The sequence below is a fragment of the Magnolia sinica genome, chromosome 3 (genome assembly GCF_029962835.1).
Source record: "Magnolia sinica isolate HGM2019 chromosome 3, MsV1, whole genome shotgun sequence".
In the NCBI taxonomy this organism is placed as follows: domain Eukaryota; kingdom Viridiplantae; phylum Streptophyta; class Magnoliopsida; order Magnoliales; family Magnoliaceae; genus Magnolia; species Magnolia sinica.
The window spans coordinates 27,908,857-28,053,035 of record NC_080575.1 but is presented as its reverse complement, the minus strand read 5'-3'; the positions used below and the strand labels follow the sequence as shown (position 1 = coordinate 28,053,035).

The window sequence follows — 144,179 nt, the reverse complement described above, 5'->3', positions numbered from 1 at the left end:
GGTGACCGTCGATATAAAATCAAAAACTAGAAAAAGAAGGAAAATAGGGATATGTTCGGAATCAATACTTGAATTCTTAAACTATTCTTGATATGATGAACATGGCTAATATTATGAAACGATAGTGGGTTCGTGGGAAGTAAGTTAATATTCACTAAGCACATTGGAAAAACTCGATATATGAATATATGATTTTAAAACTGATAAATAACCTATTTGATTGCTTGCCTATGTGATTCGGATTTAGGTTTTCAAAATTTCACTTTCTTGTCATAACTCTACTCATTTATACTTGATTGCACAAAAGATTATCTTTTAAAAAAAGTTTTGAACTTTAAAGACGAAAGATTATTTTACGCATTTTTTTGCTCGGGACTAGCAAAATGCTAGTTGGGGAGTGTGTTGAGTGTCAAATATTGCATATTTTTCCCCATTTATATCTTGGTTTTATGAACATGATAATGCTTAATGGTATATTTTATACATGTTTGTGTTGCAAGGTGATTTTAAGAGCTTGGATTGAAAAGAATGCTAAAAGCATGGTTTTAAGGCTCAAGAATTGTCAAAGTAAAGAGCGGATCTTTGAAGACCAAGATTGAAGATTTCGAAACCTCAAGATCTAAGAAAACTAAGTACAAAAGGAAAGAAGTTGGAAAAATAAAGTGCTAAAATTCACTTTAAAATCCGTGTCATCGACCACCTGTTAATGACATCAAAGCCACAGTTCGATGACATCGACCACAGCTCGATGGCATTGAATTTTCACAAGAAAATCAAGTCAGTTGCTGGACATATTGGATGCAATTCTCGATGAATCGTAGACATGTTCGATGACTTAAAGAAGATGCTCGATGACATCGAAGTCTATTTGATGACATAAAATTTATTGAAGAAATTGAAGCAATTGCTGGACTGTTTTGGACACTTTATCGATGGATCGAGGACTTGTTCGATGACTCGAAGCTTCGCTCGATGACATCGTAGGGAAGTTCGATGACACAGAAACTTACGCAGTATGAAAGGAGAAAAGATGTGACTTCCGGATTCAAACTCCTTCGATGACATCGAAGGAGGCTCGATGACATTGAAGCGTTACGCAGAGCTTATGCGGACTACATAAATTGTTGCGATTTTGCGAACTTGCAGAACTTGGGCTATAAATATGGGTTTCCTAGACACTTTTTAGGATATCTAGGGTTTGGAGGAGCAGATCCAAGAGTTTCTTCTTCCATTCTTCTTAGTTTTTAATGCTTTCTTTTAGGATTTTCAATCCAATCATGTCTATGGTTGGTTAAATCCCTTAGCTAGGGCTAAGGGGTGAAACTTGTACGGTGATTGAGATATTTTTCTTATTTGGTTCTTGTTCTTGTTGAACTTCTTTGATTCTAATTTGATATTTAAGGAATACTTTTAGTTTTTAATGGTTTGTTGTGACTCAAATTACAATAGATCTATAATAACTTTGGGTATCTTCTTATTCTGATTTGAGATTGTGAATTTAGTAAATCATGTTGTTCACCATCGTCTCTTGGACATGGTTGGGTGATAGAATCTCTTTTAACCTTCACGATTCTCTCTGTTTGGTTATGGGATTAGTATATCCTGTTGTTTGCCATCGTCTCTAGGGCATGGCTAGATGATGGAATCACTTCCAATCCTCACAACTCTCATTCGTTGAGAATTAAGTCAATGAAAGTTCAGATCTGAGTTTATTAATATATCTTCCAATTGGATAGAATAAGACTCCAATTCCAATTGTGTTCCTTGAATCAAATAAGGAAAATCCTAATAGCTGCAAGTGGATCCCTAGAAACCCTAGGTCTAACTTTTGAATTCTTAAGTTTCTAATTAAATACCTCACAATTACTTCCTTTGTTTCCTAATTTAGATTTAGATTTTCTTCTAGTTTTGATTCTAGTTACTTTCAGACTATACACGAGATTAGTCCATGTGGATTCGACCTCGGTCTTACCGAGATTATTACTACATCGTGACCCTACACTTGGGGTTGTGAACACTCACCTATCTTATTTTGTTGAGTTAGCCTATTGATGCTATTATCCTTTATTAGGTTAGACTTGTGCTACATCCCTTATTTTATAACTTGGGCTCGTGTCTTCGGATTCCAAAACTTTCATGGTTCGACTTATTTTCCTATTGATGTAAGTGATGTGTTGAATGTCTCACAACTAGTGACTTGTACGTATTTATTATGGATGTAATGCACTCTGCGTAGTGACTATCTTGGTTGATGTGTAAATCCATGGATCTGGGTAATGGTACACAAATCGATATAAGTAATCCACATGCATATTACATCACCTTTTAGGATTAGATGTCGCAACATGAACAAATCGTGTTACGTAATTCATCTAATCCATGTGTTGTACCATCTCGATGTGTTCACGTAAATCCACAGTAGTGTCAGACACATCAACGAATCTTCATAGTTATAGGATGCAGAGCAAGGTGAATTTCTATGAATTATATTCCACAATGTATTGATTACTATGTATGATGAGCCACACATACTATGTTAGGCATGCATTCATGTAGATTGATTGTGCATATTGATACCATTTGTAGTAATGGAGTACGAGATGTGTCGGAACCCTTACATTGTTATTTTGAGAAATTAATTGAATTGTATTAATCTTGAAGGATAACTATCACTATGAGTATGGCATTGACTATCTCCAACCATATAGATGATACAAGTGATGCACATGTTAAAGATATAAGTGATGAATGATCTCCCTATGAACGACTACGAGTGACGTGCAATTATGTTATCGATGTTTTTATTTTAATTTAGCTTTATTTATGTTTCATGCTGTAAATTTGAATATTTGTAATAAGTTCCCACTTGAGTGAGCATTAAATGATTAGTTAAACTTTTATATTTAAAATAGAATAAGATTTATAATATGGTTGACTTTATTCTTATGATTAGGTACCTTCGTGAATGTAAATGGATATGATCTAAAAAAACAAGTTACAAATTTAAAGTATTCAATTATTACATTATTAACACTCAAAATTCTTGGGCACGAGTATAAACTTAAGCTGTGAAAATTCGAGATGTTACAAACCTAATTTGATTACCTTCGTTTCCACTTGCCATCTAGCCTTTAATCCATCTTCTTTTTCTCATGCCTCTAAGGATGACAAGTGGGTGACTGTTATGAATGACCAATATAATACTTGCCAAGAAAACTTAGTCTCTTATTTCTTATCAACCGTATGAGAATGTTGTTGGGTGTATCGCATTAAATAACGTACCGACGGATCACTCGAGTGATACAAAGCCTAACTTGTTGCAAAGAGTTTTCATAAAATAATTGAAATTAACTTCTCAGAAACTTTGAGTCTTGTTCAGTTGTCGTCTTTCATAATTGTTATGTTTACAACTTGATGTTAAAAATGCTTCTTACATGACTTTTTACTCAAAAAAGTTTATATGCAAAAACCACTTGAATTTATAGACAAACATAACTCTACACATGTTTGTCGTTTGCATAAGGTATTTATGGCCTCTGACAAGCACCTCAGGCTTGGTTTGACTAGTTCAGTGGTTTTTTCTATGGATCATAAAGAACAAATGGGTCGTAAAGAACAAATCTAACTACCGTAATATACACCGCTCTTAAAGCTGGTAATAATGCAAAATGGTACTTAGACAGCGGGTGCTCAAGACATATGATCGGTGATAGGACCTATTTTTGTAATTATGCCGATCTTGACGGTGGGTCGGTCACCTTTAGGGATGGTAGCACCGTTAAATCATTGGGTGGGGGACAATTAAAAGCCAAGCATGCCTAAGACTGAAAATGTTATCTGCGTAGAGGGTTTGAAACACAACCTCTTGAGTATATCATAGATTTGTAACAAAAAACATTTCGTGAAATTCTCCAAAGAGGTGTGTGAGATCTCAGATCCAATAGGAAAATTGATTATGAGAGGTCTTCGCACCAGTAATAACTGCTATGTGATTGAAAGCAGTTGAGAAATTGTCTTGCCCACTAGATGCCACATGGCCAAGGATAACGAGTTTGAACTTTAACACTAAAGACTCGACCATGTTCATTACCAAAATTTGTCTCACCTAAGCTCAAAAAATATGGTGAAAGGACTTTCTAATATTAGAAAAAAGGCTAGAATTGTATGTGGTGATTGCCAGATAGGTAAACAAATTAAGGTCGCCCATAAAAAGACAACCACCCTGGCCACCTCAAAACCTTTTGAACTTTCACATATGGACCTAGTTGGTCCCACCAAAGTTCAGAACCAAGGTGGAAAGAGACATTTTTTAGTAGTAGTGGATGATTACTACAGGTTCACTCAGGTCGCTTTTCTGAGGGAAAAATTAGATACATTTGAAGAGTTTAAAAAACTTGTAAAGTGACTCCAAAAAGAAAAAAGGGTATGTGATAGATCGAATCAGGAGTGATCATGGTGGCAAATTCGAGAATGATCAATTCTAGAATTTTTGTGATGAATCTAGAATTATACATGAATTATCGACAGCCAAAACTCCACAACAAAATGGAGTAGCTGAAAGAAAAAAATCAAGCGCTTCAAGAAATGACCTCAGTTATGCTAAACAACAAAGAACTAGCTAAAACATTCTGGGATAAAGCTCTAAATACAACCTGCTACATTATTATCCGAGTTTACCTCAGAGCAAGCTTAAACAAAACAGCGTATGAGTTGTGGCATGCGAAGCCACCGAGTGTTAAGTATTTTCAAGTGTTCGATAGTAAATGTTACATACTTAGAGACCAAAAAAACTTAAGAAAATTTGACCCAAAAAGCGACAGAGGAATCTTCTTAGGATACTCTCTAAACAATCATGCTTATAGGGTTTATAATCTTAAGACCCTTGCAATCCAAGAATCTGTCAATGTGGCTGTTGATTAGCAATCGCATGATAAAAATGGTCCCGAAGTAGATATGGATGAAGATTTGGGTTCGAACATAATACGTAAATCTGATTATGGGCTTACTTCTCCAAGAGCGTCTCGACCTTTGTGTAACATTCCAGTTATCAAGGATCATCCTCTCAATCAAATGATTGAAGATTCGGGTATCGGGGTGAAAATCTGATGGAAACTTGAGACTCTAAACAATCATATTTGCTTCACCTTCAAAATAGAACAAAAAAATATTGTAAAAGCCATTTAAGATGAATATTAGATTGCTACTATGCAAGAAGAGCTATAAGAAATTGAACGAAATGAAGTGTGGCAACTTGTCCCAAGACCACAAAACACCAACATCATTGGAACTAAATGGATATACAAAAACAAGTCTGATGAATTTGGGAATGTTGTGAGGAACAAGGCTAGACTAGTCATGCAAGGATACTCATTGATAGATGGCATTGATTTTGATGAAACATTTGCTCTGGTTGCGTGACTAGAGTCTATAAGAATTCTTATGTCCATTGCATGTACCCTGAAATTTCAAATATTCCAAATGGACGTAAAGAGTGCATTTCTGAATGACGTACTTGAGGAAGAAGTGTATGTTGAACAACCAAAAGGATTGGTTGATCCCAAACATCCTCGCCAAGTATACGGGTTGAGGAAAACACTTTATGATCTCAAACAAGCTCCCCGTGTGTGGTATGAGTGTTTAACGCAATTCTTTATAGACCACAATATTTTTAGGGGGAGTGTTGATAAAACTCTTTTTGTTCTAAAGATTGGAAATGCCTTGCTTATTGCCTAGATTTATGTGGATGATATTGCATTTGGTTGCACATGAGGACATGGCTCATGAGTTCACTCACTTAATGTAATATGAATTTGAGATGAGCATATCAGGGGTACTCAACTTTTTTCTTGGATTACAAGTAAAACAACTCCAAAATGGAATTTTCATATGCCATGCCAAGTATGTGAAGGAATTAGTAAAATGATTTGGTCTTGAGTCTGGCCGCACACATCACAAACCCATGAGCACCACACTAAAATTATCTAAAGACATAACCATAAAAAGTGTGGATTAACACTTGTAACGCAGTATGATCGGGAGCCTATTCTATCTCATAGTGAGTCGATTAGATATATCATTTAGCATAGGTGCTTACGATAGGTTCCAGGCCGATCTAAAGGAATCACATATAACCGATGTGAAGAGAATAATCAGGTATGTGGCTGGGACCACAAATTTTGGCCTTTAGTACCCGTTTGACACTTTAACTACTATTGTCGAGTATTCAGATGCTGACTAGGCTGAAAATATGAAGGATCGAAAATCGACCAGCAGCGAAAGTTTTTATATCGGGAACTGCTTGGTGTCTTGGCATAGTAAAAAGTAAAATTCCATCTCTTTATCAACCATCAAGGCCGAATATATAGCATTATGTAGCTGTTGTGCCCAGCTTCTGTGGATGAAGTAAATGTTGATAAATTACGGAATTGAGCAAAATACAATGACACTGTTTTGTCACAATATCAGTGCCATAAATATTTCCAAGAATCCGGTTCAACATTCAAGAACTAAGCACATAAACATCATACATCACTTTATACAAGAACTTGTTGAAGAACATGTTATATCGTTGGATTATGTGCCTATGAAAAGACAACTTGCCGATATATTAACAAAACCCCTGGACGCAAATAGATTTGGAGATCTTCAAAAGTCCCGTCGGTTATACGTGATATAGGTAACCATCGGCTTATAAGAAAATAATATCATATTCGAGGAATTATAGCCTCATTAAACATTCTTTTATGGATAAATTATTTTATTTTATTTTTGGTATATATATATATATTTATTTTTATATCCTTAATTGAGTGTATAAATGTTAGTATTAAAGATCTATATTTTTGTACATCTCAGAGTTAGAATCGAAGCATGCAAAAACATAAACATTTAGTTGTCTGTCTAAGCATTGATGGGACCCTCGATGCCATCGAAGTAGTGCCTTCCATGACATCGAAAAAAGTTTAATGACATCGAATTTCGAACTTCAATGCCATCGAAGGAGGTTCGATGTCATCGAACAGTTGATGACATCAATATAAACAAGTGCGCACAGAAGCACATTTCATTTCATTTTTCGATTTCCTTTACTCTCGCGTTGCCCCTTTCCCTCCTAAGAATCTCTTTATCCTCCAAATCACTGATTGAGTGAAGAAATCCCTTCTTGGCATCCTAGATCGTGTTTATCTATTGCAATAAGACAGATCATTGATTTGTTTTCGTCATTTTTTTCATATTCTGTCAAATCCATCTGTTCTAGCTTATTTCCATCTAGAGTGTTGTTTTTCCTTGGTTCTTCACTGATCCAACATGCCCAAAGACAAATGGAAAGCTCCGATCGAGCGAGAGTCTTCTAGATATCGAAGGGTTAAGAAATTCTCCCCACGGCGGGTGGACAAGGCAAGGTGGCAAACCCCGTCACCTTTGCCATCCCGAACACAATCAACTCAGCAACCACAACCTACTCCACCGTGCCCTGGCAATAAAATGCTTAAGAAATATAAAGGGCGCAAGGTGCATGATTCAAGAATGACATGTGGACCTCGCTTTTGTTCAACCCTACGACATTGATTCAATGTTCGCTGTCGTGGGGTGGGAGAACATCTTAAAATTCAGAGGAATGACCCGAGGCAACCAAGTTTATGAATTCTTGTCTCATTGTAGAAACCCTCAAATAGATCCCCCGTCTTTTGAAGTTGAATCCCTGGAGGCATTGTAAATCTTCTTAGAGTCTCCCTGTTTTGAGTTGGACTGCCAAGCCATGATTTGGCCTCTCCCATCGTTAGTTCCATGGTGACTAAATTTTTATGTAATGGGAGAGATGAACCCTGGGTTCAAGGCAATGCACTTCGATCTTCACTCATGACTAGTGAATACAGAGTCCTTCACTTTTTTTTTTTCGACCAACGTCTAGCCACGAGGAATAAATAGGGTAGTCTCACACCCTTCATGATAGACGTCATATATAGGGTAGCTTTCGGCATTCGCCTGTATCTTTCATCGCTTATTGTGTATTAGTTTGCTCTACTGATTCGTAGTACTCGTGCGACGTATCTTTCATTCGGGCATCTCATCTGCCTACTTGCCCATGACTATGGCTTTCTACTTACCGTTGATGCACCTACTCTAACGTTGCGGTTTACCCAGGAAAACATTAAAAAGACGCAGCTGCCGATGATGACTACAACTCCTTCAGCGATGGATGCTCTGGACGTAGCTGCTATTGAGGTGGGGCAGACGAGTGAGGTGGGGACTCAGCAGGCCTAGCCTTCGATGCAGCCCACACTTGACTCTGTTGCTACATGACAATACATGCATCGGGAGGATCGTCTTGAGCACGTCATTATGGAGTAGTCGCGATAGGGGGAGTAACTAACTTGGATGAAGCAGATGATGGAGTCACTACAACGTACCACTCAGGAGTTAGTTGCACTTTTCACGTGCCGACGCAACAATGTGGTTCCATCGGAGCCCAGACCGAACAGCTAGAGATTAGTTTAGGGCATGCTTGGAGTCGTCTGACAATCTTGGGCATGAATATCTTTTCGGATGCCCCGATGTGGGAGTACGTGTAGTGGACATATATAGTTGTACTTCTGTTTACATGTATGGATCTATTACTTTTTGTTGACAATAGCCTCGTGGATATTTTGGATATTGTGGTTAGTGCTTTATTGGTATATTTTGGATATTATGTATTAGCCATCCTTGGCTATTTCTGTTTGTGAATGATGGTATATTGTCTTGCTTTTGGATGTATTGTCATGCTTGCTCCATATGTGATGGTTGTGATTATCATTTCTTCGCTCTAAATGCATTATTATGATAATATTTATCAACTTTTAGTTCATTTCAATGAGAATTGATGTTAGAGTTAAAAGTTATACTCTAAAAACAGTCATGTTCGATGGCATTGAACTGCATTAGATGACATCAAAGGCAACTTGATGGGATCGAGTATATAGGTCCATCTGTCCAGCAAGAAATCATGAATTAAATGGATTTTTTCGATGGCATCGAATCCTGTTCGATGAAATCGAAGACCTCTTTGATCGTAACAAACACAACCTCGATGTCATAAAAAATAAGCACAAACTGTCCAACAAGCAAATCAGAAAAATCTGAATTTTTCCTATGGCATCGAAAGCTTGTTTTATGGCATTAAATTTAAGCTTCGATGACATCGAAAAAGTGTTCACATTGTCCAGTAAGAAAATCACATAAGTCTTGATTTTTCCAATAGCATCGAAGGACCACTTTGATGAAATCGAAGGTCACTTGATGACATCGAAAATGGACCCAAAATTGTCTAACAACCTTAAATCATAAATTCAGATTTTTCTAATGGCATTGAGCCATCCTTCGATGACATCGAAAGTTCCGATACATTGACATAAACTGTCCAACAACTATTTGGATACTTATTGCTATGGATTGACGGAATTGAAAACCATTCGATGACATCGGACTTGATAGCTTTCTGCCCATTTTTTTACTGTTAGAAATTTATTCTATACATCTATGGGGTTTGTTTCTTGGCAATTTGGTGATTTATTGAGAGAGCTTTAAGAGAGTTAATACCCATATTTTCAATCCCTCTTTCCTCATGAAATTCATCATTCAATCCTCGTCTTAAAGGCAATCATTGGCATATTTAAAGTTTGGATTGAACAATAAACTCTAGCATTCATTGATGCTCTACCAACCTCCTTTATTGGCAAATCCGTATGCTAATAAGCATTGAATACTTAACAATAAGGATAATTATTAGTTTTTAAAGACCCATCAATACCTAGTTAGGATTCACCCAAACCCTTAACCTATCAACCTCGGCATCGACAGTGGAGCATCACCACTTGTTTACAGTACAAGGGAGTTGAAGATCCTTCATCACCCAAGAAGATCTTCATCAAGTGCTTAATGTGTGTCGCTCACTTCTAGGTAAGTACAAGAGTCTATTTGTGTTTGAAAACCTTTCCTTGTGTAGGATTGGGTTTTAGAGTTTGTATTTTCAAACTCGACAAGTTCTTGCGTAGGCCTCTGATGGGAGAGTATGTGTTGTTGTCCTTGTATAGGACTTCTCAAGTTCTTACGTAGGACTTGATAGGACATTGTGTAGGCTATCAACGAATGAAAAACGATAACCTTGTGTTGGTTGTTAATATTTATGGTGAACCTTATTTAAAACCATTTGAATAGTAAAATTTGACACACTCTAGGAGAGAGTAGGTCAGCCGGGAGTGGAGTTAGTACGTAGCTGAACCACTATACATTGTTTGCATTATGGTGAATGTTTTAATTCCTTATTTGTGTTGTTTGATTAAACTCAATATATTATCTATTTTCTGCACCAAACATGTTTGTCAAAATGCATGAATGGCGTATTTCGCTGATTAGAAATTTTTATGCACTTCTTCTCATTTAGAATTTCTTTCTTGCTTAGTTAGAAGTAAGTGCATGCAAGTAGTTTAAATAAAATTTAAAAAGTCCTATTCACCCCTTCTTTAGGATAATTACACATATCTTCAAGCTTTGCTTGTAGTGGTAAAACTGCAATTTCATAATATTTTTAGGGAGAAGTCATTAATATGGTTTATTACTTGGTAAATCGTTTTCCTACAACTGCACTAGATTACAAGATCCCTGAACATGTATGGTCTGAAAAACCTGTTAATTATTCGTTCATTCGTAATTTTGATTGTAAAGCTTATACATGGATTCCTAAAGGGCACAAGATTAAGCTGGATGTGAGGTCCAAAAAGTGTGTTTTCTTAGCTATGCAGATGGAACGAAGGGGTACAAATTATTGGATCGTACTACCCATAAGTTAATAATTTTTCGAGATATGGTTTTTAATGAAGATTCGTTGCAAAAAATATATAGAATTGCCGAGCTCAGAGTCATGAAAGATAATTGAATTAGAATCTTTAAATGATGTTTCAATTCAGCCTACTAATTCTGATGATCAACAAGTTAATGATATCATTAAAGATAAAGCTAATGAAGAACATGCAAACGAGATACTTGGTGCTGAAACTCAAAGTGATCAAAATCGATCAAAGAAAGATACAAAACCTTCTATTTAGTTTAAAAATTATGTTACGTCTTATGTTTGCATGACATAAGAGCGCAAGTCTTATTCATACTAACAGATATGTAAATTTGTGGATGCTAGCTAACGAAGAGTATGCATAGATAAGGAGATGAAAGCTCTACATAAGAAAAAGACTTGATAATTGGTTAAATTACCCTAAGGTCGGAAGACTGTTCATTACAGATGAGTTTACAAGCTGGAAAAAGATACTAGCGAGAATATTGAAGGAAATAAAGTCTGATTAGTGGTAAAATGGTATGCTAAAAAATCATGTATTGTAGCACCCCGAACTTTTCAATACTCGAGTATTGAAAGTTCTCGAGCGTTACCTGAAATTTTACTTATACGTGCATCTGTACGATACCAATCCGACAATCTTAGCCTTACATTCTCGCCCTGATACAAACCTAAACGTTAGGAATAACCCTCATTCATAAATCAAGCCATCTGACCGTTGATTTCCAGGCAGGACCATCCATCACATGATTTGACGTAAGTACCTTCCCACGAAGGGCATGACGAATAACTCCATATCCGTAGTGATTTAGATATACATTCCTTTATAAGAATTTCTTAGAAACATGCCTATAACCATGTGGAGCCATTGGATTCCTCAAAACTCATAGATCAGCGATAATTATAAAAATGCCATTGACTTAGACCCCTAAATTATAGATCACATGGTTCCCACGATCCGTTTTATGTGAAATTTTATATCAGGCCTAATTATCATAAATTAACCATATACATCAAATTTCAGCCCTTAGATCATAGTAAATTAACTACTTGACCTTTACATCCGTTCGTACACTTATTAGATCAAGATTCTGACTTGTTCATCTTGTTCACACTATATGAATATGCTTAACCCACCATTAGAATTACAATATGAGGAACTTAGACATGTGAAAAAATCACTCAAATCTAACAATATACATGTTCTACCCCTAATCACTCCAGAAAACCACTTTGTTCGTCAATTTACAAAACTGACAATATAATCACCTACATATATGGTCAGAATGTTAACTATCAAGTTTTCTTATTTTTAGCAAATCATCTGACCGTCCGTCATGTTTGGATCCACCAAATGGGTCACGCGAGCAACATGGTAAACCAATGATCATGAAGATCTTAGGGTCTAGGTCCAAACCACCCGGTAACTTATCACTCATAGGTGTACAAATATTTTTTTAGAATTTTGAAGTATATTAGCCATTAAAGGAGCATCTTTGTCATCCTTGAGAGGTCCAGGCTCAAATTTAACTAGTTGAGAGATCTCGAGAAATAACGATCGATGGTGAAATTTCGCCTCTATTTGACGGTGCAGTTAGGAGTTACATGCAATAGAAGTTACAACAATGGAAAAGGATAAAATTGTAAATTACAAAACAAAATCCATGTATACACAGCAGCAAATCACATAAGTTTCACGAGTGAGTGAAACTTACACGTTCTTACAAGGTATGACCCACCTAAAGCTCACATCGCCTTCAAATTTGGTCTCGTGCATCAATACAACCCAACTCAACTAATGAATGGGATGGATTTTCATAATAATATCGGGGTAGGACCCACCTGATTTTGTCAGCCATTCATGAAAGTCAAGAATTTACACGAGATCAATACACGTAAATGACTTCCCTGGTTCAACGTGAATACAGTCCCATGTCAATTAAAGTGTGGCCCACCTAGGACTTGAATGTGTTCCATATTTTGACCCCTGGCCAAACATCACCTTACAAAACTGATGGAAGGAATGGATTTTATGGAAACCATAATAGCGGGCCCCACCAAATCACAAAAATCAGCCTATAAACGGAAGTCAGCCGCTGTAACAGCAACCGATGAAACCGGGATTTCCTTACTAAGAAACTCCATACATTTGAGGAGATCTGAACCGTTCAATCCCCACTTAGGAGAGAACCAACTTTAACTCGAAACAACGGGAGTGCGAAAGAATCCCGATGATGTTGAGAATTCAAAAGAGAACTGCGAAACTAACAAGGTTCATGTACAAGAAAAACAGAGGCCGATCACGTTTCCGCTGGACCCACTGATCAGAGAAATAAAATAAGGAATTTGTGGGTCCCATAAGCTCTCTAGGGACCATCCGAACCTTTTCATGGAGACAGAAGAGATTGAAAGTGGGACCGTGAGCTTTGACACCACTCCGGTCCTCGCTGTGCAAGAAAATAGGGCCGTTTAAAATCGGACAGATTCCGTCCAGCGTGGCGAAACTCCCTGCGTAAAGTTACGCAAGATCTCGAGAGAAGTCTAGAAGCCTCTCTCCGAGACTATAAATTTACAACTGTTCGCTCCATAAGGGAGAAAATCAGGAAGAGAAAGAGAGATCGAGAGAGTGATGTCAACTCTCCGCTAGATGTGGGAAGAACGGGAGAAGAAAGAAAGAAGCAGAGAAAGAAGAAGGACAAGAAAGTGGAGAAGAAGAGGCACCTCTATTTCGTCAGCAAAGGATAAATTCGACTGGGAATTGCTGATCCACATCTTGGTAAGGTTAACTTTCTAGATCTTTTTCCACAGTTAGACGTGGGACAACTCATCGAGTCAAACCAAGTTGACTCAGCAAGATGACTAAGTAAAGCCAAAATTCGATGAGTCTGAGGGTAATTATGGAACAAAAGGTATTTACACTAAATTTGATTAATTAGGAAGATCAATTCATTACTAGTCCTAAATCTTAGCCTAAGATTGATCCTAATCATATAACTCGTATAAGAAGATAGCCTAACTTGAAGAGTCATGCTAATCATGTTAGGATTGAGGCCCAACGACATAGAGAAGAAATCAAGTTTCGAAGGTGAGGGTTTTATCCTTTAAGCTTATACTAATTTAAGTTATTATATTTATCCTGCTTTTTCATGCTTTTAAAGATGCGAATTATCCTACATTTTCTTACTTTAATGATGTGAATTATCTTGTCTTTCTATACCTTTAATGATGTGAATCATCCTGCCACTCATGTTTATATTTTTCTGAAAATTATCATATCAATTGATTCAGTTATTATCATTATAATTATTGGCCCTGTGGGGATTATGACATCATACAAGTGATTTCTTTGAATTTATGTGAGGCCATGGATACAAGCCTTGCCCCTGCCTCGTCTCTTTATTTGAGTTGGCCCTGCCACTCATCTCTATATTGAGTTGGCCATTGCCACTCTCCTTATTATTGAGTTGACCATTGTCGCTCTTATCTTATTATGTTGGCCATTGCCACTTTTGTTGAGTTGACCATTGTCACTCTTCTCTTTATTATGTTGGCCTTGTGCCATCTATCTTTAAGGTCTGGGCATGTGTCTTGCTATTTCAGAACCTCTATAATTTAGTTGGTATTCTTTATGATTCAGATTCAGCTATATTTGTATATTCTTCATAATTCAAATTCAGTTATGTTCCTTATGATTCAATTTATCTCTATAAGTGCAAGTGATGTGTAAGATCACAACTAGTGATTCAAGTATTCTATTATGGACGTAATGTGCTCTGGGCAGAGACCCTCTTGGGGCACGTAAGTCCTTGAGCCTTCGGGTAGTGGTGCATAAATCGATGTATGTAATTCACAAATGCAGTGTCACATCACTCCGGGATTGGATGTCGTAAATAGTCGCTTCATGAACAAATCATGTCACGTAATTCACCCAGCTCATGTGTTGTGCGCTCTGAGGAGTTCTCGTAAATCCACGGTAGCGTCAGCCATGCCGGTGAATATCCGTATAATGAGAGTGCTGGTCGAGCCGGTTATCTATAAATCGTATTTCACATTGTGATGAGCACTACGTATGATGAGCCCCACATACTTTGTTAGGCATGCATCTCATGTAGGTTGTTTGTGCATGCTGATACCCTCGTGTTAGTGGAGCACGAGACATATTAGACCCTTACGTTACTTTTATGAGTACTCTTGAATTATTGTTAATCTTAAAGGCTAACCTTCACTATGAGTAGGGCATTGACCCTCTCCCAACTGTACAGATTATGCTGGTGACGTACAGATTGAAGACTTAGAGAACTACTTCCATATAGAAGATTATCTTGAAAGACTAAGAATGCAGTTTTACTATTTAGTTTTATACTTCCGCTGTGAACTCTGATGTTGTAATAAACCTCCCATTGTGATGCCATTTGATTATTCTTTTTACTTTGATGATATATAATCAATACAGTTGATTTTTTATTCTTATGAGTGTTATCTTAAAAAATGTATCTGGATGTAAACCAAATGAAAAAAATAGAGTACGATTTCAGAGCATCCAGTTTATACATTATTAACACCCGGTTTTCTCGGGCATGAGTATAAACTCTGGCCGTGAAATTTCGGGCTGTTACATGTATTGACTTTAATGAAATTTTCTTTTTAGCTATCCATTTAAGTACTATTCATATTATTCAGTGGTGCTTGACTTGGAGCTGGAGTAGTTGGATGTAAAAACTATTTTTCTATATGAGAATCTTGATGAAGAAATTTATATGACTGAACCCAAATATTTTATTGACGAAAACAATAAGAATCTAGTTTGTCAGTTGAGGAGATCGCTTTATGGTTTAAAGTAGGTGCCAAGGTATTGGTATAAACAGTTTGATTCTTTCATTGTGAGCTTGGAATTTCAAAGATGTGAAGCAGACCATTGTTCTTACGTTCATAGATATGTTAATGGTGGTTTTATTATCTTATTCTTATATGTGGATGACATGTTGTTTGCACGTACTAGTAGAGATACATTGCAACATTAAAAACCTATTTGCCAAGGGAATTTGATATGAAGTATTTTTGTATCGTTAATAAGATTCTTGGGATGACTATATTTAGAGACATGAATAACAAGAAAGTATGGATAACTCAAGAGGGTTATGTTGAAAAAGTTTTGTGTCGCTTTAACATGCAAAATTCTAACTCAATCAGTACTCCATTCCCTATTAGTTATAAACTGTCTTCATATTAGTGTCCTAGTACATAAGCGAAAAAGGTAGATATGTCTCAACTACCATATTTATTGCCGGTATGGAACCTTATGTTTATCATGGCTTGCACCAGACCAGACATTATGTAAGTAAAAGGAGTAGTTAGTAAATACATTGCGAACTTAAGTAGAGATTATTATACTGTTATGAAGTGGATCCTTTATTACTTGAAGGGTATTCTGAGGTGACTATTTATTAAGTAGCTACAATTTAGAGTTGAATGAATTTGTGAATATAGATTATGTAGGAGATCATGATAAAAAAAGATATAATACATGTTATATTTTCTCTTTGGTAAGTGGTGTAGTTAGTTGGATGTCAAGACTGCAGTTAGTAGTGGCCCTATTTATTTTAGTGAAAGAGTACATGTCAGCTACACAAGTATGTAAGGAAGATTTTTGGTTGAAGATGTTGTTATAAGAATTGAAATTCAAGCAGAAAGTGGTGGTGATTCATTGTGACAATTACAACTTGCTACATTTGGTTAAAAATTCGGTATTCCATGCTTGGACTAAGCACATCGATGTTTAATATCATTTTGTTCGTGACATGGTGGAAGAAGATTGGATCTCATTGCAAAAGATTCACACCGATGACAACGTAGCTGATATGCTGATGAAGCCTATTGCAAGGGAGAAGTTTATTTGGTGCAAGACTTATCTTAGGTTTATTGTTACTTAGCGACTAGTTACGTTTGAGCAATTGTATTTTGGAGCGTTTTTCACATTATTAGAAAAACTAGTCTTCAAGTAGGAGAATATTGTGGCGGTAGAGATGTGAGGAGTCTCCAAGTGAAAGATAAACTCTCTCTCTCTCTCTCTCTCTCTCTCTCTCTTCATATATATATATATTATTCTCTCTCTACCTCTTGCACGTGTGTATGGTGGGTGAAGGCTTAGTTTCTCTAGGTTTTGTTACTGATTATCTCTTGTGGTGGTCTATATAAAGTGAGGGCCACAGTTAGATAGTTCTATTCCATTAATTCATCTTTTAGAGTATTCCTTGGTATGAAATTTCTTGTATAGGTGGGAGAGAGGTATGCTTTGTATTTTTGTTTTTCTTATTTATAGTGAAGAAAAAAGCTCTATCGTCGCATCATGAAGTAGGCATATTATTGAAATATGTAAATTCATGTGCCTCTTATATCTTATTTTAATTTGATTCTTTTTAAAAAAAATATATATATATTTTTTGTAGTTTGGCCTCACTTATATTCACCGGATGTGAGCTTTTTCCACAATAATTTTAACGCGGCTGTTGCTTGCTGGATGCTTCAAAGCTGTTGCGTGCTAGCTTACATTGGCTTCCAAATAACTAAGATAAAACGCGCTACCAAGCCTGAAATGATAGTTATTTTTCAGCTGTATTATTTCTTTTATAAACCCAATCATCTATAATTATGAAATAAATCGTAACTCTATTAAATTGCCTTTTAAAAATAAAAGTACGATTGTTATGTGCTTTATCAAAATTAAAAGGGCCAGTTCATCTTTGCTTCTAGCAAATGTAAAATGTGATTCCTATTACACAATTATTTAAATTGCTTATGCAAGATCAAACATGTTTTGTAAAAGTATGTTTCGAAGACTCAGATCCTGAATCAGTTCATCATCAGCTTCATGGAATAGTATCTATTAGCACAAAAAATCAGACTCAGTGAAAACTAAAATGAGCCACACCATATGAAAAATGTGAGGATGAGATGAAAACTAAAATGAGCCACACCATATGAAAAATGTGAGGATAAGATGACCACTTGACACGTTCTTAGTAGTGATGAATGTTAGGATATAGCTGGTTTTTGGTTTTACCTTGGTCGGATTAGACGTCATATAAAACATAAAGGTGGGTCCCATAAATGCTTTAATGGCTGGTGTCCCAAATTCTACTATCCCTGTGATGGGTCCACTCGAACTTTAGATCTGCCTTTTCTTTCAGGGACAGATTAGGTACTACCCCTTCTGTCCGGACCTGGGGCTCTGAACGGCATATTGCAATTTACGGATCAATCAACACCGTCCATACATTTTTCCATATTAGGTTAGGATTGAAGCCAAAAAAAAAAAGGCGGATGCAAAGCTGAAGATGGCTTCAATGGTACGGAAGTCATCATCATACTAATTTCTTTAGGTTGGTTCACTTTAGCCTAAGGATCTGCCTCATTTTATGGCTTATATTCTACTATGATATGAAAATATACGTGGACAATGTTGATAAATTCATAAATCACAATGGACCCCTAAGAGCCATAGCTTGTTCCGAGCGCTCCAAACAGGCATAGGTAGTACCTAAAATGGATGGGGATGCGAGCTACCCCAAGACCGAGCTAGAAATGAACGGTGGTCCTGTGAGGGCTGTGTAGAGCTGGCTATGATATATAACACACGCATCATGGTGGGCTCCACGAAGCTCCTGACAGGACCGGCCGTCTCGGTTAGGTCGTGGTGGAGATGGTACCCAAGCATCACCACCAGGTTCTTGGCTCAAGAGGGATCTGGATTGGCTACTGATCCTGCCCGTAGCTAAAAGCTTGTAGCCCGCCATGATATATGCATTTCATCCACACCGTTCATTCATTTTTTCAGGTTATTTTATGGTATATGCCTAAAAATAAGGTAAATTTAAATCTTAAATGGACAATATTATAAGAAATAGTATTGATTGGATGCACACCATTAAAAACTTCGTGGGCCACAAAAGTTTTCGATCAAGTTGAAATTTGTGTTTTTACCATGATCCTGGTCCATATGACCCAATCAACAGGTTGGACCTCCAAAAAACAAAAACGTTACAGTGGGCAAGACTGGTTTTTAACAGTGGACATTCAATCACTACTGTTTTCCTGTGGGTGTGGTACTGAGATTTACATCTGCCTCATTTTTTATATCAACCCCTGAATTTATCTGGAAAAATGGATGGACAGCATGAATAAAACAGTGCGTCATGGTGGGGCGCACAGAGCAGCGACCACTAGCGTGATGTAATTGTTTTATCTACGCCTTTCTCAGGTCATTTTAAAGTTTCATCATAAAAATGAGGCAAGTACAAGGCTTAAGTGGACCTAGGGGTGCACACGGTTCGGATCCGGTTTCAAAATGGATGAGAACTAAAGGTGGCCCTCTTTACATGAATGGTCCATATCAACAGCTGGTAGTGACCAATTCATCTATCTCCTTAACTATTTGGTTCCAGTTTCGAAACCAGAACCGAACCGTGTGCACCCTTAAGTGGACCATAAGGTGGAGATTGAACATCTACCATTAAAAACTTCTTGGGAGCTGGAAAAGTTTTGGATCAAATTTATATTTGTTTTTTCAATTCTCCTACGTCCACATGACCCTATGAATAGGTTGGATGGTATAAAAAAAACATCATGGTGGCCCTTAAAAAGGTTTAAACAGTGAGTGTCATCATCACTACAGCTTCCTTTGGTGTGGTCCACTGGAGCTGTGTACCTGCTTTACTTTTATGATTGTACCTTTAAAATGATTTGAAAAAAGCTATGAACGGCATGAATAAAACAATTACATCATGGTGGGCCTCACAAGCCCTGCCCGTACGGTAGATTACCGTACGGGCAGGGTAGGACGCAATCCGCGTCCGTGCGGCAGGTCACTAGTCAAACCGCGTCCGTTCAAGTGTCATCATGTGTTGCCGCAAAGGGCGGAATGGATGTTACACCCAGATGATCCAGATCGCTGCAAGGCCCATAGACCGGACACGGATTCGGTAGTGATCCCTCCAGTACGATATAAAAAGACAAAAGGAGATAAAAGGCATTCATCCTGGTGGGCCAGCAAAGCTTTTACAGCAGTAACAGCACCGACATAGTACTGTAGGAGAGCGGATTGCATGTGCTGTGTGGGGGCCCACATATATGTCTGTGAAAAATCCACTCTGTCCATCTGTTTTTAAAGACCACGATAGGATGGTAATCTAAAAATCAGGCATATCCAAAACTAATGTGGGACATCTCACATGAAACATCGGTGATTAAATGCTTGTGGATGACAGAAGTTCTTTATCAGGATGATATTTGTTCCTACAGTTTATCTGAGTGGTAATAACCATATGAACGGTTTGGATGGGATATAACCATCATGGTCAGGTTCGGGAATGTTTCAATGGTGGACGTTCCTGTTCCTATATTTTTGTGTGTGGTGGCCCACCTGAGTTTTGGATCTATCTGATTATTACATTTTTACACTATTGTAGTCTTTAAAAACAGATGAACCGAGTGGATTTGTGACAAACATCACTGTGGGCCCACGCAGCACATGTAATCCGCCCTCCTCCAGTACCATGTCGGTTCTGTAAAAGTTTGGTGTGCTCAGCATGATGTATGTCTTTTATCCATGCCGTCCACCTATTTTTCCAGCTCAATTTAGGTTTAGATAGTGAGCCCAGAAATAAGGAAGATATAAATCTCAGGTGGACCACACTACAGTAAGCAGGGGTGATTGAACAAAGACCGTTAAAAACTTCCTATGGATCACTGTAGTGTTTATTTGCCATCCAACCTGTTGATTAGGTCACATAGGCCTGGATGAAGCGAAAACACGATTATCAGCTCGGATCACAAACCCTTTTGACCCACAAAAAAGATTTTAACTGTAGGAAGCCAATGACCACTGTTTCCTTTGGTGTAGTCCATCTAGGATTTGGATCCGCCTTAATTTAAGGCTTATGCCCTAAAATGAGATGGAAAATAAATGAACGGCGTTGATAGAAGACACACATCATTGTATGGTTCACAGGGAAACGGATTGGCTACTCCCCCTGACACCAGCCCCGGAGCTGGTGGTCGGTGCTCTGTGGGCCCCACCATGATGTATGTGTTTCATCCATTCCGTTCATCCATTTTAAAATATCATTTTATGTCTTTATCCCAAAAATGATAGGGATATTAATCTCAAATGGATCACACCACAGGAAAAAAATAGTGATTGGATATCTATCATTTAAATCCTCCTAAGGCCTAATGTACTGTTTATTTGAAATCCAATCCGTTTATTAGGTCATAAAGACCCAGATGAAAAAGATCAACTTGATCCAATACTTTTATGGCCCCCAAAAATTTTTTAACGGTCGAAGTTCATTCAACATTGTTTCCTGTAATGTGGTCCACTTGAGATTTGGATATATCTCATTTTTTGTGTATTACCATAAATTGATCTAGAAAAATAGATAGACGGAATGGATGAAACACATACATCATGATGGGCCCACAGAGCACCGACCACCAGCTCCAGGGCTGGTGTCAGGGGGAGTAGCCAATCCGTTTCCGGTTCACAGAGCTTTTACTAACCCAAGCGGTGTTGGAGGGATCAGCACCGAATCCAAGGCCTGACAGTCGTTATAAAGGGGCTCCCTACCGTGGACGCGGATTGCGTCCTACCCCCGACCGGACGGTAATCCGTCCGGGCAGGGCTCCGTGGGGCCCACCTGATGTAAGTGAAGCAGGTCCACATATCCAGTGGATCACATTAAAGGAAGCTGCAATGGTAATGACAACCACCGTTGAAATCTTTCTAAGGGCCACGAGTGATGTATTTTTTACCATACAACCGATTCATACGTTCATGTAGACGTTGATGAAGTGAAAACACAAATATCAGCTTGATCCTAAACTTCTTTAGCTCCCAAGAAGTTTTGGATTAAGCTTATATTTGTGTTTTCAGTTCATCCATATCTCTATGGTCTCATGAATATGTTGGATGACAAATAAACATCACTTTGAGGCCTAGCAACGTTTCAATGGTAGAAATCATTAACCTCACTCCACTTGATCTTTGGATATGCTTTAATTTTGAGCTCAACCCCTTAAATTAGATGAAAAAAGGGATGGACGGAGTGGATAGACCATATACATTCAAGGTGGGCCCAACTCAGTTTACTCAGTATGATAAGAGTGTGCTCAGTGACTCGGTATGCAATCCGATCTCTGCGAGCATAACCTCTAGAAATGCGTGTCAAATCTAATCTGTCCATCAAGTGTGCCGGCAGGGTTTAACCATAGATTCTAAAAAGCAGTCCAATCCAAGACTCATGTGGGCCATACTATAGAGAAGAGTGTCAAATCATATTTATTAAAAATTCTTAAATTCACATCATGTGGCCCACTTGCTTCTTGGAATTAACTCATTTTCGGTTTATTCATCCTGGTATGGTCTGTCAGATGAGTGGATGGGATGGGATGGCATATGCACATGATATTGGGACCCACACACAATCTGAACGATTTTAATGGTGGGACTTCTCATCTCAACTGTTACCTGTGGTGTAGGCCACCTAAGTTTTGAATGGGCCACGTTTTGGATGCGGATCAGGTGGTTTTGTGTTGGGTGCTTTGCGCCACATTGATGTACGTGTTTTATTTTCATGCCTTCTATTCAATTTTCCAGCTCATTTCAGGGCATGAACCTATGCCGGACAAACTGCATGGAAAGCAGTTGTGATTAAACGTCCACCGTTAAAAACTTCCTGGGGCCACAAAAGTTTTAAATCAAGATGATATTTGTGTTTTCCCTTCATCCGTACCGTCAGACCTTATCTATAGGTTGTCAAATAAAAATTGTAGTGGGCCTGGGAAGGTTTCAATGGTAGGTGTTATTATTTCCATTGTTTCGTGTGGCGTGATCCACTTGAGCTGGATATGCTTATTTTTGGATTCGTGCCCTAAAATAAGCTAGTAAAACGGAATATAGAACACACAAATCATGGTTGGCCCCACAGCACTCAACACAACAAAGACCACCTAATTTCCGATCCTTCAGTTTTTGGCCAGGGCCAATGAGAGGTGCATCTCATCCACGCGGACTCCTCCATCAACGTCAGCCAATTACTCATAGGATGCGAGTTTCCTTGAGACTTGTTACATAGAATCCCTTTGGACCAAAGCTACGTTGGATGCTTTGTCCATCAATTTCATCAGCTCATATTAAGATGTGACTCAAGAATAAAGTAAATCCAAAACTCAAGTAAGCCACACCACACTAAATGGTGAAGATTGAACACCCACCATTTAAACCTTCTCAAGGCCAAAAGTATGGAAAGTGCATATGCTCTGTAGCATTTAGTTCTATCTCACATTGTGTGGGAAGAGAAAAAGTTCATTGTTATTTTATAACTAAATTACAACGCTATAACCACGAGTCAAGGTTGGCTATTGTGCCGTTTGTTAGGTTGTTACAATAATGATTTGGCTTAAAAGAAGATTACATGATATTACAATAATTGTGAAGATAAATTACTACTTGCGTGGAGACAATCTAAAAGATTTATTCGGTTTTGTATTATGGCTATTTTGGAAGCCTTTACGAGGATATCAGAACTCCCCCTCATGGACGCTGGATCCCCATGGAAGAATCACGTTCAAATGGGCGTTCGTATGGTGGTAGTGATGAAAGAGGATATGATACATATGATATATTTAGTTGGAGTCGTCACTAGCCAATTACTTCGATTCCATAGTTGGCTTGACCATGTAGAAATGTTTAGGAAAGAGAACCCAAAAGCTCTCGATCCTAACAATGATTCATTGGTCTATGGTAAAGAATTACAGGTAAGTGACTCTGGTTATAGAAAGGTAACGTGTTAGGCACCCCATTTGCCGTACATATGTATAGTCTCTACTTCACAATATTTCTCAAAATGTTGAAGATTAGTTCTTGCATATTATGTATGCAATATGTGTAGAATATCGTGTGTAATGCACCATCGTTGGTGTCGCGGACTGAATAAATATGTCCTAACTTATATACTTATCGAGTAGAATAGCCAGTTGACTCAAGTTTTTGATGGGCAAGATTTGAGGAACTCGACAAGCGACAGAGCATACACTCGAGTTGACTAAATGAAAAATGTTATGTATGAAATGTTATGCTAGTAATAGGAGTAGGGGGGGTTAAGAGAGGAATATATATTGCACAATGCTTATGCTCAATTAGATGAAACTGATCTTGGATCGTATGGCAAGGTGGATGGTTTTGTTGCAAGGTTTGGATTGAGAGGCTTGGATTGAAGCTTTTATTGATCAGGTGGCTAAGGTTTTAAGCTAAACCTGCTTGACCTGGGTTGAACTCTCTCCTGCTCCTCTTTCCTCTCCTTTGTGGAGGAATAGAATGGCTTGGTTTTCCTCTGGTGGATCGGTTTCTTGGATGGTGAGGGATTCCTCAGATTCTTCTGGATTAGAAGATGTCTTGGTGTTTGTAGGATTGATCTCTTGGAAAATGAGAATGTGTGTTTAAATGAGAAGGGAAGGGGGCTATTTATAGCCTCCCAGCCGGTTTTTGTTTTTATAATTCCTAGCAAGTTCAGGGTTAGAAAAGGTTTGGATTTGAGATTGGTATATGACAAGATCTCATGGGTTGATTTGAGTGGCATACATTGTAATTTCAGCTAAATGAGAGGGGCATCGACATCGTTTCAATTTTGCACATGGTCGAGGGTCACAAAGGGGAAAAAGAACACGTGTCACGCGATGGAGAGTGCCATGTGAAAGGCAACACAATGGGTGTCGCCTAAGCCACTTGGGACTTCTTTGGCAGGTGAGCTCCCTCAAATGTATGGAGGTTTTGCTTCCTTGGTGTTGCATTGTTGCATCTTCGAGATTTCGAATGGGCTCTTGGTTATATGGGCTTGGTTTTTGGATTGGTTTTGGATTTTGATTTAACTAGGTGGGTTGATTGGGTAGACTGTGTCATGGTCAAACTCAAGAACCAGACTCACTAAATTCCCAACTGCCGAATTTGGTGCCGACAGCCTCCATGATACCCTATTTTAAGCTCTCAGCTCCCATACGCCAGGTTCCGATCTTGGGATTCTATAACAAGGATTTTCATGGTAATTTTTTTTTGTTTTGTTTTGTAAAGGAGCATAACCATAAGTGTACTTGAGTCACAAAATACTTGATCGAACCCAAGGGTTCACAACCCCAAGTGTAGGGCTGCGATGCGGTAATAACTCGGTGAGACTAAGGTCGATCCACTGAGACTTTGGTGAGAATACATTTAGAACTAATCATGTTGTCTGGGTTTTTAATTAAACGAAGTAAAAAGGGTTTTTTAATCAATTAATTAAAACGACTAAGGATCCAATAATCCCCAATCAATAGAGTTTGAACTTAATTCATCTTCTCGAGTTGATAACTCAACTAGAATTGGATTCCAATCCATTATAATGGAAAAATAATGCAGTAATATCAAACATAAACATCCAACATGTATTAGAATCACTATAGGCTTGATATCTGATGAAGATCTAGGTAATCACATCACGGGGAATTAAAAACATCAAATGTATATGGAGGCGACAATAGATCAATCAATTTTAGAGATCGATTCCTTCTTCGATTCTTTCTCCAATTTAAGAATTCAATCACATCCAATCACAATTAAATATAAATATCTAAAGTTTCCTTAAAAATGAATTAAATATCAAATATCCATCAACTGATTCATCCTTTAGCCTTAGTTAAGAGATGAACCAAGCATGACTAACATCTTAAACAAAAATTAAAAAAAGTATAAAAAAACAAACTAGAACCGAAGGATTGAGGAGGAATGGCGATTCCGTAGAAGCTTCGCCACTCCTTGGTCTCTCTCTCAAGCCATAATTCATATCCAGAAGAACTTAAAATACCTCTTTAAATAGAGAAAATTCACACCGACTTTGAACCAACTTCAAAATTCCGCACTTTGTTACGCTCTGGTTGCACCAACTATAGCTGTCGGTTGCACCGAACATCACTTCGGTTGCACCAAATTGTCTCTTGGTTGCAGCCAAATTCCTGCAAATATTCATTTGAAGTCTTTGTCTTTCTCAGGTCGAACCGAACCCTCCTTCGGTGGGGCCGAACCTAACCTCGACTGCACCTAAGTATCAAGTTGAATTAACTCTAAAAATTGTTATTTCTTGCTAGATTATTTTGTACACTTTCGTTGAACCGAATCAACCTTAGGTGGGACAGAACAGTCTGCTATTTATGTTATCGGGCTATGTAGTTTTCTAGACTTTTTCTCAGCCTTAGTGTTTGATTCATTGGACCTTTGGCACTTGAATTCCTCAGTACTACCCTCCAAACTTCCTATTCTTCACTTGATTAATCTTTGAGATTTAATCCTTCATTTTAAATACGATTCATCTTTGTCTTCCAAATTACCTTGTATATACAAAACATATGTTAGTATGTTAATTTAACACTTGAATGCATGAAAATTAATGCAATTTAGAGAATAAATATGCAATATTTAGGCTTCATCAGACACCAAGTTAACTTCCGATGATAGAGATTGTCCTTCTTGACCCAGGTTAATCCCCTTATATATATAAGATTACCGTACATTTCATGAATTGACATCCACATGTGTCTCACGTACCTATGACAATCATGCTCTAATAGGGTACTGAGATTTATGGACCATGACTCTCTCAAGTCAATGACTGTCATGTCCAATCTCAAGCTCCCAATGACTACTAGATGAATCACTCATCAATAAACCCAATAAACATGAGATGAATTGCAATGGAGAAAAATTGTACTAAGAACATGACATTAACCATATCAGACCACTGACTATTTTACTTTTAACCATCAATTCAACATTCATTAATTGGATTGTTAGGAGTACTTAATCAGTTTGATTTTAGATACATGCTCCATCCCCAATGTGACATATAAGGTACAATTTAGATGGCCTATATAGTTGTACATAACTGCCACACATGGCGATCCATCTCAAATGGCGGAAAACTAACATAGGATTCTACCTCTTGCCAAATACATACAATTTTATAAATTTCATTTCATTGGTTGTATAACCGCCCACACGATCTAACCAATTGAAACGGTTAGAAAAAAAAGTGGTATTTTTATTGGGAAATGAGGTTTAATTGATAAGAGAATAATGTGTATCAAAATTCTAACTAAATGTCATTATTCAAACGTGAATGTAATCTCTTATTTGATTTTGATTGTTTTTGTTTCGAAAGAAAGCATGAGATTCTTTATTACTTAATTGTTATAATGCGGGGGCATTTTCACACTGGGCTCAAGTAAGGTGGCCTGTGGGATGTAGGGGTACACTCGAGGTGGGTGGCTCGTGGAACCCATGAATTTGTGGCCCACGAGGAGGGTTCGGCCGAGGACCTGACCCATGGATTTGGGACTTAGGCTATGAGATAAATAGATTAATTCGCCATGCTCTATCAGTTCTGTAACATCCTGTATTTTCACTGTTTTGGATTTCCAAAATTCCTTTAATTTTTTTAAAAAATTTAATTAACTTATAATATTAATTATTAACCATTAGCACTCAATATTAGTGTATGCAGGGGTGGTACCAGTAAAGAACCACACCAGTTCGATTAATCAGCCGTAGGAAGCCAATGAATCCGCCCGATCACTTGAACATCAGGTGTAGTGTAACGTCTCGCCCAACCAGAACAGTGTCCTGAGGCGTCCACATAGGATTTTCCACATGACTGTTCGTTTAAGCTACTTGTAGTGAGGTATCACAAATAAATTAGACCAAGATTTGCCCAATTGATTAGGCCAGACGGGTCCTGATAAAACCTGGTGTGGGCCTCGAAGCCAGATGGCTGTTTACACCTAGTGACAGCCCGTGCGGGCTGTACCGCGACGCGGGAAGGTCAGAAAATTATAAAAATTTAGGAGAGTATAGATCTCACTGGGCTTGGGGACCATCGCGGACCACGGACCCAGTGGACACCCAGAAGTGAGATCTGGCACTGACTAAATGCACCCCACTTATGCTAGGACCGGAATCTGGCGGTCGCAAATGAAGCTGAGATACAAGGTTATCCAGCCGTCAGATCTCTTTTACATTTTCAGGGGAGGTCTAATGAATTTTCCTACACCCGTCCACAAACTTTGGGACCCGATCATGGAACGGCGACCGTTGATTGCAAATCGGGCCCGTGCGACCAAACTCCAGATCTGATCGTCCCCAAATTTTGCGTGGCCCTTCATCGGGCCATGGAGTAACTATCCTATTTATTTCATAACCAGAGGGCCACCAAAATCACTCCAATCACCAAAATGGACCCCACAGGGCCATTTAAAGATCGGAACCGTTTACTCAAACTTCATAACTGTTCATCTGTTTGTTTCTAAATTTTATATTGGCCCCTCATTGAGCCATAAGGCACCTACACACCAAATTTGGTGGCAAAGGGGGTCTTGAATCCCCCCAAAGCTAATGAGGAATCCTAGAGGGCCATTGTGGGAATTCATTGAAACGTAAGGCCAGAGGGCCCAAATCTAACCGACCTTTCGCTAGCTAATCAAGGCAAGCATGAATAAATTAAAGATCTAACCGGGGCAGAGTCAGACAAGGCCCGGATCTTGAATAATAGACCAAATCAACCCCATTACTCTTTTAGTCTAAAGCCGACGGTTTAGAGTGATCATGACCAAATATCCACTTTCACTAGTTATAAATAGGCCACCCTATAAATATAGTTAATCCAAACCCTGATCATTGCCCACGAGAAATCTCAATACCTAATTCATTCCAAAAATGCCCCGATTTTTCGAACAAGCTCTAGACCGCTCGTTGGTGGGCCATTAGTTCCAAAATTATAGAGTAATGTTCGTCTTACTGGGCTCGACATCCATCGCGGGAGTCAGACCTGGGTAGTGTCCAGAACCGCTCAACTTGAACCGAAGGACGAGTGCATGAGAAGCACAAATACCCTAAAGAAAGGAACTGGAACTTAAGTGAATTGAGTCATCCACTCTTATGCAAAGTTGAGGATTTCGGACCGCCGGTTTATGACCAAACTTCACACGTGGAGTAAGGATATTTTCCTGCTCATATCCGTATAGTCGTGGCCCCGATCGACCATCAGTGACCGTTGAAAAGACTTCTAATCGTATCTGTCGATCGGCGCATCCAAATGGCGGGCCGATCATGTTCATACGTAGATCATCATTAGGGCTAACTATCCTACGGTGTATATCAATATCTATACCTCTTAGTGGGCCTTAGAGCTTAGAAAGATCCTCCCATAGGTCTAGTATAGTAAAATTCCAATACTTGGGGCCATTTCCACCAAATCTGGCATTATAAAAGAGCCTCATTTGGGCACCCCCTCTCCCCATACGATTTTGCCCTAGAAGAGAGAGAAGAGAGAAAAAGGAGAAGAGAAAGAGGAGAAAGGAGGAGAAAGAGAGAGGAAGAAGAGAGTGAAGGAGGGTGTTGTTGATGGTGGGGCCCAAGGAAGCTCAACCTTGCAACTCTCTACCCCTTCTCTAAGGAAATCCCTACACTACAACCACAAGAATCGTCCGTTGGTCATCTAGGTAAAACCCCTCACCCCTTTTTTCTTGAAATCCATGTATTGAGAAGAGATTGACATGGATTCTAACATACAAATGCTTGCTTTAGGGATTCCGGCCGTTCAACCCTAAAAATCCATCTTCCTAGGTCGTTTTTCAAGCCTTCAACAATCCGGAGGTGCGGACTATTGTTCTTAGGTGGCCTAGCACCAATTTTAATACGAGATTAATGATTTTGGTTGCTTGGATGTCATATTTGGAGAATCTAGAGAAACCCTAGGAATTGTATGTTTGCTGGAATAATACGGAATTATTGGTTTGACTCTTATGATGATTGTTCTTGCCTCTCACATGATTTGGTGTATGGATGATTACATGTTCATGCCTTGTGTGATTTTTTCATGTGTTGTTGCCTCATAGGATGTATGATTTATTGCTCTTGTACATATGATTTCTCAACATGGAGGAAGTGTTAACTTCCTCACCAACCCACACCACACACATACACTTATTTCATGATGTTAATAGTTAACTTGTTAGAGAAATTTGAATTTTATATTGAGCAACATGAGAACATGGTGTTGAATATGCTTGATGTTACATTGGTAGTTGGCATGCTATGAGCTCGAATTCCTACCCTTGGGTTGGTCAGGAACTTGAGGAGAGACGGTAGTCCAATCGGTAGAACTACGCTATGGTTGGACTTGTGAGTTTGAGCGGGTGTGTTCGGGTGGCTATAGTTCAACTACATGGGACCCTCGTGCCCAATGTCACACGCCTCACGCTCGCCTGACTCGTGTGGTCTAGCCTACTGTCTGATTGTTAACCCTGTTTGCTCACACTTGTATGGAACCTGGGACACCTTACGACCATTGTAGCTCATCAATAACCCACTTGAAATTGATCCACAGCCTCGTGAGTCGGGCATGGTGGAATGGGACACCGGATCCGAGCTGTCAGCCTATGCTGGGGTACCGCGCCTCCCCGTAGTGACCACGAGCGATCCCTTTCTCACGGCACTCCTCATGTGCTTGAAATCGGGGATGAGGAACCCGACGGAATCACGGACCACGGGGTCTCGGCCTCACGCATTGGGGGGGTCTTGGCCTCGCAACCCCTTTAGGGCATTGATACGTGGGGTGTACCAGATTCCCAAATCCGCTGGATGAATGGACCTAACTAACAACTCGGCTAACACGTTGCATTGCATCGTACTAGTTAGGGTGGCGACTCGGCAGTCGAGGTCGCACTGAGGGAGTGTTGTCATTTGTCGTTAGATGGTGTTGCTCGAGGGAGTGTTGTGGTGAGGGCATGTATCATATCATCCCGCATGCATGCGCATTAATAAGATTAGTTTGACGTTTATGCTTAATTGCTTTTCATTGATGTCATATTATAATTGATGCCTTTGATAACTTAAGACTAATAGCACCCACTGAGTTGATCACTCACTCCCACTTTGGGCCGGTGTTTTAAAACACCAACCAGACCCGTTCATAGATGCAGGTGACTCAAGGCTTGAGGAGCCTGGTGAGGCGAGCTTCGAGGAGGAGGACGAACTGTCCTACTTCTAGTTGATGGACGGTTCTTTGCCAGCTTGAGAGGCGGGATTGGATCGCTGAGCAGGGGCTCAGTTTTATTCCTTTTTGGAGTTACTATTTTTTTGCGATTTTGTTGGGTAGCATCTTATGCGACCCATGTATTCTTTTGGACATGTATATATATATATATATTTGTATTCAGTCTCTTTCATTTCAGTGGACTTGTGTGGATGTACTTCATGTACCAGGAGATTCCAGGCTGCGCATTTAGATTGGATGCATTTTAATGAAAATTGGCTATAAGTGACCTCGGGAACTCGGGAGTCGAGTATATGCACAACCCCCGATTTTCAGGGCGTTACAAGTTCAAACTTTTAGAGCAAGTGATTAATTATCCTGCATCAGATTGGTATCAAAGCGGGAGGTCTTGTGTTCAAGACTTCTCATTGGGGGTGATTAATACAGAGACATTTTCACATCGGGCTCGTGTAGGGTTCGACCAGCTTTTAGAGCAAGTGGTCAATTGTTCTACATTACGTCATCTCTCCATTTATGAATCATCACATGTACGTGGCATTTCGACATTTCGCGCATACTTCTAGAACACTTAGGTTAACCTTGATAGACTTTGGCAGATTTTCGTGGACTTCAATTGGCTTTAATGGAATTCCATAAAGTTTAGCTGACTTTTATAGCCTTTGAGGAGCTTTTAAACCATACTTATATGTACTTTGGCAGACTTCAGTAGACTTCGGCAAACTTGGGCAGACTTTACTGGACTTTGGCCAATTTTTAAAGAGTACTTAGATGTATGTTAAACTTTGACAAACATTAGTTTGCTAAAGTTTACTAAAGTTCAGTGACCTTTGTTAAAGTCTGCCAATGTACGTTGAAGTTTATCGAAGTTTGTTGAAAATTGCCGAAGTCCAAAGTCCTCAAAAGTTTGCCATGGATGTTCTTTGAAGTGCACCAAAGTTTGCTGAAGTCTATTTAAATGCTATTTAAGTGCACCTGATGATGGGGTTTTCCTCCTCAGGTCAGAGGAGATGAGGTGCAGTTCGGATGCCACAAACAGTGCTCGACCAGTCCCGGGTCTCTCGACTCAAAGTCCAGCGAGTTCTGTGAACAGTGCTCGACCAGTCCTTCAGCATGTGCGACCAGTCCTGGTTACGCAAATTTGAGTCGGATTTTGTGTGGGATTTGGAATTTTAACGCGACTTTCGCAAGGATGTGAAAACGAGTTTCCTAAACTATAAATAGGAGTCCCTAGGGTTTTCTAGGGCATTCAAGAGGTAATATGAGAGGGTTTTCTAAAGCTTTACAAGGGTTTGCTAAAGGGTTTAGGGCTATTAAAGGTGTGAGAGAGAGAGAAAGAGAGAGAGGAAGCTTGTGGAAGGGAGGTTCTACTCATAGAGGTGATCTATTATGCACTTAATATCTCAGTGCTTCTACGTCTTCGTAATCGGTTAGATCTCTCCGTTTTTCTTTTATTCTCTTATTGTTTATCCGCTCCTACGTGAGTGAAGAAGGTTGTAACATTCTACTTCATAGTGGATTGTTGATCTGGACGAGGTCCCATGGTTTTTACCTCTTTGAGGGTTTTCCACGTAAAAATTTCTTGTGTTGTGTGGTTTATGCTTTGATTTATTTCATTGCGTTATTATTCCATAATTTTGGTTTGTTTCGGGAGGCTAGATCCTAAGGTTTTGTGCAAGGCCCCCAACAAAGTGGTATCAAAGCTAAGTTCATTGAACGGGTAGGATCAGTTTTAAATTATGGAAGGTGGCTCATCAAGGATGATTAGCCTTATTGGTTCTAACTGGACCCTATGGAAGGCTAAGATGGAGGACATGTTTTATTGCAAGGACCTATATTCTTCAATTTTAGGCATATCAGTAAAAACAAAGGATATATCTGATGATCGTTGGAAGAAGATGGATCGAAAGGTGGTGGGGTTTATTAGACAATGGTTGGACGATTCCGTATTTCACCATGTGTCTACGGAGACCTCAGCCACTAGCCTATAGCTGAAATTGGAAGGGCTGTATGAGAGGAAGACAGCCGGTAATGAGATTTTTCTGATAAGGCGATTTGTGAATCTCAAGTTCAAAGATGGTGGGTATGTGGCTGAGCATATGGATGAGGTCAGCAATATAGTGAACCGGCTCTCCGATATGAAGATGGTCTTGGATAATGAATTGCAGGCTTTGCTATTGCTTAGTTCGTTGCCTGACAGTTGGGAGACATTGGTGGTGTCTCTAAGTAACTCCGCACTAGACGAAAAGATATCCATGGAATAGGTAACTAGCTGTCTCTTCAATGAGGAGACAAGGAGGAAGTCTCAGGGGTCTACTCAGCAAGAGGCCCTTGTGACACAGGAACGAGGGAGATGAAAGAACAGGAAGGGCGGGAAGGCCCGAGATAAATCAAGAGGCAAGTCGAGTACCAGGAAGGATGTTGAATGCTGGAATTATGGCAAGAAGGGCCACTACAAGCATGAATGTCGTGGTAAGAAGAATGATAAGAAAGGAAAAGGAAAGGAAAATGAAGATGAATCAGATTCCACTGCGGTTGCTTCAGATGGCGATGTTGTTGTTATTCTTTCAGCAGATCATGATGTTTGTCTCACGGCTACGAGTCAGGACACCGATTGAGTGATTGACTCAAGAGCTTCTTTTTATGCGACTCCACGCAGAGACTTCTTCACTAGCTACAAGTCAGGTGACTATGGGACCATGAAGATGGAAAATTCTCGCGTATCGAAGATCGTAGGAGTCAGTTATATTTGTGTGAAGACCGATGTGGGATGCACATTGGTTCTCAAGGATGTGAGGCATATCCTAGACCTTCGCCTCAACTTGATGTAGACGGGAAGGTTGGATGATGATGGCTATGAAAGCCGGTTTGCTGGTGGGCGCTAGAAGCTCATCAAGGGTTCGTCAATCGCAGCCAGAGGAAAGAAGTGTTGCACCCTTTACAAGGTAAGTGTCAGTGTGTGCAAGGGTGGGTTGAACGCAACGGAAGATTTAGCTATTGACATGTGGCACAGGCGTTTAGGCCACATGAGTGAAAAAGGGCTTCAAGTACTAGTAAAGAAGCGGCTCCTTTCAGACGTGACAGGTATGCCTCTCAAAACCTGTATTGATTGTTTATCAAGGAAACAACATAGAGTTTCATTTATTAAATCTGCTTCTCTTGTTAATAAAGTGTATGCATTAAATTTAGTTTATTCTGATGTTTGTGGTCCTATAAGGACAAAAACCTTAGGTGGGGCATTGTATTTTGTTACTTTTATCGATGATGCATTTAGGAGGGTTTGGGTTTATGCTTTGAAATCCAAGGACGAGGTCTTTGGTGTATTTAAATTTTTTCATGCTATGGTCGAGAGAGAGAGAGACAGGTAGATCATTGAAGTGCATCCGCATTGACAATGGTGGTGAATACATCGGTGACTTTCATGAGTATTGTAAGTCCCTAGGTATATGATATGAACAGACGGTTCCCAAGACCCGCCAGCATAATGGTGTAGCTGAGCGAATGAATCGTACCATTGTTGAGAGAATCAGATGCATGTTATCCCATGCGAAATTGCCCAAGATGTTTTGGGGAGAACCAATGTATACAACAGTGTATCTGATAAACAAGTCTCCATCAGCCCCGTTGAATGAAGAAGTGCCTAAGAAGGTGTGGACTGGAAAGGACCATCGTACAATCACCTCAGGGTATTTGGATGTAGGGCATCCGTTCATGTACCAAAGGACTAGAGGTCCAAGCTCGATATGAAGATCAGGGAGTATGTGATCTTGGGGTACGGTGATGAAAAATTCGGTTAGAGATTGTGGGATCCGACCGAGAGGAAGCTCGTTAGAAGTAGAGATGTGGTTTTCTTTGAAGATCAGTGTATAGAAGACATTAGTAAGCCAGAGAAGAACCAACCTAGTTCAGGTGAGCTAGAGGACATGAATCCGATTATTCCTCCCATAGTGCCTGATGACGGGGGAGTACAGTAAGGTGTAGAGGACGAGGGAGTTCCTTCAGAAGATGGACTAGGGGAGCAGCCCCCACTTGATCCACCTGTTGAGCCAGAGGTGAGGAGGTCATTTAGGGACAGACAGCCGTCTAAGAGATACTCGCCGCATGAGTATATCATGCTCACTGATGTGGGAGAGTCAGAAGATTATTTTAAGACCCTAGCTGACAAGCATAAGGGGGAGTGGTTGAAAGCCATGCAAGAGGAGATGGAATTCTTGCATAAGAACCACACTTATGATATGTTGAAATTGCCAAAGGGCAAGAAAGCTTTGAGCAACAAGTGGGTGTTCAGAAAGAAGGTTGGGGTTCAAGGCCAGACTTGTGGTGAAAGGGTTTGGTCAGAGAAAACACATAGACTTCAAGGAGATATTTTTACTAGTGGTGAAGATGACATCCATACGGGTGTTGCTTAGGTTGGCGGCTAGCATAGATTTGGAGATAGAGCAGTTAGATGTTAAAACTGTCTTTCTCCATGGTGACCTAGAAGAAGAGATCTACATGCACCAACCAAAGGGGTTCGAAGTCAAGGGCAAAGAGCATATGGTGTGTAGGCTGAGGAAGAGCTTGTATGGGCTAAAACAAGCTCCACGGCAATGGTCCAAGAAGTTCAACTCGTTTATATTGAAGCATGGGTATGACAGAACGAAGTCGGACCACTGTGTGTTCACGCGTAAGTTCTCAGATGGTGATTTCTTACTTTTACTGTTATATGTTGATGACATGCTCATCACAGGAAAAGACATCAAGAAGATCGATAGACTAAAATAGGAGTTGGGCAAGTCGTTTGCAATGAAAGACTTGGGCCCGACTAAACAGATCCTAGGAATGGAGATAACTTGTGACAGAAGCAGCAGGAAGCTTTTGCTATCACAAGAGCGGTATATTGAGAAAGTCATACGGTGGTTCAATATGAATGCTGGTCACTTCAGATTGAGCAACAAGCAGTGTCCCAAGACGAAGGCAGAGGTGGATGAGATGCTGAAGATACCATACGCATCAGCAGTAGGAAGTTTGATGTATGCTATGGTGTGTACATGCCTAGACATAACATATGCAGTTGGTGTTGTCAGCTAGTATCTTGTCAATCCTAGCAAAGAACATTGGGCAGTGGTGAAGTGGATATTGAGGTATCTAAGAGTCTTATCCAGGTTAAGCTTATATTATGGTGACGGTAAACCTGTGTTAGAGGGTTACACAGATGCAGATATGGCAGGTGACATAGACTCCAGGAAGTCTACCTCGAGATTCATATTTACGTTTGCAGGGGGAGCGGTATCTTGGCAGAGCAAGCTATAGAAGGTAGTAGCGTTGTCGACGACAGAGGCCAAGTACATTGCAGTCACAGAGGAATGTAAAGAGATGTTTTGGATGAAGAGGTTCCTATAGTAACTTAGCCTGAAGCAAGAGCAGCACGTGGTCTATTGCGATAGCCAAAGTGCTATACACTTAAGCAAGAATCCAAGTCAGTACTCCAAGTCGAAGCATATAGAGATTCGATATCACTGGATCAGGGATACTTTAGAACAGAAGGTGTTACAGCTTCAGAAGGTCCACACGGACGATAATGGGTCAGACATGATGACCAAGGCTTTGCTCAAGGGCAAGTTTGAGATTTGTAGAAACCTAGCTGGCTTGAAGAAGGTGAATTCCTCCTTAGTCGGAAAGAGGGAGATTTGATGGAGTTTTCCTCCTCAGGTCAGAGGAGATGAGCCGCGGTTCGGATGCCACAAATAGTGGAATCCCCGCTCTTCTCGACCAGTCCTGCAGCCTGCTCGACCGGTCGAGTGAACAATGCTCGACCAGTCCTGGGTCTCTCGACTCAAAGTCCAGCGAGCTCTGTGAACAGTGTTCGACCAGTCGAGGGTCGGCTCGACCAGTCCTGGTTACGCAGATTTGAGTCCGATTTTGTGCAGGATTCGAAATTTTGAGGCGGCTTTCGCAAGGGTGCGAAAGAGATTTTTCTAAACTATAAATAGGAGGTCCCTAGAGTTTTCTAGGGCATTCAAGAGGTAATACAAGAGGGTTTCCTAAAGCTTTATAAGGGTTTGCTAAAGGGTTTAAGGCTATCAAAGGTGTGAGAGAGAGAGAGAGAAAGAGAGAGAGAGAAAGCTTATGGAAGAGAGGTTCTGCTCATAGAGGTGATTTACTGTGCACTTAATATCTCAACGCTTCTATGTCCTCGTAATCGGTTAGATCTCTCCGTTTTTCTTTTATTCTCTTATTATTTATCCACTCCTGCATGAGTGAAGAAGGTTGTAACGTTCTACTTCATAGTGGATTGTTGATCTGGACGAGACCCCGTGGTTTTTACCTCTTTGAGGGTTTTCCACGTAAAAATATCTTGTGTTGTGTGGTTTATGCTTTGATTTATTTCATTGCATCATTATTTCATAATTCTGGTTTATTTCGGGAAGCTAGATCCTAAGGTTTTGTGCAAGGCCCCCAACACCTGAGTCTAACAAAATCCATTTACATTTGTCTAAGTGGTATGTGTCCATTGAGGTTCAATTAAGCTAATATAAAGATGAGTGGCTTGATGAGCCAATATTGAAGATGAATGGTTCAGTTCGAGTTATTAATATTATGATGAATAATAAGATTAGGTAGATATTAATGTTTGCAGGTCTAGTTCCACTATTAGTTTGGATGAATGGTCCATCCACCATAATTTTAGATGAATGGTCCAAACAATCTTACAATAAATATCAACAGTAGTCCGATTGGATAATATTGTAGACGAAAACTGTGTTTGGATCCATCAGGAAGATTGTCACCTCGTGCATGAACCTATGCTAAAAAGCATCACAAGCTACTTGGACAGTGACATCTAAGTAAGACATGTCACATGTAAAGCATCTCAAACGTATCAGCCATGACATTCCTAAAGGCTGAGTTTTGTACTTGGAAGTCAGATCCAGCAATAAAAAAGAATTATTCAATTAAACTTAAAATACAAATGAATTTGTGGGCCCGTGTCATGTTTTAATGACATCCAATCCGTCCACCATGTGTGGCCCCTCCTATTTTCCATAGATCCCAATAATCAGACCCATCCAAAACTTAGGTGGGTCACACTGTGTAAAATCATTCCTAAAACCGTTAAAATCATGTGCCATGGCCTACCATGAGATTAATTTGGGTGGCCCTTTATTTTTCCTGAATGCATTTTTTAATGGACTGGATGGAATATGCAAAACATAATGGACCCCACAAAATCTAGAAAGGTTTTACTTGTGGGCGTCTCCATCCCAACTAGTCCTTGTGGTGTGGCCCACCTAAATTTTGTGCTAGCCTTGATTTTTGGATGCTAAGAAGAAAATTAGGAGTGCAAATGATGGCTAAATTGGAAAATGAAAAATCATGATTAGATACTAATAATGAAAATTATGATTAGAAATCTATAACTGCCAAATCAAACCATCATTTTATCACAATTGGTGTTTCATGAAATATCTAAGGTGTGGACCACTATATCAATGGTTGGGTTTGAGTTATATACAATTAGTGTGTATCATGCATAGTGTTTTTAGTGTTCCTATGTGTATAATTTTTAAACCCATTTGAATCATGTATAGTGTTCTGAGGTGCAAGTAACCTGCTCATCATAGAACATTTTCACCTTTTTTTCTGGATTAGATGCAAATGATGCATAAGACTACATTTTCACCTTTTTTACCTGTATGATCTTACCTAACTCATGTGCATAAAGCTTTGCATTGGATCCTGTCCTTGTTTCCAGTAAGGGCGTGAGTGAAATGATGTAAAATGTATCGTAGAATTTCTAATAAAAAGGAGCTGTATGATGGTGACAACAACACCTTTTAGGCTCGAAAAATGAGATAAACTCTGTGGTCCCAACTTAATGTATTTTGTTAGATTATTTTAGGGCTTGATGCAAAAAAATGAGGCATATTCAAAGCTCAAGTGGACTACGCCATAAGAAGAATATTTAAATGGTTAGCATTTCATCTCCATTGTTTTCTGTGGTGTGGTCTTCCTTCCTGTGGTGTGGTCCACTTAAGCTTTGAATCTGGCTCTTTTTTTAGCACACGCCTTAAAATGATTTGAAATAATGAATGGATGGTGTGGATATAACACATATCATGGTCTGGGGCCATGGAGTTTTGGCTTAGAATCATGAGTTATGTCATGAAAATTGATCCAATTTTCCTCTTACCTTTCCAACACATGTGGGATTGTTTAGTGTATGCATTTATTGCTACTTTGAGAGAAATTTCATGGCAAACACATGTAAATACATCCAACCAAAAAGGCCTTAAGCAATACGAGAAAGTTGCTTAAAAAATGCACTGATCACCTAATTAAGTGATTTGAGAATAAAATTAGTAATGCCAAATGAGGCTTAAAAAAGATCATCATATATCATAATCATCATCTATGCCTTATCCCAATTGCTTCGGGTAAATACATCAATCCTATTGTGTCATTCCATTCTATCAAAGACTATATTTTTAGGACCTCCAGAAGGTAGAACTTATATGTGCTAACCTGAATTTGGCATGTAGCATGTTCACAGTAAGTCATAATTGACAAATGACCTGGATCGCAAACTGAGACACTAACAACCTGTTTAGGTACTATCCATCAAGTAACTTTTTAAAACTTATATAAATTAAATAAGTTATTAAAAAAAATAAAAAACTTGAGTGTTTTTGGTAAGCATCACTTATAAAAGTAACTTACCCGAAGAAAATGGACTCGTTTGGCACCATGAATTTGGAATCCTTTGGTTGTGTTTGACACCCTAGATTTAGAATATCATGCGATCCAAAAGTAGCTATGTACTTTAAATTATGTAATATATTTATGGGGGTTTGAGTTTAATTACTAAATCAACTTTAATGTCCTTAATTAGTATATATATATATGTAATGTTTGACACAATGATTGTATTAAGCTCATTAAAATATATACTTTGGCAGAAAATGATGAAATTTTAAGTTTGATGGGCCATAAGCATAGGATCACAACTAATTGATTTACAGGGACAATGTTTGGACTGCGTAGATCATCCTATTGAAATAATTTTAAAGATGCAGTTGATGATATGATAGTCTTGGTATATCATTAGTGGGTCATGTGCCCAATAAATTAGTGGATTACTCTTGCTCTAGTGGTAGACTCTCAAAAGTTTCAACACCTAGTCAAGGGTTCGAGTACCCATAGGTGGTGAAATTCCACTACCGTGTGTGGGTGTGTGTGAGCGTGTGTAAAAATAAATAAAAATAAAAAATCCCAACTGTCACCTTGGATTTCAAACCATCATTTTGAGCTGATTTGAAATCCCAATTTACTTTATGGTGTTAAACTAACGGATGATTTGAAATCTAGTCAAATCCCCTAAATCCATGGTGCCACATGACTTCAAGCTTTTATGTTTGTTTTGTTTTGTTTTTTTTTTTTTTGCTTTTTAACTTATGACTTTTCTACCCCCCCTCCCCTCTCTGTGATGGATGGTCCATGCCAATGAGGCCTCACATGATCTACATGTCCACGTCAAAGGTGCGGCCCACATGGTGGACAATCTACATCAAAGGTGGGCCCCACATTATGGATGACCCATATCAACGTATTCCCACATAATGGATTGTCCACAACAAAGGCATGCCCCTAATGATGATGGCCCACATCCAAAATGGGTCCTGCATGATGGATGACCCACATTGAAGGTGGGGCCCACATGATGGACGATCCATATCTAGGGCTATACACGAACCGAGTTAGCTCGGTCAGCTCGCTGGACTCGACTCGAAAAAGCTCGATTCGATTCGAGCCAAGTCGAGCTGATTTTTTTAGCTCGAAAAAATTTTGAATCGAGTTCAAGGTTGCTCGAGCTTGACCCGACTCAACTTGGATTGAACCAGTTCGGTGACTCGGTTACTTTGATATTGATGTTGCTCACTAAGTGTTTGATGAAATGACGCAACGAAGTGTCGACTGGTGGCAAGGAAGGTATGTATATGAAACAAATATCATTTTTTTTCTTGATTTTGATGTTGCCTACAAGGTGTTTGATGAAATACCTGTAAAACCACTGTTGCTATTTTACATACTGTGAGAATTTGAAGGTGCATTTCATGTGTTTCTGAAAATACTACACAGGTAAACTCGGCTCAAATTGGCCCGAGTTGCTGACCGAACCGAGCCGAGCTGGCCAGTCACGCTCGAGGACTGAGCCGAGCCGAGTCAAGCTGTGCTAAGCTAGACTCGGTTCGACTCGTGTACACCTCTGTCCATATCAAAGGTGGGCTTTGTTCACAACCCAAAGTGTAGGGTCATGATGTAGTAATAATCTCGGTAAGACCGATGTCGAATCCACAGAGACTAATGTAGTACGTTTCTGAAAGTAACTAGAATTAGAACTAGAAGAAGATCTAAAACTAAATCTGAATATTTGGAAATAGTAATTGTGAATAGTGTAATTGAAATTTATAAATTTAAAAGTGAAAATTAGGGTGCCAATGATCCACTTGTAGTGATTAGGATGCTACCTTGATACAAGAAATCTAACTGGAATCAGAGTCCTATCTTATCCAGTTGGAGAAAGAGATGGTCAAATATCTGAATTTCTCATTGATCTAGCCTCAATGGAGGAGAATTGTGGAGATTTGGGGGGGATTCCATCACCCAACCACGCTCAGGAGACAATGGCAAACAACAGGATTTACCAATCCCACAATCTCAAATAGGAAAAGAAGATATTCAAAGCTATCACAGCTCTATTGTAATTTGAGTCACAACAAACCATTGAAAACAGAAAATATTTCTTAAAAACAACTAGAAATTAATGAAGTTCAACATAAACATAAATCAAAGCAAAGTAAACATCCCAATCACGCTACAAGCTTCACCTCTTAGCCATAACTAAGAGGTTTAGTGAACCATAAACATGATTGAAATAAGAACTCTTAAATAAAACATAAAAAACAACTAAGGAAGAAGAAGAAAGACTCTTGGCAGCGAGTCTCCACCCTTTTGCTCCACTCCTTAAACCCTAAAAGATACCTAGGAACGTCTTAGGGACTCTTATTTATAATTGTGAAGCCCCAACTTATGTAACTCCCTTAAATTTTTGGAAATCGCCTCAAGTTACGCACTCCACATAAGTCTCGCATGACGCTTCGGTCGGACCGAAGTTGGGTCGCACTTTCTCACCGGGCAATTCCGCGCGATTTCAGTTGGACCGAAGTTGATGTTGAAAATTCTTGTGCAGAAAATCTGTTAAATTTAGGTCGGACCGACTCCAATCGAAGTACTTCGATCGGATCGAAGCTGGCTCGGGTCAAAACGAATTATCCTGATTTCTTGCTGGACAGTTTTCTGCGATTTCAGTCAGACCGAAGTTGGCTCAGGTCGGACCGAATTATCCTGATTTCTTGCTGGACAGTTTTCTACGATTTCAGTCGGACCGAAGTTGACTCAGGTCGGACCGAATTATCCTGATTTCTTGCTGGACAGTTTTCTACGATTTCGGTTGGACCGAAGTTGGCTCAGGTCGGACCGAAATGTCCTATTTTCTGCTGTGGATTCTGCATTCTTTCAAGTCATTTCTTCATCCTTTGTACTTGGTTTTTTTAGATCTTTGTCATGTGAATTATTCATTCTTAGTCTCCTAAGATCCATCTTTTGCCTTGGTAATTCTTGAGCCTTAAATCCATGCTTTTAACATTCTTTTCAATTTAAGCTCTCAGATTCACCTTACAATATAAACATGTATAAAATATACCATTAAGCCTTATCATGTTCATAAACTCAAGATATAAATAGGGAAAAATATGCAATATATGACACTCAACAGGCTCCATATGAGGGGTTCTGGATATGGAAAGTGGCCCCACATGATGGACAATAACATTGAAGGTTGGCCCGATATGATGGATGACCCACATCAAGATGGGCCCCATATAATGGACAATCCACAACAAAGGTCAACTCCTAATGATGAATGACCCACATCCAAGGCAAGTCTCACATGATTGACGACCCATATTCAAAGCGCGCCCTGCATGATGGATGACCCACGTCAAAGGTGGGCTCCACATGATGGGTGGTGGACATTGAAGATGGCCCCACATGATAGATAATTTATTTTGATGGTGGGCCTCACATAATGTGCAGTCCATATCAAAGGTATCGATGATGAATGACCCACATCCAAGGTGGACCCCGCATGATGGACGTTCCACATCAAAGGTGGCTTCACACGATGGGCAATGATATTATAGTTGGGCCCCACATGATAGATGAACTATATCAAGGTGGACCCCTCAGAGGATAGTTCACATAGAAGGATAGTTCATGTGACGACCTACATCCAAGGCAAGCCCTACTTGATGGACGGCCCACTTTGAAGTTGGGCCTTGCACAATGGACGATCCACATTAAAGGTTGGTCCGCATAATGAACGACCCACATCCAGCAGGGGCCTTCGGGATGGATATGCACATCGAAGGTAGCCTTGCAAGGTGGATGGTCCACATTGAAGGTAGGCCCAACTCGATGGACGATTCACATTAAAGATAGGGCCAAGGTCACGTTAAAGGTGGGTCCGCATGATGAACAACCCACATTCAGCCGGGGCCTTCAGGATGGATATGCACATCGAAGGTAGGCCTTGCAAGGTGGATGGTCCACATTGAAGGTAGGCCCAACTCGATGGACGATTCACATTAAACATAGGGCCAAGGTGGGCCCAACTCGATGGACAATTCACATTAAACATAAGGCCAAGGTGGGCCCAACATAGTGAACAATCCACATTAAAAGTTGGGCATACATGATTGACGATGGATATTAAGGGTGGACCAAACAAACATTAGGAAAAAGTACTCATGTGATGTTGGAAACCAGACATACTTTCATACTTTTTAGCTGATAAGCATGTTGTTTACTAAACATACTTTATTTTCAGTATGAGTAGAAACTAAGATAAGTTAAGGGCTCCTTTAGAGTAAAAGTTACTTTACATAAGGTATTTATGCCTTAAGTAGCTTATGTTGGTTTCCTTATTCAACATATGAGTATATTTGGAAAATAATATACTTATCAGATAAAAAAACAACATATGCATCAACTAAAAGGTAGAAAATTAAATTTGGTTTCCAACATCACATAAGTACTTATCCCTCGAGTTTGTTTCATCCAACCTTAATACACACCATCCATCATGTAAGGCCAACCTTTGATGTGGGATGTTTGTTATGTTCGGCCCACTATGGCCCTATCTTCAATGTGAATCATCCATTGTGTGGGGCCTACCTTCAATGTGGAGCATCCACCTTGTGAGGCTCACCTTGGATGTGGGCTATCCATCACCAGGGTGGGTGGGACGTGGGCCATCCTTCATGTTGGACATTGGATCTAGGCCCTCCATCATGCACGACCCACCTTTAATGTGGACTGTCCATCGCTATCCATTATATGGGGCTTACCTTTGATGTGAACCATATATTATGTGGGCACACGTTAATATAGGTCATCCATCATGTGGGGCCCACTTTTGATGTGGACCGTTCATCATGTGAGGCCTCCTTTGATATGGACTATCAGTCACATGGAGAGAGAGAGAGAGAGACCCACATCCATATCAAGGTGGGGCCCACATGATGGATCACCCATATTATCGTGGCCCCCTAATGATGAATGGTCCTCATCCAAGGCGATCCTTGTATGATGAACTACTCACATTGAAGGTGGGGCCCACATGATGGACGGTCGACATCAAAGGTAGGTTCCATAAGATGTGCCGTGGAAATTGAAGGTGGGCCCCACATGATGGATGACCCATATCAAGGTGGGCCCCATATAATGGATTGTCCACATCAAAGGTGGCCCCTAATGATGAATGACCCACATCCAAGGTGGGACTTGCATGATGGACGAATCACATTGAAGGTGGGATCCACATGTTGCGGTCCCATTAAAGGTGGGCTCCATGTCATGGGCATTAGATATTGAAGGTGGGCGCACATGATGGACGACTCACATTGAAGGTGGGGCCCACAAGATGGAAGGTCCACATTATAGGTGGGCTCCACATGATGGATGTTAGATATTGAAGGTGGGCCCCACATGATGGATGACCCACATTAAGGTGGGTCCCATATAATCGACGGTCCACATCAAAGGTTGGTTCCTAATGATGAATGACCCACATCTAAGGTGGACCGCGTGATGGATGACAGATGGACCACATCGAAGGTGGGGCCCAAATGATGGACGATCCACATCAAAGGTGCACTCCATGTGACGGGCGGTGGATATTGAAAGTGGGCCTCTCATGATGGACACTAACATTGATGGTGGCCCTACATGATGGATGATCCATATTAAGGTGGGCCCTGTTAGGACACTTCATACCAAAGGTTGACCCCTAATGACGAATGACCAACATCCATGGCAAGCACTACATAGCAGGCGACCCCACTTCGAAGTTGGGCCCGCATGATGAACAATCCACATTAAAGGTAGGCCCCACATGATGAACAACCCACATCCAATGTCCAACATGATAGGCGACCCACATACAAGGTGGCCTGACATGATGGATGGCCCACATCAAAGGTAGGCCTAATAAGGTTGATGGTTCAAATTGAAGGTTAGCTCCATGAGACAAATAGTTCACATTTAACACAAGGCCAAGGTGGGCCCAACATAACGAACGGTCCACATCAAAGGTTGGTCTATATGATGGACAGTAGATGTTAAGGGTGGACCAAGTAAAATTGAGGGATAAGTAATGATGTGGTATTGGAAATCAAGCAAACTTTTTTTTTTTTTTAGCTGATGAATATGTTATTAGCCAAGCATACTTCTCCACCGAATAAGTAGAAACCAATATAAGATACCTAAGGTACAAGTAGCTTCTGTAGAGTAAATTCGGGTCAAAATGTGAGCTCGACATAGTTTAGACTGAGATGACTTAGTCAACTTGACTACTCAATCAGCTCAGCACCACTTGGCATGACTCGATCTAAAAGGGCGTTTGTTTTTTATTTCACTTTTGTAGATACATCTAAATAGATAATAATTATTCACCTATATGATTGCTTTACAATTTTCAATGTTGAGGTTGAAAGTATGCTTTTTAAACACTAAAACTGATGAAGAGTGTGAAAAATGTGGGGCCCACTGTGATGTATGTGGCTTATCCACGCCATCCATCCGTTGTGCCAAGTGATTTCAAGGCATGAGCCCAAAAATGAGGTAGATCCAAAGCTCAAGTGGACTACAACAAGAGAAACAGTATGAATTGAATGCTTACCGTTATAAGTTAAAAAGTTATTAGGGCCCAGAAGTTTTGGATTAAGTATGGCTTTCCCCGAACAGGTTAGATGACAAATAAACATCAATGTGGGCCCTAAGAAGGAAACGGCTTCCAACGGTGGACATTTTAAGTCAATTGTTTCCTGTGGTGTGGGCCACTTGAGCTTTGGATCTGCTTTTTCTTGGCTCATGCCCTAAAATGTCTCAGTAAAACAGATGGACGGCATGGATATATTACATACATCGCAGTGGGCCCCATAAATTTAATTAGCTCTTTTTGGACTGTTTTTTTAGACAGAAATACCCTTGCTTTCAAACAAGGGTAAAGATTAATAATTAGCTATTTCCAAGTATTTACAGCTCAAATGAAAAATCAAACAGCTAGTTTGCATGGTTTATTCCTTCTTAAATGATATATATATATATATATATATATATATATATATATATATATATATATATATATATATATATATATATATATATATATATAGCCCCTCCATTTTTTCAGATAATTTTACTGTTGATCCCAAAACTTAAGTATATCCAAAGCTCAAGTGGACTATACTACAGTAAACAGTGGAAGTATTAATTTCCACCGTTGAAACTTTCCTAAGGCCCACAATGAAATTTTCTTCTCATCCAACCTGTTCATAAGATTACATAGACATGGATGGAAGGGAAAAATACAAATATCAGCTTGATCCAAAACTTGTGTAGCCACCGATGAGTTTTCAACGGTAAGTGTTTAATTCACACCGTTTTCTGTGGTGTGGTCCACTTGAGCTTTGATTATGCCTCAATTTTGGTCTCATGCTCTAAAATGAGATGGTAAAATAGATGGACGGCATGGATAAGACATATATCCACAGTAGGCCTGCTCAAGATTAATAATTAGCTATTTCCAAGTATTTACAGCTGAAATGAAAGATCAAACAGGTAGTTTGCATGGTTTATTCCTTCTTAAATGATATATATATATATATATATATATATATATATATATATATATATATATATATATATATATATATATATATATGCGGAAAAGATTTTATGTGTCGAGGTCATGGAAACTTCCCATGAGGTCGAGCTGTGTGGGCCCTACCATGATGTATGTCGAACATCAACACCGTGCATTTGATGGGTTCCCTTTAAATTATGGGATACCCCAAAAAATCAGCTATATATAGAACTCGGGTGGGCCATACCATCTAAAATCATGTGAAGACATGCCTAAAACATATAAAAGCACTTGGTGGGGCCCACAATGAAATTTGGATGCGTATGAAACTTGGTCTGGCCCCTCATCCAATTGGGACATGCATAATGGATGGGCTGGATTTGTGAACCACATCTCGGTGGGGCCAACAAATGATTATGAATGTTTTAATGGAGGGTAACCCCTCTCAACGTTTTTACGTGGAGTGGCCAACACAAGTCAAGGATTGACTTGATTTTTAAGCCCTAGGCCCACCATGGAATGGTGCATTTGACTAATGGGATAGATGTTCGACACGCATCACGGTGGGCCCACACAACTCTCCCATGTGCTCTACCGCGTAGAACCTTTTCCCATATATATATATATATATATGCTCAGCTGTGCTCTTTTTGAAAACACATCATATGTGATATAAGTCAAAAATCTAAACGGTCCACATGATGCATCACCCCATGAAACCCCCAAGGTCCAACTTTTACTTTGATCCAAAACTTTGGTGGGCCATGAAAACGGAAAACAGTTTCCTCCCTTGATTTGCATCTCTCCTTGCTATGCCCACCAAAGTTTTATATCAGGGTGGAAATTGGTCTGTTGGGGTTTCATAAGATGCCGCATCATATGGACCGTTTGGATTATACGCCCATTACACGTGTGCAAATGTGCACATGCACAGGTGAGCATGCCTCTCTCTCTCTCTCTCTATATATACACGAATGCTCTGCTTCGCATTAGGAAGTCGTGTGAACTTTTTTGAGAACACATCATACGTGATGTGACTTCCAAATCTTAACGGTCCACGTGAAGCAACACCTCATGAAACCCCGCGGGACCAATTTTCACTTTGATCCAAAACTTTGGTGGGCCATGAAAAATAAAAACAGTTATCTCCCTTGATTTGCATTTGTCTTTGCTATGGCCCACCAGAATTTTAGATCAGGGTGAAAATTTGTCCCTTCAGGCTTCATGGGATTCCGCATCATATGGACTGTTCGGATTAGACTCCCATAACACGTGTGCAACGGTGCGCACGACTCTCTCTCTCTCTCTCTCTCTCTCTCTCTCTCTCTCTATATATATATATATTCTACTGATTTATTGAATTTAAACTTACAACCTCAAGCAGTTAACGAAACAGTGTCTCAAGACAACTTGTGATTTTGCGTGGCTATTTTCATGCTCATAGAATTTCTAAGCATCTCATGTTATTTTATTTCGAGTTTAATTATTAAATAGTGAGTCAAATTGAGTGGTCTTTGAGTCAACCCCACTCGACTCGGTCTAGTCGGGTTGGGTCTTCCAGACTTTAAACTATGTTCTACATCATCATTTTAAATGTTAAAGTACTAAAACCTAATCAACACTTATTTAAAATAGCATTTTTTTTTTTTTGTTTGCATCTATCAACTTTTTAATTCCCCATTGTTTATGTTGGATGAGTTGGTCATTTGAAATTTTTTTCCCAATCTGCTTCAACATCATGCTTTAAAGCTACTCCATCAACCTTTTTTAATCCCCAATCTTAAGATTTAAATAGAAATTTCATCAATTCCAATCAGTGTTGGCTGTTCCCCATTGATTGTACAAACACGCTTTTTGGGGAATCCCATCTTCATGGTGGTCTTACTTGAAGCAAGGGTTGGATAGCATGCTCACAATATGGTGGACCCCACAGAGATAGTTAAATAACATTTACATGTAGGTGAATGAATTCCACACATGTTAATAACTTTTTAGAGGAATGTCTGAATAAGGGGTGGAAAATGGCTTTTTCAACGTTTCTGTAGAGGATTTGGCCTCATCTTCTGATCCATATGAATATGATAAAAGAAATTGCAAGCCTGTTAAGAAAAGAAAAAGACACCGCAAGCTTTGAACAAAAAGGGAATTATAGCATCATCCCACCAAGGAATTTGGATTATTTATTTGTGCAAGCAGAGCCACGAGTCAATGATCAAGACCGTTGGTTGTTTGGGCCACACCATGGATGGTGACTGTGCACCAAAAGATCTGTTTGATAAGATAATCATGAAACTGAACGTGGCAGGAAATAGATGGTCGAGAACAAAGCACAGTAAATGCCCATCTTAAATTCAGGCCTGTGAATAGAAGCTGGGGTTATTCCATGTGTCCATCCACAGTGGGCCCCAACAGGCAAATAATCCTGATCATCAATACAGAAGACCCACAATTTTTACAAACCTGTGTTAGTTTTGCACCAGTTAAATAAGGTGTTGACTCACCTCCTAACGGTGGCACTGACTACAGCTATCTAGGCCACCCAAAGCTATCTAGGCCATCCAAATTTGGGGTGGATGGACCATATCTCTAAAGTCAAACTGATTAAGAATCATAACTATCCAACTAATAGCTATCAAATGGATTGTTAAAGGCAAAAGGGTGAGTAGTCCAAATTTGAATGGGGAAATCAGGTGGTTAATATCATCTTCTCAGTGCAAGTTTTCAGTTACGCTCCATCCTGCGTTGGCAAGAGATTTGGACCGTCTGGATTGTCTTGCAACTAAGTCATGTGTACGGTTGAAGAGTCACCACCATATCTTCTTTTGCGGTGCAGAACTAACATAGTAGCCTAGTCCTAGAATCATATAATTCCTCGTAGGGGGTGCACATGGAATCGGTAGAACCGGTAAATGGGACCAGAACCGACCAGACTGCACGGTTTGGTCCGGTTATGAAGTGCACTGGTTCTGGTTCTGAAAATCAAAGAATCGGTTAATTCGGTTCAGTTCTTGGTTTGGGTTCGGTAGAACCGAATTGGACCTGTAACTGGACTCCTTGGTCAATAAATATTTAAATTTTATTTTTTCTAAAGCATAAACAACTATACCATTCATCAAATGAATCACAACATGAACAGACATTGGCAGCAAAATCATTTTGGGAACATGAAAAAAAAAAAAAAAACCCCATGCAATTGGGCTGGATTATAAAAAGCCCAGAACTGTAGAATTGAACCGGAACCGAACCGGTTTTTTACTGTCCGGTTCCAATTTGGTTCTAGGGTACAAACGGTCCGGTTCCGGTTCTAGTTTTCCTGAAACTGTTGGGAACAGTTCGGTTCCGATTTCACCCCAGAACCAGACCAAACTGAACTGTGTGCACCCCTAATTCCTCATGTGGGAAGCATTGCACATCAACTTTCTAAAAGAAGGAATTATATGATACACGACCCTCTTGAGTTTCTAAATTCCGACAGGTGGGGCCATGTTTGGGTAATCCAGACCATTCTGTTGTGCCAACGATCTCCTCTGCAGGACAATTGTAACCTTTGATTTGTGGCTCACAAATAGAAGGTTAAGAATAGATCTCCAACAGCACTCATTCCACTGAAAGGAAGTCCTGTGATAGGAAACTAGGATCTCACAATCTGGCAATTTAAGGGCAGGGTCCACCCACCAGTTGACCTGGATTGCCAAGCAATGGGCCCCACTTGCCAGAACTGAAAATCAGCGTGTCCATGCACAGCAGAGCAGAACAGAGTGACCATCCGGATCGCCAAACCTAAACTGTGTGGGCCCCACTTATCAGAACTGGAAAGGGCATGGCCCATCAGCCAGACAGTAATCATTGACTGGATCTCCAAGCTGTGGACCCCACTTTTCATACAATTATCTCTCAAACTCAGTTTGACTTATTAGCTATAATAAAGGTAGTCAGGATCAATCCAAAGAGAGTCTATAAAACACAACCACTTACAAACATTCTACAAACAGACAACTAAAACAGAAGCACAATCCCTACAAAGATCAAAGTCTATTAAAAATCTAAACAAGTAGAGTTTCACTTACCAAGTTCATTTCACTCCCACCACAGATTTGAGGAACCGAAGCTTATCGCTGACTTCTGCAAGATCGGATGGGTCCTTGAATGTGACCGGTGGCTCCACCCCGGTGAACACATAAAGTGCCTTGATTTCCTCTATGTACGACGCATGTAAAACAGCACTGTAGCCCACAATTGTTCTCATCGCATCTATCTGTTCCCATATCTCCACCTCTGTGTAAAGGCCCTATGCAGACACGAGATGTCAGTTACATGCTAAATCACATGTAAAAGGGTTCTTTGTGCTCGGGTTCGAGCCCATACCTCAATGGTAGAAAGACTGTTCAACATTGAGGTCTCAGTTTCAAGCCCAGCTTACCATCTTAAAAAAATAAAAAATAAAAAAATCCACATATAAGGCACACAAGCATAAATGCATTTGAATATGTGTCAAAATCAAGCAAGATGTCGGCAGAAGACTGGATCATGACCCATGTGACGCAGGACAACCCTAATTATGATGCATGCTCATGGACACAATTAAACAGCGGAAATAAAAGGAATAAATGATCTAAAATTCTAACAGTAATCATCATAACTGAGAAAATCATAAAGGAAACATGCAATGGAGCGGGCCATCACTACAACCATGGGTTATGGAATTCAATTACTACTTGGGTTGGATCCGGCGAGGGATGAGACCTCCCGATCTTACATGGTCACACCCAATCGATCAATGAAGATCACTAGTCCGAAGAACCAAGAAGTTTCTCAGATTAGGGATTTGAGAATTTGGAGATTTAGGGTTTAGATCGGTTCTCAAGGTTTTGATTGAAGAAGTATTAGCCAAAACTGGAAAATAGAAGGAAGAAAATTATTACCTTGAAGAAGTTGGAGGGGCACAAGAAGAAATTAGAAGAAGAAGATCAAGGGGAGAGAAGAAGCACCATTAGAGAGAAGAGAGGAATGAGGCAATCAAAGGGTTTGCTTTTCATTAATCAATAATTGAAATTCGAGTTGAGGGCTTTACCCCACTTAAATAAGCAAATAAAGATATAAAATTACTAAAATACCCCTAGGATAAACAAATAAAGATATAAAATTACTAAAAGACCCCTAACTAAGTCAAAAACGCGCAAATAATATAAGTATGGGAAAGTTTGGGCGCTCGGTCTTCTTTCTCCAATCTTTCTTCCCATGTGTTTTCCCTAAGTGGGGTCTTCTATATGTCCAATCACATGTGAAAGGTCTTCAGCTCCTCAATAGTCACCTATCCACAAGGACGGCACTTGTGGTTGGCGCTTTCTTCGTTGGTACACCTTGAATGCACTTGTGTCCGCATCAATTCCCCTCGGGTGAGAAAAACTCGACTCCGACGAGTTGAAACTTTTGTAGTGCTCGAGTAGATCTGGATCAATATCCTGCAATGCGTCGCCCGACAGCCACGTAGATTCAGACGATGGTTTGTTTTTCCACTTGACAAGATACCTTTGGAAACCCTCATCTCTCGTGGATACTATCTCGTCATCCAAGATTTCCTCAATTGCTTCTTTATGGGTAATGGGTGAAGGAGGGGGTAGAAGGGGTTGGGTAGCAAACTCAGAAAAAGGCCATGAAAGGGACGATGTATCAACAATGGGAGGATGGGTACGGACTAGATCTTCCACATTAAAAGTTGGATTAATGCTCATTTCAGGTGGAAGGTCAACCCGATACGCGTTGGACCCAACCTTTTATAATATCTTGAATGGTCCAGTACTACGTGCTTGTAATTTCTTTGCAGATCCTTGAGAGAATCGCTCGGGCCTTATTCACACCATTACATAGTCTCCTTTTTGAAATTCTTGTACTCTACGATGAGAATCAGCTGAAACTTTATAATCATCATTGCTCTTATTTAACCGCTGTCTAATATGTGTATGCAAATCATGAATATGGCATGTGAATGCATCGGCTGACTCAGAAGACCTTTGGGTAACAGACATAGGTAAGAGATCTATGGGCATTCTAGGTTTATAACCACTTACAATTTCAAAAGGACTCAACCTTGTAGATCTATTAACTGACCCATTATAAGCAAGTTCAGCAGTTGGTAAAATTAGGTCCCAAGTCTTAACATGTTCACCCACTAGACAACGTAGAAGATTTCCAAGGCTACGGTTTACCACTTCAGTTTGACCATCTGTTTGTGGGTGGTAAGCAGTAGAAAATTGTAAACGAGTTTCCATAATGTGCCACAGTGTCTTCCAAAAATAGCTAGTAAATCGAACATCACGATCAGACACTATGGTTTTAGGTAACCCATGGAGACGCACCACACCATCAAAAAAAAGACGAGCAACATGAGACGCATCTAAAGTCTTCGAATATGGGAGGAAATGCGCCATTTTAGAAAAACGGTCCACAACGACAAAAACAGAATCGTGCTTTTTTATAGTCTTGGGAAGCCCGAGCACGAAGTCCATACTAATGTCCTGCCACGGAGCATGTGGCACTGGCAATGGCGTATATAGCCCGGTATTTTGCTTTCTTTGCTTTGCCAGCTGATAGGTTCGACACTGCCCTAAAACTTTGGCTACGTCTCGCTTGAGGCTTGGCCAATAGAAACGATCTTCCACGAGGGTAATGGTCTTATCACGACCAAAATGGCCAGCTATCCCTCCTGAATGAAGCTCCCAGATGAGGAATTCACGAAGGGACATGCGGGGAATACAAAGTCTGTCTCCCTTGAAAAGAAAGCCATCTTTAAGAACATATTCACCCATAATATGCTGGTCGTTAGAGAGCGATGCGTAAGTACCCCCAAAATCAGGACATATGGGGTATTTATCTTTCAGTTGCTCAAATCCGACTACCTCTACACTCAAGGAGTTGAGCAAAGCCACTCTCCTACTAAGGGCATCCACTGGTTTGTTTTCAACTCCGGCCTTGTGTTTCAAAACAAACGAATATTCATGAAGAAACGCTACCCACTTGGCATGCCTTGGGTTGAGTTTCTTCTGAGAATGCAAATATCTCAAAGCCTCATGGTCAGAAAACAAAACGAATTCTTGCGGTAGGAGGTAGTGTCGCCAATGTCTCAGGGATTGTACTACCGCATAAAATTCTTTGTCGTAAGTGGAGTATTTTTGTTTTGCCTCATTCAGTTTCTCACTGAAATAGGCCACTGGGTGTCCTTCTTGACTCAACACTCCACCTATACCGACACCAGACGCATCGCACGCTACTACAAAGACTGTAGAAAAGTCAGGTAGACGCATGACAGGAGTTTCCACCATCTTGCCCTTAATTTCTTTAAAAGCCTTGACGGCGGCTTTAGACCACACGAACTCTCCCTTTTTCATGCACTCGGTAATGGGAGCCATGATCGTGCTAAAACCCCTAATGAACCGACGATAAAAAGTTGCTAGGCCGTGAAAACTTCGCACCTCATGAATGTTCCTTGGTTCTGGCCACTCAACTATGGCCCTGACTTTTTCAGGGTCTGCGCGCATCCCTTCAGATGACACTATAAATCCTAAGAACACAACTTGGTTAGACATGAATGCACATTTCTTAAGATTAGCGTACAACTTTTCCTTCCTAAGGACACTACAGACCTTCTTTAAATGTTCAAGGTGTGATTCCTTAGTGGTACTATAAATAAGAATATCGTCAAAGTACACCACTAGGAATTTTTCCATGAACGGCCTCAAAGTTTGTGTCATCACCCGCATGAAAGTACTGGGTGCGTTAGTCAAGCCGAAAGGCATGACCAACCACTCATACAGTCCATCTTTCGTCTTAAACGCCGTCTTCCACTCATCTCCTGAGTGTATACGAATTTGGTGATATCCACTCTTGAGGTCTATCTTAGAGAATATAGTGGACCTGGCCATCATGTCAAGCATATCATCAAGTCTAGGTATAGGGAACCTATACTTGACAGTAATTTTGTTTATGACACGACTGTCCACACACATGCGCCACGTGCCGTCTTTCTTTGGCGTCAACAATGCAGGCACGGCACACGGGCTCATACTCTCTTGGATGAAACCCTTTTGCAGAAGCTCATCAACTTGCTTCTTCAACTCTGCATGCGCTGCAGGGTTCATCCTGTAGTGAGGAAGGTTCGGTAGAGTAGACCCTGGGACAAGATCAATGGCATGCTGTATGTCCCTCATAGGTGGCAACTCATTTGGTAAGTCTTCAGGAAATACATCACTGTATTCCTTCAGGACCAAGGTCACCTCACAGGGCAACTCTGATGGAACCTCAGGTGTAATTTCTCTAGCCACAAGGGCATACACCATAGAATCCTCCTTAGCCTCTTTTTCAAACTCTCTTGCGCTGATTATATGTAAAGACTTAGGTTTGGATTTTCCCATTTCTCTAGGCTCACTTGCCTTCTCATCCTTCTTCTTCCCTAGTGTGTTCTCAGGTGGCATGGGATTAAGTTTGATCTTTTTACCATTATACATAAAAGTACACACATTCGAACGGCCAAAGATCGTAACATCATTATCGAATAGCCACGGTCTACCTAGGATAACATATCCCACATCCATAGGTAAAACATCACACCACAGGGACTCTTTGTATGACCCAAACTCGATGGGGACTAGACATTGCTGGGTGACAGGTAAGGATGTCTTGTCAACCCAAGAAACTTTATACGGGTCTGGATGAGGTGTGGATTTCAGTTTTAAGCGATCTAAGGTGCTAGTGGAAATCACATTCTGACAACTTCCACTGTCCACTATCACCTTACAATTCTTTTCACCACACTTGGCAATAGTGTAGAAGATAGTGCTTCGACGCCAGTCAGCACTACTTCTAGACTGAGGTAACACACGCCTGACTACTGCAAGCGTTGCTTCTCCATCCACTTCTTCATCAGTAAGTCCTCTTTCAGGGTGATACTCTTCAACTTCATAATCACCCTGGTCATCTCAACCCTCGTGGGACTCGCCTATAACTAAGGCTCTCCCACGGCTCTTCGTAGGACACTGATTAGACATGTGGCCAAGGTTGCCACACTCATAATACCTCACTTGGCTCATGTTACTAGGACCGACACCAAGAACCCCTTTGCCCTTGTCCTCCCTAGGCCTAGGAGGAATGGTCGCCTGTGCCCTAGGTTGATTACCAATATTAGGTCTAGTTCCTTGGGAACTAGATCTAGCATTGGAGTCTCGGGATTCAAAACGACAAACGACAGGAGCTTTCAGATATTGCTCTAACTCCTGCACGACTTGATATGCTTCATCTAAGTCCGTTAAGGGCCGGGTAATAAGCTCGCGCTGAAGATCCACACAAAGGCCCGTCTTAAAATGCGAGAGCGTTACTAGAGGGTCTTCTCGGATATCACATCGCATCACATACTCTTCAAATTTAGCGATGTAGTCAGCGGCAGGCATTGACCCTTGGCGTAAGGATTGCCATTGGTCAAGGAGCTTCTGACAGTATGAGAGAGGAAGGTACTTCTCCTTCAACTTCTCTTTCATCTGATACCAATGTGTGATAGGGGCTCTACCAACTCTCTCTATCCTACGCTCGGTGTTGGTCCAGAAGAGCTTGGCTTGACTCACAAGCTTCATCTTAGCAAACCGCATTTGATGGTTTTCTGACATGCAATACCACTCAAAGTAGTGGTCCATGTCAGCAACCCAGTCAAGGAATGCCTTGGGATCCAAGCGTCCATCAAAACTCGGGGCCTCAACTCTCACACTCTTCATCGCACGCTCATCTAGATTATAGCGGTCTTAATGACCACATGCGGCTCGTGCCTCTCGCACCACACCACGACCGTTACCAAGATCTCTATCCTCACTACCACCACGTGTGGCAGCACGTTCTTCCATGATTCCTTCCACTTGGGAGTGCGCATCTTCCCCTACAGTGGGGTTTTCCTTTTGGGACGCCTCTAGTTGCTCCACCTTAGTTATGGTAGTGGTAATTTGGTTCTCAAGGCGGGCAAACTCACGCCTTTGACCCGCTTCTAGGGCAGTTATCTTTTGTATCAATTAAGCAAGTTGCTCAGATAACTGCTCGTTATTCATGGTAGGTTGAAGTCCGAAACCTCTACCTCTTCTCGTGGACATACAATGAAGACTTGAACCAAACTCTACCTAACTAGACTACTAGGTGTTATGACTTTCAAGATGAATGCGATGAATGCAAAACTACTATGAACTGACACAATTAGGTTGAAATAGGAAACAACTCAAATTTGAAAATTTTCCAGATTAAGAACTTTCTAAAATTGGAAAGTTTCTAAAATTGAAAACTTTCTAAACCTAGAACTTTCCTAAGTTAAACCTAAAAATCAAAACCCTAATTTGATAACTCGATCTAGACAAAAACCATGCAAGCCTAGGCTTTGATACCAAATTTGACGCAGGACAGCCTTAATTATGATGCATGCTCATGGACACAATTAAACAGCGGAAATAAAAGGAATAAATGATCTAAAATTCTAACAGTAATCATCATAACTGAGAAAATCATAAAGGAAACATGCAATGGAGCGGGCCATCACTACAACTATGGGTTATGGAATTCAATTACTACTTGGGTTGGATCCGGCAAGGGATGAGACCTCCCGATCTTGCATGGTCACACCCAATCGATCAATGAAGATCACTAGTCCGAAGAACCAAGAAGTTTCTCGGATTAGGGATTTGGGAATTTGGAGATTTAGGGTTTAGATCGGTTCTCAAGATTTTGATCGAAGAAGGATTAGCTAAAACTGGAAAATAGAAGGAAGAAAATTATTACCTTGAAGAAGTTGGAGGGGCACAAGAAGAAATTAGAAGAAGAAGATCAAGGGGAGAGAAGAAGCACCATTAGAGAGAAGAGAGGAAGGAGGCAATCAAAGGGTTTGCTTTTCATTAATCAATAGTTAAAATTCGAGTTTAGGGATTTACCCCACTTAAATAAGCAAATAAAGACATAAAATTACTAAAATACCCCTAGGATAAACAAATAAAGATATAAAATTACTAAAAGACCCCTAACTAAATCAAAAACGCGCAAATAACATAAGTATGAGAAAGTTTGGGCGCTCGGTCTTCTTTCTCCAATCTTTCTTCACATGTGTCTTCCCTAAGTGGGGTCTTCTATATGTCCAATCACATGTGAAAGGTCTTCAGCTCCTCAATAGTCACCTATCCACAAGGACGGCACTTGTGGTTGGCGCTTTCTTCGTTGGTACACCTTGAATGCACTTGTGTCCGCATCACCATGTTTTTATGAATTCTATTTTGTGAATTGTGTTTGGAATGATGCACAAATGGGCATTACGTTGAATATTTACACAGATCATGTGCCTTTTGAAAGGTGCTGTTTGGGAAACACAGGACATTTCCCAGTGGCAGGATGTGCCTTCTTTGTCAAACCATCCGAAATAGCAAGTGAGCTGGAAGGAACCGAGTACAGGTCAGTAGGCGAATGGTCGTTCTGCATAGTGGCCTTTTGATAAATTCACAAACACACCCTTCGTTACATCTTTCCATCAATATCACATGTTTATGTGAAAGATCAAGGTATTGAGGTCAGACTGATATCTGGTGATGTCACTTCTACGCGTTGAGGGATGCAACTTCCTAGACAGAAAAATCAACAGTCCAGTTGTTCAACCCTTGTATTGCAGGAGAAATTCCTTTTTTTTTTTTTTTTACACACGCACACACCCCACACACTCACGCTAGTGGAATTTCACTACGTATGGGTACTTGAACCCTTGACTGGGTGTTGAAACTCCCGAGAGCCTACCACCCGAGCAAGAGTAAGGACCCAGGAGAAATTCATTGACATAACAAATGTTGATCTCCACCAAAATGCAAAAAGAAAGAGGGAAAAAAAACAAAAAAACAAAAAACCAGAGACTGATTTCCCAGGGACACCTATAATATAGTTGGTGCTACTCATCAGTAAACATTACAGTTCCAGATGAACAGGATCCCTACATATTAGGGCTGCAACTTGAGTTCAGGTCAACTCAGACCTGACTAACCCAACCCGAGTTTGGTTGGGTTGGGTCAGTTTTGGGTTAGGTTGGAAAACTCAAACTCGACTTGAAATTGGGTTGGGAATAATCATATGTATTTGGGTCGGGTTCGCTCGGGTCAGGTCGGTTTGGTTTAGGGTTGAGTACAGAGGGATCCAGGTGTTGTAATTCGGGGTGGGTGGGGTTACAAGCTGGGTCCTCTCGAGGTCAGGTCGGGCTTGTGTTGACCCTCAACCTAGTCCAACCTGCCCAAGATGCACCACTGTATATAACTATGGTTCAGGATCCAAACTGCTGATGTGATGAGCCCTACTGTGAATAGAGGGTGCCGCAAATATAACTGGAGCATGAAGGCGATCCGGCGCAAGACTACTGGAACCAGAAGGATGAGGTATCTCCGTCACTTGCTCGCAGATTCAAGAGCAATTTCAGAGAAGGTACCCAAGCAGCTCCAAGGAAGAGCGCTGCTGCTGCTTCGTTTTAATGCATTAAAACAGGTGTTTCGGGTGCAATCTTCGCACTCTGTTTTTATTTAATTTCCGTGAATTCTAGAAACTCAGTTTTGGATCTTTGTTTGATGAGTTTTACTCAATTGCTATAGACTACTTCCATTTTTTGGAGAATTGAGTATTATTAATGACAATCGAAATGCTTTATTTTAAAAAAAAAAAAAAAAAGGTCCTGACCCTTTGATAGTTGGACTAGTTCACTGTGGTTCTCATCAAATCAATGCTTTGTATTGCCAAATCATGGTCCCACATGCACAGAATCCTGTGCATTGGTAAGAAAACTGTATATTTCATGATTTCTGGTATCCTGTGGGACCCTATAATTCCTTACACAGATCCCAAAAGCTGCAGATGGTACTATGCGCATGCTTGTGCAACCTACATTCCTTGTTCGTTATCTCACAACAACTGAGCATCGTAAGTAAGACTAGTAACTGGGGAACACACTACTGGTAAGTGAAAGAAACACAAGAGTCTGACTGGTCACTTGAAGTAAAAAGAGTGTTTATGTAGGTTTATAACAATCAACTACACTTTGAGAACTTCAAAACTATGGAAGAGCACATCCAAACCCACATGAAAGATCACCAAAGCATAATAAAAATCTTCAAACCACATTTGGGGACACATGAAAGAACATTTAGAAACAGAGGAATTATATGATCCTCAAACTGAAGACATGAACAGCACACAGGGGCGGCTCTAAGGGGTAGGCAGGTGAGGCAATCGCCTAAGGCGCCCTAATTATGAAGGCCCTATATTATAGCAAAATTAAAATTTCTTAATTATGAAGGTCCTATATTATAGCAAAATTAAAATTAAGAAGAAAAAAAGCCTAAAATTTTTGAAATAAAACTTATTGAAAGGCCTACAAAATAGGAACATCTAAAAATTAGTATACAAATTTGAAATTGAAAATAAAAAACAAATCCTAGAAACTAGCACTATCAATATTAACAGTCTAACTCTATCGTTTCTTTTCAAAATAATAGCATCATTCCCAATAAATTCTTCTCCTAAAACGTAGGACCACAACTACCTACTTTATTGCTAATCAAGTTCTCAAAAAATTAAATTCTAACGTCATTTTTCTAACGGTACAATGACACACCAATGTCTAATTAGATTATTAGTAGTAGATTGTTCTTTTTGCTAAATGGCAAAACAATCGCACAACACAACCGACTTTTTTGCTAAGCAAAGCAGCTTCTCAATCTCAAAGTATTTCCTACTTTTTTGCTAAACAATATCTGCAAAACAACTTCTCAAATAATTGGCAAATCAGCTTCTCAGAGTCTTGATCCGTTGGTTGTTGCTGCTTCAACAAATCTAGGATTTGTCAGGTTCCATTGTTCAAGAATTTATATTTCAATTTATTATTTATATCAATTAGCTTTTGTATATCTATTATTATTATTCCTTATTTGTGTCAACTTGTTAATCTTTAAAATGACTGGTAGAAAATATGCATCTGGATATGAAAAACTCAAGAAAAAAAGGGGAATAGAAAGTTTAGTGCAATCTCAAAGAGGGGCCCTTAACAAATATCTTGTTGACGAAAGGGAACCAAATTCTAATCAAGAGGTAATAGGTGACGAACCAAGTATTAGGAGAGACTTAGAAGAAGTTGATAATGTTGATATGACTCAAGGGGAGAACTTAGAAGATAATGTTGATGTGACACAACAAAATGAAATTTTGGAACAAATTGTTAGTGAGACATACATAGATATTCCAAGCTGTGATGATCAATATATCTTAAATATCACTTGTTATGATCTTGGACATTGGAAGGAAATTGATACGAAGTTACGAGATATCTTAGTAGAGAAAGGTCCAATTAGAATTGATGATATTGAGTTCCCAAAAGATGAAAATAATAAACATTTCTCGAAAGAATATTATATTCATAGACTACCGAATGAGGAAAAGCAAGATAGGAGATGGTTAGTGTATTCAATAGATACAGATAGAGTATTTTGTTTTTGTTGTAAATTGTTTAGCTCAAAATATAGTACAAGTCAGTTAGTCAACGAAGGATGTAGAGATTGGAAAAATCTTGGTAAAAAGCTCAAGTCTCACGAAATATCTAAAGAGCATATTATCAATATGACAAAATGGTTTGACTTGGAAAAAATTGTCAAAAAATGAGACAATTGATAAGAGTGTCCAGGATCGAATTAACAAGGAGAAAGAACATTGAGAAAAAAACTCTTGTTAGAATCATTGCTGTGGTGAAGACATTAGCTAGAAACAATCTTGCGTTTTGGGGGAGGAAGGAAAAATTATATGAAGATAATAATGGAAACTTTTTAAGCCTGATAGAGATGATAGCAGAGTTAGATCCTATAATGCAAGAACATATTAAACGTGTTCAAGTACATGAGATTCATAATCATTACTTGGGACATAACATACAAAATGAGTTGATTTTGATGTTAGCCGATGAAGTCAAAAGTATGATCATTAAGAAAATCAAAAGAGCAAAGTATTACTCGGTTATTCTTGATTGTACTCTTGATGCAAGTCATCAAGAACAAATGACTGTTATACTACGAAGTGTTGATACTTCAGTAAGTCCAATAAAGATTGATGAACACTTTTTAGAATTTTTTATGGTAGATAACACATCGGGGAAAAGACTTTTTGACGAACTTTTAAGTACACTAAAGAAACATGATCTTGATGTGGATGATGTTAGAGGACAAGGCTATGATAATGGATCTAACATAAAAGGTAACAAACAAGGTGTGCAAAAAAAGCTTTTAGATTTAAATCCTAGAGCATTTTATACTCCTTGTGGCTGTCATAGTTTGAATTTAGTTCTTTGTGATATGACTAATTCATGCTCTAAAGCAATATCATTTTTTGGAGTAGTACAACGTATATATTCTTTATTTGCTTCTTCTACAAAAATATAGAAAGTTTTATTAGAGTATATTACTTTAACTCCTAAACCTTTATCCCAACACGTTGGGAAAGTCGTATTGAAAGTATCAAAACTCTAAAATTCAAGCCCCAAAAATTAGGAATGCTTTATTGAAATTAACAGAAGTTAGTGAAGATCCTAAGACAATGAGTGAAGCCAAATGCTTAGCAACCTATGAGATTGAAAATTTTGAATTTCTATTGAGAACGAATATCTGGTATGAGATATTGTTTGCTGTAACTTCCGTTAGTAAGAACTTACAACTTGAAAATATGCGTATAGATCTTGCTATGGATAAATTAAAGGGACTTATTACTTATTTCAAAAACTACAGAGAAAATGGTTTTAAATCTGCTTTGGATTTATCTAAAAAAGTTGCAGTTGAGATGGATATAGAAGCTATATTCCGTAAAAAGCGTGTCATTCATAGGAAAAAATAATTTGATGAAAATGAAGAAAATGATGATGAAATGATGAAGTCAGCAGAGGAATATTTCAAAATTGATTATTTTTATTATATTGTAGATCAAGCAATATCTTCCATGCAGGATAGATTTGAACTATTTTCAAAGTATGATGACATATTCGGCTTTTTGTTTGGTCTTGAAAGATTAAGATCTTTTGATGATTGCACTTTAGAAAAAAAATGTCTCGATCTTGAAAATTTTCTTAAGCATGACATGCATTCTGATATTGATGGTTTGGATTTATTTTCGGAATTAAAAGTTTTAAAAGAAGTTGCAAAAACAGAAATTAATACTCCAATTGAAATACTTAATCTAATAAAAGAACTAGATTGTTTTCCAAATTGTTTTATTGCACAAAGAATACTACTTACCATACCTGTTACAGTTGCATCTGCAGAAAGAAGTTTTTCAAAACTAAAGATTATAAAAAATTATTTACGAACAATTATGTCTCAAGATAGATTAAAGGGTTTAGCAATTTTATCTATCGAAACTGATTTATTGGGTAAACTTGAATACAAAAGTTTAAATAGTAATTTTGCATCTAAAAAGGCAAGGAGCAAGTTTATGGTTTAATTTTGAATTTATTAATTTTTTAAACTAAAAAGCCTCATTTTTTTGACTTGCCTAAGGCCCCCAAAAATGTTGAGCTGCCCCTTACAACATACTCTAGTTTTCATTTGATATGACTGGGACTTATAGTTCAGTGATCCAGAGTCCCGACTGGTGGTCAGTTGGGACCCACATTTGATATAGCGTACTGAAAAGATCTCCTTGATCGGATATTCACAACCTTTCAATTTGTGGCCCTGAATAGACAGTTGAGAGGAGAAATTCTAGGAAAACTTTAAAAGGCCGAAGATTGATGCTTGGGAGCTTCCTATTTGATGATTTTTGTGACATGGTCCTCAATGGTGGGCCTAGCACACAAACATTCTGGATAACTGGACCCTGGGCCCCACTTGTACAAAGTGGAACCTCAGTAAACTGTATATCCTCTGGTCAAGGATCACACTATCATCATCATCATCACGATAGCCTTGTCCCAATTATTTGGAGTTGAGGATCATATCTTCATCATCATCTAAGCCTTATCCCAACTACTTGAGTCAAGGATCATGTAATTCCTCTAAAACAAGGAGGTCAGAGTATAGTTGCATGAAGTGAAAGGGGAAGCAGAACTGGATTCAGGTACAGGGGTGGGGAAGTTAAAACGGCTAGGATGCAGGAGCATGAGTTTAAAGTTGGAACTTCAAAGCAAAAGCAGCACCTGGGGAGAAGGTTCCCACAATGGGATGTCCATGATGATGAAAAGCTAGTAAGAATTGCATTGGAATTTGAAAGGATATTAGGAGGAGCCATAAACGATCAATGGATTCTTCATGAAGAAAACGAACAACTACAACAGTTTTAACTCAGAATTTGACTACATAGACATGAAAGTTGTGAGAAACTTAAAACAGATGAGTGTGTGTGTGTGTATTAGGAAAACTTCCTTCCTTTTTTCTTTTTTTTCTGCTGAGGGAAAGCTTTTTTCTTTTCTTTTCTTTTATTATTATTTATTATTTATTTATTTGGGGGGGGGGGGCTTTTTTCTGGAATCATTTTTTTATTTTTCAGCAACTTGGCATTACCATGTAAAATTGAGCATTTTGGATATTAATGGAAGAATATGAAAGTTGAGAAGTTCATTAATAATTAAGATAACGAACTCCCATAAGATTCATTATGAGTTCTAGCATCACGACTGGAGAAATGTGCCACTTGATGTCACAATAGCAGAGTGTGGAAGGAGTGAACCCAGAAAACAAAGGTAAGCTGAAGAAATAGCTATGGCCTCCATTGCCAGGGACCAAAATTCGGAAGTCTTGACGTATATTTCTTCCAATTAAACCAGTAGGAACTGCAAGAAATTGAGGAATCTGAATCTTGATAATATGGTGGCAGATGAAGTGGTTCATCCTTGTTGGGTTGAAAAGTAGAGAATGATCCTGGGTTGATGAGTGCTGAGAGAGGTTTAGAAATTTCAAGATGGGTGGAGTCCAAAGAAGAAAGGGCATCCATGATTGGGAAATATATATTTTTAAAATGGATGAAAGCAGAGCAGAGAACTAATTGATTATTGAATTCATCAATTGTAAGAAAGAAAGGTCAAAGAACTGCCTCGATGTTTATTAATCATGGCATGAGGACACTAGAGAGAAACAATGGGAATCAAGAACAACTTGGAAAGCTACCATCATGGTATGGGAGAGGCTTGGGGAGTTTGAAAAGAAAGGCAGTCGGGACAACTGAGATGCAAAAGGCAGATTATGCTAGCTGGCAAAAACTGTGCTTGGGTGAATGTAAATATTTGCTCAGTGGAGTTGTGATGATAATCTGGATGTGAGAACTAAACATACATGATAGCATCAACATTTCCTGGTACCAGTATGTATCTAGAGCTGACTGTAGAATAGTGGAAAGAGAGATGGAATAGAGAAGAAGAAAGGGAGAGGAGGAGAGAATGTAGAGAGTAGAATGGGCAGAAGTTAGGGTTCACATCCTTTCTCTCCTTCTTTTATATTCTAAAAGATTCATAATTACAGAAAAGACATTAATAACAAAACTAAAAAGCTCCACTAGACCAAAATAACCATATAAGTGGGCCTATGTAAGCCCATATCACATACATTAACACTCCCTCATAAGCTGGAGCATAGATGTTATCTATGACAAGAATGATATATATATATATATATATATATATATAGTGGAACGAAGAGCCTTGGTGAACACATAAGCAAATTGGTCTTGAGATCGAACATATAGAGTAGAGATCTCACCATTGGAAACTTTCGCACATATGAAGTGACAGTCGACGTCGATGTGTTTAGTTCTTTTGTGATAGACTAGATAGTTTACTATGTGTGGAGTAGCCTCATTGTCACAAAATGACTAAATAGGTAGGTGCACTGTAAATTTCATTTGCAACAATTTCTTGATCCACATAAACTCACAAAAGGTATGAGCCATTACTCTGTATTCTACTTCGGGACTTGATCGGGCCACCACACTTCACTTCTTTCTCTTCCATGTGACTAGATTTTCTACGAGAAATGTATAATATCCAGCAGTGGATCGTCTATCTGCTAAGGAATTTGCCTAGTCTGCATCTAAACATCCCTAGATGATGATCATTTCGTTTATACAAAATTTCTTGGACATAATGTTCTTTTGAGGTAACATAAAATTCGAATAATTGCTTCAATGTCACTTATGTTTAGAGAAGTTCATAAATTGGCTTATCACACTCACTGCATATGATATGTCTTGTTGAGTAATAGTTGAGTAACTAAGTTTCCCAACCAATCTTCTCTACCTCCCTAGATCCTCCACTGCATCTCCTTGATCACTCACAAGCTTGTGATTAAGAACCATTGGAGTGTAAACTGGCTTAGCCCCAAGAAGACCCATCTCCATGAGTAAATCCAAAATATATTTCCACAAGATTAACTCCTTTCGATCTAGCTACCATATCAAGGAAGTATCGAAGCTGACCTAGATATTTTGTAAAAAAAATGTTGTTGAAGATACTTTTTTAGTTCTTCAACCCCTTAGTTGTTACTTCCAGTAACAATAACATCCACATATACTGTAAGACAATGAGACCTGAGATACCCTTGTGTACAAAAACTGAACGATCATCATGACTTCCAACAAAGCCATAGTTTATATATATATATATATATATATATATATTGATGAAGTTAGGGTGTCTCCGTCCCATTTTGAGGCGAGACTATTCCCTGCAGATGCACAAAATCGCCCGCAAACCATGTGCATTGGATAATCCCGGGGAGGGGAATCGAACTTGCGTCTATGGGGAGCACACCCACGACGCTTGTTGTTCACCCAAACCCCGTGCGGTAGCATGACTTTGAACAAAGCCGTAGTTTAATATAACCTTGTCGAACTTGTTAAACCGTGCACGAGGAGACTGTTTTAACCCATAAATTACTATTCAACTAAACAAAACAACCTCACAATGATCATTGTTAGTTGATTATTCCGACGGGAAATTTTCAGATGTGACCAAATCTCGAGTTATCAAAGAAGAGAATCAAGAAGAATACCATAATCACATCACTTATGATGAAGGAGAGTTTTCAGTTAACTTCTGTGTTATGATTTCATTTCGGCACAAAACTAAAGAGGCTAGTTGTACAAACACATATTTGGTACATGATATGCTAGCAATGGGAAGGTAACTTGATCATCGCTAATTGGAGGTACGTAACTATTGTCTTGCAAGGGATGGTGAAGTTGAATGAATGCACTGATGGACAAGCACTGGCAACCGTACAAACAGCCTGTCCTAGAAGGGCAATGAACTAGCGGGAAACATCCCAGAACGTCAATGTGTCACGACACCTATATGTCCCCTACAATGACAATTTTTTTAAGTACCCTTGTAAAGAAGTCACCCTCATTTTTCTTGTCAAACTAGTTTATAACATTAACAGAGTTGATCACATCATTTGTTAAATTAATCTGGAAAGAATTTCCAATCTTGTGAGTTCTCTATGTAACATCTTGATATATACGTGTTTGATGCTGGTACATGTTGAATACCGCAAATTTTAAGTGTCCTTGTTACATATGTCACCCTTCATTTATCTTTATATAACATCAATGGAGTTGATTGTATCATTTGGCATTCCGATCTTGTGGGTTCTCTATGTTTTCTTGATAAGGAATGTACTAGAAATAGATTGAACTCCTACTCCTAGCGTATTACAATACCTTGTATTGACCTTAATGCTTGACTTACTTGGATATACTAGTTGATGCAAGTAATTCTTTATTATGTTTAAACAATTTTGCTACACTCCAATACCATGAAGCAGAGCCTGCATGAAAGCAATGGCACTAAAAGCCACTCAAATAGGCTGTTTTAAATACTTCATCCCCAATTTCGTAAAGGTCTCTCATGATTTGTTCTTCTGTGAGAAAAATGGTGGAGTTCCCTGCTTTACGAGCTTTGAGGCCAGTTTTTCAAGAGTAAACAGAGCATCCCAAGCTTGAAACTACTTTATATGTGACAACACATGGAAGGCACCAGTCACTATTTCATGCGTATTTGCTAGACTGTGTTGCTACAAAAATTTTGACAACTCAATGTCTAATGGTTGTCATTTCTGATTCACTGGCCTAGTTTCAAAGATGCTTTTCTTAATTTGAAGGGATTGTAGTTTGTCAGTAACTAGTACTTTACACAGGTAACACTATCTATGTAAAATCTGTTGGCCTAGTTTATGTCTCAATTGTTATCACATAAACTCCCTCTAAGATGCCTGTTATAGGTTGACATAAGGTTGACTAATCCCAGTAGCAACTGTGCCAGCTAGTCCCCAGCCTAGGTAAAGGAGGTGGATTGATGTCAGGTGGGCAGCCAATTTTCTAGCTTTTGCCAAGCAATCATGAGAACTCAAGTTTAAACAGGATTCATAAGCCGACCTGACCCCCATAAATCTAGGACAAGAATACATTGATGATGATGGTTCATCTCATGCTTGATTCCACCTCACTTTTCAAATTATTATTATTATTATTTTTTTGAAGCCACAGGATGTCCCCACCTCTTTTTTTGAAGTGGGACTAATCCCTGCGGATACACGCAATCACCCACAACCACGTGTATCGGGTAAAGCCAATGAGGGGAATTGAACCCTCACCTATAGGGAGAAAACCTACGGTGAAGACCATTCGCCCAAACCTCGTTGGGTACCTCACTTTTCAATTTTGTCGCATTGAAGAAAGCATGTGCTAGCAACTTATTGAAGGATTGTAATGCAGGGGCATTTTTACATTGGGCTTGAGTGCGGTAGCCTGTGGGATGCGGGGACACACTCTGGGAAGGTGGCCCGTGTGAAGCGGAACCCATGTGAAGTGGGGCCCACGAGGGGGTTTAGTTGAGGTCCTAACCTATGCGATGTGAGGCCTAGGCTATGAGATAAAGGGATTGATTCGCTACTCTCTATTAGTTCGATCTTTTAGAGAAAGTGGTTAATTGTCCTACATCAAATTGGTATCAGAGCGGGAGGTCTCGTGTACAAGACTCCTCACTGGGGGTGATTAAAGCAGGGGCATTTTCACACCGGGCTCAAGTGGGGCGGCCGAGGTCCTAACCCATGCGATGTGGGGCCTGGGCTATGAGATAAAGGCATTGATTCACCACTCTCTATCAATTTGAGCTTAGCTACATTTTCTCCTAGGACTCAAAGTTAATTAAAAGTCATCTCAGCAAACTCCTGAAGTTCATTTTACTTATTATGCATGTAGATGCACCATTAACCTTGTATGTGTTAATTATGATGCATGTAGATGCACCATTAACCTTGTATGTGTTAATTATGATGCATGTAGATGCACCATTAACCTTGTATGTATTGGGTAACTTAGAATCTAAATCCATTGTTGAGAGAGAAATTCCAATTCCAGGCTCATGTAAATATGAAGGAGCCTGAAACATATTGTAGTTGCTGTCAGCCCAGAAGCGCTTTCCTATAGAGTGCCTTTGGCTTGTGCTTTGAGTAAAATGGTATGCTCTCACCCATAGTTTCTACAGACTTCAGCAAAAGTATGTTATAAATAATTTATAAGGAATACTCTGTTCTAAGTTAATCACTTACAACAAATTTTCAGTGTAAGAGAATTTTAAAAATCAAACTGTTCAATCTTGATCGGATGGTTTCCAGCTGAAACCAACCAGGCATGGAGCCCATCAACGCATGAGGCCCATCAACCAAAGAGGCAACAACCCTTCAATCGAAGATGGTTTTTGGTTGGCTAACATAGGAAAACAAACCCACCACACAATGTCCTACTATCCCACTGAAATGCGAATTCAAAGAAGAAGATCTACTTCCTACATAAATCAAACTAAGTATTAATGGAAACGAGGGAACTGACCTCATCAGGGGAAGACCCGTTGGTCTTCGTTTCGGAAGCGACTACAGTGTTGGGTTTAGAAGAGGCATCGGAATGCTCTTTAGAGTCCACCCTTTCTGCGCCGGTGTCATGATCTGAAGACTTCCCCTTAGCTCCAGATGAATACTCCGAGGGTAAACGAGATGGGTCAGAATCAACCTTATTCTCCAATGGAGCCACGCTACCAGACACTGTCATTGGCCCTGTATCCTCATCAATCTCATCATTTCCAGGTGTGTATGGCTTGGGAACCCCATTTACTTCTTTGACAGTACTGATTATCACATCGGAAGGAACCCTGCTATCATCATCCTCGGTGATTTCCTTCACATCATCTTCTCCTTCGACTTTCTCATCTTTTTTCTTCTCTCCAACATCTTCTCCTTCAACTTTCTCATCTTTTTTCATCTCTCCAACATCAAATCGATTCACATTCTCTTCTTGAACTTTCTCATCTTTTTTCATCTCTATAACATCAAAGCCACTCTCATCATCCTCAACAATTACCCTCACATTCTCTTCTCCTTCTTGAACTTCATCTCCTTTCATCTTTCCAACATCTAGCCTGCCTCCACCATCCCGAGTCATTTCGCTTACATCTTCTCTTTCTTGAACTTGCTTATCGTTTTTTATTTCCCCGGCATCTAACCCACTTTCATTGTCTTCAATAATTGCCGTCACGCTCTCTTCTTCTACTTTTCCGTTTCCTTCTCCATTCCATTGAATTTCCTTACTGATTTCAATTTCATCAACATCATCGGTCTTTTGCTTCTTCACTTCAATGGTCGGTTCCTTCTCAGATTCTAACTCTTCCTCTTCCATCTTTTCCTTATCTTTTCCCACTGCTCTAACATCTAACCTGCTTTTGTCGTCTTCAACAATCTCCCTTACATTCTGCTCTTCTTCATTCCACTGAATTTCCTCTCCATCTTCAATTTCATCAACAACATGCGCCTCTTGCTTCTTCTCATCTGTGATCTGTTCCTTCTCATATTCTAACTCCTCATCTTTTTCCACTGCTGCAACATCCAACCTTCTTTTGTCATCTTCAATGATTTCCCTCACATCCTCTCCTTCTCCATCCTGTCGAATTTCCTTACCATCTTCGATTTCATCAACATCGTCTCCCTTCCCCTTCTCCTCTTCAGTGATTGGTTCATTCTCATACTCCTCTTCGGCCGCTGTAACATCTAACCCGCTTTTCCGTTCTTCGACGACTTCCCTCACATCACCATCTCCTCTCCTTAGGATTTCCTCACCATCTTCCATATCATCAACACCATCCCCTTTCCGCACTTCCACGATCGGCTCCTTCTCCCATGCCAACTCCTCAGAGACAGCAATGCCTTCTTCCATCTCCTCAGGCACGACCAGATACAATTCCTCATCTTCTGAAGTAGGCGGCGGTGGCGATGAGAGCAGAGAGCGCATGATCTTGTCGGTGCAGACATATCCGGCGAAAAAGAGTCCGAAGGGGACGGCGAAAGCCAAACCCAAGGCGGAGAAGAACATGAGCGGAGGGAGGACGATGGGAGCGGATGAGATAGCGACGCCAGTGATGGCGATCTTCTTCCCCACCCTCCATCCCCTATCCAAGATCAAACCCACCTTGCCGGGCTCTGTTTCCGCCTTGGGAAGCTGTTCGATCTCGTTCCAATCCATGCCGGACATCCTTCTACTCTGCTGCAGTGAAGATTTTTGGAGATTTCTTGAAGTAATATCAGAATCTCAGAAAGAAAGAGAGAGGGTGATGAGAAGAAAGGAAGGAGATTGGTAATTTGGCATTGGAAAGGAAACATGAAGACGGCTGTAAGCAGAGTGAGACAGAGACTGAGAGAGGATGGAAAGATGGCGACGCACGAGTTTCAACGTGTCTGTTAACGAGAAAGGCACATCTAAAGATGGGACGTCAGCCTCCAACTTATATCTATCTCTACCGTTACGACCGACCGCTGCCTGTGGGATTCGCTCGCATGTGTGATGTGTGTGTGAAATTCACCGTCAGCTTCGCCAGCTGATGTTTGAATGCCCATCGTTCAAAATTTATAGGCTCTTTAGGGTGTTCGATTTTTTAATTCCTTTCCTGTAAGCAGAGATGGGAACGGATTGGCTACTCCCCCTGCCACCAGCCAATGGCTGGTGTTCAGTGCTCCGTGGGCCCTACCATGATGTATGTGTTTCATTCATGCCGTCCATTTATTTTTATAGATCATTTTATGGAATGAGAGAAAAAATTAAGTATATCCCAATCTCAAGGGGACCACATTATAAGAAAGAGTATCGAATGTTGACCATTAAAAACTTTTTGGGGGCTATAAAAGTTTCGGATCAAGCTGATATTTGTTTTTTTACTTCATCTGGGTCTGTATAACCTAATCAACAGATTGGATTTCAAATAAACAGTACATTGGGCCTTAAGAGGATTTTAATGGTGGATATCCAATCACTATTGTTTTCCTGTGGTGTGGTCTACTTTAGATCTATATACCTCTCATTTTTGGGCTCAAGTCCTAAAATAATCTGTAAATTTGGATGAACGGAATGGATGAAACATATACATCATGGTGGGCCCACAGAGCACCGACCATCAGCCACGGGGCTGGTGGCAGGGGGCGTAGCTAATCCGTTTCGGTAGATAATGATTATTTACCATTGTAACCAAGCATCCTTCCCGGCGCGGTTTGGCTAGTGACGCTGCCACTAGCCAAGGTGGCCAGTGGTCGGTGCTCTGTAGGCCCCCACTGTGATTTATGTGTTTTATCCACACCATCAATACATTTTTAAATATCATTTTAGTTCTTGACACTAAAAATGATGCAGATCTAAATCTCATTGGACCACACTCCGGGAAAACAGTAGTGATTGAATGTCTACCACTTAAAATCTCCTAGGGCCGATTGTAGTGTTTATTTGACATCCAACATGTTGATTAGGTTATATAAACATGGATGAAGGTAAAAAATAAATATCAACTTGATCCAAAACTTTTGTGGCCTTCAAGAAGTTTTTAATGGTGGGAGTTCAATCAACACCGTGTGGTCCACTTGAGATTTTGATCTACCTCATTTTTAGGTTTATATAATAAAATGATCTGGAAAAATGAGTGGGCGGCATGGATGAAACACATACATCATGGTGGGCCCACAGCACTGACTACCAGCCATTGGGTCACTACGGATCCGTTTCCCATCCTTCCATGGTGATGCTTACAAAACAACGTATTGATGTCTAAACCCGAGGTGAAAAAACTAAAATTTTTGAGGCCCACCTGATAGTGACTTATCCACGCTGTTCATCCCTTTGGAAAGCTTCTTTCAGAGTACGTGGCAAAAAATAGGCAAATCTAAAGCTCAAGGGGCCACGCCATGGAAAATAGTATGGATTTGAATGACTAACATTGAAAACTTTTTGTGAGCGAGATGATATTTCTATTTTCCTTTTATCCATGTCTCTGTGACCGTATGAATAGGACATTATGCATAGGTTAGATGACAAATAACCACCAATGTGAGACTTAGGAATCTTGTGTTGTGGTCCAATTTAGCTTTGGATTAGCCTCATTTTTTAGCTCATGTCCTAAAATGCTATGATAAAATGGATGAATGGTGTGGATAAATCACATACACCATGGTTGACTAATTTTTTAAGGAGAAAATGCTCATAGATCTCAATAATGTCACAACATACTAAAAAATATAATAATTAATTATTTCCTTTATTTATACAAATTTGCAAAATCAAACACTCCATGGAGAGGATGATGTTATGTTTTTCCCATGGGAAGGGGGAATCACAGGCATTGTAACCACATTATGTCATATACATTATAAGACCTGTAACCTTGTGAGGCCGACCATACGCTTCGTTTTCAATGCCGAAACATTCCCAACAAACTAAACCGACGAGTTTTGATCGCAACTTCATTTAAGTACCGCAACACCTCAATACTTGTACCCTAGCGATCGCGCAGGCGGAGCGAATCCAATGCAGCGCGGCACGCTCCATTGCAATCCCTAAATTAGCATTTGTAGTTTTGGTACAATCCGAGGTGGGTGGCGCAACGCACGTGGGCTCCACTTGCACAAATTTCAATGTTGTCAAATCAATCAATCCATCAATAAAACTGTCCATTACTCATGTCACTCTCTCTCCTCATTAGTCAAACAAGCACTTGTCTTTCTCATGCAACCCATACCTATACCTATGGTATCCATCATTTTTGCCTTCTTTTCTCTCCATTTTACCCGTCTCTCTTTTTATAATTTCATATCTACCCAAAAAGCTCTACCATAAAACTCTTAAACCCCTCTTATTTCTCCAAAATCCTTCCTAGCAAATGAGAGTGAGAAGAAAAGAGAAAATAAATTAGAGATATAAAAAGAAGAGATTAGAGAGAGAGAGAGAGAGAGAGAGAGAGAGAGAGAGAGAGAGAGAGAGAGATTGGAGAAAATTAGAGAGAGATTAGAGAGAAGAAAGAGTGCTTGAGAGAAAGAAATCATTTTGAGAGGGATTAAGAGAGGTTAGAGCTTGAGGGAAGGTTAGAGGAGTTTAGGGGATAAGCTTTACCATCTGAGCTGTCTGATCACCGATTCAAGACGATCTATCAGATCATATGTTATTGTAAGTGCATGGGAAGGTTAAAACCCTCCTTTTTTTTTTATTATTTTTCTATTTTGGTAGGCCCACAAGGGTGGGACCCACCTTGATCATGTGTGTAGTGTATGGTGGATCTCATAGTGGCAGGGGCCCACCCTGATAGCCAGAATCTTTCATTGCTTTTCTTTCCTTTCCTTCCTTTTTTTCTTCCTTTCTTTTGAATTATGGTGTTATGGGGCCCGCAAGTGGGCCACATTATAGGAGAACGTACCCTGCACACTATCACAGCATGGACTACATTGTGTGGGCCACCCTAATGTTTATTTTCAATCCAACATCTTGTTAAGTGCACACAGATTTGAGTGGTTGAGGGGTACCAAGATTGATTTGACCCAAATCTCCTTGGCCCACCAAGAGCAGGATAATATGATGGACAGAGTAGATCCCTTATGCGCGCCCCACTACTATTTAGACCAGGGTAAGAGGAAGGGGCAATAAGGCGCGGCTGCTGGATGTGACAGCGTTCACGCTGCCGCCTAGTAACTTGGGCTGATTACACTCCCAAGGGGCCACCGGATGGGCCCTAACCTAATGCATTTGTTTCACCCACTTCGTCCATCCGAATATTCATATTAATTCACCCATTGATTCCAAAACTAAAGTAAATCCATGTCTTTGGTGGGCCACACTACAGGCATCGAAGGGGGTGGGAAGCCCCAGCGTCACTTGTGGGACCCACCGTGATATATTGTATAAATCCTCACCATCCATCTGTTTTCCTGGCTCATTTTGGCGGTGGAGCCCAAAACCCAAGCTGATCCAACCTTCAAGTGGAGCACACTACAAGGAACGGTGGGCTGGCCACCACCCTCCCTCATGGACGCTGAATGCCAAACATAACTAATATCTAATGGATCCTGAATTTAGGGATTTATAAGTCCAATGTATATCAAAATCTGGATTCCCAAGTCTAAGAGGTTTCTACCCCTAGAGTTCTCTATGGTGCGGCCCACTTAAAATTTGGATTGGCCTAAACTTTGGGCCCCTGGCCCAACATAATCTATAGAAAATGATGAATGGCATGGGTGGCACATAAATAGTAAGGTGGGTCCCATGAGTAAGGCCTAATTGCTACCAAATATGGCAGCACTCCTTGCCCACTGTTTCCCCTGGTGCGGTCTGCCTGAGATTTGGATCCACTTGATTTTTGGGCCCATGGCCTAAAATAATATGTCAAGACAGATGAATGGCATGGATGAATCACATACATTATGGGGTGTCCCATGAGTGGACCCCACTCCCACTCCCCTACTGGGCATTTTGAGAAAGTTTTTTTTTAGAGTCTTTATTTGTTTAATTACTAATTTTTGTTTTTTATGATTATTTTTGAGAGATCTAGACCAATCATGTTGGGCTAAACCTCTTAGCTAGGGCTAAGAGGTGAAGCTTGTGGCATGATGGGAATGATCCTACGGCTCTGATTCATATTAGACTGAACATATTATGATTCTAGTTTGATTAATAGGAATACTTTCAGTTTTTAATGATTTGTTGTGACTGAAATTACAATAGACTTGCGATGGCTTTAAGTATTTCATTTTCATTATTTGATTGTGAAGTTAGGAAGCCATGTAGTTCACTATTACCCCTTGGACATAGTTGGATGATGGAATCCTTCCTAACATTCGTACATTTTTCAGATTGGTAGTGGATTGGTTTAATTCTGTTGTTTACTTTGTCTCATGGGCATGGTTTTGTGATGGAATCCATTCTAATTCTCATACCTCTCATCTCTTGAAAACTAGATCAAAGGAAGTTTAGATTGAGCTTTAGTGATATATCTTCCAACTGGATGAAGATGGGACTCGAAGTCCAGTTGAGTTCATGAATCAAGCATAAATCTCCCTGATCTCTACAAGTGGATCCTCTGAATCCCTAGTTTCCCACCTTTGAATTCTACAAGTTTTAGATTACTATTTCACCATTATTCACTCATATTCACTTAATTTAGATTACATCTTATTCTGTTTCTAGTTTGAGTTACTTTCAGATAACGTACAAGGTTCAGTCCCTGTGGATTCGACCTCGATCGTACCAAGATTATTACTACATCACAACCCTATACTTAGTGTGTGAACAAGTTTTTGGTGCCATTGCCAGTGATTGACAGTTAAGTTTTTCTGAGATTAAGTAGATTTGGGATTAGTTTAAGATTAGGATTTTTCTAATTTTAAGTTAGAATTTTTTCTGTTTTATTTCTAGAAACTAACCTGTTTTTCTGTTTTATTTTTAGAAACTAACCTGTTTTCTTGTTTTGTAGGATCCTGACATAAACTTCTAATTTGGTAATCCCTTTCTAATTTCGCTACTTTTTCTAATTTTAGAATTAGAGTTTTAGTTTTAGAAATTTTCTAATTCTAGGCTTCCTTTAAGTAACTTTATATTTTTTAGTTTTAGAAATTTTTCCTAACGTTACTTTCTAATTTTAGGATTATGTTTGCTTTTAGAAATTTCTTACTCTCTACTTTAGGTTGAGAACTTTCCTAATTTGTTTTTAGAAATTTTCTATTTCTGACTATCTTTAGAATTCTTCCTTTTTTTTTAGAAAATAGTTTACTTTCTATTTTTAGACTTTCTATTTTTTAGAAACTAACTTTTTTTGTTTTGTTTTGCAGGTTCTTAATGTAGGGACTCCAATTTGATAACTTCTTTCCAACCCTCATCTTTCTTTCTAAATTTTTATTTCCTTTCGTACGATTAGGTTTAGAGTCTGAATTGAGGGTTGTGAGTGTTTCATGCCCAAGTGGGCTCGTGATAACACTCGACGTCTCTTGACTAAAGGAGGATTAGCTGAGGGGTTAACTATCCATCGCAGGACTAGACATCGCTCGAAATTTTTCTGAGTTAATTGAAGTGATGGCTGAAAACCAACCTCTTCTACCCCAACCTAGGGTTGAGGAAGTCCATGATGAGAATGAGATGCATCAAGCACCCCAGCCTCGTACTTTACGAGATTATTTGCAACCAGCGGGGGTGATCACACCCTCATGTATGGTTTTTTCTGAAAATACGGGACATATGAATATCAAGCCAGGGGTAATCCAACTCCTTCCTAAATTTCATGAGATTGAATCAGAAAATCCATATTTACATCTGAAAGAGTTTGATGAGATCATAGCTACTTTATATTTTCCAAACGTGTCTAAGGATATGGTCAGATTGAAACTCTTTCATTTTCTTTGAAAGAAAAAGTTAAGACATGGTTGCATTCACAACGACCTAGATCTATTGGCACAAGAAATGATATGCAAAGGGAGTTCATAAAGAAATTCTTTCCACATCATAAAATGAACACCCTTAGAAAATCAATCATGAACTTTGCTCAAAAGGAAGATGAAACATTCTTCTAATGTTAGGAAAGGTTCAAGAATCTTGTCAATTCATGCCCACAACACGGTTTTGAAATATGGCGTATTACATACTTTTTTTTATAATGGACTGACATCTTCCATGCGTCAATTGGTTGAGACAATGTGTAATGGAGAATTTATGAATAAAAATGTCAATGATGTGTGGGATTACTTGGATAGACTTGCTGAAAATGTACAACCATGGGACACATACCCAAAATCGAGTACCACTTTTAGGCCCACTCAATCAAAGGAAAGGGGCGGAGCATACCTTCTGAAAGAGGACAATGATATCAATGCTAAAGTGGCTAATCTCATAAAGAAATTCGAGGCCATGGAATCAAAGAAGGATAAGGGTAAAAAAGTTGTTAGTAGTATTTGTGGTTGTAACAGTCACACAACTGAAAATGTCCAACTATATCTGCCTTTCAAGAGGTACTGACTGAGCAATCCAATGCCGTAAATAATTATTGAAGACCTTTCAATGGACCTACCTCTAATACATACAATCCCGGTTAGAGAAATCATCCAAACTTCAGTTAGAGGAATGGATAAACGACTACTCCTTAAGGTTTCTTCAATCAAACTCCAAATCAAGAGAAACCTCAAGAGGATCTAGTTCAAAAACATATTTGAGAATAAGGGCTACTTAATCAGAATTCGGCACAAGCGTTCCATAATATCCATACAGTATTAGGAACGCTTGCGTCGTCTATTCAAAGGATAGAGTCACAATTAACAAGTGGAGGAATGGGGATGCTTCCTGCTCAACCTCTCCCCAATCCCAAACTGCAATATAAAATAAGTGACCTTAGCTCTTCAAATCAGATTGAACAAGCTAAATCCATTACCACTCTTAGGAGTAGGAAGATTATTGACAAAACCATTCCAGTTAGGGCTGAAAAGCCTAAGGACTCGAAAGTGGACAAAGAAAATGGATCTACTTATGTCCCACCAGATGTAGAACCGGAACTTCAAGAGAAGCCTATTACTCTATTTCCCCAACGGTTGGTTGCAACAAAACCTCTCTTTAACTCTCAGGATATTATAGAGGTGTTGAAACAAATGAAGGTCAACATTCCTCTACTTGATGTCGTAAAACAAATACCTTTATATGCTAAATTCCTGAAAGATTTGTGTACGACCAAAAGACGACAGAATATTCAAAAGAAAATCTTCTTGACTGAGAAAGTGAGTGCCATCCTAAAGCAAGATGTGCTGTAGAAATTTAAGGATCCTGGTAACCCAACCATATCATGTGTAATCGGGAACTATCGAATTGAGCATGCACTTCTTGATTTAGGAGTGAGCGTCAATCTGATTCCCTACTTGGTATACAAACAGTTAGGTTTGGGTGAATTAAAACCCACCCTAACTACACTACAACTTGCTGATCGCTCTATTCGTATACCAAGAGGGATAATTGAGGATGTGTTGGTCCAAGTCGATAGATTTTACTACCCTATAGATTTTATCATCCTGGATACCGAACCCATCAGTAACATGAGCACTCAGATTCCTGTCATTCTTGGTCACCCATTCCTTACCACTTCAAATGCAATTATCAATTGCAAGAATGGTGTTATGACTATGTCTTTCAGGAATATGACATTGGAGTCAAACATATTTTTCAATACAGGTAGACGGTTAGAGGATGATGATGATTTCCACGATATTAACATGATTGACACTTTCGGGGATGATAGGACACCTTTGACTTTATCCTCTGACCCTGTAGAGACGTGCCTGGCCCACTCCCATGATTTGATGATGACATGTTTAGGGAGATGTGTGCCATGCTGGATGCTGTATCGATACTTGAAGTTAACCGGTGGAGGCCACAATTTGAAGAGTTGCCTCAAACTGATGAAGTGCCCTACCGTCTAACCTCAAGCCACTAAAGCTTGACATAAAATCTTTACCCTCTGATTTGAAATATGCATATTTAGGTCAAAATAAGACATATCTGGTGATGATTTCTGCCCACTTGGAGAAAGAATAGGAGAGTATGGTCATATCTACTCTCATTGAGCATAAGGGAGCCCTTGAATGGACGATTGCAGACCTCAAGGGAGTTGACTCCTCGATTTGTACTCACCACATTTATCTTGAGGATAATGCGAAGACCTCTCGGCAATCACAACGTAGATTAAATCGAAACATGAAAGAAGTGGTTAAGGCCGAGGTTCTTAAACTATTAGATGTGGGTATCATATACCCTATATCTGATAGTCAATGGGTGAGTCCAACTAGGTGGTTCCTAAGAAGTCCGGAATCACCATCATAGCCAATACCAATAATGAACTCGTGCCAACTAAAGTAACTACTGGTTGGAAAATGTGAATTGACTATAGGAAGTTGAATACCGTCACGAGGAATTACCACTTTTCTTTTCCCTTCATTGATCAGATCTTGGAAAGGATAGCTGGTCATTCCTATTATTATTTCTTTGACGGGTATTCGGGCTATAATCAGATAGAGATAGCCCCTGAAGATCAGGAAAAGATCACATTTACATGTCCCTATGACACCTTTGCTTACCAAAGGATGCCATTCGGACTATGTAATGCCCATGTCACCTTTCAACGATGTATGATGAGTATCTTTTTTGACATGGTGGGGCAATATTTAAAGGTCTTCATGAACGATTTCTCTGTCTTCGGTCCATCTTTCAGCGAGTGCTTAGAAAGTCTTAAATGTGTGCTGAAAAGATGTGAAGAAAAGAACTTGATACTTAATTGGGAGAAGTGTCATTTCATGGTTCATAAGGGAATTGTCCTTGGACATATTATCTCGTCCAAAGGAATGGAGGTGGATAAGGCAGAAATCGATCTTATCTCTAACCTACCTCCACCCAAGAACATACGGGATGTGCGATCCTTCTTAAGACACGCCAGGTTTTATAGAAGATTCATAAAGGACTTTAGTCTCATCTCTCGTCCTCTATGTAATATACTTCAAAAGGATGCATCATACGAGTGGACTGAGTCATGTCAGGAAGCTTTCACTAAGCTTCAAGGCATGTTGACCAGTGCACCTATCATACAGCCAACAGACTGGAGCATTCCTTTTGAACTTATGTGCGATGCGTCTGATTATGCACTTGGGGCGGTTCTAGGCCAGAGAAAAGATAAGAAACCCTACGTTATTCATTATGCAAGTAAGACTCTAAATCTCACCCAAGTAAACTACTCGACTATGAAAAAAGAACTCTTAGCCGTGGTATTCACTTTGGACAAATTTAGGTCTTACTTGATCGGATCCAAGATCATCATTTACACAAATCATGCGGCGCTTAAGTATCTTCTTAATAAGAATAATGCTAAGCCTCGCCTGATAAGATAGATCCTTCTACTCCAAGAATTTGACCTAGAAATAAAAGATAAAAAGGGATTAGAGAACGTAGTAACTGACCATCTTTCTCGCCTTAATCCCTTTGATTCCCTTGAGATGACACATGTCAATAACATGTTCCTTGATGAACAGTTGTTCACAGTCTCCCATTCACCTTGGTTCGCTTATATCGCTAATTATCTTACCATAGGTTTCATACCGACACATTAGATTGCGCAAGATAAGAAGAAATTTTATACCGAGGTACGCAATTTTTTCTGGGACGATCCATATTTGTTTAAATATTGCCCAGACTAAATCTTAAGGAGATGCGTGCTAGACGATGAATATCAGAGTGTCATCTCCTTCTGTCATTCATAGGCCTGTGGTGGTCACTTTTCTGCTAAAAAGACCACGGTCAAGATTCTGCAGTATAGTTTTTACTGGCCTACTATGTTCAGGGACACTCATGAGTTTTGTAAAGCTTGTGAGTGCTGTAAAAAATTGGGAGCATTGTCCCATCGAAATATGATGTCCTTGAATCCCATTCTTATCATAGAGGCATTTGATTGCTGGGACATCGATTTCATGGGACCATTCCCCCAATATTTTGGGAATTTATATATTTTGCTCGCTGTAGATTATGTCACTAAATGAGTTGAAGTGATTCCGTGTTGGAATAATGACCATCCCACGGTTATTAAATTCCTAAAAGAGAACATCATTTCCTGATTCGGAATGACTCGAGCCATCATTAGTGATGGGGGCTCACACTTTTGTAATAGATCATTTGAGAGTCAAATTAAGAAATATGGTATCTCTCATATGGTGAGTACTCCATACCACTCATAGACAAGTGGACAAGCTGAGATTTCCAATAGAGAGATCAAACACATTTTGGAGAAAACGGTTAACCTTGACCGTAAGGATTGGTCAATCCGATTGACCGATGCCTTATGGGCTTACTGTACTGCTTTTAAAACTCCTATTGGAATGTCTCCCTTTAGACTTGTGTAACGCCCCAAATTTTGAGGGTCAAGCAAAGCTCAACTCTCGAGATCCAACGCATCACTTATGTAACATAGATAATGATGTTTAAATATTGTCCATATTACTGCATTAAACATGAGAAGGATTATACTAAATCAGCATATCATACTCCAGAGTTAATATAATTAAGCAAGCGGAAGACTGAGATAAATATATAAAGTATATACGTGTTTCATAACCTCCAGAGTATGAGGGTGCTACCGGGCTGAATATATACATGTTTTGTTTCGAAGTATACAAAATGTCAAAATGTGAATGTCCGACTAATCTATATAATTCCTGTGATCCTGTCGATCAGTGCATGGTCTACGTAGACCCGCATGATAGCTGTACATAGGAGAACTCCTCCTTCTCGTCAAAGAAGTCCATCTCAGATGCATAGACTCCGTCATCACCTGCATCTATAACAGAGTCTGGTTGGTGTTTTAAAACACCATCCCAGAGTGGGAGTGAGTGATCAACTCAGTGGTATTATAAGGCAAAGGTTAATTAACATATTATCAATTCAGTCAAGCAGTAATGATAAAGCAGTACAACAATTATATCCCAAGTACTCTTGTTAATGCAGGGATGATATACTGTAATGATGCATGCCCTCGCATGAAGCTCCCTCACAAGCGACTCCATCAACCATTCACGTATGACAAACTCCCTAAACGTGCCCTTCAATGCCAAAACACATGCAATGCGGTGCATGGTCGTGTTAGCTAAGTATTTAATTAGGCTTATTCATACAGCAGATTTGGGAAGCTAAGACACCTCCCTTTACATCACTAACCCCAAACGGAGATCCATCTATGGTCGAATCCTAGTTAATCACATACAATAGGCAAGTTGTAGGGCATCACCCCTAATGATAGCAGTAGATAGGAAAAATCAAGTGTTTATACTCGAGGTCACTATGGGGAGGCTCGTCACCTCAGCATAGGCCGACAGCTCGAATACAGTGTCTCATGCCACCGTTTTCAGCTCACGAGTTTTGGATTGCTCACTGGTCACTACGGGGAGGCTCGTCACCCCAGTGCAGGCTGGTATCTCGACCACGGTGTCCCATACCACTATGTCCGGCTTATGAGTCTTAGCGGATTATGGTACCATGATTGAATTTGGTCTTTTCATTGGAAGGTGGTACCTTAGATTCAACTAGTGATGTCCATATATGGTAAACACACAATAGGCCAATTGATTTATTACACAAGTTTGATTGGTACGAGCGCATGCCGAATTAATCGACATGTAGCGCATAAGCACCCACGTAGCCTAACCACTGTCGACAATCATCGTGCGACTCGGATTCACCAAACTCATCAAATGTGATGAGACTAATTCAGCCACTCAAACGGGAACTGTTACCAATTGCCTGGACCACGTGGTAGTCCCAGTCTTACTCAGATGTAATAGATAGCTTCATGTGATAAGCATATCAGCATTTAACAAACATTTCAATAAAGATTCTCATTTGAGCATTTCATCGAACACATTGAACATGTTACAAAATATTGCATTTCATCCATAAATTGTGTAGTTGAAATTAAGATTGCATGAAGGAAACTCTACATATAGATAAGGTAATTGAAAATCCTATCTCAATACCCTTATTAAATATAATTCATCTACAATTTCTCATTCCGACATTTTATCAAACACTTAGACTACACATTACTAAATACATAGACTAGATTAGTTACGACATGAACTATCATAATTTATTGCACAAATAGATCATGGTACACACGAAAAACATGAATCCTAGATTTATAGTCATGTCAAGCACAAATCACAATTTCATATTCATTCAAGCATTTCAATAAATACATAGAATGCATCTTATATTCAGCATAGTTCACACATGTATGATTTATCAAAAACGCCATAACTAATATCATATGGTAGCAATCAAGTCAGACATAAATCATTACTGACATTGAAAGCCTTGAAAACCATAACCTAAATGTTTATCGTCGGCACCTATCGTCGAAATACTCATTTCGAACTCGGTTCGAATCCTACGTTCCCGAATACAGCACAACGAGTTCCTAATCATTGAAATAGGTTAGCTATTTCGTTGATCTCTCTATTTGGATTGCTAAATCAAGATCATGGTTAAGATTTCTTACCCAAATTGTAGTTGAACAAGTCGTGTAGCGACGTGGAAAGGCGATCTAGTGCATGTAGTCATGGGAGAGAAACACTGCCACGATGTCCAAATCTTTCTCTTCTCTCCACACTCTTTTCTTTTCTTCTCTCTTCTCTCTCCTAGGGTTTGGAGCAAATTCGTATGAGAGAGGCGTGGGCTGGTTTAAAGGCATTATATAGGCCCTGAATTGATGTCAATGGCCCCAGGGCCATGATATACTTAGGTTATAGCCAAAGGGTGTCTGTTTCGGGCAGACGGGACACTTCTGGAGGTCCATTACCTGTCTATGTCACAGATTAAGTTCCCTGACAATGGATCTAGGCTAGGATGTGATTTCAGCTCATTGGGATAGGCCGATCAACCGTGACGGACTTGTATCAGATCAACAGTCGTTGTCACTCGATCAGGGACACAAGTATATCGATATGTACAGGAAAATTTTCCTGATCCATGGGTGAGGTTAGGTAAAAAACTGACGGTCTGAAATCTTCAATTTCGCCCGCAAGCTAATGACCCAATTCACTTAAGTTTCAATGCATTTTTCTAGGATATTCGTGTTTCTCACACACTTCGCTCAGGGCTCAAGTTGTGCTTTTGTGGGCACTATTCGGGCTCTATTTCCATGATGGTTGTCAAGCCCAGTAAGGTAGACATAACCTATAGTTTCACAGTCATCGGACTTTCGACGTGCTGTCCAGGTCCGATTCAGAGTTTCAACGCACTCCCGAGAGCAACTGGCTTTTGGGATTTCTCCTAGGTTTTTAAGTAATGTTGAGTCAGTGATTTTGATAGTTTTGAGTTCTACCGTTTGTATAGATAGTAGTTCAGGCTAATTCACTAATTAATTTAGTTTAATATCTAATTAATTTTCGTCTAATTTCTACAGATTACGGTCCTTAGGGAATTCTGGCTAAGGTGGTACTCGGGCCTTTATACAGATTTTTCTGAGATGTCACAACTTGTCTATGGGAAGGCTTGCCACTTGCCTGTGGAGTTGGAACATAAAGCCTACTGGGTGATTAAAAATCTGAATTTCAATCTGGACAATGCTGGCTTGCTATGCAAATTTCAGTTGAATGAACTCGAAGAAATCCCGAATGATGCGTACGATAACTCAAGAATTTTCAAGAATATGATGAAAGCGTTTCATGACCAACACATTCTGCGAAAATCATTCATGCCAGGTCAGAAAACCCTTTTATATAATTCTCGATTGCATCTGTTTTCGGGTAAGATCCGATCTCGTTGGACCAGCCCTTTCACCGTTATCAATGTTTATCCTCATGGTTCTATCGAGATTCGGAATCCAGACAATGGCTATGACTTTAAAGTAAATGGACATCTAAAGCCATTTGTCGAGAAATTTGATTCAGAGGATATGCCCATGCCTCTGAATGATCCTGTTTACCAGGATTGATCTCCTAGTCTGACGGAGGTATAGGTAAGTTTACTACTTTCATAGGACTAGGGTAGTTTGCTTTATATTATTCTAGGTTAGTCGGTTTTATACTATTAGGTTAGTTTGCTTTCTACATTGTTTTAGGATAATTTGCTTTTGTTGGTTTCTCTCTTGTGTCGACCCACTCTTACGCTGATATATTTGGAAAGCCTCTTGATTCTTTCGTTCAGGTATTATCTTTCCATCACTCCTCTTTTACTTTCGTTGTTCCATGTGCATTGCATGCTTATTTCTTTTATATTGAGGACAATGTAAATTTTTGGTTGGGAGTGGGCGATTGGGTCACCTAATCAGTGTTTTCTCGGTCTTAACCAAAAGTTGTGAAAATTTTTCAAAATTTTTTGAAAATTCTTGTGAATTTGAAGTGATTTTGACGATCATCATTGATTTAAAATTATAAGATACGGAGTGTAGGGGATTTACGTTTCTTAGATTTAGCTGTCTGATACATTCCATAGTTGAGTTCGAATTATCAATCCATGATTAGAAGTTTTAAACATTAATTGGGTCATAATTTCACATGTCACATCTCGCTTACACTCACATTAAGGTTTCAGTTCGATATTAAAGGGTTAATTTGGTAATCACTAAGCATGAAAGGAACCAACATAGGGAGTTTGTCCATCATACTTATAAAGAAGAACTGAAAGGGTTGGGCGAATGTTCACCATAGGTTTGCTCCCTATAGGTGAAGGTTCGATTCCCTAAGGATGACATTCGAAAAGGGTTGGACGACTGGTCTTCACCATGGGTTTGCTCCCTAAAGGTGAGGATTTAATTCCCCTCTTTGGCGTTATTTTTAATGGAAAAATCGAAAGTTGGTAGAATGAAAGGATGATCTGCGAGGCAAGTTTTGGTTAAGGTTTTGGTTGTCCTGAGTGCTCTTGTTGGTTACCAATGATATTATGAAATAATGAATTGAATCTTACTGTTGTTAAAGCCGAGATTACACTATACATTCATGGATCTTAATGTTTAGAATTTTTTCTAATCAATGGATTAATACTTCGAACTTGATTATGAAGTTTACTGTGCGCTTAAGTCTAGGAGAAGGTACTACCCAACATTCATGAATCTTAGACTTCTAGTATCTGGATTGTTTCTCAAAATCACTCGACTTTTTAGAAATTATCCTGTAATTCTCAATTTATTTTTCGCATACTTTGCTTGGGACTAGCAAAATGCTAGTTGGGAGTTGTGTTGAGGGTAAAATATTGCATATTAGACCCCAATTATTACCTGATTTTACGAACATGATACCATTTAAAACCTTATTTTAATCGTGTTTGTGATGCAGAGTGAATTTACGAACATGGACTAAAAAGGATGCTAAAAGCATGATTTAATGCTTAAAAATCACCAAGATAAGGGATGAACTCCAGGGGACCGAGATCGATGATTTTACATGGCCGAGATTCAAGAAAATCACATGTGTCACACTAAAGAGGCCTGAAAGTCGTACAGAATGCAAGATCACAGGGTTCCCACCATCTGTTCAGCTCGAAACTTCATATATAGATTGAGGACCATAAATTAATCGTATACATAAAATTTCAGCTATTAGATGTAAGACCCGTGTCCTAATCCGTACCATTTCATTAGCTTCCGCGGTCCTTCCGGTTAAATTCCGGCAACCTTCGCACCGTATTCGGTGTTTGCGCACGATCCTAGGCCAGGTCCCGCGCACCGACGTCGGCTTGATCCGAAAGTTTTATCATAGCGACCGCGTCGTCGCCGCGGTTCCAACGCCGTGACTTGCGCACCGAACCGATACCCAGGCAAGAAGATGCCGATTAGCGTTTATTCCGAAGAAACACCGCGCGTTACGAATTTCGAGGGAATCTCTACACAATTATTCCCATCAATCAACCATAAATGCATCCCATACATCAAGTACAACAACCCATCCCTCTTTCTCCAAAGTCAACTCTCTCTCTCTCTTCACCCATCCCTCTTTTACACACTTTTCAAACAAACCCATGCTTCATTAATTACACCCATCACTCCATCACCTCATATCACTCTCATCCTCTCATTTCTCTCTCATTTTCTCATATCTCTCCCAAGCAACTCAACCCCCCTCACGTCCAAGCTTTCTCTCCCTCTCAAGTGTGGCCCACCTTCCATCTTCCATCTACACCCTCCCATCTCTCATCCACATCATTAATCCCCCATCATCCTCCATTAAAAGTGAAGGTAAGGAGCTAAGGAGTCCAAGGGAGCAAGGAAAAGGAAGATAAGGTGGGTGAATTGTCATTATTTTAAATTTTAGGGCCCACTTGTTGGTGGGACCCATTTGGATGTATGTGATTTAATCTAGAGGGCCCATAGTGGCGGGGTTCCTCTACCTCACGAAATATCTCTCTCTATCTCTCTCCCTTCTTTCTTTGTAACGGTGTAGATCCCACCAATATGTGTTACATCTACCCCGTCCATCTACATCAGATGGTGTGGCCCACTCTATTGCAGGTGATGATCCACCCATCCATTGTTTAGATGGCCCAATGCTATATATATATATATATATATATATATATATATATGTTATATAAAATATGTATAATATAATGTGTATCATATATATAATATAGTATATATTATATACATATAAGATGGTGGGCCACATCTACGTGGGACCCACCATAGCAATGAGATTAGGAGTTGGTCGCTGGACGTTGGAAGTGAAGTGTGTGCACTGACGTGGATGTGTGCCAGCAAACACAAAAAAAAGGGGTTAGTTGCCTTCTTGGGGTGGGCCACCTATGTAGGCCCCACCTTGATGTATGTGCTCAATCCAATCCGTCCATCTTCCTCTCCAGCTCATTTTAGGCGTTGAGCCAAACTTTGAGGGTAATCTGGTTCTCAGGTGGGCCATACCATAAGAAATAGCGATATCACCCTTGAAAACCCCCTAGATCCCTCAATTCGTCAAAAGCAGGCCGTATATTAGACTCGTTTGATCGGTCTTGGTCCATGGAATCCGATGGCTGGAGTGGATTCATCCGATGCGGGCCCCACACAGGAGTTTCTGCAAAAAAATTAATTTTTTTCAAAAAAAAAAAAAACAAACTAGGCAGCAGCGCCTGCTGCTGCCATTGTCAGGACGCCAGAGGGCGGACGGACGGACGGACTGGTTCCACGTCCAGCCGTGGGCCCCACCATGATGTGTATTTTGCACATCCACACCGTCCATTCATTGCCCACCTCCCTGGCCGTGGGCCATTCAAAAAATCAGCCTTATACGAAATTCATGTGGGCCATACCATTTAAAATCATGTGAAGACATGTCAAAATATATAAGATCACTTGGTGGGGCCTACCTGAGTTTTGGATGTTGCCGAAACTTGGTCTGTACGGTCATTTATATGGGACCCACATAATGGGTGGGCTGGATTGTGAATCACATCTCGGTGGACCCCAAAACAAAAATATATATATATATATATAATAATAACATTTTTTTAAGCAGCAGCAGCTGCAGTGACGGGCGGACGGACGCTGGGGCCTCACGGCTCCAGCTGTGGGCCCCCACGGTGATGAATTTCGATCATCAACACCGAGCATTTGATGGGTCCCCACAGTTCATCCGTCCACGCCAAAAGTCAGCTGTATATGGAACTCTGGTGGGCCACATCATTTAAAATCATGTGTAGTCATGCCTAAAATATATATAAAATCGTTGGTGGGGCCTACCTGAAATTTGGATGCGACTGAAACTTGGTCTGTACCCTCAGCCAAGTGGGACACACATAATGGATGGGCTGGATCTGGGAACCACATTTTGATGGGCCCCACGTCCACCCCATTCGGGTGGCCCTATAACGGGTTAGACGTCAAATAAACATTTTGGTGGGCTCCCTGCCCGGGCGACCTGATCAACAGGTTAGATGAAAATAAACATTTCAGTGGCCCCTCGTCCACACGATCTATCAATGTGTTGTACGGAAAACAAACATTACAGTGGGCCCTATCCAGGCCCACGTGATCTTATGAATAGATTAGATGATAAATAAATATTATAATGTGCTCTACCCTGGTCCATATGACCCTATGAACAGTTGGGTGGAAAATAAACATTATGTTGGGCCTTAGATGGGTAGAAAATAAAAAAAAATATATTGGGCCTTAGGCTGGGTGGAAAATGAGCATTTTGGTGGGCCCCACTTATGTAAGAATGGTAAACCACACCCTTTATTAGTGTGGGCTCCATCATAATGTATGTGTTTCATCCAACTGTCCAACTATTTTGGAAACAATTTAAGGCCCATTATGGAGGCCCATCTTCATGCATTAGTGGTCCTTGTTGAGGCCCACCTTGATTTGTACTAGACCCATATTAAGAGGCCCATTGAGGCCCACCTTGATATAGATATGGGGCTCATGTTATGTAGCCCATTTGATGTATTTGGGTCTTTGGGTCAAGGCCCAATTAGACGTACAAAAGGCCCATTACAATATGTGGTTCATGGGAGGCCGTGCCTTGGGAGCAATGTTGGTTTGATGTCCACATTGAATGGATAATGTTGGTTAAATGTCCGCATTATAACTATCCCTAAGGCCCACTGATAGGCCCAAAATTATGGTAAGTAGGCCGTCTATGCCCATCTCCATTATACCTAGAACCCATCTCTTATTACATGTTTAATATAGATGCATGATTCATGATCATTCGCACCATATGTATGCCTGATGTGAGGAATGACCGATCATAGCATTTACCTTTGGATAGACTGTTTATGGGCTCCCTGATAGGCGGGGTTGCCTCATATAAGTGCATGGTATATTCAGGACTTGCATGAGTGATAGTATGATTCATGCACTTGCATTTGTGTGATTGTAGTTCTTGTATACCCTAGCGACATCGGGCCATAGCCTCCACAGATACATCGTGGATGGCTAGATACGAGACCGAAAATATTTGGTTCGAGCATACGGGCACCATAGATGTCCCCTGGTGAAAATCCCTAAACCCGATGGTACCGAGGATGACTCCAATGTCGAGACCGAGTGGATATATGAGCGCACGAGGGCCGAATACCGGAGGCCGCGTCTCCCACCGTGTCGTGGTCGATTGGAAAGGGGTGTGGCCTTACTCGCCCAAGGGTAGGGGGCAATACTAGGTGAGTTTGACCAGCTCGCGAATGGGTCCGCTATCGACGTGCTGGATAGGTATTGGCGGACTATTGGTCGGGCGGATAGTGAGGTTTCTTACGCTCACTTGGATCGTGGCTAGGAGAGCGACAGTGCCATTTGGAGTGTATTGGACCCGGTGATTATCCAGAATGAGAACTGTACCGATACATGATGAGGATTAGCATGCTTGAGTTGCATCTCGCATCGCATGGCCGTGTTATGGCCGATAGCATTCCTATCTTGCACCGCATAGCCTTGGTACGGCTGATTGCATTCATGTGCTCATCACCATGATTCTGCATCACTCTGACCTTGTATTTTAAGCACGTTTATATTGCGCACACACTTACACCACCCTCTAAGCTTTCCATAGCTTATGCACGATTGATGCGTGCGGGTGACGTCAGGACACATCGCAGCCATAGTCTCGCTGTAGTTGGAGCGTGCAGCCGAGCTTCTGGAGTTTTGTTTCTTTTATTACATTGTATTTTCCCTTTCTTCCGTATTGTACTCAAAAGTTTTTGATCATAGTGGATTTTGTGGTGGTGTTCTTGTGGTTATTGTTTGTGGGTTATGCTTTTGTTATGCTCATTATGAATCAGACTAATGATTTGAAACCCTCCTTGTAGTATCCCAGGATCAGAACCTGGTGAATGGGTGCCGGGGTCCGAGAATGGGGTTCTACGGAGGCTGTCGGCGCCGGATTCGGCGATCGGGAATTTTGTGAGCCCGGTTTCCGAGTTTGGGGCGTGACATTAGATCCTTTTGAAAGTGACCCAACGGACAGATCAGCCCATAAAATCCTGATTTGGGGCCCGCCTGGTATCTGGAAATGCTTCAATTTCGGTATCAACACCTTAAATTATGTGGAGAAATGAATGGACGGAGCGGATTCCGTGTAAACATTATAGTGGACCCCACGCCGTGGTGCGTGTACACCATGTACAAGCAATCTGGCCGCGCACCGGAATCGAGAGACGCGCTGACCCGAGCTCTCCTTCTTAAAACGGACTTTCCGTTTTCGTTACAATAGAGCTGTCCGCTGTCCGTGTGGGGCGATGTTGTGGGCCACCATCGTGATCCGAAGGTCCGATCCGGACCGTCCATTAAAACCCCAAGATTCTTATGCTCAAATCCAAGATGAATTAATTTCAAAAGACATCGGAGATCGATTTTCGATCGTCCAAACGGAAGACGGACGGTGGCTTTACAGATTCCGTGGGCCGCATCAAGGGCAATCCAAAACAATATTTTTTTGACTTAAATTTCGATTATAATTCAGTGGACGGTGTGGATTTCTCAAAAAGATAGCGAAGTGGGCCCCACCAGCGTCATAACGCGATCAGTGCGCAGGCCCTGTTTTCACGCCGGACGATGGACGATTTTTGGCCGTTGCACGATCATGGCCGTTGATCTGATGGAAGATCTGATCCGTTCATCATGTAGGCCGTCGAAAAACATCCCAAGAGACGTTATTTCTTTGGAAAGAAAGGAAGGAAAGTGGAGTAGATCTTCCCGTTCTTTGCTGCGTAAAACAGGGGGCACGGCTCTTTTTCTATGAAAGGAGTGCGTAACTCCTTACGCAGCCACCGCCTCTTCGCACGGAGGCTGCTAAAACCGACTCCAGCCGACTTCTCCACCGTCTTTCACAGCTATAAAAAGAAAAAAGATAGAGAGTGAATCCATTCAATCCCCAGCTGTACATCAGTGAGAGAGAGAGAGAGAGAGTTTGAGAGAGTTTTTTTTTTTATAAAGTCTTTATTTGTTTAATTATTAGTTTTTTTAATTATATTTATTTATGATTATTTTTGAGAGATCTAGTCCCATCATGTTGGGCTAAACCTATTAGCTTGGGCTAAGAGGTGAAGCTTGTGCTGTGATGGAAATGATCCTACGGCTCTAATTCATGTTAGACTGAACAGATTTTGATTCTAGTTTGATTAATAGGAATGCTTTCAGTTTTTAATAGTTCGTTGTGACTGAAATTACAATAGATCTACGATGACTTCAAGTATTTCCTTTTCATTATTTGATTGTGAAGTGAGGAAGACCTGTTGTTCACCAATGCCCCTTGGACATAGTTGGATGATGGAATCCTTGTTAACATTCGTACATCTTTCAGATTGGTTGTGGATTGGTTTAATTCTGTTATTTACTTTGTATCATGGGCATGGTTTTGTGATGGAATCCATTCTAATTCTCATACCTCTCATCTCTTGAAAACTAAATCAAAGTAAGTTCAGATCGAGCTTTAGTGATATATCTTCCAACTGGATGAAGATGAGACTCAAAGTCCAATTGAATTCATGAATCAAGCGTAAATCTCCCTAATCTTTACAGGTGGATCCTCTGAATCCCTAGTTCCCCAACTTTGAATTCTATAAGTTTTAGATTGCTATTTCACCATTATTCACTCATATTCACCTGATTTAGATTACATCTTATTCTGGTTCTAGTTCGAGTTACTTTTAGATAACGTAAAAGGTTCAGTCCCTGTGGATTCGACCTTGGTCTTACCGAGATTATTACTACATCACAACCCTATACTTGTGGTGTGAACAGTGGTCATATTTAGTGAATTTATTAATTTTAGTTGTGATTTTTATATGTTTTCATTGTGTGGGCCATTGAAGTTTAAAATTTTATTATTTTATTTACAACTAAGGTGTATGGCACGAACATGGAGAGAAAGGTAGAGAGAGATCGAGTAAAGGGAAATTCATAAAATACCTGGGGTACCTCGCCTAGGTACTTAAAAGATTTAGTTAAAAAATATGGCATAAAGACTTAATGTGCATGTAATCTACACCGTTGATAAGGTAAATCACACCTTGTTTAGCCTTCATTTAAAATATCAATTAATTTAACTCTCAAGTGGGCCATCCTATAGAGTTATACCTAAAACCTCTAAATTTAAGTGGTATGGCCAAATCAAGTCTTGGAATACCATGATTTTTGGATAATTCTTTCATCATGATTAGGCTCATTGGATGAATGGATTGGATAACACATCAACACCACGGTAGGCATTCCTTTCCAAATGTTTCCTATGGTGTGGCCTACCTGAGTTTTGGATTATCATTTTTTGGGTTTAATGGTTAAAATGTGACAACATAGTGGATGGACGGGGTGGATCTTGTTAAAATTCCACCCACATGGCTTTTTTATTTGTGAAAATAACCCTTATAGGTGCCTAGTTACATTGCTAGAGAAATTCCACTTCAGTAGGAGAGAAAAGAAGGAAGTTGATTACTCGGGGCTACGATTATTTGGTTGCAATGCTCACTCGCTTGTACCATTAATTAAGAGAGATAAGCTAGACCAAATGGCGAAAAAGTGCACCTTTATTTGCTATGGTGATGGTGTGAAGGGATACATGCTATATGATTAGATCACATAAAAGATCACGATTAGCTATGCCGTCAGGTTTGATGAAAACTCTTTGTTGCGTAAGGGAGAAAATAAGAAACTAAAAAAATCCGTAGTGATCGATATTGAAATCGACAAGGGTGAAATACAGGATGGAGTTGAGCCGCAACAAGAGGTAAATGAGCAGATAGAGCAACCACTTATGAGGAGACATTTATCGAGAGGTTGTAGATTACCGGTGAGATATAGAAATTACTCAAATATTGCATCTGCCAGTATTATGGATGAAGAGGGTCCGTCTACCTTTTAGGAACCACTGGATGATCCAAATTCTGACAAGTGGATAACGGCAATGCAAGACGAGATGGACTCTTTGTAGAAGAACAAAACGTAGGAGTGAATGGAGCTTCCTATTGGGTGTAAAGCGATTGGGTCCAAGTGGATTTACAAGAAGAAACATAGTAGGTACAATGAAAGATTGGTTGTGAAAGGGTATGCTAAAAAAGAAGGCATCGACTTCAGTGAGATATTCATGCCAGTAGTCAAGTAAGTATCTATTAGACTTATGTTGGCACTAGTTGCCCAATACAACATTGAACCGGAATAGATGGATATTAAGACTTCTTTCTTACATGGGGAATTGGAAGATCGAGTCTGCATTAAGCAATCAGAGGAGTTCCAAAAAAATGGGTCGGAGAATAAAGTTTGTAAATTAAGGAGGTTGTTGTACGGCCTGAAACAGTAGCTTAGGCAGTAATATAAGAAATTTGATACTTTCATGGTGAGTTAATATTTTACCAAAAGTGAATATGATCATTGTGTCTACTTCAAGACACTAAGCGATGAATGTTTTATTCTATCAATATTGTATATTGATGATATGCTTATCGTCAGTTAAAGCATGTCTGAAATCAACATATCGAAAACTCGGTTATCAGGACATTCAAAATGAAAGATTCGGGAGCTACAAAGAAAATTCTCAGTATTAACATTCACAAAAATAGGAAGATGTCTCTGACAGAGTACCTTGAAGATATTAGTGAAGTTTGTGATGGACAAGGCTAAGCCAGTTAGCACACCCCACGTTGCTTACTTTAAACTTTCTTTAGAGCAATGCCCCATTACAGATAAAGCAAAATGGAATATATCTCGTGTGTTGTATTTGAGTGTAGTTGACAGTTTAATATATACCATGTTCTCTATAAGACCAGATATTTCACATGCAGTCAGTGTTGTAAGCAGATACATGTCAAATCCCAGCAAGTAACATTGAGAGGCAGTGAAATAGCTACTTCATTATCTACAAGGTACAACAGACTACATCTTAATTTTCTAGAAATCAAAGGAAAATTTAATAGGCTATGTGGATTTAGACTACGCACGGAATATAGATAAAAGAATGTTGACTTTTGGTTACTTGTTTGTATTAGTGGGAGGAGAGATCAGTTGAATGTTGAAGTTTCAGTCTGTGGTTTTTCTTTCTACAACTGAAGCTGATTATATGAAAGTGATGGAGGCTTTTAAGGAAGGTGTTTAGTTAAGACGAATGATGAACAAACTTGGGCTTCAACAGGAGGTCGTGCCGGTTAATTGTGACGACGAAAGGGCGATCAATTTGGCAAAAAATTCGGTTTACCATTCTAGAACTAAACATATTGATATTCGTCATTATTTTATCCAACAAGTACTTGAGGAAGACGATGTCACTCTCGAGAAGATCCACATGAGCATAAATCCAACAGACATGCTTACTAAGGTGGTTCCCACGGAGAAGTTTTTATTCAACTCGACTTCTTTGGGTCTAGTAAAAGGTTGATGAAGAAGAAATGTGCACAAAAAACGACGGTGATGGAGAAGATATGATGGAGGTGATTAGAGATGGAGTTATGGTTCATGAAGGGAGATTGAAGGGATGGTGGAGATTGTTGTTAGATGTCTTCAATATATACATGGAACATGGTTTCGATCGATTGACCACCCTGGTCGATCAATCGAGAGCACCCCGAATTATACAGATTGGTCTGTAGATAATTTTGGAAAGTCTCGATTGATCGAACTATTAGGTTAATTGATCGTCAATATTCAAAAAATACTTGTAAACTTTCTGGACACTTTTTTAGCATGTTCGAGTCATCAAACATATGGCGCTCTATCGATCGAGGACTGCCCAATCGATATCAATCGATTGATGCTTAGATCGATGGCGCGCAAAGTTTTGCATAATTTCGTTATTAGTTTCTTAATTCGGGTGTTATGCAATATATATGAGTGTAATTGTGGGATTAAGGTATTCCAATCGGGACTTAAATATTTCTAGGGTTTGGAAAGGAGAAAAAGAGTGTTTTCTGAATTGTAAATTTTTTTAATCTCTTCTACTTATTACTTTCATAGTGATCATTGTCGCTTTATGCAGTGAGTTTTTTCTGTAAAAGTTTTTTCACATAAAATTCGTGCATATGTATACATGTTTTGTTTGTGTTTGCTTATTGTCATGTGATCTGAATTCAGGATTTACATCCGCGGTCCCCCAACACCTGTTTGGACTTGTAATTGGTCAAATTGGAGGAGTTTTCCTTAGGAATATATGGTTCAAATTTTAGCTTAAATGAATGTACTAATTGAGAGATTTATTCAATTCATTTCATAGGATCATGAACGAGTGGAAATTGAATAAATGGCTAATTACGGCAAATGGGGATATGTTTTTTTTGTTCTTTTTTTGTTCTTTTTTTTCTAAAAATGAATGGCTAGCATGGTTTATGATGTAGTTTTTATGGTTTGGATTGATTAATGGTGATGATTTAATAGTTCTTTTGAGAATAGGATGTAATAGAATTATATTCTATATCTAATTAAGTTATAAAAAAATTTCTTTACGTCTTGGTGTATCTAGATTCATAGATGGTTTGGATTGGCTATCATTTCTATGTAAATTTTTATTTAAATCTTTTAAATCGAGTCATCCATGAAGACAGCTTGTGCATTGAAGAAGAGTTATGGTATCTACAGTTGGGAGAAAGAGGAGAAAATCGAGAGGCTTGGTTAGATCCAGTGAGGGTCACACGCTTGGAAGTCCACATGTGGGCAAGGGACGCCCACATTTGAAAATTGTAATTTCACTTGGATGCCTCCTATATTAAGCAACGTAGAAAAATCGTGGGGTCTGGATTGGACCCATCTAGACCATTGACCTTTGGACGCGTCTTGGACAATATATGTTTGATGTGACTATACTAAGGCAACTGGAGTATGATCAGATGTTTGAGATCGTATAAAACTTGATTGAGCCATATCTCATTCATCATAGGTTGGGTTGACCTGAAATTTGATGTCAAGGATCCTCATGCTGCGAACTATGAGATGGATGGATTGGATCTGACGTTTATGCATCAAATCTGGCTAAGTTTAGATAATAGCCGTTGATCTTTTTTCTTTGGATCGATGATCCGTTTAGTAAAAACTTTAAATTTTACAATTCCAATGCGGAGATCTCACGTATAAACACCTTCCTTTGGTACGGCCTAGGGGAACTACCTCACCTAGGGACTACAACAACCTAGCTCTGTGGGCCCCACCACATTGTATAGGGAAATTCACTCTGTTCATCAGGTGACAACACAGAAAAGACCAATCCAATAAATACACCAATGGAAATAATATAAAATTTCTTCTGAAACCTTTAAATTCATGCAGTGTGGCCCACCTGAATTTTGATTATGTTGATTTATGTAAGTATCTTCAATTCATCATGATGAGTCACACCTGATTAATTTTGGTGAAAGATGCACAATGGTGTAGCCCTGCTGGCAAACCAACGGTTGGCAACCCATTTCCATTGTTCCCTGCAGTGTGGCCCACCTAAGTTGTGGGTCTGGCAGAATTATTGCCCTCAGGGACTCTAATCAAAGATAGTAGTTGATGGACGGAGTGGATTTTACATACTCAACATGTTGGTCCCCACAGAGGATTCCAATCCCTCACCAAGGAATCGGGTTAGACTTGGAAGAGAGCGGGTACACCCACCAACACAGCCACTGGAGCTGGTTGTACCAACCCAAATCCATTCAAGAGCTGTAATCGGTTGAGAAATGGCAAGAACAACCTAATAGCTTAACTTTAGGGATTGCATTGAAAGAATGGTTAAAATCTTAATGTAATATTTAAGAAATCTGCAACAAAATGTATGGTCTGATCCAAAAAGGCTTGTGTTTCAAGAATCCCATTCACCAAACCAGCAAAAACGACATTGACATGCCAGCAAAATCCCATCCCTTTATAAAGTCTCCTTGGAGTTTCGTACATTGTAGATAGAGAGAGAAAGAGAAAGAGAGAGAGAGATGGAGAAATGGGTCCGAGCTCTGGTGACAGTGGTTTGCATTCTTCTTCCAGCCCTTGTGGAATGTAGGACCCGACACTATAAATTCAATGTAAGTAGAGCCTACTGATACCATTAGTATTCAACATGCAATGAATGTAGTGTACAAGCCTGCAATGGATTGTGCCATGGAATGTCGCAGCTTCCATTGGGTGGTTTAATATATATAGACTGTAGAAATTATTTTTGGACGCATTTCTTAGATAATTAATAACAATATGTGTGGTTTATTATTATTATTATTATTATTCTTTTATTTAGAAGGTCTAAAGTAATCAGTTGGAGTACAAAGTTACAATCCACCCAATGGATAATTTCTAACCTTTCATGTGAGTGCAATGTTGAATCCATCCGATGAGTTGGGCCACCTTGAGGAAATCTGTATGAAAAAATCAGCCTCATCCACTCATTGAGTGGACCACACGTATTTTTCTATTTATCAATGGATAGTTATTGTTTTTTGTGGTGTGTCCCACCTGATGAGTATATATAGCTGATTTGTGCATTAGGTGATCCTAATCGTAGGTTGGTTGGAAGTTACCCTGTAGGTGGACAATTGACTTGTGGTCCAACCGGTTGGATTGGACATCCTTTTGGTAGGTGTAACTGTAATTATATGATGTGCTTTGGATTTTTAGCATGAGCCAAGATTGTCAGCATATGGGGCCCTTTGGGTCCCACATGCTGAGATGGTCAGGTGATTGGAGCCATCTATGTTCTAAGTACTATCATAAATAATCTATAATCCCATGATCAAGCATCATTGATGATCTTGACATTTGATTTTTGGAGTTAATGAGAGGCATTGAAGATTTTCTTTTCAATGGTCTAAATTCATTTGTGATCACTTTCTGATAGTTAATTCGACTATGTGGGCACCAATGATGAAAGGAATAAATGGTTGATATTTTGCGTAGAAAACATGCACTTCATGGTCAATGTGCAGCAATCTCTCTGGGTCCATGGTTGTGGACGGGAATCCCAACGGCTATTTCGAAATGGAATTCTGGGTAAATTCCATTTTGAAATGCGTTAGGATTCGTGCCGAGTCTTCATGGAGGGAGGGGATGTTTGGTGTCTATCAACTTGTAGATGCAGAATGTCAAAGCCTTGGGTCCCACCTAAGCTTATAATGATTAGAGCTGGGCATCGAGTTGAGTCGGACCGAGTTAGGGCTGACCCAACTCAATTCGGTTTTGAAATGGGCCTGACCTGAACTCGACTCGACTCGACTCGCTACCGAGTCCAGCATGTCTAAATCGATCCGAATCCGGGTCCAGCCTGAACTAATCAGGACCGAGTCGGTTCAAGTTGGCACAGATTTGGATCGAGAGATGAGGGAGGGAGGGAGTGGAGAGGAAAGAGAGGAGGACAGTGGTGAATTCGGTGATTGTGGTGGGTGGCTGCTGGGGCTTGGAAAAGGGGAGAGAGAGAGAGAGATATGGGGGGGAGGGTGGTGATAGTGGTGTGTTGTTGCTGGGAGGAGGAGGATGAGGGAGGAAAAGAGAGTTTGGGATTGGGTCGGGTGTAGCATATAGGGTTAGAGATACCCGAATCCGACTTGAGTCGGTTTTGGATCAAGTTGAGTCTAACCGGATCAAGTTTCAGGTCGAGTTACTAGGTAACTCGAACTCGACTTAGTTTGAGTTCGGATTGAGCAAAACATACTCGGTTTGTACCGACTTACCCATTTGGTTTGGGTCGAGTTGGACAAGTCGAGTTAGGCAAGTCGGTTCGTGCCTAGCTTTACTTATTACCTCCTTATTTTTTTGGATGATTTTTCACATGTTATGGCTAATGTGTGCAGGTGGTCATGAAGAACACCACTCGTCTATGCCAGACCAAGCCCATCGTGACCGTCAATGGGCAATTCCCTGGGCCCACTCTCCATGCAAGGGAGGGTGATAATGTACTTGTCAAGGTTGTCAATCACGTTAAGTACAACGTTACCATTCACTGGTAAGGCAAAAACCCAATACAAACATAAAATCCACTGAATACATTGAATTCAGGTGGGCCACACATTGAATTTGGACCTTTCCTAACCATCTCTTAACCATTCATTTATTCTTTCAAGTGAGGCCCACTCAGCGGTCCACTTAATAGTTGACCATTTTCTGTGCAATGAGCTCCATAGATTAAGTTCTTGTTCATTTAATTAAGATAGCCGAAAAGCAAAATACGAGTAGCAATGACGAGATCGGTGTGTTTCGGTTTCACAGGCATGGAATCCGACAGCTCCGGACGGGTTGGGCAGATGGGCCAGCATACATTACACAGTGTCCAATCCAGCCCGGACAACAATACGTCTACAATTTCACCATAAAGCGCCAAAGGGGCACACTTTTGTGGCACGCCCACATCCTATGGCTAAGGGCAACCGTGCACGGCGCCATTGTCATTCTACCCAAGTTAAGAGTTCCTTACCCATTCCCAAAGCCCAACAAGGAAGCGGTCGTGATACTCGGTGAGTATGCCGAAATTTAATTGTGTCTAGCAATGGCACACCTTATGGTAATCTGATCTAATTGGGCCTAGCAATGGCCCACCTCCTGGTAATTTGATTCATATTCGCTCAGTGGGCCACTTAATGAGATGGGCCATGCACCGATTACTCAGATATATATTAGATGATCTTGTTCTTGCAAATGGACAATTTACAGTGATTAATGGTCCACATACCCGCTGTAGAAATTGCTTGGATCAGCAAATGATGGGCCCACATGAACAATTTCTCGTGCCAAGAAAACCGATTGATTAATCATTGTATGTTTGATCGAAATACAGCAAATGAGCAACGAGGAACGGGTTTTGATTCGTTTGATCAAATTGCAGGTGAATGGTGGAAGTCCGATGTCGAAGCTGTAATCAACGCGGCCTTAAAGTCTGGTCAGGCGCCGAATGTATCAGACGCCCATACGATCAATGGCCATCCAGGGCCACTCTCAAATTGTTCTTCACAAGGTAACAACATCATCACATGGTCATAATCGAAGCCCAATTGCTCAACCCAAACACACCCAAATGACCTTGACAACCCGACCCAAATTCAGGTTGGGTCAATTGGGTTTGGGTTGGACCCGAACAAGAGAATGTGTGTAATTAGTGGAGGCTAAATTAGTAATTAACAGGAATGCTGGGGTCATTGATCTATCTACATTTCAAACTCTTAAAAGTTGGCGCCTTTTCTATCATGAGCAGGGGGTTTTACCTTACAAGTAAAGAAGGGCAATACGTACATGCTCCGCCTCATCAACGCTGCACTCAATGAAGAGCTCTTCTTCAAGGTGGCGGGTCATCCACTGACAGTCGTCGAGGTCGACGCCACCTACACAAAGCCCTTCAAGACCAACGTCGTCCTCCTCACCCCAGGCCAAACAACAAATGTCATCCTAACCACCAATCACACCTCCGGTCGCTACCTAATGGCAGCCTCTCCTTTCATGGACTCACCCATCGCTGTTGATAATGCGACTGCCACTGCCATCTTACACTACTCAGGCACCCTCACTTCCTCAACCATCAAACTCACTGCCCCACCTCCGCAAAATGCCACTCCGGTCGCAGCCAATTTCAATACTGCTCTGCGTAGCTTGAATTCAAAGGCATTCCCTGCCAAGGTCCCACAAACCGTAGATCACTCTCTTCTTTTCACAGTTGGCCTTGGAATCAATCCATGTTCCACTTGCTCCAATGGGAGTCGTGTGGTCGCCGACATCAACAATGTGACCTTTGTTATGCCCACCACCGCCCTCCTCCAAGCACATTATTTCAATGTAAGCGGCGTGTTCACCGAAGATTTCCCCGGCAATCCTCCTATCAAGTTCAATTACACTGGTTCCCTACCGACCAACATGCAGACCATGAACGGGACTCGGCTTTATAAGCTTGCTTACAATTCTAAAGTGCAAGTCGTCTTCCAGGACACCGGTTTCATAGCCCCGGAGAACCATCCCATCCATCTGCATGGGTTCAATTTCTTTGCTGTTGGAAGAGGATTGGGGAATTTCAATCCAAAGACTGACCCTGCCAATTTCAATCTTGTTGACCCAGTTGAGAGGAACACGATCGGCGTCCCATCGGGTGGATGGACAGCCATCAGATTCAGAGCTGATAACCCAGGTAAACCTACTATTTATAAAAATCCACCCCCTTTAAGATTTTTGGTGGCTTTTTCCATCTGCACAAATCAATCCAAGCTAATCACCCTTCACAAACAACAAAGTTGTATACAAAAACTTGGCCATGAGTTTATATAGTGGGGCCCATTAGATGGACTCATCAGATCAATAGCATAGGTATGAAAAACATGGTCCTCAAATGTACAGAAGCAAGGCCCAGCCAAGGATATCCTATAATTCCTCTAAATAAAAAGATCAAACCTTTCAAATCTCCAATGGAAACTCTGGCCAGTCATGTCTGTAAATGATCTGGTTGTGGGGTTATGACCTATTTACAGAGGGTCCCAAAAATTGGACAGTTTAATTTGAGTTTTAAGTATGCAATGTCCTAAAACTTAGGAGCACAAGCATATAGACCATCACATTCTACCAGAGTATCAAATAACTCCGTAGTCAAAATTTAAACCTCTACTTGATACCACTGGACTGTGATTCGTTCATATCTTTATCTTTTCATACATAGAAGCTTGTCTTAACAAAGCCTTCTTCTTGGTTTTCTTTTTTCTTTTCTTTTTTAAATTTATTTATACAGGTGTTTGGTTCTTGCATTGTCATTTGGAAATACACACCACATGGGGACTCAAGATGGCATTTGTGGTGCACAATGGTAAGGGTCCCAACCAATCGCTTTTACCGCCTCCGAATGACCTTCCGTCTTGTTAGGCTGCCTAAAATGCCCCATAATCATACAATGCTGAGATTTAAAGAAAATCAAGATGGACAAAGGATCACTAGAAAAAGGAGAGAGATGATGACAGACAGATTGCTGAGGTGGAGTCCAGATAACATGGCTATGATTTTGGTTTCTGTAAATCACATTTCATTTTTCAGTTACATCTATATATGAATTAGTAAACCATTCTGATATTGTTTTTCAATGGAAAAAGATTAATGTAATTACGTGATTTGATGCGTTTGTGCATTTGGAGGTGTATAGGATGTGATGCGCTGTGGGCATGGGATAAGAACCGTTACTATCTCACAATGATTTGGGGTGGTGGTAAAATGGTATCTAATTTGGGGTGGTGGTAAAATGGTTATCTTAGACACTACAAGAAAACAGGCCTTTAGCCATGGTTTGTTTTTTTTTAGCTCTACACGGGGTAAGAACCATTACTATCTCACACTGATTTGGGGTGGTGGTAAAATGGTCTCTTTGAAACTGCAGGAAAACAGGCCTTTAGCCATGGTTTTTTAGCCCCAACTCAAAATACTGAGGTTAAATATGCTATATAACTTCGATTGTCGACCAACTAAGGCTAGTTAATATGTAACCGAGGTTTAAAGCAGCTTCTAGCCAAGGTTTGTAAGGAATCCACGTTAAAAGTCAGCTTTTAGCATTAGTTTCTAAAGAACTAAGAGTAAAAGTCAACTTTTAGACATGGTTGCTAAGGAACTAATGCTAAAAGTCAAGCTTTTAGTCACAGTTGTTAGGAAGCCGTTTTTATAAATCAGCTTTTAGCCACAGTTGTTAAAGAGCTGAGATTAAAAGTTAATTTTAAACCGCAGCTGCTAAGGAACCAAGGTTGAAAGTAAGCTTGTAGCCTGGGTTGTTAAGGAGCCAATGTTAAAAATCAGATTTTAGCTACGGTCACTGAAAAAGAAATGTTAAAAATTGGTTTTTAGCCATGGTTGCTTACAAACCAAGGTTAAAAGTAAGCTTTTAGCCTTGGTTGCTAAGGAATCGAAGCTAGAAGTCATCTTTTTGCCACAATTGCTAGAGAATCGAAACTAAAAATCAGTAGGTTGCTAAGGAACTAGGGCTAAAAGTCAGTTTTTACCCTTGTTTGCTAACAAACTGATGCTAAAAGTTGGCTTTTAGCCACTGTTGCTAAGGAACCAAGGCTAAAAGTCAGGTTTCATTATTCTAAATTTGTAAAATTAAATCCTTGTTTGTTTAAAGCCATTGCCTCTGTCAAGGTTGGTTTAAGCCTTGGTTGTATTGTCTGGTTTTGGTTCATCGATATATAGCAACGTCCACCAAACAATTTGACTTTGGTAGATCAAATACCATATATTGTTGTCATTTGGAAGATCTTTCCTTTTTCAAGCCAAAATTAGATTGTGGGTTTTGGGACCATTCCCTAAAATGAACTGGAAAAATGTATTAACAGCGTGTGTATACAACACATACATCAAGATGAGCCCAAGAGAAGTTAAATGGTGGTACATGTGGCACGTGTGGCGTGCAAGAGAAGATGGAGTGTCACATGCAGAGCATTAGCACAAGTGGGATGCTTTACACGTGGAGTGCTAGAGAAGATGGTGCCACATGTGGCACAGTTGTACATGTGGGATGCTTTGGACGTGGTGCGTAAGACAAAATGGATAGTGACACATGGCACAGTAGTACATGTGGGGCATAATTGAAGATGGACAATGGCCCATATTGACACATGGCACATGCGAGGCAATTTAAGATGGATGGTGGTGCATTTGGGCTTAACTCTTGAGAAATCCAATTTCTTCTATTGTGAAAAAATGTCCTCAAGGGTGGAAGTGGAAAATAAATTAATTTATTGTTCAAATAAATGGTATTCCATAATTCCCCAAAAAAATAAACTGCATGCATCCGATGAACGGCCCTGATCTCCTAAAAGCGTGCCACTAACGCATTCATCCTCGAACTATACTCTCGTGATTCATTTGGAATCAAGGAAAGAAAAAGGAAAAAAAAAAAAAGAAGCCCATTTCAAATTTGCACTGTCAACTCCACCCCAAAATGCCAACACACACAACATCCCAACCAGCCGGCCTCGTTCAATCCCCATCCATCCAAATAACAATAATCAGTCTGTTCTCGAGTCCTTCCTTTTCCCCTCGTCAACACCAAAAAGACATCTCTTCCCAGAATCCCAAACGGAGCAAAAAAAAAAAACCTCTTATCTCTCTCCTTGTGAGTTCATAGCTCTGAAAACAGAGAGAAAACCCAAAGAACAGAGAAGTTTATTCAGATAAGTAAAAGCTATTCATAGGAGGGATACCTGGGACACGAATGAGGAGAACATGAAGGTTTCCCAGACAGTGATCGTTTCGTTATCTTTCAAGATCCTACTGTCCTTGATCACATACTCGAGGACAAACACACCATTGATGGAAGGACGGTGCAGATTTCTAGGTTCTTGGGTTTCGATGAGGTCCGCTTGTTCTTTGATGGGTTCTGTTTGTTTTCAAATTTTGGGGTATGTTTCCAATTTTTTGGCTCTTATTTTCTTGCTATTTGGACTGTTTCATTCTTTCCGGATTAAGTCTAATGATGTCTAATTGGGTTTTTGTATCTTGTAATTCTGTGTAACACTACTGCTCCGATTGATACATACACCCAGTTTTTTTTTTTCTATTTTTGGTAATAGAATAGTATATATTTGTTGAATTGCCTTACCAAAGTGTGGGTGTATCAATCATGGTGAGTATGGATATCAATTCCTGTTAATATGGACCATCAATTATGTGGGTCCACCTATGATTGCCAATCATCTCGAAACCCACTTTGATTGGAGGATCTAGCCATCCATTGATTGGCTAGAGACCAACAGTAGGACTTTTTTTTTAGTGAGTGTGGACCATTGTCGTATCTCTTCTTAACCATCTATCCATACGCCATAAATGAGTTCTTTTCGATTTCTAGTTTGCTTTAAGAAGACTTCAAGTGGTCTTCCCTGAACCTTTTAAGAGTTTTATAGGTGTTGTCTTCCCTGGACCTTTTAATAGTTGTTTTTTATTTTGGTTAGTGCAAGAAAAGACTTGATGAAATATGGTTTAATTATTGATACTTGATACACGGATAAGCAACTGGTGCACAAATAAGCTTGTTAGAAAGTGATGGATGAGACTTGGATACAAAAGCAAGCAACTTGTGCACGAATAAGCTTGTTAGAAAGTGATGGATGAGAGTAGGATACAAAAGCCAGGGTAATACTTTTTCACATTGTTTTATGAGATCCTTCGAATTTGGATTCCTTTTAAAGTCACATTGTTTTATGAGATCCTTTGTTTCCTTTGACAATATAGTGTGAGCTTAAAATACATTAAGAGCATGACGAATTGATTAAGGCGATGTTGATTACTACGGTGATTTGACAGACATCATCGTGCTGGATTATTTCAGATTCAAAAAAGTTATATTATTTAAGTGTGATTGGGTGTATGTAAAAACTCTGGGAAGGGGAATCAAGAAGGCTAAATTTGGATTCACACTCGTAAATTTCAAACAATTATGGCAAACTTGGCAGAACCCGTAAGATGAGCCATATATCTCTTAGCATCCCAAGCGCAACAAGTATTTTATGTCCCCAACCCCATAGAGCATGGGTGTCGTTGTTATCAGGTTAAAACCGAAGGACTTGTTTGAAATGAGTGGTGACTTCTTTGGACAATAATGATAAACACGTGCAATCATATGTTGGAAGAGAATGTTTGCCAATGATGACAATGTGAGTTAGGATAGGACAATTGTGGAGAGAATCGAAATTGACACCCCACAAAACTTATCTGATTTGATTAGAGAAGAACATGATTCTTGTTGGAGTATGATGATTAGGTACTAATGCTTGACACAAATGTAAAGCATGCTTCCTTATTTATGTTCACAATTATTTGGATGAATAGATGTGTGATTTTAACATTCATGGGGTAATCTAAGAGTCGTGTATATTTGTGTTGAATTCAAACAAGCCATGGTTGGGATGTTTAAAGTGTTGATTGGCACCCAACAAAGTCTTTAATGGTTTCCGCTGTGGATTTCTATCTCTCTGTACTGTGTATTTCTTGATTGCATCTTTCTTCTAACGGGTGCTTCTTCCATACCATACTGGGCTGTCATTTGCATGTGCTTTGCAATTGGTGTAAAAGACAACCTTGTGAAACTCTGGGATGCCAAAACAGGGGGAGGGCTTTATTTGTTGCGAGTACATTGTCTTTGTTGTCATGCTAAAATTTTCAATTGATAATTGGATACTCGAAGGTTATTCTTACATATCTTTTGTAGCTATGGTCACAAAAAGATTATGTTCTGCATCAAGTGGAATAAAAATGATAACCGGGTACTAACTGCCTCTAAGGGTCAAATCATTGGGGTTTGTTTACTGCCGATTCTAAAGCCATTATTTGTTGCTCCCTTAATGACTTTTTTCATCTATGCATCCTTTTTTTTTTCCAAATCATGTTCTCTCATTCTTTTCTTTTATAGAATACTATATTTTATAGTTCTTGTGACCAACTATTTTGTGGGCTTTTAGGACCTACATTGGCATTGTAACTATCTTTCAAGAGCATTCCCTTAGTCTTTGGCTAACATCACCCAATCCTGTAGCTCTTTTGACTTCCATTGTATAATCTGCTTATTTCTTTCATCCATTAGAAATTTGTAGTTGAAGGAAACTACAAAATTTCATTATTGAAATTTCCACTTTGTTATGCTAATGATTAAATTTGATTGATATTGCATCAAAACACGACATAAATCTTTTCACAGAAAGATGAAACATTAAGATTATTCTCTTAATAAAATCGATTAGTAGGCCACCAATTATATGGTTACCACCCAATATATGTAAATGGTAAAAGCAGATGTTATTGGATTAATTCCTGCCTATTAAGTGCAAGTGATAACCACGTATTCGATGCGGACAACCTGTTAACCACCAACGTTAGAATAGTAAATGGAGATGTCACTGGATTAACCATATTATTTAACGATAAACTCTCTAGCATATCTAGTTGGACCACAAGTTACAGTCCACCCAAAAGATAAATTCTAATCTTAAGTGCATGTAATATATAACCCTTTCAATAGGTTGCACCTATTATGAGGATCACCTGATGTAAAAACCAGCCCTCTATTCTCATCAGATGGGCCACACCATAGACAACAATTTCTACCATTGATAAATAACAAAATAAAAATGCGGTCCAGTCAGCAAGTGCATATTGCTGATTTTTGCATAAGGTGATCCTCCTGATAGGGAAAATCTACTTAGACAAGTTAGATCTGGAACATACATGAAATGTTGGAAGTTATCCACTGGGCAGACCATAACTAATATTCGAACTTGTTAGGCATGAGGCCTTCTCTTACTTAAGAGGTTTGGTCTACTAACCCACATGTATGGCTCAACGTACCAACTCATCTAAGAAACTCTCATTTTCCAACTTTTTCAAGGAAATCGGATTCTCCATGAGAAACTCACTTTGTTAATTTTCAAGCAAAACCTAATATCATGATTTTTCAAGAATAATAACTCCTGTTCCACTGAAATATCAGAAATAAACAAGGCTCATATTCATGTATATGAATTTTTCAATTGCATAGGAAATCCGGTTAGATAATTAGTAAAATCTTTGTTCACTACTGCCGACCAATTGAGCCAGCTAGAGTCGAGGGCATCGCAAGCACAACAAGATGGGATGTCAATCCCAAGCACATCATAGGCACAACACAATGAGATGTCGACCCCGAGCACATCGCGAGACTCCTACCACCGACATTCGAGCTTTAGTGGCATGATCCCGAACAACTAGTTTAGACCAAGTTCGAAGAGTTCCGCATGGACTCCAAGTACTTAAATATATAGTTTAAGTGAAGTTTAAGCATGTAATTTCTATGATTTGTTACGTTCTTGATTTAATTAAATGTAAATGTTATATTAAAGAATATATTATGTTCCGATTATTTAGAATGCTTATATCTATTGTTTAGCAAAGAGGGTGATATTCATCATAAATAGTTTCAAGGCTATCAACGAGATGTCGAACTTGCCACCTTATTAAGTAGTTGAATATAGAGTGGAATAAGCATGGACAGCCTATTGAACCCAACTACACTAAATTTACGAGGTGGTTTGGCAATTTAGTTAGGAATATGCTCTTAGTGCCAATTAAGCATCATAGTTGGCATCACGTGCTGCTTTCTAAGAAAAATGGGCTCTGGAATAAAGGTAATAAGAAACCAAAACTTCAATTATGCTTGTCGTATTGTGTTATTTTCATTTATTATCATTATTGATATGCTAAGTTTAACCAATAATTGATGTGTTACAGATCAAATGGAATGTCGACGATAAGCGTTGTAACCGAGTAATGAAATGCGTTGAAAGTATGTGGAATGCGTAAAAAAAAGGTTGAAAATTAAATACTACATTCAGCATTCAACTGATGAGGAACGAATCACTCACTATCTTGACCAAGTGAAGCCGTGGAAGTTGCTCGACACCTATTAGTCGAGCGATGAGTAGCAAATATAAATTAAATATAATGAAAAATTATATCCACCATGGTATACTATTATTTATATTAAATTTTACTTATTATTATTGTGTCAAATTGTAGGCTCGCAGTCAAATGAATAAAATCAACCACAACAAGCATTAGCCGCACAAGCTAATAAATTCTTCTTTGATTTCTAAAATTAAAATGTCATCTTTTTTACTTTATTATGACTGTTACAAAGTCATTTCTTTTCGCACAGAAATAGCAGGCGAAAAATCCCGACCACTCTCTCAATCAAGCAATGATGTTCATAGCAACCCATTGAAAAAAAGGATGGGAGTGTTGTGAATAAGCAGTCAACCCATGTTATTGTTTGTAAAAATTCCTTAGTCATTGACAGCACACATTTCATTACCTCATAATGAGGTACAACTCTTTTAATGTTTTTCCCCACTGCAGGAGATGATCGAGGAATTACGGGTGACTTAGACACATGAGACTCTGAGAGTAACACTACACGAGCCATCTTATCTCATATATTGGGACCGGATCATACCAGTTAGATCCACATGATAGGGTCAGGTCTCACAACTTCCACATTACGGGACGCGAGAGGCACCACTGCCGCGAGGCACCATCAGGGAGACGAAGGGGTTGCAGCGACAGATGTCTCGGATAATGTCCTCAATGTAGAGGGTATTCTGCATGAATCAACAACTACATTTGTATAGGGCTCAGTATCCACTCATAAGGAGACTGAGGAGTTGCAGCGACAGATGAATGAGTAGGTGGAATAGCTAGTGGAGGAGCAGATGGCCAAGCATATGGATGAGAGATACTTGACCTCATTGGTGATGGCCCCAACTTCAGATAATGTCATCAATGTATAGGGTATTCTATATAAATCAGCAACTACATTTGTATAGGACCGTCTCAATATCCACTCATAGGGATGCACCCAAGGCCGATGGACCCCAATCGACGAGGGAAGAATTAATAGGTGATTATTTTTATTTCTTTGTTACCATTGTATAATGACACTCATACATAAGGTTTCGTTATTTTGTAACGATTTATTTAGATTATTATATTTAATAAATTGAATTTTTATGATTATTCTAAGTCTTGATTAATGATTGGATTGATATGAATGATTTTTCATCCAATCATTCATTCATCAAGACGAAAAAAATCATAAAAGCACAATTTACTAAATATAATAATAATTCAAATCATTACAAACTAGTGAAATCTCATGTATGAGTGTCACTATACAATCATAAAAAGAAGAGGAAAAAAAAAACACCTATTGATTATTCTCCCTCTTAGATTGGGGACCTTCGACCTCGGGTGTATCCCTATAAGTACATACTAAGATGAGTTGTGAAAATGTAGTTGCTGGTTCACATATAATAACCTCTACGGTGAGGATATTGCCCGAAGTTAGGGCCGTTGCCAATGAGGTCACGGTGTCTTTCATTCGTGTCGTCATATGCTCATCATTTACTACTCAAGATGCTTAGTCATTCACACCATCATTCACTCCCGGTGAAGCTATGGGACCTAACCCCATCATGTTGACCTGACCAGAATGCTCTGGTCCCAATATTTGGAATAAGATGTCATATCAGACAGTGCTACTCTAGGACTCAGGTGTCTGAGTCGCCCATAACTCGATCATCTCCTGCAATGGGGAAAACACTAAAAAAGTAGCTCTCCATTTTGAGATAACAAAATGTATGATGTCAATGATTGAGAATTTTCTACATACAATAACATGGGCCGACTGCTCATTCACCACAATCCCTTCTTCTGATGGGTAACTATGAATTGTCAAAACTCTTCATCCACCTTTTTCATGTAAAAAGAAATGAGTTTATAACAATTATATTGAAGCAAAAATATGGCATTTCAAGGTCCTTAAACCAACGGAGTGAGCCATATGACGTTTGTTGCAGTTGATTATATTCCTTTAATTGCAGGCGAATAATATGACACGACACTAATAAGTAAATTTTAGTATAAACAGTAATATCCCATGGTGGATATAATTTTTTATGTTTAATTTATACATACCCCCTTATCGCTCGACCAATAGGTGACGAGCCACTTCTAATGTGTCGGTTTCACTCGGTCAAGATAATGAACGATTCGTTCTTCATCAGTCAAATATTAGTTGTAGTGTTCATTCCTTAACATTTTCTTTCACTCCTTCCACATACTTCCAACGCACTTCATCACCCAAATTGAACGCTTCTCGTCAATATTCCACTTGATTTGCAACACATCAATTATCGGTTAGACTTATCATGTCAATAACGATAGTTAAGAAAAATAACACAATACGACAAGTGTAATTGAAATTTTAGTTTCTTATTACCTTCACTTCATTCAAGAGACCATTCTTGTTCGAAAGCGGCATGTGATGCCAACTATCATGCTCAATGGGCACTAAGCGCTCATTCTTCGGTAAAGTGCTCAACTACCTCATAAATTTGATGTAATTGGGTCTGATAGTCTGTCAATGCTTATTCTACTATATTCAACTGCTTATTGGCTGGCAAGTTTGCCAACTCACTGATGATTGTGGAGCCTCAAAACAGTTTATGACGAATATCACCCTCTTTACAAAAGATATAAGCATTCTAAATATTTAGAACATAATATATTTTCTAATATACCATTTACATTTAATTAAATCAAGAACATAACAAAACTATAGATATATGCTTAAACTCCACTTCACTTAAAACTATAATTTATACATGTGGAGTTGGTGTGGGACTCTCCGAACTCGATCTAACCTGGTTGGTGCCTGGCACTTAGCCACTAGATCTCAAATATTTGTGGATGAAGTCACGTGATGCGCTCAACAATGGTTAGATAGACATTGAGGTTAACATCTCATCTTGGTATGCCAGCGACACGCTTGGAGTCGGCATCTCATCCTGTTGTGGATGCGACACGCTCAACTCTGACTGACTCGACTAGTTGATGATGGTGAACAAAGATTTTACCAATCGCCTAATCAAATTTCTTACACAATTGAAAAAAATTATATGCATAAATAGGAGTCTTTTTTTTATGATATTTGAATGGAACTAGGATTATTATTCTTAGACAATATCGATACTAGGTTTTGGTTGGAAATTAACGAGGTTTTTCATGGAGAATACGACCGACATTGGGGTTTCCTTTAAAATTTAAAAATTGAGGGTTTCTTATATAGACGGGTTAGCAGGTTGAGCCATAAAAGGCGGGTTAGTAGACTAAACCCAATTGTCATTAAGCCTACAAGTTCCCTAAGAATTAGCCCAAATAACCAATTGTCATTAACCGAGTGTCTAAAAGATACAAGGACCAACAAGCCAATTGCCCATAAGGCCACAAATAAATTATACACTCATTGCTCAGCGAGACCACTATTGCAACTCGCAACTTCACTTTTTTTCTTAAAGGTTCTCGTAACTTGCCTAATATCACGCATTTCTAATATTTTCCTCTACTCACGAGGGTTGTCTATGTGACTCCGACTTAGTAACATCCAAAATGAGATGACTCTAATGAGTCGCACCTGGGACACCCTGTTGAAGGTTTCAATCTGATCTTGAGATAGAAAATCTCATAACAGTTCAAAGTCAATTCTACTTAACCCTTACATATACACATGAAAGGTGACAATAAGATGTCTCGACTCACAAGAACACAAGCGACTTCAATTTCCCCAATGTTGGGGGAATGGGCCTTGATATGCTGTTGTTATACAAGTCCAAGCTGATTGGGCTCTTCAAGTTACCAAGCTCAGCCGGTATTATCCTGTGCATATTGTTCTTGTAAAGTTATCTGCATCGGCAGTTGAGAGGAAGAAAAAGTTCTATAAATAGCCAGCTACATGTATCATATATCATGTTAAACAACAGATGAGGAAAAGAAGACGTGTTCGCCTGAATAATAAGCGATTAAAAGCAATCAAACAATGAACTTCTTTCTAACAGGCTAACCCATTTTTTTCTTGAAAATCAAGGCATAGCCCGAGGCATCATTCAAAAATCTGAAAACTTGACTTCACTAAACGTACGACCGCATTAGCTGACTCTAAGACTTGACTTGACTCAATATTTAACTATAAAGGTTGAGAATATTAGGATTTAGGAATGTTAATAAATGTTTTAATATATATATATATATATATATATATATATATAAGCAATTGGAAAACATAAATCAACGCAACAATACCTCATTGGTTAAGGCTGTTGCCTCCTTTATTTGCTGTTGGGGGTTTTGAATCTCACTCATAACATAATTATTTCTAATATATAATTTTGTCACTTTAGGCAATTGACTCGGTCCAAGCCACGCCGAGTCAACTAAGCCATTGAGTTGCCTCAACAAGTCTCTCTGAGTCCAGGCTAAGTCAGGCCCATTACCAGATTCTCAAAATCTTAAGTCGAGTTGACTCAGCCGAATTTTGAACAAGTTAACTCAGCCGATTTTTTAATTGATTCATCTGAGTTTCAAGTGAAGCCAATGAGTTTTAGAACTATTGCCTAAGGCATTGCTGAAGAAGATAATTTCTGCCAAACAGCTGGAAATATGCATCGGTGGTGCAACATCCTACAAGCTATGCTACAATGATATCATTGAGATAGGACTCATCAGAAGAATGACATATCTGGTTAGAAGTATTAATAGTGCAAATAAAATTGATGTGGATACCAGGGCATTCAAAGTATATCAACACAGGAGGCGTGCGTTACCCGTGTCAATGTGGTTGGATGACGGATACGGGTCGGGTCTCTAGAGGTTGAAGACCTTACACGTGTTCGTGACATGTGTAAGTTGCTTATAGGAGACACTTGAACCGTTGGATCGCGAGGATGGTGCGATCAGACCATTGGATCGTCACCGCCCACCTTCATTACACCACCTTCACGGCGCTATCATCGGGGCCTATCGGGCATTTTCAATTTGCATTTAGTTTATGAACATTTGACTCATTTAAGTTTTGAGACAGTTTGTGCACAATTTTATGCAAATTTTTTTTTTTTAACTTTTTTTAGTAGGGGTATTTTGGTAATTTCATGTAATTACGAATTTATAAGGGTTGGTCTAAACCTATAGCATGTCATGTTATGTTTATGAAAAAAAAAAAGATTTTTTTGCTTCTGACGATTTCGTCTTCGACTTCCGGTGATTGGAAAAGGGCGTAAGGCCCAGGTAAACGATTTCTCATCCTCTATTTCTTTCTCCTTCTCTCTTTTCTCAAGGTACTCTTTTCTTTAACCTCATTCTCTTCTTTTTCTCTTATAATCTTTAGATCTAGAAGCCAAATCTTGTTTCTTTTTATCTAAATCATTAGATCTCAAAAGATTTTCATCCCCACATAAAACCCATCACCCAAATCTAAATTTGAAGAACCATCAATTCTTTTCTGAAATTTTTAAATTTCCCAATCCAGGATATTCCTATTTTTCTGGATTAGAAAATCCACTTGGATAGTTAGACAGACCTATTGCAAGACGAAAGTTCTATCTTTCGCCGAATCCAACTAAACTCAGATTTTAAGATTAAATACTTCATGTTTGTGATGGATGACCATAATCAATATTATATTAACCTTATTTCTTTCTTGTTTTATGATGTATAAGGCTGATATTTTGTTTATTTTTTAAGATTGCATAAATCTGACCCTTTCATATACCATGCTCATTTAAGGTTGGATTAGGTCATCCTACATCAATTTTTGGTATCAAAGCATAAGTCCTTGCATTGGGTCGTCTTAGATTGAGTTATCAAGAGTCTAGATTTTTGTTTTTATTTTTTTATTTTTTTCTAGGGTTTCATGCAAAGCATATAGAGTCTAGATATGAAAATTTCAGATTTGCACAAAAAAAAAAAAAAAAAAAGTCTAGATCTGAATTTTTCCACATTTGCATCATTCTAAAAGTTAGGATCGTCGGTGTCCATAGTCTTGTGTCAAAACAATCTCCTAGAGTCGTGTTTTAGGAAACCTAAGTTGAGTCTTATTGTGTATGCCTACTCGGACTGGTAGAGGATTTGGTCTACACCCGATTTTAAATATGGAATAGTTGACTGAGATGATGAACATGATCAACCAATGTTTGGCCACCATTGAGGCGCAATCTAGGAACAAGAATACTCATATGGATCATATAGAAGCGTCCCTAAGAGAAATCTCCGACATTGGATGGGATGAACAGTCTCACGTAGGGGGAGTAGTTGAGGAACGGGTAGGAAATCGTGGTAGAGGTCGTGGAGCACGTGGCCGAGGGGTAGGACGTGGAGGGGCGCGATATCCGCAGCCCGCTGTCGAGTATCAAGACCGTTATGATGTCGATGAGAGGGTCTTAAAGAGTGTTAAAGTAGATGCTCCTAGTTTTGATGGGCGTCTTGACCCAAAAGCATTCCTTGATTTGTTAGCGGATATGGACCATTATTTCGAATGGTGTGAGATGTCTGAAAACCAAAAAGTGTGGTTTGTGAAAATGAAGCTTGTGGGTCAAGCTAAATTGTTTTGGACAAATACGAAGCGTAGGATCGAGAGATCAGGAGGTGTCCCAGTCACGCATTGGGTAGAGATGGAGTTATTAAAGGAAAAATATCTTCCTCTCTCTTACCGTTAAAAGCTCCTGGATCAATGACAAGCATTATGCCAAGGATGTATGTCAGTTAATTTGAGGAGTATATGATGCGGTGTGATATTCAAGAGGATCCCTTAGTGACGCTGGCGCGTTTCAAGGTGGATCTTCACATGGATCTACAGCGTGAGCTTATGACCCATGCAGTGAGTGACTTGGATCAGGCTTACCAAGTTGTACAGGAGTTAGAGCTTTACCTAAAGTCTCCTGTTACGAGGCGCTTTGAGTCCCGAGACTCTACTGTTAGATCTGGTTTTCAGGGAACCAAACCTAACATTGGAAGTCAGCCTAGGGCGCAGGCTAGTGCACCGCCTAAGCCTAAGGATGATAAGGGGCAAAGGTGTCTTTGGTGTCAATCCTGGCAGTGGTAGTCACTTGAGATGTTATGAGTGCGGAGGTACAAGTCATTTTGCATACCACTGCACGGCATAGACTCGCGGGAAAGCCTTAGTCATAGACGAGTCAAATGAAAATGCGGATGACATGGGTGATTATGAAGTTGAGAAATATCATCCAGAGATAGGTGCTAGTGATTATGAAGAAGAAGAACCAGAGACTGCACCACTAGCTGTAGTTAGATGTGCTTTAGCGCAGGCCAAAGAGAGTGATGATTGACGCAGAAGCACAATTTTCTATACGTTTATCAAGAGCGGTGACAAAAATTGTAGAGTCATTATAGATAGTGGTAGTTGCACCAACGTGGTCTTAGCTAGCACAATCACTCGTTTGGGTTTGAAGCCCATCCCTCACCCTCAACCTTACAAGGTTTCTTGGGTTGACACGTCTTCTATGCCTGTGTCCTAGCAGTGTTTAGTCCCCATCCAAATCGGTTCATATAAAGACATGGTGTGGTGTGATGTTTTACCTATGGATGTAGGTTACATCATTCTAGGGAGGCCATAGTTATACGATAGAGATGTCACGATTTTTGGTCGCTCGAACGTGTACATTCACGCATGAGGGCAAAAAAATCAAGGATTAATCCATTGCCACCCAAGAGCCACATGAACAAGGCTAGGGATGTGAAAACGAGTGAGTCAAGGAAGGATGTGAGGAAATCTATTCCGGAGTCTCTATATATCATAAATACAAAAGAGTTTGAGAAAGAGACAGGATGATTCGACAGTGTACGCCCTAATAGCTAGGGAAGTTACACCCAAGGTTTATGTAGAGAGTTACCCCCTGAGGTAACTTCGGTTCTTGAGGAGTACAGTGATGTATTCCCCGAGGATTTACCGGATGAACTTCCACCTATGTGGGACATCCAGCATGCCATTGATTTCGTCCCGGGATCTACTTTACCAAACCTTCCTTATTACAGGATAAATCCTGCAGAGCATGCAGAGTTGCATAGATAGGTAAATGAGTTCCTGCAAAAAGGTTTCATCCGTGAGAGCATGAGTCCATGTGCCGTACCGACGCTACTAACACCTAAGAAAGATGATACGTAACGGATGTGTGTGGATAGTAGGGTCATTAATAAGATCACGATCAAGTATCGGTTTCCGATACCGAGGCTTGATGATATGTTAGACATGATGGCCAGATCCACCATTTTTTCCAAGATAGACCTCAAGAGCGGGTATCACCAGATACACATACGCCCAGGAGATGAGTGGAAGACAGCATTCAAGACGAAGAGTTGCATCTGAGACCTTTGGCTTGACTAATGCACCCAGTACTTTTATGCGTGTGATGACCCAAGTTTTGAGACCCTTTATGGGGAAGTTCTTAGTAGTTTATTTTGATGACATACTCATATATAATACCACTAAAGAGCTGCATCTCAACCACTTGAGGCAGGTCTGTAGTGTCCTGAGGGCGGAGAGGTTATGTGCGAACCTTAAGAAATGTTCATTCCTGTCTGATAGGGTTGTCTTCTTAGGGTTTATAGTGTAGTCTGTAGGGATGCGAGCAGATCCAGAAAAAGTCAAGGCCATAGTTGACTAGCCTGAACCGCAAAATATACATTAAGTGAGAAGCTTTCATGGCTTAGCCGCATTTTATCATCGGTTCATTCGAGGGTTTAGCACTATTATGGCTCTCATTACTGATTGCATTAAAAAGGGAGAGTTCATATGATCTAAGGCCGCAGCTAAGGCATTCAAAGATATTAAGGGTAAGATGATAGAGGCTCCCGTCATGCGTCTTCCAGATTTTTCTCAAGTCTTTGAAGTAGCGTGTGATGCTTCATGTGTAGGTATAGGAGTACTAAGCCAAAAGGGTCATCCAGTTGCCTATTTCAGTGAGAAGCTGAATGAAGCAAAACAAAAGTATTCTACCTATGACAAAGAATTTTATAAGGTTGTACAGTCGCTACGTCATTGGCGTCATTATCTTCTACCGCAAGAATTTGTCTTGTTTTCTGATTACAAGGCTTTGAGATATTTGAATTTTCAATATAAGCTTAACCCAAGGCATGCCAAGTGGGCAGCGTTTCTTCAGGAATATTCATTTGTCCTGAAACATAAAGTTGGGATCAAGAACAAACCAGCCGATGCCCTTAGTAGGAGAGTGACATTGCTCAACTCCTTAGGTGTAGAAGTTGTCGAGTTTGAGCAATTGAAAGACGAGTATCTCATATGTCCAGATTTTGGGGGAACATATGTGTTACTCTTAGGTGCTTAGCATAGTTCGGGTGAGTTCATGCTGAAAGATGGTTTCCTTTTTAAAGGAGACCGACTTTGTATTCCCCGCACTTCCCTCTGGGATTTCCTTGTTTGGGAGCTTCATGCTAGAGGTATTGCCGGCCATTTTGGTCGAGATAAGACCATTGCCCTAGTGGAGGTTCGATTTTATTGGCTAAGTCTCAAGCGAGACATAGCCAAAATTTTAGGGCAATGTCGAACATGTCAACTGGCAAAACAGAAGAAGAAAAATATTAGATTGTACACGCCATTGCCAGTGCCACACGCACCGTGGTAAGACATCAGTATGGATTTCGTGCTTGGACTTCACAAAACAATTAAAAAACACGATTCCATTTTTGTGGTCGTGGACCGTTTCTCAAAAATGGCCCACTTTCTCCCTTGTTCTAAAACCTCAGACGCGTCCAACATAGCTAAGATCTTCTTTGAGGGGGTAGTTCGATTACATGATTTGCCTAAGACCATAGTGTCTGACAGGGACGTCCGGTTTACTAGTTATTTTTGGAAGACATTATGGCATATGATGGGTACGAGACTCCGGTTCTCGTCTGCCTACCATCCTCAAACTGATGGCCGAACTGAGGTTATGAATCGAAGTCTCGGAAATCTACTACGATGTTTAGTGGGTGAACACATTAAAACTTGGGACTTAGTCCTGCCAGTCGCTGAGTTTACATATAAAAGTTCAGTTAATAGGTCTACGGGTATGAGTCCATTCAAGATTGTTAGTGGTTATAAACCTAGACTACCCATAAATTTGTTACCTATGTCAGTCACCCAGAGGACCTCAGATTCAGCCGATGCATTTTCCTATCACATTCATGAGTTGCATGCAGAGATTAGGAGGCGGATAAATGCTAGTAATGAACAATACAAAATTTCAGCTGACTTAAATCGTAGAATTCAAGAATTTAATGAGGGTGATTATGTAATGGTTAGGATGAGGCCAAAACGGTTCCCACAAGGTATTGTTAAGAAGTTACAAGTACGCAGTGCTGGACCATTTAAGATTCTAAAAAAGATTGGGTCCGATGCGTATGTTATAGATCTTCCACCTCGCATGGAGATTAGATCAACATTCAATGTGGAGGATCTAATGCCTTATTCACGCCATCCCATAGACCCTAATTTTGTTCCAAACCATTGGCCAATTTCTGAATTTTCTTCCCAACCTACACCACCTATGCCTACTATACCTGAGATAAGAGAAGAAATTGAAGGAATTGTGGATGAGCAAATTGTTTCCACTCGAGACGGTGGATTTCAGAGGTACTTAGTGAAGTGGAAGAATGGACCATCATCCGACTGTACATGGTTGACAGAAACAGAGTTGCAGCGACTAATCCAGATTTGTTAGAAAAGCACAAGAGTTTTATCTCGCCGGAGTCGAGATCTTCTCAGCCGAAGGGAGTTGATGCGGATACTAGGTCATTCAAAGTATATCAACGCAGGAGGCGTGCATTACCCGTGTCAATGTGGTTGGATGACGGATACAGATCGGGTCTCTAGAGGTTGAAGACCTTACACATGTGTTCATGACATATGTAAGTTGCTTATAAGAGACACTTGGATCATTGGATCGCGAAGATGGTGTGATCGGACCGTTGGATCGTCACGGCCCACCTTCATTACACCATCTTCATGGCACTATCATCGGGGCCCAGCAGGCATTTTCAATTTGCATTTAGTTTATGAACATTTGACTTATTTAAGTTTTGAGACAGTTTGTGCATAATTTTATACGAATTTCTTTTTTTGAAACTTTTTTAGTAGGGGTATTTTGGTAATTTCTTGTAATTGCGAATTTATAAGGGTTGCCCTAAACCCATAGCATGTCATGTTATGTTTATGGAAAAAAAAAAAAAAAAAGAGTTTTTTGCTTCTGACGATTTCGTCTTCGACTTCCAGTGATTGGAAGAGGGCGTGAGGCTCAGGTAAACGATTTCTCATCCCCTACTTCTTTCTCCTTCTCTCTTTTCTCAAGGTATTCTTTTCTTTAACCCCATTCTCTTCCTTTTCTCCTAGAACCTTTAGATCTAGAAGCCAAATCTTGTTTCTTTTTATCTAAATCATTAGATCTCAAAAGATTTTCATCCCCACATAAAACCCATCACCCAAATCTAAATTTGAAGAACCACCAATTCTTTTTTGAATTTTCCAGATTTCCCAATCCAGGAAATTCCTATTTTTCTAGATTAGAAAATCCACTCGGATCGTTAGACGGACCTATTGCAAAACAAAAGTTCTATCTTTCGCCGGATCCAACTAAACTCAGATTTTAAGATTCAATACTTCATGTTTGTGATGGATAGCCATAATCAATACTATATTAACCTTATTTCTTTCTTGTTTTATGATGTATAAGGCTGATATTTTATTTGTTTTTTAAGATTGCATAAATCTGCCCCTTTCATATACCTGCTCATTAAAGGTTGGATTAGGTTGTCCTACATCAAAAATGATAGCACAATCAATCACTAGAATAAGAAAATCCACACAGTAATGACTATTGACATCAAGTGACACCTACTCAAAACCTGGAAAAAAAAATTTGAAGATCACATTATAGGCCCACATGCTTACTCATACAAGCAGAAAAAACAACCACAAACCCAACTAAAACGTGATTTTTTCTTTTTTTAAGTATGCGAAAACATGAACGTATGACACATTGGAGCCCAATATTTAAAGATTCCATACTACGTTGCTTCTTCTTGTTCTTTGCATTAAATAAAGGCAAGGGCAATGCCACGTTGCATTTCCATGGTGAAAAAATAGTGTCACTGAAATACCTGAGTTATGAGTTCCTCGTTCGATAGACACATACATAAATTTTAATTACGAAAAGTACCCACTAGCGTATTCCTTCAAAAAAGAAAGAAATGTAGAAAGTAACCACCAGCATACTACAACTTGCAAGACCAACTAGACAAATAAAAAAGCTCGCAGGAAGCTATGGCATCATAAATACAAAGGCATCTATCGAAGAAAATTAATGAACCAAAGAAGGCACTAACAAATATTGTAGATGTTCAAGTTTTCCAAGTTCAAGTTACCAGATGGCCTGTTAAGTTCGAATTTCCAAGGTCCCTAAATAACAAGATCATCACAAAATAAATAAATGTGTATAGCCGAGATTTCTTTCTTGATATGCAAGAAAAATACTTTTCTAAAAGGGTCGCATAATATAATATGAACCCTACAAACATCAACAAACATTGAACTTAGTAAAAATCTAAGGTACAAGAATACTTCAATGGTTCCAGCCCTTGTCATAACAAAAGACATCGCAAACGACCGATGAGGATATCCGAGCACTTACGGCTAGACGATCATCACATGGGGCCCACGAGGCCCAAGTCGCATTCATAGCCATCATTGAAGACCCCACACTGGTAAGATGCGTGTTAGTTGCTTGTTTGGAGCGTTTGGACCGTTGGATTGCATGGGCACATCGATTGGCTCGTTGGATCACGCACAATGGACCTTTGGACCACTCATGATTGTGGACCACTCCATTTGTCATGAATAGTTTAGGATAGTTTAGATTTATTTGTTTTGAGTAGTTTTTGTCATTTATTTTATTATTTTTGGACTATTTTATATTTTACTTGAGATAGGGGGGTTTTCTTATGAGAATTGTTTCTTGAGAGAGGTTTTTGTAAAAGTCTCTTTTTGATATTATAAAAGGTTTGGACCCCCTTTAGGGTTTGATTATTATGACACATGAATGCAAAGAGTTTCCTCTCCTTTGCTATGTGATTTAGTAATTCATCCTGCGATGGGCTTGATGGTGTGAAGCCATTTGGGGAGTGATTCCCCTATTTATCCTCTTGTTTTCTCTCTCTCAAGGTAGTACTCTTCTCATCTCTCTTTCTTCTTCTTCTTCTCCTTCTTTTTTTATGATTATAAACCTAGACCTAACCAGTGTTGTCATGTGTGACCGCATATGCGCATATATCCATATGCAGATCCAATATGCGATCGCATATGTGGCATATGCGAAAATATGCAATCGCATATGCGACGTATGCGATTGGCCATGGCACATTAAATTTTTTTTTTTTATTTTTTGCAAAATAATAATAATAATAATAATAATAATTTCTTTCAAAAAATAATAATAATTTATTTCTTCTTTTTTTTTGAAAGATAATAATAATAATAACTTTTTGCCTATAAAAAGGCTTCCAAACCTCTTCCATTTGCAATATTCTCACCCCAAAACTCTCTTAGTCTCTTCTTCTCTTATATTTCTTAATTCCAAATGGTCTTAATCTCTCTCTCTTACATTTCCTACTTTCAAGTGATCTTAATCTCTCTCTCCTACGTTTCCTCTTATCTTGGAAGTTGAAAGATCAAGATTTAAGCACTTTCAAGTTTCAAGGAAGATAGCTTGTTGATTTTCTATAATAATAAATAAATAGCTTGCTGATTTTGTTGTTACTTCTTACTTGTCAATTGTATTGTTGAATGTTGATGACTTGATGTTTAATTGATTTTATTTCTCTCAAATGTATTTTAAATATGTAAAATTAGTTATCTATTAACTTTGGAAAGTTCCCCTTAGTTTCTTATATTTTTTTTAGATTTTTTTTTTTAAAAAAATCCCTTTTTTAAATCTTTTTTAATTTTTCCAAAAAAAAAAAAAAAACTATGCGATTGTGCGATCGCATATGCGATCATGTGGACCTAACCTACACCCAACTGAACTCAAACTCTAGCCGTGAACAGTATCCGTACAGACAGCCCCAATCCATGACCCCCTTGCTTCGAATTTTCGACTTCCCTCTTCCCTTTGATCCCCCTTACAAAACCCCTAAACATAAATCCCAAACCCTAACCCTAAGATTCCCAAATCCCAAAATCCTCAATCTTTCCAAACCAAAATCCTCAAATATGAACCTTAATTTGAATTTCCCCAAAATCCTATTAACCCTAAACCTAATTTCCCCAATTTTCTCTAACCTATTAACCCTAAACCTAATTTCCCCAATTTTCTCTAACCTATTAACCCTAAACCCTCAAATCCATATCCCCAAAATCCTAAACCCTCAAATCCGTGTATCAAAACCATAAATTCCTAGTTTGCTAAATACTCTAAACTTATTCCCTACATTCCCTAACCCTTAAAGCAGCCCTAAACATGCAAAACCCTTGGAACTCAAGTGATTCCGTGAATGTTCAGATTTAATACATATGCTAAGTGGGAGTTCTATCTTCTACACGATCCTAATTACTTGATACTTTATAAGAATCACATTGTGGGACTGTTAAGTGTTTTGAACCTTAACATGTTACAAACCTGAGTTTCATTAACTTGTAGTAGTTTAACGTTATTTTGTCTTTTGATTGCTCTAGTTAATCCGCTATCTAGTTTCAACGCATTATATTTGGTTAGATCATCCCATCTTGCATCAACAACCTAAAACTTCTCTCAATCAACCAATCTCACCATCCATCTTCTACTCAAGCATAAACCTAGGATTCACTAAAGGGAGAAAACACACTTTTTCTAAGATTCTTGAAATCCATTCATTTTTCTAGATGGACTAATCAACCATCCTCAATTGCTTCTGCAATCTATTTAGTAATCAATATCCCAGATCGTAGACAGTCGTCGTCGTCAAAACAACGACAACAATCATCAAAAAAAAAGAAAGCCAAGGGTAAAAAGAGGAACACTACTTTTAATTAACAAAAATAAACTACACAACCAAACCAATAAGGAAATTGCAAGAATAATTCTATCGACCCTTAAATTTGACAAAATTACACTTTTCACTAAATCTTGAGTCCTGACACAGTACCCGATAGATATTTTCCACCACCATATGCTAAACCCAATCATCAAAGTAAAAGCTTGATGGTTACAAGAAAACCCCTACCAATCCACTGTAAATTCAACCAAATCTAACATCTCCTGCACACAAAGCTACAAGCTCGCTTGCCCCTAAGTCGAGTTGTACACGAGTTGAGTTAGCTCGCTCGACTCAACTCGAAAAAGCTTGACTCGTCTCGGCTCAAAACTGGATTCGAACCAAGTTGAGCTGGTTTTTGGAGCTCGAAAAAATTTCGAGCCAAGTTTGAGCTTGACCAAGCTCGACTCGAACCCCAACTCGAATCGGCTCGGTAATTTTGATCTTGGTGTTGCTCGTCGAGTGTTTGATAAAATGACTCAACAAAGTGTTGTTTCTTAGACTGCCATCATATTAAAGTATTCTCGAAATGGGCATTCGATGAAAGCTGGAATAAACAAATTAAAAAAAAAAAACTTTACATTGTAGAACTTCCTTCGTATCTTAATCTTGATGCTACTCACCAAGTGTTTGATGAAATGATTGCAAAGTGATATTACTGTTTTGCATTCAAAGTGTGAAAGATTGAAGATGCATTTTATGTATTTGGAAAAATGTTGCACAAGCTCGAACTCGGCTCTAGCTGGCCCGAAGTGCTAACCAAACAGAGCCGAGCTGGTTAATCAGGCTCGAGGACCGACCCGAGCAAAGTTTGAGCTAAGGTTGGTTGTTGGCCGAGCTGAGTTTTGTCAAGCTCAACTCGGTTCGACTCATGTACAACTCTACTCCTAACAAACACAATCTACACTTCACGCTGAAATGCACCACTACAAAAGCAGACCTATTCCCATCAATTGACTTTAATTTCAACTTTACAATTTCAATCGTAAATTCAACTAAACTAACATCTCTTGCGCAAGAAGCTACAAATTCCTTGTACCCCGAAGTCCTCAATAGACAATCCAAACTTCAAAAGTCCACGGCTGCAAAAGAGTACTATAAATTGACCTCAATTTCAACTAGAGTTGTACACAAGTCGAGCTTGGCATGGCTCGGCTTGACCAGCAACCAACCCCGCTCAAACTCGGCTCTGCTTGGTCCTCGAGCCTGACTGGCCAGCTCAGCTCTGTTCGGTCAGCAGCTCGGGCCAGCTCGAGCCGAGTTCGAACCTGTGCGACATTTTCTCAAACACATAGATTGCATATTCAATCTCACACACTTCAAGTGCAAATAAGTAAAAGCACTTGACAAGCATTTCATCAAACACTATGTCAGCAACATCAAGATCAAGATATGAGGGCAGTCCTACAATGTAAAGTTTTTGTGTGGGAATTTGTTTCTTCAATCTTCCCTCTAGAGCTGGGCAAGATCCGACCCGATCCGACGGATCTGGCCCGATTGAACCGGTCGGATCCGATCTGACCTGAACCGAAGGCCAGGATCAGGTCGGATTGAGTAAGCCCACTAAGATCCGACCGCACGACGATTCGAGTTCAGGTCTGTGGCCAATCCGATCCGGGATCCAATCCGATCATATCCAACCGCACAACGAGTCCCATTTTCCTCTCTCTCTCTCTCTTGGAACTTCGATATGAAAAGACAAGCCCAAAATCGCTTATGGAGATGGGCAGCTTTGAAAACTCGGAGAAAATGATGGTTTTGAGATAGGAAGATTCTCAAGAAAACAATTTCTTCTTCTTTTTTTTTTTGTTCTTTTGTTTTGGGATAACAAAAGACCAAAAACCATTCTCCACATTTCAAAATCGGTTTCCCTGACCACATCGGACTCGGTTCGGGTCAAGCCTGCAGGGCATCGGATCGGATCTAGTCAACTGACCCGGACTCGGTCCCGGATCGGATCGAGTTCGGGTCAGTCAGTTGAAAAATTCGAATCGAGTTGAGTTGGACCCAATCCAGTCCGACTCGACTCGATGCCCACATCTACTTTCCTTAAATACCCATTTCAAGAATACCCTAATATGAGAGAAGTTTAAGAAACAACGCTTTGTTTAGGCATTTCATCAAACACTCGACAAGCAGCATCAAGATACAAAATCACCGAGCCTCCGAGTCGATTCAAGTCGGGGTTCGAGCCAAGTCAAGTTGAGCTCGGGCAAGCTTAAACTCGGCTCAAAATTTTTTCAAGCTCCAAAAACTAACTCGACTCGATCTGAATCCAGTTTCGAGTCAAGGCAAGTCGAGCTTTTCCAAGTCGAGTGAGTTGTCTGAGCTAACTCAACTCGTGTCCAACTAGTTTCAACTTTACAATTCACCCACAGAAAACTCCATTCTTTCTAATCCAACCCAAGAGACAAAGTCGTAGCTTCCAATCCCTTACAAACACAAAGAACCTTGTCAATTGACCTTAAATTCAACAAAATAACACTTTGTCCATCAAGTCGACATTCTCGCTTCTGCTTTGTCCACACCTGCTCACGTGAGAGCTCCCCTCTGAGTGGAACACTCCCTTACCGATACATTTTTACATCCCACGGCTTTGGCAGATCACTTAGCCCCGTTCATCTTCAGTGCGAGAGTGCTCGATCCGTGAGCTATTACGCACTCTTTCAAGGGTAGCTGCCCATATGAACCAAAATAATAATAATAAAGTATGACTTTTCTAACCTCAATGGGAGAAAAAAAAATGCCTCAAAACAAAGTCCCATAATAACCACCAATTACAAACCCACCTTAAATCCGACAAAGATTACCACTTCAACTAGAGACAAATATACAATTCTTTTGCCCCAATTCAAAGAGTTGTCACCACAACTACAAGAAGGGTCAATTCAACAAAAAATACAACTAACACATAGGGTAATATCTTTTCCAACACATCAATCAAATAACAAGATAAATCCTAAGTTCAAAGAAAACCCCCATGAGTACAGGAGGATCCTACCAATGAACCCCATATTCAATAAGAACTATTATGGAAAAAATCGAGCTGACCTAACATATGAGACATGTGGCAAAAAACCATCAGAGCAGACTCCCTGAACTACCAAAGTACTTACTACTAGGGAAGATGAGTAAGAAAACTCAATGACCGAGCTAAGTCAGTTAATCCGACTCTGAGATAAGGTTCATCGACAAACCTTGACCATGGATGCCAACCTCGATCACCTCGACCACGGATGCCCACCTCGACCATGGACGCCGATCTCAACCTCAAGCTCGGGATAGAAATGTCCGGAGAGAATCTCATGCCGTACATGAGCAGGACTACCCAGCGAGATCGTAGCCAAAGATCGCACTAATCGAGGCATAATCGGAAACATACTCGAGAGCATATTCTAACTCCAATACGGGCCCCTCTAGCGTATCTCGCAGATCTACTCGAATACGCAAGCTGCCTAGCAAACCTATAAATGAATCACCCCGCATAAGGGAAAAGGGACGCACAAAGATTCCGACTCTAGCCATACCTACCTTGAGTTCATCTACCGGACTTAGGCATCAGAGGGTCCCCAGCTACAACCAGCACCCCGAGTGTCATCCCTTTTCTCCATCGAAGTGCAGGTACCTGTTACAGGGTTGACCAGATTCAAGCAATAACAAGAGCTACAAACCTTCCACCACAACAGACCAAAAAACTAAGACTTCAACAACAAGGAAATTCAAGCAATTACCCTTCAATTCAACCCAAATTACAGTTCCCCACAGGACCCCAACATGAAATCTAGAACACTTAGCACTCCAACAAATACCCTGCATTTAGGGTTTCACGCAAAACCCACGATTTTTCCACCTCAACGAAAAAGAAAAACCCAAATATCAAATCAGAACACTACAGGACGACACAGACTAATCAAACAACAGATCGAAAAAGTTTGAAGAAGAAGAAGAAGAAGAAGAAGAAGAAGAAGAGAGAGAGAGAGAGAGAGAGAGGATGAAAAGATCATCTTACAGCCTTGTGACCCGATTGTCCTGATTGCAGGTGATATGGAACCAGGTGCACGAATTGACAAACGTCGGCTCCCAGCTCTGGAGCACGTTGTCGGGATCCGACAGGCTCCGCCGCAGCGTGTAGAGAGCATCCCCTCGGTGTTCGCCACAGCCAACGACGACAGTAGCAGAGCTAGGGATCGAGAGCCTGAGATGGGTGGAAGACGACCATGGATCTAAGAACGAGGGGTTAGAGAGAGCTAGGGCTAGGGTATTTCTGGGATTTTTTTTCGTGGGCTAATTCTAGGGTTTTTGAGAAGTGGTTTGGAGAGAGGAATAGGAATTGCAGAGAGAGATTGGGTTTTGAAGGGGTATTTACAGGAACAGGAGAAATGCGAAATGAGTGGAAGCCGAGGAGAGAATTTGTGTTGGGAATTGCAGAGGAAAACGACCAAGCTCGCGACGGACGGTCCTGTGCTAGCCAGGGGTGTACAGGAACCGAGCTAGCTCGGTTAGCTCGCTCGGCTCGACTCAAAAAGGCTCGATTCGACTCGGATCGAACCAGTTCGATGGTCCAATTACTTTGACATTGATGTTGCTCACCAAGTAATTGATGAAATGACCCAACGAAGTATAGTTGGTGGCCAGGAAAGTATGTATATAAAACAAATTCTTTTACTTTCTTGTTTTTTATGTTGCTTCAAAGGTGTATGGTAAAATACATTGATATATGTGAAAAAGTGAGATTTTGAAGGTGCAGTCTATGTACTTGTAAAAATACTGTACGGACAAACTTAGCTAGGTCTTGACTCGGACTCGGCTCAAATTGGCCTGAGTTGCTAACCGGACCAAGCTGACCTGGCCTGTCAAGCTCAAGGGCCAAGCCGAATTCGAGCAGGGTCAGCTAGTGGCCATGCCGAGTCAAGTCGAGCTGGCTCAGTTCAACTCCTCGTACACCCCCAATCCTATTTGTCAGGGCCTCGGTGGACTATCTTGATGCATATATGCTTTATTCATGCCGTCCACTTACTTTGACGTATCTGTCTGGGTCAAGATCCCAAAGAGGAGTCAGATCAAAACCTCGAGTGGACTACACCACAGGAATCAGCCTGGATTGAACTCCCACCGTTGAAAAATTCCTACGGCCCACCGTTATGTTTATTTGCCCTCCAACCTGTTGATCTGTCCACATAGACTGGGATGAAGGGAAAACATAGATATCAGCTTGATCCAAAACTTCACTAACCCTAATAACTTTTCAACGGCAGGCTTTCAATCCCCACTTCTTCCCATGGTGTGGCCCATTTGAGTCTTCGAACTGCCTATTATGTGTCAAAATAGATTGACGGCGTGGATGAAAATATGCATCACGGTGGGCCTCAAAGGCCGTTGACAGCCGTCCGTCTCTAGCTAGGTCATGGTGGGGTAGTACCGGATCCGGAAATTATGGTTGCTTTTTTCTTTGTGCCCGGTCTCATCCACTGACTACTGAAGTGAATTCATAGTCCGCTAGTGATCCGAGCTGTTCATAAGGTACATGAGTTCCATTGACAGAATGATCATATGCATTCTATGCCGGGCTGGATTGGATTACATCGATCAACGTTTCCATATAGGTCTTTTTGTTTGATGCTCTAGCTATGTATGAAACTTGATACACATGCACTTAGAAATGGTAAATCTGGCCTGCATCAGTTAAAATGAAACCGTCTAAATTGTGGGAATCACTGTTTCTAAGTTATATATCTACTACGTCGTGAGTGTGTGGGGTGTGTGTGCGTGTGTAAAAAAAAAGTTATATATCCAAAAATCAGATTGTTGGCACAATCCTAACCTCTGATCCATGGATACCTGTTAGTTGAAATAGGGCCATCGGAAATATATCTTTTGTAAGGATGACTTCTGATTTATGCATCTAAACTGATGGACGGATATTTTACAGTTTAATTTGAATTACTGGTATACTTGCATAAGCTTTTAAGTAATTTATAAGTGCTTGTGTATCATAACCACACTCCATTAGAGTATTGAGTTTTTTCGAACTTATTTTGAGAGTGTATGATGCTTGATACACAGCACTCCAAAAACATGCCCAAGGGAATTACTCAAATTAAATTACATAAGTTGTGAAACTCGTTGCCATTATTGTACAATACCAAAATCAGATTGATTGAAATAGGCCCACCATGATGTTTATTTGCCATCCAACCTGTTCACGAGTTCACACAATCCTACATGAGGGGAAAACACAAACACAAGGGTGATCCAAAGCTTACGACTGTCTCCAAAAAGTTTTCAATGGTAGGTGTTCAGTCCTCACTTCTTTTTATGGTTCACTTAATATTTCAATATGTCTCAGTTTTAGACTCACGCCAGATCTCCCAAGACTGGAAAGTGATCGAGGCAAAATCCATTGCCCTTCCGTGTCTCTATCTTTATCGGGCTATCCTAAGCTTAGAAAATATAACGGCTAACATTATATATATATATATATATATGGAAATGCTCACCTGTGAACCACTACATACGAACTTTTTTGAGAACCCATCATACGTGATGTGGATCCAAAATCTGAACCATTCATGTGAAGCAGCACCTCGTGAAACTCCCCGGGACCAAGTTTTACTTTGATCTAAAACATTGATAGGCCATGAAAACTGAAAACAGTTTCCTCCCTTGATTTGCATTTCTCTTTGCTATGGCCCACCAGAATCTTAGATCGGGGTGAAAATTTGTCACAAGGGGTTTCATGGGATTCCGCATCACATGGACTGTTCAGATTAGACACCCATGACACATGTGCAAAGGTGCACACGTGCATAGGTGCGCAGGGGAGCATGACTCTCTCTCTCTCTCTCTCTCTCTCTCTCTCTCTCTCTCTCTCTCTCTCTCTCTCTCTCTCTCTATATATATATATATATATATATGTGTGTTATGGGAAGATCCGAGCCCCATACAATCCTGAGGATCGATATCTTTTTAATCCGGTCGAATACACAAGAATATCCGAGATAATGAACGCTACTGAGCAGAAGGAAGATTTATGGTGGCTCTCCCACTCCGAAACTAGTGATCGGCTCGGATTAATCTGAGGCTAGAATAAATAGTGTAGCGCACGATCCTTTGCTGATCGACCAGATATGTACTCGCATCAGTTATGGGAAAACTCACCTTGACAGGACGGGTCCATCGCTCGATTTGGAGCTCAGAAGGAAGACCTCCAGTATGCTTAACAAATAAATGAAGCTGTGTCACACTCCGTCCAAACCAAAGCTCGGCTTGGATTCATGACACAATACGCATCTAACAAATCAACGGTAAGGCCTCAGAAAAAGAACATCACGTCAGGCGTGAACGGATTTCTAGACGACAACCCTAGGTCGAGCAAGGAGAGCTTCCACCAATGAAAGACGACCTAACTGGGGCCTCATCCCCGTCCTCATCTTCATCTGAAGAAGGACATCCGAGCCGGGGCCTTGTCCTCGTCCTCGTCCTCATCTTCGTCCAAAGAAAGATGTCCCGAGCCAAGGTCGGGGCGGAATGTGGACATCTCAAATGCTAAACTAAGAAACTACCTTAAGCAGATGTGACCGATAACCTTGCCCACGAATATGCTACACGATCCTTGGATTGCATGCAATATCTCCACGATCCGAAAATCCTATCGATTGAGTAAATCATGCCAGGATTAATGGACCCAGACCATCCAATGGTCAGGTATAAATACAATAAGACTTCATTGCTACAAGTACTCAACATCTTGCACTCTCCCTCTACTCTTCAACTTAGACCCACATTCTTTTGACTTGACTTAGGCATCGGAGGGTCCCTCGGCTTAGCCAGGGTCTCCTTTGCTAATCCCTCATGCAGGAGCAAGGTTCCTCGGAGTTACACCGTGCAGAGTGGAGGGTGGTCCAGGTTTTGTCATCAACATTTTTGGCTCCGTCTGTGGGAACTTGATACGAAAAGTCAGGTTCCTATCCTTAAGCATAATGGCCAGAGGAAAGAAGAAAGTAGTAGCTACAGAACCGGAGCAAAACGAACAGACTCGCTCCTCTTCGCTACTTCACGCCAAGTCAGCACCAAGGCCGTCCCAGCGTTCTCGCAATCGGGCAAGTAAGTATCGAGTCATGCTGAACGAAATACAGCCCCTGCAGGACGAAGTTAACCAGATGAAGCAACAATAGGAGCCACAACCACGCCCTGCTCAGGAAAATCCCGTTCCTGAGCCGATTGGCCTGGTCATGGAAGTTAACTCCACGCCGGGGAGTATGAGGCCCGAGGGACCTCAACGCCCCCGGGCGCCAGCTTCGGTTCAGAATCCTCCCCCAACCCAAATTCGAGTCTCGGCTCGGAACACCGTTACTCGAGCTCCGACAAATACCTTGATCACCTCGGCCCTGGCACCTACAGATCTCCTCCACGAGCTGGATCGAAGGAGAGGAAGAAGAACTCCCGAGATAGAAAACACCCAGGAGATAGTCGCTGAGAACAAAGATCCTTGGAAAACACGGTTCACGGAGCTCAACGACAAGATTCTGACGCTGAAAAAGAAGCAGCAGCTATTATCAGTTCTCGTCGTCGTTCAGGCAATGATGGAAGAGATCGAGCCTCCTTTCACCTCGATAATCATGAACGAGGTGATGCCACAGAGGTTCCGGATACCTCCCGTTATCCAATACTCCACGTCCGATGACCCATCCGAGCACGTGGAAGCCTATCGTTCGTGGATGCAGATCCAGACGGTAATGGACGCAATGATGTGCAGGGGGTTCTCGATTGTACTCATAGGATCCGCTCGGAGTTGGTACCATCAACTGAAACTTAATTCCATCGGTTCATTCGCAGAGCTTAGTCGATTATTTCTTACCCAGTTCATTAGTGGTAAGAAGAGTCAAAAGCCAAATACCCACCTGTTCACCATCAAACAAGAACCCAAGGAGTCATCAAAAGACTACATCGCTCACTTCAATGAAGAAGCGTTATAAGTGGAAGACTATGATGATAAGATGACACTCTCTGCCGTGTTCGGTGGTCTAAAAGAGGGAAGGTTCACCTTTTCCATCGAGAAGAATCCGCCAAAGACATTAGCTGACCTCATCACTAGAGCTCAGAAGTACACTAATAAAAAGGAATTCACTAACGCCCCGCAAGAATGTCCAAGTAATAGACCCAACCGACAAAAGGAAGAGGCCTAGGAATGAAGAATCTCAACCGACCAGCAAAGGATCTGATGATTGCGCCCCTCGCGATCATCGCCCGAGCAGAAGGCCTGAGGGAAAATTCCATTCCTACACCCCCCTTAACACATCCACCAAGAAGATCGTACTGGACATCTGAGGAGAAAAACTTCTAAATTACCTGGTTTGTATGAAGGCCAACCCGGAACATCGGGACAAATGCAAGTATTGTCGTTTTCATCGAGATTACAGCCATAACACAGCCGACTGTGTGGACTTCAAGAATGAAATCGAAACCCTTATTCGTAAGGGACATTTGCGCCGATAAACCAAGGGAGAAAGAACCGCTCGGAAAGAAGAGCAAAAATGAGAACAACCGAATAACACCACGGAAGAACCAGCCGAAATCCGCACCATCTTCGGGGGCTCATCTGGTGGAGGAGATTCAAATCGAGCTCGAAAAGCCCATTCTCTAAAATCTGATCCGGAGCATTACGTCCATTTGACCGAGTGGCCCAGCAAGGAACTCCGGGTCAGCCCATGCAGTCTAACCTTCACTGAAGAAGATGCACGCGGAATCCATCACCCGCACGATGACGCCCTGGTAGTTACTATGACCATAGCGAACCATAAGGTGTACCGTATCTTGGTCGACACCGGAAGCTCGGTCGACGTAATCTATTCCGAAGCCTTCGATAGAATGGGGATTTCGAGGTCACATCTTAGACCTATGAAGATCCCCTACACAGTTTTGCTGGAGAGAGGGTAATCTCCGAAGGAGCAATCTCCCTCCCTGTGACCGCGGGAGAAGGACAACATCAAGCCACCCTCATGGTGGACTTCCTTGTTGTCAATGTGTCGTCCGTACATAACGTCATTTTGGGCGGACCTTCCCTCAATGCAATGAGAGCAGTTGTTTCCACCTATCATTTGATGATGAAGTTCCCCGCTGAGGGTGGAATAAGATACATCTGAGGTGATCAGCGCGAGGCTCGGAGATGCTATGTTATAGCAGTCGAGAATGGGTTAGTTAAATAAGCACTTACCATCAACATGTTAGACCCCAGAGGACCCGCGGAAGGTTCGTCCATAGAAGACCTGGAGAAAGTACCGCTTGAAGAAGCAAACTCGAACAAAACTGTTCAACTCAGGACATCACTGAACCCTAAGCAACGGTCCGAAATACTAGCCTTCCTACGGCAGCATAGAGATGTCTTCACATGGCCACATGAAGATATGCCCGGAATCTCTCCAGACGTCATGGTCCATAGGTTGAACGTGGACCCGGATCACAAACCCGTGAAGCAAAAGAGAAGACCGTTCGACATCGAGCAGTACGAAGCTATAGCCAATGAAGCCTCCACTTTACTCGATGCCGGTTTCATAAAGGAAGTACACTATCCCGAGTGGATCACAAACGTGGTCCTCGCCAAGAAGTACAACGAGAAATGGCGGATCTGCATAGACTACTCGGATCTAAACAAGGCGTGTCTGAAAGATAGCTTCTTGTTGCCTTAGATTGATCAGCTGGTGGACAGCATAGCAGGACACGAATTACTTTCCTTCCTAGACGCTTACTTCAAGTATAACCAGATCGCGATGCACCCTCCAGACAGGCAGAAGGCTACCTTCATCACGAACAAGAGACTCTACTATTACCAGCTCATGCCATTTAGCCTGAAAAACGCTGGAGCCACATATCAAAGGCTGGTAAATCAAATGTTTGCCAAGCATATTGGACATACAATGGAAGTGTATGTCGACGACATGCTAGTAAAGAGTGTCAGGGCGTCCGACCACCTGATAGATCTCGGAGAAACTTTTACCATACTCCGAGAATACCAGATAAAATTAAATCCCGCGAAATGCGTCTTCAGAGTCGGATCCGGTAAATTCCTTGGGTTTCAAGTTAGTCAGAGGGGTATTGAAGCAAATTCCGACAAGATCAAAGCACTCCTCGACATGAGTTCGCCTCAGACTGTCAAGAAAATACAGTGCCTCATAGGACAAGTAGCCACACTCGGACGATTCATATCCAGAGCCACGGACAAATGCTTCCCCTTCTTTTAGTAGTTGAAGGGTCATAAGAAGGCAGAATGGACGTCGAAATGTGAGCAAGCCTTCCAGCAATTAAAACAGTATTTAGGTTCACCACCCCTATTGTCCAACCCGAAGAAGGTAAGCCCCTATTCCTATACCTGGCAGTCTCGACCTCGACTGTCAGTTCAACCCTGATTAGAGAAGTAGGAGGCAAACAACATCTTGTGTATTATGTGAGTAAGGCCATGGTGCCCGCCGAGATGAGATATCCGGCTCTAGAGAAACTAGTGCTCGGTCTCGTCATCTTAGCTCGGAGGTTACGTCTGTACTTCCAAGCTCACTCCGTCGTCGTGTTGACGGATTCTCCTCTCAAACAAGTTCTCCAGATGCCCGAAGTTTCGGGTCGGCTAACCAAATGGACCATTGAACTTAGTGAATTCAACATCCAGTTCCGTCCGAGGACAGCTATTAAGGGTCAAGCCGTGGCCGACTTCATTGCGGAATTCACCATTCCGAGAGGAGAAGGGATCAATACCGAAGTCGAGACAACTCCTTCGCCCATTCTCCCAAGCGATCAAAAGGCGTTATCAGAACCAAGATGGGTTCTCTACGTTGACGGGTCGTCTAATGCCAAACGAGCTGGGGCAAGAATTGTCTTAATGGCGCCTGATTCCACACCCATCCAATACGCGATAAGACTCGGCTTCAAGGCCTCTAACAATAAGGGGAGTATGAGGCTCTGCTCACTGGACTCAGACTGGTGGCAAGCCTAGGGGTCTAATCCATTCAAGTCTGATGTGATTCCCAGCTGGTAGTGAACCACATCTCCATTGAGTATGAAGCCAAGGAAACAAGAATGATTGCTTACTTAAATGAGGCGAGAAAATTGATTAAAAGATTTTGGAGCTGCACTATCCATCAGATCCCCAGAGCGAAAAATTTATGGGCCGATGCCCTAGCGAAGTTAGCCTCAGCCATGGAGGGAAAGATCCCACGAATCATTCCCGTGAAGTTCATAAAACATCCGAGTATCGACCAAATAGAGAAGAAAACGGTCAATCCAGTAAGTGATACTCCAAACTGGATGGACCCGATTTATAGTTACCTCACGACTGGTAAGGTCCCTTCGGATAAATTGGAAGCGAAGCGCCTGAGAGTTAGGGCAGCACTGTAAGTGCTATAGTTTTTATCCCTGTCTGTTGTCAAATTTGTGATGACAAAATCACTGTTATGTTATATATAACTTGCTTAAGTGAAGCTCTTTCAAGGATCAACATTCATGAACAAGCTAAGCTCACAACAAGCAAAGCTCTCAAGTACAAAGGATCAATCTTGAATGAAAGAATAGCTCACAAGACAAGACTCAAGCTGCAAGACTTCAAGAAGAGTTCAAGGCTGTTTGTACACTTTCAAGATTGAGCTACATCAAGGTTTGATCTACATCAAGATTACAAGGCTCATACTTCAAGGTCACAAGTTCCGAATGTTTCAATGTCCATACTTCATGGTTGAGGTTTGATTGACCATAGGTTGACCTTAGAAGTAGGTCATTTCGGATACATAAACCGAATGTTTATTTTACATGTGATTGGTCTGTTCTTCGACTAGTCCTAGGTCTTCTTCGACTAGTCCTAGACTTGCTTCGACCAGTCTACTAAATTCTTCGACCAGTCGTGAGTTTGTTACAAATTCCGGATGAAATCTGTTAGCCTTCGACTAGTCCTGGAATCTGTTCGAGTGTCGACTGATCTTCGACCAGTCGTACAACCTTCGACTCGAAGTCCAGCGATGGTTTACAGGACCTACGACCAGTCGAAGGAAACCTACGACCAGTCGAAGGAGACCTATGACCAGTCGTAGGTGACCTACGACCAGTCGTAGAACGGTCAAAGCATATCCCGCCGGATTTTTCAAATATCTGTTATGGCTTCGACTAGTCGAAGAGCACTCTAGACCAGTCGAAGACCCGATCTTCTCACCTATAAATAGTGCACGAATCTCAGAAGAAATTATCGAATTAATTAATCTATTCAAGCCAATCTTCGTCGAACTTCTGAGAGATAATTCTGTGCTCCATCTAAGCTAAGTGTGCTTATTTAATATTCTCTTTCCTTAGCTTTATTTTAATTGATTTTGTTTCTTATATTCCAATCTAATTTAATAAAGAGGAATTATTATTCCCTTTCTTTGGAATCAAAATCAATTAAGGCAAGCCCTATTTGGTTTAATTTAAAATCTATTAGAATTAGAACCATTGTAATCGAGTACTGGACATTGAACTTGGACATTCAATCATCTACTCTGATTTGGTTCTACTGGGCTGCTACATCGAAGGAGATATTCAGGTATTTTACATTTAATTGTAAATTCCTTTCTATTTTGGTTTCTTTCAAGATTTGCCAGAAAAATCTTGTTGTATTGGTTTTCTGAGGAGAGCTAGGAAAACTCAGAAGTGGGGTTTTTTTAATTGTGTAAGCCCACAGACAAAGACACAATTGTAAGGGTTTTGGGTGAACCTGGGAAAACCTATTTTTAGTGAATGCTAATATCCCCTGTGTGAGGATATTAGGAGTGGAGTAGCTTTTTGTGTGGCTGTTGTATAACAGTTGGTGAACACACAGGCGAACCACTATAAACCCTTGTGTTTGATTGTTTTATTCTTCTAATTTTTTATTCTTTTGTAGGATGTATGTTTGGTGGTGAATGTTGTAATTATTTAATTCAAGCTTTGTGAGAATGTTGTAATAGCTTAGAATTTATTTTCTGCTATTCTTTTATCGCTTGATTTTCAATTTCATTTGAAAGTTGTTCCAGCAAGGTTGCCCTGCCATTTTTATGGTGTATGGTTGTCCCTAGAACAATACATTTTTAATTACAAGTTATTTCAATTCAGTTTATATTTATTATTATTTTCCTCTTCGGTTTGAGACTTGATACAAAGATCTTTCTAGAAATAAGGTTGTCCTACCATAAACTCTGTTTTTGGTGTAAGGTTGTCCTTAGAACAACGTTTGTATCAACCTCTCAAGATCTGAATTTTGAGGTTACTTTAATTTACTGCATTGTGATTTTCTTTGGCTATCATTTGCTTTTTATTTCCGCTGTTATAAGTTTTATTTGGCATTGTCCTATTCACCCCCCCTCTAGGACATATAGCTTGGCCTTTTCAAGCACGGTACGTAGTACTGAATGGGATATTGTACAAGAAAGGGCATTCGCAGCCCTACCTCAGGTGTCTCCGACCTGATGAAGCAGATTATGTGATTCGAGAGATTCATGAAGGAATCTGCGGAAACCATTCTGGCGGCCGAGCCCTAGCCCTGAAGATACTCCGATAGGGATATTTTTGGCGAACCATCAAGGAAGATTCAAAGCACTATGTTCAGAAGTGCAACAAGTGCCAACGATATGCTACCGTGTCGAGGCAACTTGTAGAGGAAATGACTCTCATGAGTGGTCCGTGGCCGTTCGCTCAATGGAGAATTGATATAATTGGCCCCCTGCCCACAGGAAAGGAGCAGGTCAAGTTCTCTATAGTCGCGGTTGACTACTTTATCAAATGGGCTGAGGCCGAACCCGTTGCAAAGATTACAAAGCAAAAAGTAATCGATTTTGTCTGAAAAAATATCGTTTGTCGATTCGGAATCCCACATACCATCGTATCTGATAACGGCAAGCAGTTTGACAACAGTAAGTTCCGAGGCATGTGTCGAGAGCTCGGCATCACCAATGCATATTCTTTGTCTCAGCACCCACAGTCCAATAAGCAGGTGGAAGCAGTCAACAAGGTCATCAAACACCACCTTAAAATAAAATTGGAGAAAATAAAAAGTAACTGGGCCAAGGAGCTCCCGTTCGTCCTCTGGGCTTACAAGACTACGACTCAGTCATCTACTGGGAAAATCCCATTCTCACTTTCTTACAGTTCAGAGGCAATGGTGCCAATCGAGATTGGCCTCCAAATGGCTCGAGTCAGAAATTACCAAGAGAACCAGAACGCCGAGCAGATAGCGGCCAACCTAGACCTACTTGAAGAGGTCAGGGAAGACTACAGGCTCCGAGCCGCCACTCGACATCAACAGGTAGCGCAATTCTACAATTTCAAAGTAAAGATGAGGCGATTCCGTCCAGGGGACTTAGTCCCTCGTCGAGTCTTCCAGAACACCGCGGAACCGGGGGCTGGAGCACTTGGGCCTAACTGGGAAGGGCCCTACCGTGTGGTCCGATCAACCAAACCGGGCTCCTACCACTTAGCAGATCTTAAGGGACGCTAGCTCCCTCACCCTTGGAACGCCGAGCACCTAAAATTCTACTACCCTTGATGTAATAGCCTTTAAGGCCCCTAATAAATGTACACCTCCGAGAGACCGGCCTTTAAGGCTCTCAATAAATGCCTTCGGGCAATTAGCCTTTTTAAGGCTCATAACAAAGTTATCTCTTCTACACTAACGGATTATCTACTAAGAAAAAGTCACCTCTCATAAGTAGGGGCGGACTAAATGAGTTGATCCCTTAAAGAATGGGTCAGAGCATTATCCCACGAAAATTCTACAAGGCATCCCCTCATTGTCAGGGGAAAAGCCGGCCTGACAGAGGAGTCGGCTCATCACTCGACTAACGGACATGTTAGAAGTCACTCGCCAATCATGGGAGAGGCCAACCCCCTAGGGGTCCGGACCTAACAACAATATCGTGAAATTCAAAGTTCCATAAAACAGCATCGCAGCGAGCTGACCCTTCGAGGGGTCAGCTCGGTAGTGCCCCCAGAGAACATCGACCTATCAACAAATTAGCTCAGCAATCAACATATAAGAATCAACTACAGATTAACACAAAAAGAAAAAAAAATCATCATCCATACGCCCTCTCCAGATGGTCAAAAAAAAGATCATTATCCATACGCCCTCTCCAGAGGGTCAAAAATCATCACCATCCACGTGCCCTCTCCAGAGGGTCAAAAAATAATATTCACAAGTCATTCATCAAATGGATGAGTTCAAATCGCCATAAAAAGAAAAGTATTTCAAACTATACAGGCGGGGGAGAAGCTTGGGGGCTAGGGGCCTGATCCGGGCGGACATCTTCAGCCTGCTTCTCTCCTTCATCTTCACGCAGTAAAGGCTCAAGGTTAAGGTCTGGGTACAAGTCCTGGACCACTTCAATACAGGCGTCATAACCACAGTTGTAAAACTTAGTGGCTTCAACAGCCCTCTCCTTCGAAGCCTTGAAAGCCTTTACTGCGGCAGCCACAACCGAAGCCAGAGATGCCTCATCCTCAGCTCACTGGGCATCCCTCACTTGGAAAACTGCCTTGTGCTATTCTTCTGCTGCCTCGGCTCTGATCCGCTCCAGTACTTCTCCAAGCCGAACGTTCTCCCTAGTAAGCGAGTCCGCGTGAGCCCGGGCCAGGGCCAGCTCAGTAGTCGTAGCACCGCATCAGGCCTCAAGGTCGTTGACGACCCTTTATAGATGAAGCTCTTGGGACTTTCCGTCATCAACTTGTTGCCGGAGTTCCGCCTACTCTATCCAGAGGAAGGTGGCCTCGTCTCGCAGAATCCCCGCCTCACTCTTGAGGGCCTCCATCTCAGCATCCTTCTTGATGGCTTCCTTCAATCTCTCTCGAGTTAGAAGGAGCCTTGGGACAAACTGCACGAAAAAGAAATGATCAGTTAAATGTAAAAACAAAAAAAACTGAAAGCAAGAAAAGCTAAGAAAATTATCTGATGGAAGACGGAGGCCAAGTCATTGACAAAGGATTCATCCGCCTTCTCGAAGAGGCCGGCGATCTCCTCCTCCGGTGCATGTTTGCTGGCCCAAGGAACCTGATAAGACGTGTGGTAGCCCGGTTCAAACCTCCCGCCACTCTTCCCCACTTGGGTTGACCCCATCACTCCCTCGGCCCCAGTCCGGCTGCCTGCCAAGGCTTGAGCCTCGACCCTGAGATCATTCCCTGCCTTAGGAGGGGAGATCATGGCATCAACCATTCGAACGGCCTCCTCCCGCTCGGATGAAAAGGGGACGGCAATGCAGGGCTCTGGGGTTGCGAGGGGAGCCTCGGCAGTAGGAGGGGTGACGGCTGAAGGAATGGTCGAAGCCGGAACATTAACGGCCACAACCTAAACCGCCACAGGCACTACAGTCGGAGCTGCAGCAACATAAATTGAAGCCATAGCCGGAGCTGCAACAACAGAAACTAAAGCTACAGCCAAAGTGCAGCGACAGAAATTGGGGCTAAGGGGCCCTTGCCGCGAGGAGCTGCCTGTTTCCTCCGAACAGTTGTCTTCTTTTGGGGCTCGGCCCACAACATCTCATCGATGGTCGAGGCGGCCTTTCTCCTCTGGGACCCGGATGCCTCGGCCATGCCTGCACAATCAACAAAGATTTAGCAACCAAGTTAAGAAATTTAAACCGTCCAAGGGGTAAAAAGTTAAAGGTAAACTCACTGAAAGAAGTGGGAAGTGGTTTGGATTTACACAGCCCGGAGTAGTGAAGGTTGCTGGCTGTGATCAGATCTGACCAGGAATGCAGATCTCCTGATCGCGCCCAAGCCTTAGCGACTCGATTCTTCTGGTCGGAGGATAGGAGAGGCGAGTCCCTTAGGAAATCTACATAAATAAGAGGAAACTTTAGTTCAACTACAGTTCAACTACCACGAAAGGAAGAAATACATAAAAAAAAAAACATGTGGGTGGTCCGACTTGGTGAAGTGAATTGGGTGGGAACCCGAGTCATCAAGCTTCCGAGCTCCGCCACCGGCGCTTCTCATTCGCCCGAAGCCCAGAACCATTTATTCTTCCAGTTCTTGTTAGAGGACGGAAGGTTCAAGACCAGACCCAGCCCTTTGCTGCCTCGGATCACAAAGTAGTACCATAGTTCTTGGTTGTCGTGCTTAACCGGGTACAAACTTACTAACTCCTCTGGTGTCAGCTCCGGATTCCCGACTTAATGTCAGATAATGAAGGAAGAGATTAAAACCCTCTAAGCGTTGGGGGTGAACTGACTGGGAGCTAGCCCCAGATAGGCTGTTAAGGCCCGAACGAAGGGGTACAGGGGAAGTCGAAGCCCTCATTGCAAGGCGTAGAGGAAAATGGCGACTTCCCCCTCAACAGGCGCACCGATGGTATCAAGGGGCTCAGGCGCCCTTATTTGGACGGAGTTCAAAATTTCAAATTCCGAACGAATCCACTCAATCTGAGACTCTGTCAATTCGGAGCCCCTTGGGACAACCTCCGATGCTCGCTCAATCGCTGGCATCTCAGCACCCCCCGCCATCAAGATTTTGGGGGCTCGGGTGACTTTCTTATTGCAGGTCTGGTGGGCCCGGGCCCCCGCCTCCTTGTTTCTTCGGGGTGGAGGATATAAAGGTACCTCTTCGAAGGGGCCTTCAGATGCCTCCCTCCCATCATCCGAGCTCATCAGCTCGGAGTCGTTATAATCCTTTCGGACCACGTCCATGTCAGACGACATCTTTTCAAAGCAGATGAAAAAGAAATGATGCTGAATGGAGGGAGGAAATGCTCACCGGACGACCATCGGAAATCGCTTCTACCGTGGAATCCTTGATCGGTCGAAATCGCCTGCCAAAAACTTCAAGTTGGCCGAA

The 144,179-nt window shown here is 40.4% G+C and overlaps 3 protein-coding genes, 1 long non-coding RNA gene and 1 other non-coding gene across 7 annotated transcripts; 2 read left to right on the top strand and 3 right to left on the bottom strand.

Annotated features, from left to right (window-relative positions):
• Positions 1 to 51,141: 51,141 nt before the first annotated feature.
• Positions 51,142 to 72,005, bottom strand: LOC131239740 (uncharacterized). Of its 2 annotated transcripts, XM_058237587.1 has the most exons (3): positions 70,094 to 72,005; positions 51,569 to 51,626; positions 51,354 to 51,491 (listed from the first exon to the last, which is right to left on the bottom strand). In XM_058237587.1, the coding sequence occupies exons 1-2, from the start codon at positions 71,780 to 71,782 to the stop codon at positions 51,609 to 51,611; spliced, it is 1,707 nt and encodes a 568-aa protein (XP_058093570.1). In that variant the 5' UTR covers positions 71,783 to 72,005; the 3' UTR covers positions 51,354 to 51,491; positions 51,569 to 51,608. The 2 variants fall into 2 exon arrangements, with proteins under 2 accessions (XP_058093569.1, XP_058093570.1); XM_058237586.1 differs by lacking the exon at positions 51,569 to 51,626 and having other exon boundaries at positions 51,142 to 51,491; positions 70,094 to 72,003.
• Positions 61,891 to 62,714, top strand: LOC131241349 (uncharacterized). The gene is made up of 2 exons (XM_058240166.1): positions 61,891 to 62,222; positions 62,361 to 62,714. Exons 1-2 carry the CDS (start codon positions 61,891 to 61,893, stop codon positions 62,662 to 62,664), a joined length of 636 nt encoding a protein of 211 aa, XP_058096149.1. The 3' UTR covers positions 62,665 to 62,714.
• Positions 72,006 to 78,060: 6,055 nt separating the features above from the next.
• LOC131241807 (small nucleolar RNA R71) lies at positions 78,061 to 78,167 on the bottom strand. Its single transcript, XR_009169376.1, has one exon. It is a non-coding gene; the product is annotated as a small nucleolar RNA R71 (small nucleolar RNA).
• A 20,706-nt stretch (positions 78,168 to 98,873) lies between these two features.
• Positions 98,874 to 104,059, top strand: LOC131239742 (laccase-4-like). 2 transcript variants are annotated; one of them, XM_058237589.1, is made up of 6 exons: positions 98,875 to 99,025; positions 100,781 to 100,932; positions 101,196 to 101,440; positions 101,809 to 101,937; positions 102,175 to 103,095; positions 103,687 to 104,059. In XM_058237589.1, exons 1-6 carry the CDS (start codon positions 98,936 to 98,938, stop codon positions 103,815 to 103,817), a joined length of 1,668 nt encoding a protein of 555 aa, XP_058093572.1. In that variant the 5' UTR covers positions 98,875 to 98,935; the 3' UTR covers positions 103,818 to 104,059. The 2 variants fall into 2 exon arrangements, with proteins under 2 accessions (XP_058093571.1, XP_058093572.1); XM_058237588.1 differs by lacking the exon at positions 103,687 to 104,059 and having other exon boundaries at positions 98,874 to 99,025; positions 102,175 to 103,671.
• Positions 104,060 to 113,669: 9,610 nt separating this feature from the next.
• Positions 113,670 to 129,831, bottom strand: LOC131239743 (uncharacterized). The gene is made up of 2 exons (XR_009168368.1): positions 129,379 to 129,831; positions 113,670 to 114,203 (listed from the first exon to the last, which is right to left on the bottom strand). It is a non-coding gene; the product is annotated as an uncharacterized LOC131239743 (long non-coding RNA).
• Positions 129,832 to 144,179: the final 14,348 nt, after the last annotated feature.

Coding starts and splice junctions, on each gene's coding strand:
- LOC131241349 (XM_058240166.1), top strand. CDS start 61,891: ATGAGACAATTGATAAGAGTGTCCAGGATCGAATTAACAAGGAGAAAG. Junction 62,223..62,360: donor ATGATCATTAAGAAAATCAA/AAGAGCAAAGTA, acceptor AGAATTTTTTAT/GGTAGATAACACATCGGGGA.
- LOC131239740 (XM_058237586.1), bottom strand. CDS start 71,782: ATGTCCGGCATGGATTGGAACGAGATCGAACAGCTTCCCAAGGCGGAA. Junction 51,492..70,093: donor ACGGGTCTTCCCCTGATGAG/GTCAGTTCCCTC, acceptor GTGTCTGCATAG/GGCCTTTACACAGAGGTGGA.
- LOC131239742 (XM_058237588.1), top strand. CDS start 98,936: ATGGAGAAATGGGTCCGAGCTCTGGTGACAGTGGTTTGCATTCTTCTT. Junction 99,026..100,780: donor CCCGACACTATAAATTCAAT/GTAAGTAGAGCC, acceptor TAATGTGTGCAG/GTGGTCATGAAGAACACCAC. Junction 101,938..102,174: donor CTCAAATTGTTCTTCACAAG/GTAACAACATCA, acceptor TATCATGAGCAG/GGGGTTTTACCTTACAAGTA.